Source organism: Leguminivora glycinivorella, chromosome 20, assembly GCF_023078275.1.
Source record: "Leguminivora glycinivorella isolate SPB_JAAS2020 chromosome 20, LegGlyc_1.1, whole genome shotgun sequence".
Classification (NCBI taxonomy): domain Eukaryota; kingdom Metazoa; phylum Arthropoda; class Insecta; order Lepidoptera; family Tortricidae; genus Leguminivora; species Leguminivora glycinivorella.
This window is the reverse complement of record NC_062990.1, coordinates 8,567,114-8,685,771: the sequence shown is the minus strand read 5'-3', so window position 1 is coordinate 8,685,771 and position 118,658 is coordinate 8,567,114. Positions and strand designations below refer to the sequence as shown.

Sequence of the window (118,658 nt, the reverse complement as noted above, 5' to 3'; positions counted from 1 at the left end):
CGTTTTGCTCAAGAAAAGAGCGTACACCCATCTTAAAGGCCGGCAACGCACCTCCAACACCTCTGGTGTTTCGGGTGTCCATGGGCGGCGGTGATCGCTTACCATCAGGCGACCTGTCTGCTCGTTTGCCTCCTATCCCATAAAAAAAAATGAAACTGATTTAATATTTATTATAGCGCTTATATGAAAATGTTGATAGGAGTCTACCAGTGCATTTCGCGTGCCGTGCTGTGTCATATTCATAATCAAAATATGTATTCGCAATAAACTTAAAAACTACACACTATGCATAAAGTATGACTAAAACTACAAATGTACTAGGGATTGTCACGTTCATATTGAACACCTTAACGGTACCTATACCTAGGTATATAATCTTATTAAAAAATGTTAAATCTGTAGTGCGTGTGTGTCTGTCTGTCTGAGAAAACTACCTATTTCATATTATGATGAGGATAAGGTGGGTTGCCGTCTGTGAGTAACTCAATAGCAATGAAACTTATTTCACTCATTAGTACGTTTGCGTAGTAAATTTCGCGATATGATGATTAAGGGCATGAATTACTATGTAGAAACGAATAAGGTTAATTCTTAATTTTAATTCAATAAAATTTTAAATCGTGATATTCATATTTCTGATTGACTTGCACGTTGTGATTGGTCGAGTACATAAGCAAAGTTTTTTTATTATTATTTTCGGTTTGTTTTTTTTTTAATAAGAAAGGAGGCGACTTAAAGCGTAAGCGATCACTGCCGCCCGCGGACACCCGCAATACCAGAAGGGAAGGAGGTGTGTTGCCGGCCTTTAAGATGGGTGTACGCTCCTTGAAGGTTTCAAGGTCGTATCGGTCTAGAAATACTGCAGCCGATGTTTTTTGATCTATTCGCTTTTGGTAAGTACTTACTTTTTATTAATTTTCACCTTTTATTGTTCACTACTTGTATTAACTGAACACCAAATAACCACAAAAATAAGACAACTGAATTTACTTAATATGAGTACACAAAACACTATAAAACAACTTCAGTATACACGGATATATTGAATTATAATCTTATCACAATCTCAATAACTTCAAAGTCGAATAACATCAAAACGTTCCCAAAATACTTTTTTTAGTGAGTATTTTTTTTTCACATCATCAACAAATTAAGACTTTTATATTTGAAAGGTTTTCAAAGCAGTCTAGTTTCCCTAAAACCAGAAAAGCGAATGACTTATAATCTCCTTTAATCGTGTATTTCATAAAAATACTTAGCAAACTAAAACATACACTTCACATAATGAACTTTACCTGTAGTGAATTAGAAGCGACGTTAGAATGATATTTATAGGAGATAATCTGTATGAGAGTGATAGTGTATTGTTTATAAGCGATTAACATTGTTTGGGAATGTAGGGCAGAGATAAGGTGATAATGGGCTTTTAGGAATTGTTGCTCAGAAAATTTGTTTAGGCGCTTACAGAAGTGACTAAGCATGTAAGTTCCTACCAGCAGCAGCTGGGCTGGTCCATACAAGCCGATTCCCACCGGCTTGCCTAAAATTGATTACTAATAAAGTACCTAATGTTAAGGTAGGTTTCCTTTTGATCAGTGTTGCCTAGCAGAAACGTTCACTAGACGCCACTGATGGACATAAAATATAAGTATAGATTGATACGTACCCTGATCCTCCTGTTCTCAGCGTCATAGCTCCTATCATAGCTGTTCGCGTACACCGGCGAATACTGCGGGTTCCTATCAAACGCCGCTGAGGGCAGACACGGTTTCCTCTCTTCCTTGTTCGTGAGGTTGCTTTTCTCCTCTTTCGCGTTGTTGATTTTGCCGTAGATGTTGTCTTTTTGGTCGTTGTTTACCTAAAAAAAAGATTAGATAAAGCCTACTTTAGGACTGTAGTACATTGTGCAAACAGATCTGATATTCTTTCAGTACGCCTTCGTGAAATACAATACAATACTATACATTTATTTTCCAAATCTGTATTAATAAACTATAGAAATATACAAGAGCTTCTTAGAACAAACAGTAGCCCTCAAACTAGGTCTAGCCTGTATCGTGAGGATTGGAGCTTTGATCCTACGATTTACCAACTATAACTATAAGATACTTTTCGAGAAAACACGGTGTGAAGTTTATTTTGCTTATATTAGAGCATGAGAAACACTAAGACCCCCCAGCCGACATTTGTCCCGCTGTAGCGCTGTACAGCAGGGCAAATCTCGACTGGGGGGCAAATGTAACTGGTCGATTTTTCCATGCTTTACAATGTTTGTATTATTAAATAGAATGTCAGTGAGTTATAAATGGTAGGCGTGTTCAGTGGATACATTTAGAACTCAACATCATAGTGCAATAATGGAAAAAATGGATTAGTTACAATTGTCCCCCAGTCGAGATTTGCCCCGCTGTACGGTCAGCCAAGAAAGTGGTTTACCACTTTTCGACTCTATTTGAAACACATAAGGTCGAAAAGTTGTAAACCACTTTTTTGGCTGACTATACCTTATGTCGATTCCGTTTATTTTTCATTTTTCAGTGCTTTTCTTAATTCCACCTAACTTTAAATACTTTACAAACGTTTGAAGAATAGGAGAGTATAAGTACGACAAATAAGAAGCTAGGTGCGTCGCGTTTACGATCGATAGTGAACGATATGCAACACTGTCGCGCTAATATTAAAGAGTGATAGCGAGACAGAGCGTTGCGTGACCGTAGCTCAAGTGTATGTCACCTTGGTTAGCCCATCAATAAATAACTGGATCTCATTGACATTCCCTAAAGTGTTAGTAAAAGTGTTCCTATGCATAATGTATATATGGTTATAATTATGTAGTAAAATATAATATTGTCTTCGGTTACCGCGATAGTTACTCATGAAATAAAACTATGGAAAACGGATTAAATCGCGTATAATGAATTTAAAATACATCCCGACGTTTCGAACTCTTTACAGCGTTCGTGGTCAACGGGTGACTAAAAAAAACTACTAGTAAAATATATTACCTTTTTAAGCTTAAAATCGTTTCTTGAATTCTCATCAAAATTCCTCACAATATCTTCAATTTTATTCTTATTTCTTAAAGCTACATTCGCATACGGCCGCTTCTCCGTATTATTCTCATTAAGTACTATCACCTTCTGCTCGGTATTCTTCATATAATTCGGTAGATTTTTCCCCCCTAGTACATCTTTAGCTGGCGTGTTCACTGTTAAGGAGTTGGAACTGAATACTTTTGGGGAGATTTCTATTTCGTTGGCGGTATAAAACTGGCTTCTACCTATTTTCTGTTGCTTTGCGTAATACTCAAACTTGGATACTTTAGCCATAATACTGGACATTTTGGGTTCATCTTCTGGGTATTTTCTGGGGGCGACGGGGGGTTTTTTCTTGGCTATTTCGTTGAGAGTCATGTCTAGTTCTTGGTCGAGCTGCGAGAGGTTGGTGTCTTTGAAGATTTTTTGGATGTTTGCGGTCTGGTAACATTGGTTCTGGTCTTGGTAACCTGGAAAGAAAATCACATATAAGGTTTACACACACCTAAATCGGACACATGTAGAACTAAAATGTGTAGAGCGAAAACAACGTAGGTAAGTACTTAAAATATAAGATTTAATTCACATTGTATGTAAAGTTAACCAATTGGAATCCTAGGCCACTGTAGAACTATGTCAGAGTGACGTTATAATTATAAATCAGATTGTAAGAAATCTCTTACTGCTTGTCATTTTGACATGCTTGTAGAGCGGCCTAGGGTTCCAATTGGTTGACTGTGCTAAAAGAGCTGTTGTCATTGTTACTTTATCAACGATAGATTTTTTTAAGAAATATTAAACAGCGAACTAAAAAATGAAATCAAGACATAACTTGACATATTAAGTTAAACATTAATACGTCTTATTCCTGAATTAATGAACGCGTAGCGGGGCTTCCACTTATTCCAATAAGTCAGTTTAGATAGATAGATAGATAAATAACTTTACTCGTATCCACAACACAACATATAAAGGCTTACAATAAACAGGAAAAAAGAAATGTGAGTACACCGCTTAACTTAACTAACCAAAGAAAAAAGAAACAAAATTATAAAGAAACATGTGTCGTGGTACAAAAGGCGCTGGCTCAGCGTTGTGACGTGGCAAGCCACATCGCTGGTATTCTGCCAGTACCTTAGAAAAAAACCGGTCAAGTGCGAGTTGGACTCGCCCACCGAGGGTTCCGTACAAACTTTCAAACTCCCCAGTTAAAATAATCTCATGTTTTCACATAACTCTAACGACTTGACTAGAAGACAAAAGTATAGGTACTAATGAGCATTATTGTGTATAGCGCCATCTCTCGGTGAATTCGCTAACTAATTTGCGCGACCATAGTATGTTGGTTTTTCAGGGATTATTCTTTATAATGTTAACCGATTTAAACAATTTTTACTTTATTGGAAAGAAGATGATTTACGTAACATCTCGTATTAATTTGAAGTACTATATACATCCGCAAAGGTGGGTAAATTAAAAGTAAAAATGTGAAAAGTTTTTTGTGAATTAAAAAAAAAGTTTTCAAGATACAAACACGATTATATTTTTCCTGTAATATTTAGCATAAAACCAATGTTTCCTAAAATTTTCATAATTTTTCGTTGGTAAACTTCGGAGATAAAGGGGGGAACGGTATTTTTTTTTACATTTTCCTTCAAAATTTTTTTTTTTTCCACAACAAAAAAATTATAAAAAATAGTTTATTTACGTTCAATTTAAGCTCTTTCTAACGATACCCCACTTGACCTAGTAACTTGAAATTTACTGTTGCCCCCCTTTCATTTTGGCCATTTTCTACAATTAAAATTAATAAATTTAAAAAAATTATACCTTCTATTTGTAGAGGTTCACAATGTTCACAACTATTCCAAATTTCAAGTTGATAGCATTAGTAGTTCTCGAGATATTTAGGAATGTGACAGACGGACAGACAGACGGACAGAGTCGCACCATAAGGGTTCCTGTTGTACCTTTTTGGTACGGAACGGAATTAAAAACAACGAAAACGAGTATTGGAGCGGCCTATGGTTAGCATGCTTCCTGGAAACGTACAAGATTGAGATTAGGTGGTATATTGACTTATACTATGTGTTTTTTGATACGAAATGGGTCCAGGTGCAATAAGATCCTTTCCAGCTAAAATTCCAACAGAAATTCTGTTTTAACGGTTCTTAATTGTAGCTTATGAAGCATAAGAACCCTTAGGCATGGACATATTAAATTAGTAAAGATGTGGCACCGAAAAGGGCTTATTTATTCTTCACCAAAAATAAAAAAAGTCGTTTTAGATTTTTTCTACCCAGTGGCTTTTGTCAGCCACTGTGCCAACCCTCACCGGATGCAACCTGGAATAGCAGCCTATTCACTTACACCCTGGGAGTGTAGGTACCCTGGCACCTAATTTGCGACGGCTGCGACTAGTAAAGGCAATCCAGAGGTGAGAATCTTACTGACCCCGCTTAGTGTTCACTGTATAGCCGGCGCATTGTATAATTATTACCTTGCTTTAAAATACTCCCACTGTGGGAGTTCTCAACGCGACAGTGTACGCTGGCGACACCAGTGTTCACGACGTAGATTGCAAAGGTCTGGTCACTAGACGTTATGCTGTTTAAGTGTATGGACTGAGTGGATAATCGGACCGGAGCATTAGGCGTGCGTCCAATATACAGCGTTCATTCAGGACACTTAGTATGAGCTTCAATTGTTTGGACATGCACGCCGCGCCTAATATGAGCGTGCACTAAGGCCACTCTAACGGCTCAGCCACGACATTGGTCTAAGCGCGGCAGCGGTGAGCGGCGGCCATACATTGGAGCGAGACACAGCGATGGGACTTTTCATTCGCACGTATGGCTGCCGCTCACCGCTGTCGCGCTTAGACCAATGTCGTGGCTGGGCCGTAAGGTTACCTTGTGAGAGTCTCGTAGGCTTGTCCACCGGCAGACCGTCGAGTAAAGTACTACCACTAGTCGGGTACAGCGTGACCACACCGTGGGAGTTCTCAACGCGACAATGCACGCTGGCGACACCGGTGCCGACGACGTAAATGTCGCAGGTAGGGTCTGACCCGATTGTTACTCGACCTGGAAGTGATATAATGGAACGTTAGATCTGGGTTAGGTTTGTATACCTACATAAAAAAAAATATATATATCTTTGGTCTCAGCGAATCAGCTTGAGATGGACTCTTTGTAGTTGTGTTTGATAATGATAATTTGCTTCTTCTCCTATAGGCGAGACGACTAAAAAAAACGAATTAGTCCGTCAGTTACATTATCAAAGAATTTTAGACACGTATTTTTTTTCCTTTAAAGAAAAATAACGAGGGTACAGTGCATTGAAGTTTCGCGTGACGTCACGCCTAAGTACAATTTTTACTTAGAAATGACGTCACAAGCCCCCACTCCGGAACTTTGATGCTCTATATCTTTGTATTTTTTAATCAATTAGAAAAAGCGAAAAACATGTGTTCAGTATTTATGGACGATCTAACTGACGAACTAAACAGAATGCAATTTTTTTTATGTAGTCGTCATCCCTATTACTGAAGGAATCTGAAAGACACGATGAAGGAAACTATTATTTCTTGACCTTCTAATTGCCAAGTTTATGATTGACAAGACGACAAAACTGAAGTTCAACTTACCCTGTTTTATAGGATGGAGTGTAACCGCGGTGCTCAGCCTACCCGTCCCCAAGCTCACGAGGTGGGGAGTGTTCGTAGCCACTCTGTAATAGAACAAAATACACATTTTAATACCGACTTTACATGAAAATTGTCACGGAAGTTAGGGGAAGAGGAAGGACATACTTGATTATGATAGGTTCTATCCATCGTCACCAGCAATTAGCAGAAGAAATCGAGGGTCGAAGCTAGTTATTGCAAAAGACCCTATTAAAGAAACCTATAGATTACCAGATCGCCGGATGATATTGGCCTCATAGCCTACCATTACCCGGCGATGTGACTTTTTGCGAATAAGTGACAGACCGACATTGACCGGCAAAGTATATACACGTAGTAATCTGAGGGCCTTTTTAGGGTTCCGTAGTCAACTAGGAACCCTTATAGTTTCGCCATGTCTGTCTGTCCGTCCGTCCGTCCGTCCGCGGATAATCTCAGTAACCGTTAGCACTAGAAAGCTGAAATTTGGTACCAATATGTATATCAATCACGCCAACAAAGTGCAAAAATAAAAAATTGAATAAAATGTTTTATTAGGGTACCCCCCCTACATGTAAAGTGGGGGCTGATATTTTTTTTTCATTCCAACCCCAACGTGTGATATATTGTTGGATAGGTATTTAAAAATGAATAAGGGTTTACTAAGATCGTTTTTTAATAATATTTATATTTTCGGAAATAATCGCTCCTAAAGGAAAAAAAAGTGCGTCCCCCCCCTCTAACTTTTGAACTATGAGTTTAAAAAATATGAAAAAAATCACAAAAGTAGAACTTTATAAAGACTTTCTAGGAAAATTGTTTTGAACTTGATAGGTTCAGTAGTTTTTGAGAAAAATACGGAAAACTACGGAACCCTATACTGAGCGTGCCCCGACACGCTCTTGGCCGGTTTTTTATTTTGATTTCACAATTCACATATTATTTTTTGAGTACTTATGGTACTCCCAAAACAATGTTTGGAGGAAAATAACCGCACATATATTAAATTTTGGCAAATGGTAGTTTAATACTGAGCAGTCTTACTAAATAGTATTCTTTAATCTTATTTTTGAAGATTTGTCAGCAAACAAAAGATAACATAAGGCATGATAAGACGTATGCAAAAAATGCACAAAGAGAAACAAACATTACACAAGCTGACCGACTTCGGGTCAGGTACGCTCCAGCGCACGCGGTAACGCGTACGCGCTCTGTTATTAAAGTTATTATTTTCAATAATTAAGTTAAACATGTCAACATTTGTACATTTCTGGAAAGGGTATAACATACAGAATTTGTTTCTGTAATTTTTATGCAAAGTGTCATACATTTTTTTTTACTAATCCGCCTTTGTTTAAGAAAAATGTAAAAAAATACTCCATTTTGTGACTTTAACCTTTTATTTCTTAAGCATGCATAACTTTTTTTACGTGATTTAAATGTTAAAAATAATCCTTTATTCATGGGCTACAAAATAAGAAAGAAATGACCATCCTAATGCACTTACTTTTTTTACAATTTGCATAGGCCGAGAGGTATCTAGATTTTTTTCGAAAAAAACTAAAAACTCAAAAACTAGTGATTTTCGACCCCCAGTTGACTGGTCCAAAAACATTGCAAATAATCTATAGAATAACCCTTTGAAGGAATAGATCGAATTACCAGTCACCCTATATACTAATTTCTAGCAAGCTAAACTAGGATTTTTTTCTAGCATATAGTTTCCTTTGCTATATTTTTCATTGGCAATACCAGAGTGTAATGTAACGAGCACAACTTAACAGTTCGACATTCTATCCTACTGACCGCCTCTGTAATCTAACGTGCACATATTATCTCAATCAACTCTAACCTTTCCCGTATTACCTTACAGTTTACAATCACTTGTTATGGTACAAGGATCACAAGTACAGAACGATGACTTCATACTATTAGCATAACGTCTTATCGCCTTCTTGGTAATCGACTGTATTTATATCTTTTGAATTCCTTGCAGCTCTAGTTTAATTATTATCTATATTATTCAGAATAGTAAAGATATTCTCCAATATATCTAGGGGGTTTTACTCTGATGTATGTAGATCAGATATAGCTTTAGTTACGTCGAAAAGACGTCTAAGGCGTACTTCGGTTCACAATGTTCATAAATGTAATGTTATTTTGTTACAGTTTATTTCTCAGTTAAGTATATCACGAGCAAATTTCTACCACCTTAAATACATATATGGGAGGAATGAAAATTTCTCATGTTTTTATAATTATTATAATAAATATATATCGAGGCAACTTCCAAGTACATATTTGGAGTCTATTCTTGCTAATGTGGTATTTCTTTTTCTTCTTATGTTCAGGTACTTATGTATATATGTAGTACCTATATGTATAACAGTAGCGGCTGGTGAAAATTTCTGCTAGGCAACACTGAGCAAAAAGAAACCTACCTTAACAATAGGTACTTTACTAGTAATCAATTTTAGGCAAGCCGGTGGGAATCGGCTTGTATGGACAAGCCGCTGCTGATGTATAAACTCTATATAGCCAACGTATCAATAATGAACATAACACCAATGCTCGATCCTTACTTCTCAACAGTATCCAATTGTAACCGGTTGCAACGCGACGCCGACAACCGAGATGCCTAGGACATGTGATATGTAACACTAGAGCACTAATGGGTGGTAATGTCTTAACTAGCTTGTGGTAGGCTGATTGGTCTGCCACTGTTTTGAGACCACAATTGATAGTAATTTGCAATGGGTTTGTGAGCGTACATTTAGAGAAATTACCAGCACATAGCATAAACTATACTTTTTAGGGAGCACATAGGGAATCATTTTTAAATATTTTTTGTAATCTGACAAGAGGTGTAAGTCTTTCAGGATTTATGGACAATGGTAGGTTTCATCATTGAGTAATTATTACTTCGTATAGAGGAGCTATAGCAAACAACGAACGTGTCACAGCCTGTAAGCTGAAGGCGGGGTGTGAACCAATGGCCTGCTTTCGTAACGTCGCAAGCGCTACGATTTTACTCGGCGCTTACGACTTTTCGGTCGCGATGATGAGCCCTGCATAGAGTGCATAGATTAGAAGTCGTAGTATAGAAGTGACATGGGTTTACATGGGCATTTTTTTAAATTTATGACTCTCAATTAGCGTGAGTTGTTAACAAAAAACATAAATCGCTGTTAGTTTTGTAATGATAATCAAGCTTGAAAATCTGTATTTAAAACTAAACTTTTTTCACGTTCTGAATTTAGATTATAGCTTAGTATAGTATAATTCACGATGTTTTTATTGAAATTCCATGCTTAATTATCGTTGCAAAACTGACAGCGATTTAACTTTTTTTTAACAACTCTGTGAGTCATAATTTTTTTAAATGCCCACATTTTTTAAAGCTGCATACGGACTGAGCGTACATGTGTACACGTAGCCGCAACTGGATATTAGTTATTTATGTGACATTTGCATAATGGTAGGCATTAAAACATGAGTGTTGTTTTTGTTGTGTTAATAAGATAACATGAGTGTTTTAATGCCTAATTATGTATAGTCGCACACATAACTTTATCTACATCCATGTATGTATGGGCGCGGGTTTATCGTCCCATAAAAATTTTAATTTCGCGCGTTATTATACTCTCATAATTTGCTTGACCGTCTACCTACCCAAATTCATTCAGGCAGGTTAGGTACTGCACTTACATTTACATAGTCACATGAAATTCGACACGCGTATTGAGAATCTGTTATAGACCGACATGTCGGAAAACTGTGCAATTCTAACAATAATAATTAAATAACCTTTTTTGCGTCGATAAATATATATAATTTAATGTATGATAGGAAACTTGAACTAACTTGCGATATTGTCACGTCTGCTTTTGTTGCATTTTTTACTCTTTGGTTTCAACGAAACATGGCCGCCGCAACATGGCGCTTCGGCATGAGTTTATATTGATACATTTTTTTAAAAGTAAGCGTGTTTAAACAAAAATGCAGTAAACCTACGTATGAAAAGTCACTCCTTGGCTTTTGTTAGATTTTCCTGAGCAGTTTGTACAGTACCTCACTACACATGACGGCATTATTTAGACGAAATATTTTTCATTGCGATACGTCAATCTACCACAGCCGTTTGGCACAGACTAAGCGCGTTTGTGCTGATCAGCTCTAAGTGTTGTTACACAAAATCAAGTTGAGGTGCCCTCTCTAGTTAACATAATTACTCAAAGGGTTTCATCTGGGAAATAAATAAATTATGTTTTCAATTTTAACATCAAATTTCACTGTTGATCCCATTGCTATGAAGGTCACATGAGTAGTGATAATACGTATACCGGCACAGCTGAAACTAGATTTTTTTTTAAACTAAAATTATCAAATCGTTGAAACAAAATCGATTATAAAGGCCAAAACCGAAACTCTCATCGCACGATTTCATTCAAACGAACTTGCAAATATTTCAAACACAAGTTTCTATAAAGGCAACGCAAATATATTCTTACTTAACGTTTAGTCGCAAGTATAAAAGGGAATACAAAAGTCCCTTGTCCCCGAAATAGACGTTTCCTGCGCCGGGCAGTAATGGCCACATTGTAAACGCCATATGGACCGTGTGGGCGAGATGCGTACTTTAACAATATTACTGACTTTGTGTTGAAGATATTACAAACTAAATAGTGCATTACGATACAAATGCGAAAAAGTTAGTTAATAATTTTTAAGAAAAAAAAAAACCGTCGCCTTTCGGGTTCTGGTGAAAGTTACTTGCGAATGTTGGATTATGTAGAAATGTGTAGGTATTTTTTAAAACTGCTTTTAATGCTTTAATTATTAGATGGCAACATAAATGAATATACGTATAACGTTAAGGTTTGAGGAGTTTCCTCAATTCCTCATGAATCCGATATTATATTATAAGAAATCGAAGCTTGACAAACTTTGACTTGAAAACTCAATATGCTTAACAAACATAACTAAATAAATAAATGTCACTGTTCTGAACTTAAATGCATGCTTTTCTTGCAAAAATACCGAAGTCACTTATGAGTGTGCCGTTCAGATTTGAGGAGTACGGTTCTGACTATCATCAGCAGTTCCACTGCACCAAATGTCACTGTTCTGGACGCAAGTGCATGCTGTTCTTATAAAAATACCAAAGTCACTATAAGCGTGCCGTTCAGATTTGAGGAGTTCGGTTCTGACCATCAGCAGTTCCACTGTACCAAATGTCACTGTTCTAGACGTAAGCGCATGCTGTTCTTATAAAAATGGCAAAGTCACTATAAGCGTGCCGTTCAGATTTGAGGAGTTCGGTTCTGACCATCATCAGCAATTCCGCTGCACCAAATGTCACTGTTCTGGATGAAAGTGCATGCTGTTCTTATAAAAATACCAAAGTCACTATAAGCGTGCCGTTCAGATTTGAAGAGTTCTATTCTGGCCATCATCAGCAGTTCCACTGCACCAAATGTCACTGTTCCGTACCTAAATGCATGCTGTTCCTTTAAAAACACAAAAATCACTATATGTATGCCTTTCAGATTCGAGGAGTTCCCTCGATTTCTCCAGGATCCCATCATCAGAACTGGGTTCTGAGAAAAATGGGACCAATCTGTATGCATATACATTCAATTAAAAAAAAAATTTCAAAATCGGTCCAGTACCGACGGAGATATCGAGGAACAAACATTAAAAAAAAATAAAAAATAATAAAAAAACATACAGACGACTTGATAACCGTCCTTCTTGAGATATGAGGCGACGGTTAAAAAAGGGAGTTATTACCATCTGCACTGAAATAGTTATTTGTTATACAAGGGGGCAAAGTTGTATTTTAACGCCGAGTGTGGAATTGAAAAACGAGCAAGTGAAAGGATTCTATAGTTGAACCACGAGCGAAGCGAGTGGTTCGAGAATAGAATCCTAAACTTGCGAGAATTTTAACACACGAGAAGTAAAATACATTTGCACCCGAGTGTAACACAAAACTTTTCCCCTCACTATAGCGAGGAAACTACAACGCAAAAAATGCGTTTATCACTGTTTCCAGTAGTTCCACAGGTGGTAAATCATCTTTATTACTAGATTCACCTACTTTTATCAATTTTAAAGCAGTTAATTTGACTTTATTCAAGGTCAAATTACTTTACCCACTAGTGGATAAAGTGCGTTTTTACCCGCTGGTATTAAACGACAAAACACGTGTTTCCGAGCTAGTGAGGGTAAAAGGTAATTTTAGTGCCGGTCTTGGGATGAGACAAAGTCGCAGGTCGCGAGTCAGTCTACGAATAGAGATACCAAGAATGGCCCATCAGCAGTTTACATCTTATATTTTAAGCATTCTGTCAATTTGTCAACCTCCTAATACCAATTCTTACTCTAATGGCTTAGAGTTCATAATAGTGTGTGTATAATATTGCCAAATGTAAATATTTGTGAAGTGGACCATGTGTGATGCAGTCGCGTGATCTAAATCGAGTCGCGCCTGTATCTTATTTATCTTTGAGTGAAGTAATTACGAGTATACCTATACATTCTTTATATGTCTCGCGTCAACTGAGGTACCTACCATAAGTTTTTGAAGTTTTAGAATACGTTTCTCGATAAACGTCACGGTAAATGACATCCATTGTATGGTCAAACTTAACAACGGTTACTCACAAGAATCTAAAAATAATCCATACATTTCCCGTGAGTTCCGTGACGCTCTGTCGAGTTACGTATTCTAAAACGTCCAAAATTCGTGGTATAGCCCAAGTCCCATACGAAATTAAAGGGAATGTATCACAGCCCGATTTACCTAAACCAAAATACTTTCATAAATATTGATTTAACTGAAGTCAGTGACCGATATACGTAACATCAGATAACACCTTGCATAACGCTGCGGTCAAAATAAATATCATTTGATAATAATACAAGGGGTTGGTGCTATATGCCATACAATATTATAACAATTTGATCGAACGTTTCAAATTAGATTTGAAGATATCCAACTAGAAGGAATATGGATTGGATATGTCAGTGTTAAAAGTTACATTTATGTTTGAAAAAACGATTTTTTCGACACAACCAATCCATACCGTATTTAGAGCACTTAACGTGTCAATAAGTAAGAATTTGGTGTTATTTGGTACATCGTAGAGTTTTTCGGAAAGAGGAGAGTCGTGAAATGTATGACACTGAGTTAGTGGTGTGCCATTTCAAGGAAATTTAAATCCGCAGGCATTATGTACCTACTTCGTAAATTCCCCGGGAACGACCAATCTTTATACCCAATACATCCTACGACTCTTTTCTTTCAGTACAGATTCTATCTAGAGCTGTTTATAGCCTGTCTTATTTCGAATATATGCGTACATCATACAACGCTGTTATGAACTGGTGAATAAACATAAATCTCTCCTCCAAAAACGAATTGTCAGTTAGGATCAGCCCCCGCGAGAAAGCGATGACAAATGGATTGACTCATTTCATATCATAGTATAATAAAGAGTACTATCGTAAGGTATGGCACTCCCTCTCCCCGCTCTTGGTTACCTCACAGTTACCGCCTGTCAAGAACGCGACCAGTCGACCTGTCATACCTCACTCAGACAAGCATGGTACGCGTTCACCTACACGAGCTTAGACTGTGTGCGTAAGAACGCGCCTCTTTCATATAGTTGATCGCCATTGTCCGCGGTGAACCTCCAAAAACGTATTGTCAGTTAGGATCAGCCCGCGCGAGAAAGCGATGACAAATGGATTGACTCATGCGCAGCTTTGGATTAGAAACGAACGAAGATTGAAGTGTATCGTGTAGGTAGTTTATTCTGTTATACTTATGGAATACAAATACAAGGGGGACGACCGCCGTGTGTTGAAACTTGTTTGCCTCCCTGGATTTACTCGTAGAATTTGATGTATTTTAACCATAGCTATAATTAAAATTGTTACCTATGTTAATTGTTTTCATTTATTGATTATTTTAGAGCGGCATACTGATTTCATATAATTTTTAACCGACTTCAAAAAAGGAGGAGGTTCTCAATTCGACTGAATGTTTTTTTTTTTTATTATTTTTTTGTATGTATGTTACTCGATATCTCCGAGAATCGTGGACCGATTTTCAAATTTTTTTTTTTGATCGAACCGGTATAACCCCGAGATGGTCCCATTGGCACCAAGTCAGGGTCTGATGATGGGATCCTGGAGAAATCGAGGGAACTCTTCAAATGTTATAGGCACATGTAATGTTTTTAGTATATTTTTCAAAGGTACACCAGTATTTACGTCTGATGGTAATAATTTTATGTGGCTGAGCTGATGATGGAAGGTCAACTCCTCAATGGTTAGGAGTTTAAGGATAATTATTTCACTACTGTACATGTATTCGGACTGATACATATAATATCACTAGGAACCACTAAAAATCAACTGAGCTGATGATGGAAGGTCAACTCCTCAATGGTTAGGAGTTAAAGGATAATTCTTTCACTACTGTACATGTATTCGGACTGATACATATAATATCACTAGGAACCACTAAAAATCAACAAATAAATAAACTTTTTAACAAAAAATAAAACCGCCTTCAAAAATAAGCGCGTTACAAAACACGGAGAAACTAAAAAGCCAAAAATAATAAACCTTTCAATTCAGATTTCTTATCGTATTGCAATAAGCTAAACATCCAAATTATAAACAATTCAATTATTTTTGGAGTCGGTACCAGCCTGTGTATGGTTGGGTGGGTCAAACAGGCAATAGCAAGGCGACGAACAGGTCTGGTACCGACTACAAAAATAATTGATTTGTTTATAATTTGGATGTTTAGCTTATTGCAATACGATAAGAAATCTGAATTGAAAGGTTTATTATTTTTGGCTTTTTAGTTTCTCCGTGTTTTGTAACGCGCTTATTTTTGAAGGCGGTTTTATTTTTAAATGCTCCAAATTGTCATAATATTGTACCCAGAAAAAACTCAAAAATTCAAACTCTCATAGCTACTTATGTTAAAATACATAAATTGTATAAACATGTGTATGCAAGAAACGATAGTCCTCAATCCTCTTAACTCAAAAATAATTTTATCCTGGTAATAAGAATAAAGTTGTTTCTATTATTTTGGAAAAGCTCTTTTTCACATGACATAATTTCTCAATATTTGAATCTTGACACCAAATCGAACGTCATTGACATAACAAGTATGGCACAGCCATTAATTCCCAGATCTACAAAAGATTATACATTTTACTGTCCATTAAGACCATGTGGATCAATAAAATTCACACATAAACGAACACTTGAATGCCTCTTTATTGATACGAACAACACTATTAACTGACCATATGTAGACTTTTATGTTTTTGAAATAAGGTTTTATTTAAATTGTCAGTTAAATTGTGTCATTGGTAGCATATTCGACGAGACAGTTGATAGAGCCACTCCAGTGTCATTCGAAAAAGTGACGTACTATCAGCTGCAAAAGTTAATGGAGAAATTATGAATGAATTCATTGATAAGTTCGCCGTGCACTATTGCAGCTGATAGAACATTAACCTAAACATTTCGAAAGCTTTTTTTTACGGGATTTTTAACTATGCGCCTAGCGAGATGTTTTGACAACACAGCTTATTTAAACAAATTTAAATCGATAAGGGTAAACTATGCCACACCTCGGACACTGGCGATCAAATATATGTAAGAGGACCGTTCCTAGCACACAGTCTAAGCTCGTGTAGGTGAACGCGTACTATGCTTGTATGAGTGACATATGACAGGTCGACTGTTCGCGTTTTTGACAGGCGGTAACTGTGAGGTAACCGAGAGGGGGTGGGCGGCACTTTCAGAGGGGAGCGGGAGTGGCCATACTGTACGATAGTACTCTTTATTATACCATGACTATGCTATGGGGCTTGTAAACTATATGAGGTGCGCAATAAAGAGTATTATATTGTATTGTCACGTGCACCACCGAAAATGGAGGGTTAACCCGAGGTTGACAGCCCACTAACCTTGAGTTAAGCAGGTGGTGCAAGTAACCTAAGTAATATTTTCGAACAAAATTTATACTAAGGGCCCGAGCACAACTCAAACACTTCTTTGAAATTCAATCCAAACGAAGTCATTCGAAAACGGAACGCAACATTTTCGAATTTAAATAAACTTGCGTATTGCGTCCCTAGCTTCCATTGCTTACGCATCGCGAGATTCGCGAGTCATGTAAGTGAAGTGGTTCAACCCAGGACCACACAAGAAGCCACGTTCATAAAGTAATTCTGAGATTTGGAAACGAGGCAGGTCGAACTAAAGTTTGTACAGTACTTCTGTGGACAAACTGTGGGTGAAAGTATATTTCCATATCATTATACCCTATGCTGTCCACTGTCCACTTCATCTGTCCACAACTAACGACCATAAAAACGGCGTAATATTTGCTGTAGGTAATCTTAGACTTGCCCTTATTTGTCCAAATATGCTAAAATTCTTCAAAAACGTATAAAATATTTTTTACGATTTTTTCGCAACTTTCTTTTAATTTTATAATAGTTAAAAACTCGAATACAATTTGCACTTGTACAAGTAGGTATGCAGGTATAATTGCCCCAATACAAAAGCAAATTTTCCGGGGTTACAAAAGAAAACATAACTATGACACAAACATAAATAAAAGCTTATAAATACAACAGATTCGTCACTCGATACTGAAATAGTTTCGCTATGAATCATCTAGCGAGTTATTAAGCTGAAGAAATAAAATAAAACGTCACACAGACTATCTCTTCACGCTACGCGATCGGCCATAGATTAAATATGTGTGGTATCGAATCGTCAATTCGTCTTTCGAACATCAGCTAACCTGCATTTGGATCTCAAGAAAGTCAGGAAATAGTTTTAACTTAAACAACATACAAAAAACATAAATCTAGGAACATAGTATGAAAAAAGAAAAGTTACAATTACAACTGACTTCTTGCAGTCCGAATTCTTGAAATGATTTATGTGATATATTTACGTCCCACTAAGTCGCTTGTCATTGACGCTAGAGCAATTCAGCATTCATTGTGGTGGGTGAGAAAGTGTGCCTTTTTGGACTTCAAGATTTGAGACGCTGACGGACGGTCAAATCCGCAATTGAAATTAAAGATAGATAGATTTACTCCTTTTCACTGAGGCAAATACGAGCAGAGTTGAGAAGATTCAATCAACAATTTGTTGCAAGTCAATTTCTTTATTGAATTGTTGTGGTCCGTGGCGTCTGTATGATGCGTTTCAATAGTGGTCGTAATGGCCCGCTGACATGTGCCCGCCGCGTGAGAACGACCACTTTCAAACATATGAAACACACCGGATTTGCCGGTGGAGTGAGTGAGTTTTCGTTCGACACCCCTGCTGGGGTGTGAGCGGCCCCTTCCGCGCTGGGCGCTGTGGGGGCTGTGTCGGGGCGCGCCCCATCCATGTGGGGCGGTCTGACGCCGTCTATTTGTGGACGGCTTGGTGATCCGGTGATTGCTAGCCCTACCGCTACCGGCCGTTATCCAACCCCGCGACCCCTAGCCTGGTGATACCGTTTGAGCGGGGCCAGGTTCGGGGCCGCAGTGAAGGCGACCGGCAGCTCGGGCTAGCGTGGGCGTGGTGGTGGTGGTCTATGAAACACACCGGATTTGCCGGTGGACGTCCGCGACGGGTTAGAACGACCAAAGCTAAATGTATACAGAGACAAGTCCTCTCTGCAGAGATTATTCTCTGCCAGCCAGGAATAAACGGCGATCGTCGACCCCGGTTGCATCCATTTGGCTTAATTGTTACTGCATTCGGTGGAACTGTTTATTTCGTCGACTGGCCGGGTCGCAGCTTAGGTGCATGCAGCAAATGCACACGTGTCAGTAACGGCGATAGTCTGATTTAGTCCATAGTATGAAAGTGTCAAGTGGCATGAAAATCGTGAAATCCTCCATGTATTTATGTTTCTAAAGTAACAGCAAAGGTACAGTAAGTTCGATGTCGTGAATATTTAATCATTTCTACCTAGCGAAAATCAAACCCTCAGAAATTGAATCAATAAGGGACACGTGATCTTTCTTAAGTTCGTCTTTGTACGTCCTACTTCTTTCTTTTGGATCAAACAGACAAAGTTTTGTTTTGCTGGTACCTACATACAATAAAGTGACTTATTTTTTTGAATAAATTCAATAATGAAATTTACGTCAGCCATGCAGCTAGCTAGCTAATCGAAGAGCTTATTTTATGATCTAGAAATGCACTAAGACTATTCTAAGTTCTGGCAGGCAAGCATGGTCGCGATAAATGATGAAAAATCAGGGCGTCCCTATCGCGCTATTTGTAAGTGCGATAGGGACGGCCTGCTTTTTCATCATTTATCGCGACCATGCTTGCCTGCCAGTTTTCTACATCTACTGCGCCTTAATGCCAGCTTGTTGACATTACATTCTCATTAGCATGCCAGATCAGCTATCTCAAATCTCAAGCCAATTAAGTGTCTGTATTAGCCAGTTAGCTTTTGCCTGCCACTTGAATTATTTATAGATTACGCCTTTTCGCTTTCTCAATGCCTCATTATTGCATTATTTACACTGCAATACGCTTTCTTATACCGCCGCCGTATTTATGTATCTACTAGCTTTTTCCAGCGGCTTCGCTCGCGTTAAATTCGAAAATTGCGGAATGCTCCATACAAACTTCCATCTCCCCCCCCCCCCATTTTGGGGAAGTAGGGGATCAGAGAGAGAAAAAAGTTAGCCTATGTCACTCTCCATTCCTTCAACTATCTCCATTTAAAAAATCACGTTAATACATCGCTCCGTTCTGCCGTGAAAGAAGGACAAACAAACAGACACACACACTTTCCCATTTTATACTATTAGTATGGATTCTAAGATATGAAAGCTTAACGAAACGAATAGTTTATTGGTACCTTATTAGGAAACAATCATAGGATTATCCAATCCCATCCGCTTCGTTAACTTTACTTTTCTTAAATGGAATAGATTAGATACATTTTCTTTACTGTATGAACGCCGTTTCATTTCATGATTTAGTAATGGGAATTTAAAAAAAGAGTTCCATAAAATAATTCGAATTGTTCCATTACTAGTTAATCTCACATTTGCCTGAAAAGGCTACGTAGCCGAATGGCCCAAATGCTCACGAAACGAAACGCTCGTAGATATCTATCTCTACCTCTCTTGCGCATTGGAACGACAGAGCCAGACTACCTTTCGCGGCGGCGTTTCGTTTTCGTCTAGCGTCGCAGAAATGCCATTCGGCTACGGCACCAGAAATATATGACTACGCGACAATATGCCGAATTTCACGAGACCTATTTTCCTCATACTAGTATACTGAACTGTCACCCCATGCATCAGAATAACAGCTTGCGGCCTCCTGACATTAGTAATATATTTCTGGTCACACTTTAAAACAATGACATTCAAAATTAAAAATGTAATGAAAGTGAGTACTGCTGGTTTTTAAGCTGTAGCGTGTGGCCATTCGTAGTTTATTTAGATAAGCGCCCTCTGAAGTTTAAAAATCACTTCCTCTGTGTATTTACGTTTTGCTACGTTCCGTTACGGCCGGCTGTGCTGTATAGTATTTCTGTCAGGTATGGTGAATGCACTCCACAATTATGCATATAGTGTAGTAATTATAGGTAGTTTATTTCAAATAGCTTGACATACGGTGGCAGATGTCTCAGTACTCTCGTCAGTGCAAGGGCGGATCCAGCTTCGTACCCACGTGATCAATGTGTGTGCCCAGACCAGGGGAACACGTGGTCAATTTGTATGCCCAACCTTGGCTCCAGGGGGTTCATTAGGGCTTCCAATACCGGGATCCCGGTATCTCGGGATCCCGGGATCCCGGGATCCCGCCTTTTTTTGGGCGCATTTCAATACCGGTATTTAATTTAGTAATACCGGGATCCCGGTATACTTAGAAACTAACAAATTTTGCCAAATAAACGTGAATTACTCATCAAAAACGTTAAATTTCTGCATCACGATGGTCGCTACACGCGTAAATCTTAGTTCTTGCTCTCGTTTCTCGATTTGACACATTCTCTGTTTGGTGTCTTTACAATATTTGTATGAAAATGATAGTTTTTTCGATGATTACCTAGATAAAGTTACGTGTCAAAAGCATTCATTGAGGAGGGCCTGTCGCGAACCTTTTTTGACACATTTGGCGCACTTTGAATTCGCTCGTAAGTGTGACAGAGAAGCAACACGTCAAACGTAGTTGCAACAGGCCACAGACCCTCTGTAAACAAATCGCCCTGATGCTAATTGGCTAATTGTTCAATGATTACGCAGATTTATTTTATTAGTGCTTTAGCGCCTCTAGCGCCACGAAAAACAAAAATACCACTAAATTGTACCACAAATATTGATTAAAAATATTACAATGTGTTTCCAACAAAAAATCATCTCATGTTCTACGCCGTGTCTTGCGTGGGCGACGGTCGCGCGACCGAAGCCGTCGCGTCTCATACTTCCATATCGATATAAGGTTTGATTTCGTATGCGTCGCATCGCCATCGCGCGACCATCGCGCGACCGTCGCCCACGCAAGCCACGGCGTTAGTTTCCAAAGTCAATGATGTGTCTTGTTATTTAATAAAGTGATATTATAATCAAATTTACAGTACAATTATACCATTAACACTGACTATAAAATGTAAAAGATTACCTACTGAACTACATAGTCCATGGGCCAGCTGGTCCAATTTTGCCAAACGGTATAATTTGGGGGTACTAAGTTTCCTTTTTACAGCAGTTAGGTAGGCTTATAAGGATGTTAAAAAACCATGATTGCCATCTCAAAATGGTAGCTAAACAAAATGGCCGCCAATCCAAGATGGCGGATATTGAGTTTTAAAAAATCGACCATAACTCCAGAAGTATTGGTCAGATTTCATTTTTATTTTTTTTAAACGAAATCTCTTTTTGTGTACTTAAATACTTGTCATATTCATTGTTTCGCTAAATTCAACCATTAGTTAGTAATTAACGAAAAATATAAAAAAAATATCTTTTTTTCTAAGACATTTTGTCAAAAATCATGTTTCTACAAAATACCTTGCATATTCTAATAAATATTTAAATGCAGAAAAATAGTGCCATTAATCACCTTTAATTTGATGTATAAAAGATACAAATTTAATTTACAAAAACACATAGAGGCTTAAATTTAAAGCTGCCGTCGTTGAAATTCACCGTTGTGCATACAGTACTAAAAGCTTCAGGTTGGAGTGCATAGAGTACTAAAAGATGTGTGCAATTGGGGTGCATGCAGTACTAAAAGATGTTGTAGAGTACAAATATGCTGTTTTTAGTTTATTTTAGCAATTGTACAAGTAGAATAATAGTTTATGTTAATAGAACATGATAGTATCCATGAGTTTGTAGATATTCTATAGTACTAGGATAAAATTTGTTTAGATACCATATTATTATGTGCATCACACCTCAATGATGAAAATTAAGTATTTAAGTGACTAACATGTATCGAGACTGTCAAGATAGAACCATTAACCTTTTGACCGCCACGGACGGCCACGGTGGTCACCGGAAATTCTTGCCAAGGACGCCAACGATACGGACGCCAAATGAAATAAAATTGGGACTCCGTAATGCCTAATTTCGCTCATATATTCGCGAATTCGCAATGCAATTCTGTTGCGATTGTGCCTGGGAGACGGAATACTCCGTCATCATCTTGCGTATAAGGGTTAGATCGTATTCCGGATTGAAAATAGTTACGCATTCAAGGACTCTCAGATTTGAAAAAAAAAACCTACGCACGAGCGGGTTAGTGAAGAGCACCCCCAGAATTCGGGCAAACTTTAGAAATGTTCTTTAGTACAGCATTAATAGATATTCCCATAGCTGGGCACAGTTAATCAAATAGTTAACTTCGATAATCGTTAATCCGTTACTTAAAAAGTTAACTTCGTTAATCGTTAAAGCGATACATTTCGGTAGATTTAACGGAAGTTAAAGTTAATCGATAATCCGTTAACACGTCATAAAAATAGGACTTCACTGTAGGTAAGTATTATGTATTTGTATTTACTAAGTATCCACCAAAAACCATTAAAACCTGTGACGCCAATCGGTAAAAAAAAACCGAAATGTAATAATTACGGTCTCTTCGGGCTTTTACCTACTGCCGTTGGTTGGCTAAATCCTAGGTTTTACTTCGGATTGGTAATTATTGGGTCATTCATGCGGTCGCGATCGTGATGCGTCGGTTCTTCAGATTGAGATTTGAGATCTTCAGAACTCGATGCTGTGGGACACGATAACTTAGTAGAGTAATCTAAGGCCCGCGCCGGACTCTAACTCGATGCGTCGGTTGCGCGATTTGTCTGTCATGCCTGATGATTGCACCCTATTCCCAGGTTAGTGATCGATCTAGCACGCCTAATAAGATTTAGAAGATCTCAAATAAGTGATCCAAAGTCGCCAATTGGTCTTTAGACTGTTTATAACCGACGGATCTGCTTTTACCGATAAATTCTAGGTTTTGCCGTACTATTACGGGCTTTTACAGTAGCAGTAAGAACGTGGTTTTCGCGGCGCAGCGAGCCGCTTGGGGTGCTGGATTAACGATTAACGGACCCGATGAAATTTAACTGAAGTTAACGAATCCGTTAACATTTTTTAAAGTTAACTTAAAAGTTAATCCGTTAATCGAAATGTTAACTTCGTTAATTAACGATTAACGGATTAACGAGTTAATGCCCAGCTATGGATATTCCTTACCTATATTTTACCGATTACTAAACAACGAAGCCGTGAAATACCGGATGGACAAACTTTGAGACATTTATCACCGCTTAAAGTAGAGCCAAATATTATTGACATGTATTGTTGGTCATTACCGAATGAAAAACGTTAGAAGACGTTAATAACAGACGTTTTAATTACCTACTCATGTGCGAATGTTTCTATGCAACCTGCTATTGAATCAGAAGAAAAGTTAGCACCCGTATCGACGAATCTCAATTAGTAGAGAGTAACTCCGGGGTTATGCAATCTGGCCAAGTTTTTAAACAGGAAGGCATATAAAAGCCGCAATAGGAATGATAGATGTATAAATGTATGCCTCAATTATCTTCGATATGCGGATAACATCGTCATCTTCAAAGAGGCACATGTTCCCCGTCAGATGCCGATGATGTATGCCGTCGGTGAGTGTTGGGTTAAAGTAGTTAAACATATAGAGGTATGTACAAATTGAAAGTTAAGGCGAGGACAGGCTTATCCAAAGCTCCATATTTTAGCCTTTATAACAAGTAACAGAGGACAAGTTATCCGGAACAATAAATAAAGCTTGGGTTAAGGAATGCCATAAACGACTAACGGCGGTAAGTCATAATAACAAAATCATCCATCAATGGACCAAAGGACACAGTGGATCTCGAGGTGATGATGCGGCCTACAAGCTGGGCAGGCGGCTGGTCGACTGCTGATTCTCCCGATGCCCTTCAGCAAGGTATGCTGAATAGGAAACTACACACAGCACACTGGCAAAACCAGATCAAATGCTTCAGTCAAACAAGCCAAGCCTAGCATCCCTGGAAAACTCACAAAGACGCTCCTTCAACTAGGGAAAGTCCGCCCGAGAATGGTAACCAATGTCAGAACAGGTCGTAGACTATTTAACAAACATATTTTCATAACAGATGCTATGAACATTCCCCTGTGACGAGGGTGCCTGTCACCTGGTGATGGAGTGAGCAGAGTGGCTCCATACAGGAAAAAACATCTCGGATCCCCGAGAGACCTCTCCAAAGTTCTCCTACTCAACATTAAAGGTCTAATAGGATTTCTCGAGGAGATAAGCTGGCAGGACTAGCTAAATCCCCCACATCACGCAAAATAGGCACAAAACGTCGAGTTGTGGCGAACCATAACACAATACAGAGACTTGGGTCGGCCTCGCTGCCGGCAGAGATCACACGGAGGACTTGGATGCCTTTTGTAGGCTAAAGGACGTATTAAGGGCAAGGATACCAGTCACTGAAGACCAACATGTTTGATCAGTGTGTAACTGGGTACTTCCCACCGTGACATAAGCTTGCGAGACGTGGACACTAACAATGTACTAAATGAAGAGGCTAAAAGTTGCATATAGAGCACAACACGTTCGGTATGTCTTTCTACGATGGAAGCGAAACGAGATGATGCTGATGCGGCGACGGGTCAGAGTTATAGAGATCGGATTGCTACTCTAAAATGGGCTTGAGCCGGGCCAGGGCACGTAAGTCGTGATTGAAGGTGGAATATGTATTGTTTTGGAAGCATAGCTCAGAAACAAGACCTGCTATAAAAGTTCGAAAAATTAGGAGAAAATTAATCTGCTACCTGTGATTGTCTTGAAGGCTTGATATTGGTGATATTGGCTCTACAATCCACATTAGCGGTAATAAGTAATATATTTCTGTGCGTAAATTAAGGTTTATTCGGTAGGTACCTATATCACGTTGTTTAGTAGTCGGATACTTCATAGATATGCCTTATTAATGCATTATAGTGCATTTCTCAAGACTATTTTTCTTTTGGGGTGTGTTCTTCACCTTTTGTACGCAAGGATTATTTTAACTAAATATAAGTTTTCTCGAACACGGATCAGAGTTAGGCTTAACCTTTTAAACGCCAAATAGTGAAAAAGAATATGTCGTGCCCCGGACACCAGACAGACGTGGATCGCGATTATTTGAGCAAAATTAGGCGTTAAGAAGGCCCGCATGGGTCCCCAATGTAATTGACAAAACTGATGGCCATGGTTGGCGTCCATAGGAAGCATTTCCAGCGACGGCCATATCCGCCCATGGTGGTCAAAGGGTTAATGTGATGAGATAGGACCTCAAGTATGTCTAGTTTATTTATTTTGTATTATCTCGGTTGGTTGGCGCTGCATCACTAAAGAAATTTTATAAAAATTATCAAATATCTAAAACTGTACTTTACCTATGACATATTTTATCTATATAATATAAAGCTACAACTAGGGTTTGCAAAAACCGGTTAACTTTAAAAACCGGTTAATAACCGAACCTATATCTTCAAAACCGGTTAACCGGTTTTTAACCGGTTTTGCGGATTTTTAGTAAATTACCGTACTACGCAATAATATTACCATTACCTTCAAGAATTCTGTTGTTTATGATATCGTAGCAGGTATTACTTGCACGATGAAGATCATTTTTATCCAGTTTTTGGAAATTTTGTAAAATGCAGAAGTTGCCATAAAGGACTTGAGTCCCCATAGCGTATATGGCGCTTAAAACTGTCGTGACTTTACTGTGATAATCACGTTATGAACTAAATATTTGTCAGTTGTGCGTTTTCTAAGCATGTCGCGGAGGTCTACAGCTCCCAGAGACACTAGTAGTACAAGGAATTAACGTAAGAAAACCAAGATTTACATTTTCCCTTTATTTTAAAAATATAATTTGAAATATGCAGTAGAGTCCGGGTATAACGACGCCCAAGGGACCGCTGATATTACGTCGTACTAACTGGACGTCGTACAAAACGAATTTCATTTCGGTTTAAAGATATGTAATTTTTTAGTATGCGTGCTTGCTCATCACCGGCAAATTACTGTCGTATGTCGTAATAATAAATAGTCCCATTCCTTGAACCTCGATTTACGTAATTAATATGACAATCGATTTTTTTATTAAGTAAAACTAGTTTATACGCAATCGAAAAATAAAAAGTGGGTTCTATCACAGAATATATAATAGTACAAGTACAGAAGGCCCACTGCTTTGATGTTCACGACATGCCGCCTTTTTAAATGCCTACAAAATTCTAACAAAGAAACGAGCCGCACGTGCGCGGCGTCCGGCGATAGGGTTGCCTATCGAGGCTATGAATTAAAACTAATTAATACTCAAATAAAATGTTATACTATTATATTCAATTTTTGGGTACTTTCTAGGTATATATATATATAGTATTTATATATCTGTGGGTCTAGTGTGGTGTCCGAGGTGGGACTTGTGATCTTTTTCACCGAGTCAATTTGAGTTATACCCTTTTTCACTAGACCCACAGATATTTTTGTTTAAGTTCTAACATGACAAGCCTTATTGAATCTTTTCGGGGGACTTAATCAATAGTAGATCTGTTTAAAAATGTCCTATAACGGTATTTATTTTATTCATGTATCTATTTAACTAAGCATTATTAGCCATTCCACATGTGGAAAACGCATATGAACCATAAAAAAACTCGCGACGTAAAGTACCATTAGAATGTGCGAACGTGCGTTTCGTGAGAACGCGCGCCACCTCTGATTAGGCCGCGAACTCGCTCGCCTGCACGTACATGTAGCGCGGCGATAGAATCGCAGAGTGAGCCGCCCCTGGTTCTATTTAGCTCATAAGATTAGACCCGAGGCGAACCAATTGTTAAAATTATTAAAACCAATGCTCCAAAAAGTCACATTGTAGGCAAGACAGGGGACCGTGCTTGGGGCAGAAATAGCTTTGTTTTCTCAATTTACTAGTAAAACGTTGTCGCTCGTCGTTGTAACCGGACTTGACGAACGGATTTTGCGTAAAATTACGTCGTAAAAAGCGGTTGGTCGTTAAAACCGGAGTCGTAATAAACGGATGTACATTCATAATATCACATATGAAAACCAAACAAATACCTGTGCTTCCGTTATTCGGTTATTGTAAGCGGTTGGACGTTAGGTATATGCGGAGTCGTAATACTAACCGGACTCTACTGTATAAAATGTATATTTGAGTGGACTCGGGACTATTGTTTAATCTTCACGTTTAATTAGATTATAAAATCATGATTATACTATGACTTCTTTAACCTTTCGTATGCGTCTGTCAAAAAATTGTCATTAATATATTAGTCATAATAACTACATGTTAAAGTTGAAACAATATGGAGCAGATCTGCTCCTAAGCATACGAGAGGTTAAGAAATTCAGTGCAGGTGCGTAATGTTGTCAATGAAAAGTAATAAATAAATCTTTATTGTTACAAAACATTGAAGAATTACGTACTGTTGACCCTTTTTTATGCCTAATTTGGTCATTATGGGAAATAAATATAGTTTCGGTTATTAACCGGTTAGAGACTTTGAAAACCGGTTTTTAACCGAGGCCAAAAAGTCTCGGTTAACCGGTTTTTCGGTTAACCGGTTAACCGGTTTGCATACCCTAGCTACAACCCGACTGACATTTTTCAAAAAATAGGCAGAAGGGGGATTTGAAGGTGGCAGTGTTTGGTGTGGTCGTATAGAGTTTGGTCCTGCGACCCCGGATAGATCAGACCGTCGGTCTACCGGTTCCGGGTAAAAAAATGTTGGACGGCCTGGCCAAACGGCTAGAGTTAGCCGGGGAGTGTTCGACCAAATGTCATAGAGGACCCTGGGCAGTTTTTGACGCCACCATTTTTTTTTCAAAATGGCCGACTTTTTTTTTTGACGATTTTTCAAGTTTGTCGTAGAGAGCTCAAATTTTGGTCATAGAATCTCCAAGTGGCCTCGATTCGAATGAAATAAAAAAAAATTGAAAAGTGCTACAAATGTGGGAAAACTGGCCACTTTTATTTTGTATGGCAACTTTTAAACCGTAAGAGATAGCCGGGGGGTGCTCGACCAAATGTCATACAGGTATCCGAGTAGAAAAAAGTTGCATTAAAAAAAATTCAAAATGGCCGACTTTTTTTTTTGAAAAATTTCAAAATGGTCATAGCGCGCTGAGATTTGGCACACGGGTGGAAGGTGGCCCCAACATTTATATTCAAAAAGAAAATTTTGAAAAATTCAAAATGGCGGCCTTTGAGGGCCAATTGAAATTTGAATGGAGGTTTTTCTTTTAATTACCATAGCTCCGTAACGGTACAAAGAAGTGAAAAGTGCTCAAACAAATGTTATACAGTCACCAGAGGTCCATCGAATGGCATTAAAAAAAAATCAAAATGGCCGACTTTTTTTTTTGAAAAATTTCAAAATGGTCCGAGCGCGCTGAAATTTTGCACACGGGTAGACAGCCACCCCAAGATTAGTATACAAAAAGAAAATTTTGAAAAATTCAAAATGGCGCCCTTTGAAGGCCAATTGAAATTTGTATGGAGGTCCTTTTTTTAAATCCCCATAGCTCCGTAACGGTAGGGAAAAGGTTAATAGTGCTTGAACTAATGTTGTACAGTTATCTGAGGTCCATCGAATGGCATTTACAAAATTTCAAAATGGCCGACTTTGAAATTTTTTTTTTTATTTTCGGTCCGAGCGCGTTCAAATTTGGCACGTGGTAAGAACGGGGGCCAAAAATAGAAATGAGAAAAAAAAATTTGGAAAAGTCAAAAACGGTGGCGAGAGGGGACAAAGTCAAATTTCCCTACCAGTTTGTATGGAGGTTTTTTTTTAAATCCCCATAGCTCCGTAACGGTAGGAGAAAGGTTAATAGTGCTTAAACTAATGTTGTACAGTTATTTGTGGTCCATCGAATGGCATTTACAAAATTTCAAAATGGCCGACTTTGAAATTTTTTTTTTTATTTTCAGTCCGAGCGCGTTCCAATTTGGGACTTGGTAAGAACGGGGGCCAAAAATAGAAATGAGAAAAAATTTTTTTTGGAAAAGTCAAAAACGGCGGCGAGAGGGGACAAAGTCAAATTTCCCTACCAGCCTGAGGGAGCGTTCCACAGCCCAACGGTCATTGCTCCGGTCCAAGTTCCGAGCTGCGTACAGACAGTGCTCCCAAGCAAGAAAATATAAGTAAAAGTGTCTAAAAAGCGACGCGGCGGGCCGGAGGCCGCAGGCCTGAGGTCCAACTTCCCTACAAATCCTACAATCCCCACAGTAACTACGCGGAGGACCGAAGGCCCGGAGCGTGTCTGACAGGCTCCCAAGTACGCGAAGGCCGCAGGCCGAGCTGCGGGCAGAGTGCTCCCAAGAAAACAATAACAAAAAGTATCTAAATAAGCGAAGCGGCGGGCCAAAGGCCCGACGCGGAGCTTCGAAACCCAGCGAAGGCCGAAGGCCGAGCTCCGCGTAGGGCCGAAGGCCCGGAGCGTCCCTGATCGGCTCGCCGGCGGACCGGGAAGTTGGAGCTTAAACACGACCCAATAGTAAAAGTGTCTTAGAGAAGCGAAACGACGGGCCGGAGGCCGCAGGCCGCAGGCCCGTCGTGAGCTTCTCAAGACACTTTTACTATTGGGTCGTGTTTAAGCTCCAACTTCCCTACAACCCCCACAGTAACTACGCGGAGGGCCGAAGGCCCGGAGCGTGTCTGAGAGGCTCCCAAGCACGCGAAGGCCGCAGGCCGAGCTGCGTACAGACTGTGCTCCCAAGCAGAACAATAATTAAAAGTGTCATAATAAGCGTAGCGGCGGGCCGAAGGCCCGACGCGGAGCTTCGAAACCCAGCGAAGGCCGAAGGCCGAGCTCCGCGTAGGGCCGAAGGCCCGGAGCGTCCCTGATCGGCTCGCCGGCGGACCGGGAAGTTGGAGCTTAAACACGACCCAATAGTAAAAGTGTCTTAATGAAATGAAATGAAATGAAATGAAATGAAATGAAATGAAATGAAATGAAATGAAATGAAATATTTATTTTCCAAGTAGGCATATTACAATGCGCTTATGAACGTCAAATAAAACTACGCCGGCTCTAACCCTACGCCTCAGCCTCGAGAAGATTTCAGTCCCCCCTCAGTTGGAGGAGGGTATCCACTATGGGACCGGCAAGAAACTCGGCGGGCCACTTCTTTTCAAAACATTACATCTTATATTTAACATGCATTAAAAAAAAAAACAAGATACAATTTAATAAGCAAAAGTATTCATAAAAAAAAATATTAACACAAGAAATTATACAAAGTACAAAGCTATTATGATTATTAATAAGAGATGTTAGAGATGTATAGAGTCTCTAAGTGTCAAAGTACATCTAAAAAAAATTATACATGAAGAAAAAAACCGAATAACTAAAATAACTTTAGAGTTGTAAAAGACTCTTGTTGTCTTAAGCAAAGGAAAAAAAAAATATATGTATACTTAATCTACTTTTTTCCTTGGAGATGTATATGGTCTCCAAGAGTCTTAGAGAAGCGAAACGACGGGCCGGAGGCCGCAGGCCGCAGGCCCGTCGTGAGCTTCTCAAGACACTTTTACTATTGGGTCGTGTTTAAGCTCCAACTTCCCTACAACCCCCACAGTAACTACGCGGAGGGCCGAAGGCCCGGAGCGTGTCTGACAGGCTCCCAAGCACGCGAGGCCGCAGGCCGAGCTGCGAGCAGAGAGTGCTCCCAAGCACGCAAAGGCTAAAGCAAAAAAGCAAACAAGCAAAGCAATAAATCAAAAAAGCATAGCTCAAAAACAAAAAGCAAAAGCAAAACACAAAAACTAAAAGCAAAAGCAAAAAAACAATAAAGCAAAACAAAAAAAGAACACCGCGGGGCCCTCGGGCCCCGCGCACCTTTAAAAAACTAGTTAATATTATATATAGCTGCAACCCCACTGATTTCTAATATAGATGTTTTATTTGGAAACGGGGGGGGTTAGGTGGGGGTCGATGCGGGGTTGTATAGAGACGGTCGACGCGTGGTCCGGAAAAATATGGATTTTCGTCTCCGACTCCTGGGTCAAAAAATGTTGGACGGCCTGGCTAAACTAGGGGGGTTAGGTGGGGGGTGCTCGACCAAATGTCATAGAGGACCCTGGGCAGTTTTGGAGGCCGCCATTTTTTTTTCAAAATGGCCGACTTTTTTTTTTGGTCGTTTTTCAAATTCATCCTAGAGATTTGAAATTTTGGTCAAAGAATCTCTGGGGGGCCCTGATTTCAAAAATAAAAAAAATTTTTGAAAAATGCTACAAATGCGGAAAATTTGGCCACTTTTTTTTTGTATGGCAACTTCTAAACCGTAAGAGATAGCTATAAGGTGCTCGACCAAATGTCATACAGGAGCCCAAGTAAAAAAAAGTTGCATCAAAAAAAATTCAAAATGGCCGACTTTTTTTTTTTTTTTTTTTTTTTTTTTTTTTTTCAAGTTGGTCCGAGCGCGCTCAAATTTGGCATGCGGAGAGGTATGGGCCCCCAGATTACAAATGTCAAAAAATTTTTTTCGAAAATCCAAGATGGCCGCCGTTATGGCAAAATCAATTTTTCAAGTAATTTCGCGAGCCCGAAGGGCGAGCTTCAGGGTGGGAGGCCGAAGGCCGACCCGCGGAGGGCCGCAGGCCCGGAGCTCGACTTTAGGCTCCCACCCGGGCCAAATCCAAGTAATTTCAGGCGAGGCCGAAGGCCTCGCCGCGGGTAGAAAGTGCTCCCATACAATTTCCTTACAAAAGTGTCTAAACAAGCGTAGCCGGCGGGCCGGAGGCCCGACGGCGGAGCTTCGGAGCCGAGCGAAGGCCGAAGGCCGAGCTCCGCGTAGGGCCGAAGGCCCGGAGCGTCCCTGATCGGCTCGCCGGCGGTCCGGGAAGTTGGAGGTTACCGTGAGCTTCTCAAGACACTTTTACTATTGGGTCGTGTGTAACCTCCAACTTCCCTACAACCCCCACAGTAACTACGCGGAGGGCCGAAGGCCCGGAGCGTGACGGAGAGGCTCCCAAGCACGCGAAGGCCGCAGGCCGAGCTGCGGGTAGAGAGTGCTCCCAAGCAAAACAAAAACAAAAAGTATCTAAATAAGCGAAGCGGCGGGCCGAAGGCCCGACGCGGAGCTTCGAAACCCAGCGAAGGCCGAAGGCCGAGCTCCGCGTAGGGCCGAAGGCCCGGAGCGTCCCTGAGAGGGGCCGGCACGTGAGCCCGGCGGGCCGCAAGGCCCGCGGGGCGAACCCACGCGGTCAAACTGCTCACCCCAAGTGTCTTAATAAGCGTAGCGGCGGGCCGAAGGCCCGACGCGGAGCTTCGAGCCGAGCGAAGGCCGAAGGCCGAGCTCCGCGTAGGGCCGAAGGCCCGGAGCGTCCCTGATCGGCTCGCCGGCGGTCCGGGAAGTTGGAGCTTAAACACGACCCAATAGTAAAAGTGTCTTAGAGAAGCGAAACGACGGGCCGGAGGCCGCAGGCCGTAGGCCCGTCGTGAGCTTCTCAAGACACTTTTACTATTGGGTCGTGTTTAAGCTCCAACTTCCCTACAACCCCCACAGTAACTACGCGGAGGGCCGAAGGCCCGGAGCGTGTCTGACAGGCTCCCAAGCACGCGAAGGCCGCAGGCCGAGCTGCGGGCAGAGTGCTCCCAAGCACGCGAAGGCCGCAGGCCGAGCTGCGTACAGACTGTGCTCCCAAGCAAAACAATAACAAAAAGTATCTTAACAAGCGAAGCGGCGGGCCGAAGGCCCGACGCGGAGCTTCGAAACCCAGCGAAGGCCGAAGGCCGAGCTCCGCGTAGGGCCGAAGGCCCGGAGCGTCCCTGATCGGCTCGCTGGCGGACCGGGAAGTTGGAGCTTAAACACGACCCAATAGTAAAAGTGTCTTAGAGAAGCGAAACGACGGGCCGGAGGCCGCAGGCCGTAGGCCCGTCGTGAGCTTCTCAAGACACTTTTACTATTGGGTCGTGTTTAAGCTCCAACTTCCCTACAACCCCCACAGTAACTACGCGGAGGGCCGAAGGCCCGGAGCGTGTCTGAGAGGCTCCCAAGCACGCGAAGGCCGCAGGCCGAGCTGCGGGCAGAGTGCTCCCAAGCACGCGAAGGCCGCAGGCCGAGCTGCGTACAGACTGTGCTCCCAAGCAAAACTATAACAAAAAGTATCTTAACAAGCGAAGCGGCGGGCCGAAGGCCCGACGCGGAGCTTCGAAACCAAGCGAAGGCCGAAGGCCGAGCTCCGCGTAGGGCCGAAGGCCCGGAGCGTCCCTGATCGGCTCGCCGGCGGACCGGGAAGTTGGAGCTTAAACACGACCCAATAGTAAAAGTGTCTTAGAGAAGCGAAACGACGGGCCGGAGGCCGCAGGCCGCAGGCCCGTCGTGAGCTTCTCAAGACACTTTTACTATTGGGTCGTGTTTAAGCTCCAACTTCCCTACAACCCCCACAGTAACTACGCGGAGGGCCGAAGGCCGGAGCGTGTCTGACAGGCTCCCAAGCACGCGAGGCCGCAGGCCGAGCTGCGGGCAGAGAGTGCTCCCAAGCAATTAATCAAACAAGCAAAGCAAAAAAACAAAAAAGCATAGCTCAAAAACAAAAAGCATAAGCATAGCTCTAAAACAAAAAGCATAAGCATAGCTCTAAAACAAAAAGCAAAAGCAAAAGCAAAAAAACAATAAAGCAAAACAAAAAAAGAACACCGCGGGGCCCTCGGGCCCCGCGCACCTTTAAAAAACTAGTCTATATAATATAAAGCTACAACCCGACTGACATTTTTCAAAAAATGGGCAGAAGGAGGATTTGAAGGTGGCAGTGTTTGGTGTGGTCGTATAGAGTTTGGTCCTGCGACCCCGGATAGATCAGACCGTCGGTCTACCGGTTCCGGGTAAAAAAATGTTGGACGGCCTGGCCAAACGGCTAGAGTTAGCCGGGGAGTGTTCGACCAAATGTCATAGAGGACCCTGGGCAGTTTTTGACGCCACCATTTTTTTTTCAAAATGGCCGACTTTTTTTTTGACGATTTTTCAAGTTTGTCGTAGAGAGCTCAAATTTTGGTCATAGAATCTCCAAGTGGCCTCGATTCGAATGAAATAAAAAAAAATTGAAAAGTGCTACAAATGTGGGAAAACTGGCCACTTTTATTTTGTATGGCAACTTTTAAACCGTAAGAGATAGCCGGGGGGTGCTCGACCAAATGTCATACAGGTATCCGAGTAGAAAAAAGTTGCATTAAAAAAAATTCAAAATGGCCGACTTTTTTTTTTGAAAAATTTCAAAATGGTCATAGCGCGCTGAGATTTGGCACACGGGTGGAAGGTGGCCCCAACATTTATATTCAAAAAGAAAATTTTGAAAAATTCAAAATGGCGGCCTTTGAGGGCCAATTGAAATTTGAATGGAGGTTTTTCTTTTAATTACCATAGCTCCGTAACGGTACAAAGAAGTGAAAAGTGCTCAAACAAATGTTATACAGTCACCAGAGGTCCATCGAATGGCATTAAAAAAAAATCAAAATGGCCGACTTTTTTTTTGAAAAATTTCAAAATGGTCCGAGCGCGCTGAAATTTTGCACACGGGTAGACAGCCACCCCAAGATTAGTATACAAAAAGAAAATTTTGAAAAATTCAAAATGGCGCCCTTTGAAGGCCAATTGAAATTTGTATGGAGGTCCTTTTTTAAATCCCCATAGCTCCGTAACGGTAGGGAAAAGGTTAATAGTACTTGAACTAATGTTGTACAGTTATCTGAGGTCCATCGAATGGCATTTACAAAATTTCAAAATGGCCGACTTTGAAATTTTTTTTTTTTATTTTCGGTCCGAGCGCGTTCAAATTTGGCACGTGGTAAGAACGGGGGCCAAAAATAGAAATGAGAAAAAAAAATTTGGAAAAGTCAAAAACGGTGGCGAGAGGGGACAAAGTCAAATTTCCCTACCAGTTTGTATGGAGGTTTTTTTTTTAAATCCCCATAGCTCCGTAACGGTAGGAAAAAGGTTAATAATGCTTAAACTAATGTTGTACAGTTATCTGAGGTCCATCGAATGGCATTTACAAAATTTCAAAATGGCCGACTTTGAATTTTTTTTTTTTTATTTTCGGTCGGAGCGCGTTCAAATTTGGCACGTGGTAAAAGCGGGGGCCAAAAATAGAAATGAGAAAAAAAAATTTTTGGAAAAGTCAAAAACGGCGGCGAGAGGGGACAAAGTCAAATTTCCCTACCAGCCTGAGGGAGCGTTCTACAGCCCGACGGTCATTGCTCCGGTCCAAGTTCCGAGCTGCGTACAGACAGTGCCCCCAAGCAAGAAAATATAAGTAAAAGTGTCTAAAAAGCGACGCGGCGGGCCGGAGGTCCAACTTCCCTACAAATCCTGCAATCCCCACAGTAACTACGCGGAGGGCCGAAGGCCCGGAGCGTGTCTGACAGGCTCCCAAGTACGCGAAGGCCGCAGGCCGAGCTGCGGGCAGAGTGCTCCCAAGCACGCGAAGGCCGCAGGCCGAGCTGCGTGCAGACTGTGCTCCCAAGAAAACAATAACAAAAAGTATCTAAATAAGCGAAGCGGCGGGCCAAAGGCCCGACGCGGAGCTTCGAAACCCAGCGAAGGCCGAAGGCCGAGCTCCGCGTAGGGCCGAAGGCCCGGAGCGTCCCTGATCGGCTCGCCGGCGGTCCGGGAAGTTGGAGCTTAAACACGACCCAATAGTAAATGTGTCTTAGAGAAGCGAAACGACGGGCCGGAGGCCGCAGGCCGTAGGCCCGTCGTGAGCTTCTCAAGACACTTTTACTATTGGGTCGTGTTTAAGCTCCAACTTCCCCACAACACCCACAGTAACTACGCGGAGGGCCGAAGGCCCGGAGCGTGTCTGAGAGGCTCCCAAGCACGCGAAGGCCGCAGGCCGAGCTGCGGGCAGAGTGCTCCCAAGCACGCGAAGGCCGCAGGCCGAGTTGCGTACAGACTGTGCTCCAAAGCAAAACAATAACAAAAAGTATCTAAATAAGCGAAGCGGCGGGCCGAAGGCCCGACGCGGAGCTTCGAACTCAAGCGAAGGCTGAAGGCCGAGCTCCGCGTAGGGCCGAAGGCCCGGAGCGTCCCTGATCGGTTCGCCGGCAGTCCGGGAATTTGGAGCTTAAACACGACCCAATAGTAAAAGTGTCTTAGAGAAGCGAAACGACGGGCCGGAGGCCGCAGGCCGCAGGCCCGTCGTGAGCTTCTCAAGACACTTTTACTATTGGGTCGTGTTTAAGCTCCAACTTCCCTACAACCCCCACAGTAATTACGCGGAGGGCCGAAGGCCGGGCGTGTCTGACAGGCTCCTAAGCACGCGAAGGCCGCAGGCCGAGCTGTGGGCAGAGTGCTCCCAAGCACGCGAAGGCCGCAGGCCGAGCTGCGTACAGACTGTGCTCCCAAGCAAAACAATAACAAAAAGTATCTTAACAAGCGAAGCGGCGGGCCGAAGGCCCGACGCGTAGCTTCGGAGCCGAGCGAAGGCCGAAGGCCGAGCTCCGCGTAGGGCCGAAGGCCCGGAGCGTCCCTGATCGGCGCGCCGGCGGACCGGGAAGTTGGAGCTTAAACACGACCCAATAGTAAAAGTGTCTAGAGAAGCGAAACGACAGGCCGGAGGCCGCAGGCCGCAGGCCCGTCGTGAGCTTCTCAAGACACTTTTACTATTGGGTCGTGTTTAAGCTCCAACTTCCCTACAACCCCCACAGTAACTACGCGGAGGGCCGAAGGCCCGGAGCGTGTCTGACAGGCTCCCAAGCACGCGAGGCCGCAGGCCGAGCTGCGGGCAGAGAGTGCTCCCAAGCACGCAAAGGCTAAAGCAAAAAAGCAAACAAGCAAAGCAATAAATCAAACAAGCAAAGCACAAAAACAAAAAAGCAAAGCACAAAAACAAAAAGCAAAAGCATAAGCAAAGCACAAAAAGCAAAGCACAAAAGAACACCGCGGGGCCCTCGGGCCCCGCGCACCTTTAAAAAACTAGTCTATATAATATAAAGCTACAACCCGACTGACATTTTTCAAAAAATAGGCAGAGGGGGTTTTTGCGGGTGGCAGTGTTTGGTGTGGTCGTATAGAGTTTGGTCCTGCGACCCCGGATAGATCAGACCGTCGGTCTACCGGTTCCGGGTAAAAAAATGTTGGACGGCCTGGCCAAACGGCTGGAGTTAGCCGGGGAGTGTTCGACCAAATGTCATAGAGGACCCTGGGCAGTTTTTGACGCCGCCATTTTTTTTTCAAAATGGCCGACTTTTTTTTTTGACGATTTTTCAAGTTTGTCGTAGAGATCTCAAATTTTGGTCATAGAATCTCCAAGCGGCCTTGATTCGAATGAAATAGAAAATAATTGAAAAATGCTACAAATGTGGGAAAACTGGCCACTTTTATTTTGTATGGCAACTTTTAAACCGTAAGAGATAGCCGGGGGGTGCTCGACCAAATGTCATACAGGTATCCGAGTAGAAAAAAGTTGCATTAAAAAAAATTCAAAATGGCCGACTTTTTTTTTTGAAAAATTTCAAAATGGTCCTAGCGCGCTGAGATTTGACACACGGGTGGAAGGTGGCCCCAAGATTTATATTCAAAAAGAAAATTTTGAAAAATTCAAAATGGCGGCCTTTGAGGGCCAATTGAAATTTGAATGGAGGTTTTTCTTTTAATTACCATAGCTCCGTAACAGTACAAAGAAGTGAAAAGTGCTCAAACAAATGTTATACAGTCACCCGAGGTCCATCGAATGGCATTAAAAAAAAATCAAAATGGCCGACTTTTTTTTTGAAAAATTTCAAAATGGTCCGAGCGCGCTGAAATTTTGCACACGGGTGGATAGCCACCCTAAGATTAGTATACAAAAAGAAAATTTTGAAAAATTCAAAATGGCGCCCTTTGAAGGCCAATTGAAATTTGTATGGAGGTCTTTTTTTTTAATCCCCATAGCTCCGTAACGGTAGGGAAAAGGTTAAAAGGGCTTGAACTAATGTTGTACAGTTATCGGAGGTCCATCGAATGGCATTTATAAAATTTCAAAATGGCCGACTTTGAATTTTTTTTTTTTAGTTTGCGGTCCGAGCGCGTTCAAATTTGGCACCTGGTAAGAACGGGAGCCAAAAATAGAAATGAGAAAAAAAAATTTTTGGAAAAGTCAAAAACGGCGGCGAGAGGGGACAAAGTCAAATTTCCCTACCAGTTTGTATGGAGGTCTTTTTTTTAATCCCCATAGCTCCGTAACGGTAGGAAAAAGCTTAAAAGTGCTTGAACTAATGTTGTACAGTTATCTGAGCTCCATCGAATGGCATTTACAAAATTTCAAAATGGCCGACTTTGAATTTTTTTTTTTTTTCGGTCCGAGCGCGTTCAAATTTGGGACTTGGTAAGAACGGGGGCCAAAAATAGAAATGAGAAAAAAAAAATTTTGGAAAAGTCAAAAACGGCGGCGAGAGGGGACAAAGTCAAATTTCCCTACCAGCCTGAGGGAGCGTTCTACAGCCCGACGGTCATTGCTCCGGTCCAAGTTCCGAGCTGCGTACAGACAGTGCTCCCAAGCAAGAAAATATAAGTAAAAGTGTCTAAAAAGCGACGCGGCGGGCCGGAGGCCGCAGGCCGGAGGTCCAACTTCCCTACAAATCCTACAATCCCCACAGTAACTACGCGGAGGGCCGAAGGCCCGGAGCGTGTCTGACAGGCTCCCAAGTACGAGAAGGCCGCAGGCCGAGCTGCGGGTAGAGTGCTCCCAAGCACGCGAAGGCCGCAGGCCGAGCTGCGTGCAGACTGTGCTCCCAAGAAAACAATAATAAAAAGTATCTAAATAAGCGAAGCGGCGGGCCGAAGGCCCGACGCGGAGCTTCGAAACCCAGCGAAGGCCGAAGGCCGAGCTCCGCGTAGGGCCGAAGGCCCGGAGCGTCCCTGATCGGCTCGCCGGCGGACCGGGAAGTTGGAGCTTAAACACGACCCAATAGTAAAAGTGTCTTAGAGAAGCGAAACGACGGGCCGGAGGCCGCAGGCCGTAGGCCCGTCGTGAGCTTCTCAAGACACTTTTACTATTGGGTCGTGTTTAAGCTCCAACTTCCTTTCAACCCCCACAGAAACTACGCGGAGGGCCGAAGGCCCGGAGCGTATCTGAGAGGCTCCCAAGCACGCGAAGGCCGCAGGCCGAGCTGCGGGCAGAGTGCTCCCAAGCACGCGAAGGCCGCAGGCCGAGCTGCGTACAGACTGTGCTCTCAAACCAAACAATAACAAAAAGTATCTTAATAAGCGAAGCGGCGGGCCGAAGGCCCGACGCGGAGCTTCGAAACCAAGCGAAGGCCGAAGGCCGAGCTCCGCGTAGGGCCGAAGGCCCGGAGCGTCCCTGATCGGCTCGCCGGCGGACCGGGAAGTTGGAGCTTAAACACGACCCAATAGTAAAAGTGTCTTAGAGAAGCGAAACGACGGGCCGGAGGCCGCAGGCCGTAGGCCCGTCGTGAGCTTCTCAAGACACTTTTACTATTGGGTCGTGTTTAAGCTCCAACTTCCCTAAAACCCCCACAGTAACTACGCGGAGGGCCGAAGGCCCGTAGCGTGTCTGACAGGCTCCCAAGCACGCGAGGCCGCAGGCCGAGCTGCGGGCAGAGAGTGCTCTCAAGCACGCAAAGGCTAAAGCAAAAAAGCAAACAAGCATAGCTCAAAAACAAAAAGCAAAAGCAAAACACAAAAACAAAAAGCAAAAGCAAAAAAACATAAAGCAAAGCACAAAAGCCCAAAAAGAACACCGCGGGGCCCTCGGGCCCCGCGCACCTTTAAAAAACTAGTCTATCTATATAATATAAAGCTACAACCCGACTGACATTTTTCAAAAAATAGCCAGAAGGGGGATTTGTAGGTGGCAGTGTTTGGTGTTGCCGTATAGAGGTTGGTCCTGCGACCCCGGATAGATCAGACCGTCGGTCTACCGGTTCCGGGTAAAAAAATGTTGGACGGCCTGGCCAAACGGCGGGAGATAGCCGGGGGGTGCTCGACCAAATGTCATAGAGAACCCTGGGCAGTTTTTGACGCCGCCATTTTTTTTTCAAAATGGCCGACTTTTTTTTTTGACGATTTTTCAATTTTGTCGTAGAGATCTCAAATTTTGGTCATAGAATCTCCAAGTGGCCTTGATTCGAATGAAATAAAAAAAAATTGAAAAGTGCTACAAATGTGGGAAAACTGGCCACTTTTATTTTGTATGGCAACTTTTAAACCGTAAGAGATAGCCGGGGGGTGCTGGACCAAATGTCATACAGGTATCCGAGTAGAAAAAAGTTGCATTAAAAAAAAATCAAAATGGCCGACTTTTTTTTTGAAAAATTTCAAAATGGTCCTAGCGCGCTGAGATTTGGCACACGGGTGGATGGTCGCGCTAAGATTAGTATTCAAAAAGAAAATTTTGAAAAATTCAAAATGGCGGCCTTCGAGGGCCAATTGAAATTTGAATGGAGGTTTTTCTTTTAATTACCATAGCTCCGTAACGGTACAAAGAAGTGAAAAGTGCTCAAACAAATGTTATACAGTCACCAGAGGTCCATCGAATGGCATTAAAAAAAAATCAAAATGGCCGACTTTTTTTTTTGAAAAATTTCAAAATGGTCCGAGCGCGCTGAAATTTTGCACACAAGTAGACAGCCACCCCAAGATTAGTATACAAAAAGAAAATTTTGAAAAATTCAAAATGGCGCCCTTTGAAGGCCAATTGAAATTTGTATGGAGGTCTTTTTTTTAAATCCCCCTAGCTCCGTAACGGTAGAGAAAAGGTTAAAAGTGCTTGAACTAATGTTGTACAGTTATCTGAGGTCCATCGAATGGCATTTACAAAATTTCAAAATGGCCGACTTTGAAATTTTTTTTTTATTTTCGGTCCGAGCGCGTTCAAATTTGGCACGTGGTAAGAACGGGGGCCAAAAATAGAAATGAGAAAAAAAAAAATTTGGAAAAGTCAAAAACGGTGGCGAGAGGGGACAAAGTCAAATTTCCCTACCAGTTTGTATGGAGGTTTTTTTTTAAATCCCCATAGCTCCGTAACGGTAGGAGAAAGGTTAATAGTGCTTAAACTAATGTTGTACAGTTATTTATGGTCCATTGAATGGCATTTACAAAATTTCAAAATGGCCGACTTTGAAAATTTTTTTTTTTATTTTCGGTCCGAGCGCGTTTCAATTTGGGACTTGGTAAGAACGGGGGCCAAAAATAGAAATGAGAAAAAAATTTTTTTGGAAAAGTCAAAAACGGCGGCGAGAGGGGACAAAGTCAAATTTCCCTACCAGCCTGAGGGAGCGTTCCACAGCCCAACGGTCATTGCTCCGGTCCAAGTTCCGAGCTGCGTACAGACAGTGCTCCCAAGCAAGAAAATATAAGTAAAAGTGTCTAAAAAGCGACGCGGCGGTCCAACTTCCCTACAAATCCTACAATCCCCACAGTAACTACGCGGAGGACCGAAGGCCCGGAGCGTGTCTGACAGGCTCCCAAGTACGCGAAGGCCGCAGGCCGAGCTGCGGGCAGAGTGCTCCCAAGCACGCGAAGGCCGCAGGCCGAGCTGCGTGCAGACTGTGCTCCCAAGAAAACAATAACAAAAAGTATCTAAATAAGCGAAGCGGCGGGCCGAAGGCCCGACGCGGAGCTTCGAAACCCAGCGAAGGCCGAAGGCCGAGCTCCGCGTAGGGCCGAAGGCCCGGAGCGTCCCTGAACGGCTCGCCGGCGGACCGGGAAGTTGGAGCTTAAACACGACCCAATAGTAAAAGTGTCTTAGAGAAGCGAAACGACGGGCCGGAGGCCGCAGGCGTGAGCTTCTCAAGACACTTTTACTATTGGGTCGTGTTTAAGCTCCAACTTCCCTACAACCCCCACAGTAACTACGCGGAGGGCCGAAGGCCCGGAGCGTGTCTGAGAGACTCCCAAGCACGCGAAGGCCGCAGGCCGAGCTGCGGGCAGAGTGCTCCCAAGCACGCGAAGGCCGCAGGCCGAGCTGCGTACAGACTGTGCTCCCAAGCAGAAGAATAATTAAAAGTATCTTAACAAGCGAAGCGGCGGGCCGAAGGCCCGACGCGGAGCTTCGGAACCCAGCGAAGGCCGAAGGCCGAGCTCCGCGTAGGGCCGAAGGCCCGGAGCGTCCCTGATCGGCTCGCCGGCGGTCCGGGAAGTTGGAGCTTAAACACGACCCAATAGTAAAAGTGTCTTAGAGAAGCGAAACGACGGGCCGAAGGCCGCAGGCCGTAGGCCCGTCGTGAGCTTCTCAAGACACTTTTACTATTGGGTCGTGTTTAAGCTCCAACTTCCCTACAACCCCCACAGTAACTACGCGGAGGGCCGAAGGCCCGGAGCGTGTCTGAGAGACTCCCAAGCACGCGAAGGCCGCAGGCCGAGCTGCGGGCAGAGTGTTCCCAAGCACGCGAAGGCCGCAGGCCGAGCTGCGTGCAGACTGTGCTCCCAAGAATACAATAACAAAAAGTATCTAAATAAGCGAAGCGGCGGGCCGAAGGCCCGACGCGGAGCTTCGAAACGAAACCCAGCGAAGGCCGAAGGCCGAGCTCCGCGTAGGGCCGAAGGCCCGGAGCGTCCCTGATCGGCTCTCTGGCGGACCGGGAAGTTGGAGCTTAAACACGACCCAATAGTAAAAGTGTCTTAGAGAAGCGAAACGACGGGCCGGAGGCCGCAGGCCGCAGGCCCGTCGTGAGCTTCTCAAGACACTTTTACTATTGGGTCGTGTTTAAGCTCCAACTTCCCTACATCCCCCACAGTAACTACGCGGAGGGCCGAAGGCCGGAGCGTGTCTGACAGGCTCCCAAGCACGCGAGGCCGCAGGCCGAGCTGCGGGCAGAGAGTGCTCCCAAGCACGCAAAGGCTAAAGCAAAAAAGCAAACAAGCAAAGCAATAAATCAAACAAGCAAAGCAAAAAAACAAAAAAGCATAGCTCAAAAACAAAAAGCAAAAGCAATAAAACAATAAAGCAAAGCACAAAAGAACACCGCGGGGCCCTCGGGCCCCGCGCACCTTTAAAAAACTAGTTATATTCTTAAAGTTAATGGATTTCGGATACTATCATGTTCAGTTATTTTCTTAATTGTAAGTACAATTGCAGAAATATACTAAAAACAGCATATTAGTAATCTACAACTTCGATCTGAAGCTTTTAGTACTGTATGCACAACGGTGAATTTCAACGACGGCAGCTTTAAATTTAAGCCTCTATGTGTTTTTGTAAATTAAATTTGTATCTTTTATACATCAAATTAAAGGTGATTAATGGCACTATTTTTCTGCATTTAAATATTTATTAGAATATGCAAGGTATTTTGTAGAAACATGATTTTTGACAAAATGTCTTAGAAAAAAAGATATTTTTTTTATATTTTTCGTTAATTACTAACTAATGGTTGAATTTAGCGAAACAATGACTATGACAAGTATTTAAGTACACAAAAAGAGCTTTCGTTTAAAAAAAATAAAAATGAAATCGGACCAATACTTCTGGAGTTATGGTCGATTTTTTAAAACTCAATATCCGCCATCTTGGATTGGCGGCCATTTTGTTTAGCTACCATTTTGAGATGGCAATCATGGTTATTTAACATCCTTATAAGCCTACCTAACTGCTGTAAAAAGGAAACTTAGTACCCCCAAATTATACCGACTTCTTCACTGGCCCATGGACTAACAAGGTTCTATTCCGCACGAGCCTAAAGAGATCGATTTGGCAGAAAACTTGGTTTGCTATGGATGGCCGCGTCTTCTTTCGAAATGTCCGATTTGGCGGCGATATCTAACTTACAGAATCGGTTCACTATTGTCTTGCAAAAACTTTTTTCGCATATATTTGATTCGTATAAAAGTTCTTGGCTGAAGTCACGATTGGCAGAAACATCTTACGCAGAATATGCTTTGACATAAACCATTTCGCAGATGTTTGTAACACCGAATTGTCTGTTGTCATAATGTTGATGTGCATAATAGTATTCTAGTCGAAAAATACTTTCGCAGATAATATTTATGCATAATATTTAGGCTGCATAATGTTGCAGTTTGCTTTTTGATAGCGAGTTGGATGTGTTGGGGATGCAAGATACCTAACACTCCTCCTCCTCATTTCGCTCGTCGTCGCACCTAACGGTGACTCTGGGGCAGTATTTCCTTTTTGATAGCGTGTAATAATTCTGCTCATGTCATAGTATGCTATACGATTATTATGGTATATAAAACTATGCTAAATCAAAGTCGAGTAATGTTCTGTAAAACAATATTCTGCCAAATGTGTCTTATGCGTGGGTGGTAGTAATAATGCCAACCAAGTTTTCTGCAAAATGACCATTCGACCGATAGTGCTTCTGGCGCTCTTTCCCGCATGCTTTTATACTGCGTCCTAAATCCCACTCATAACAAAAATAAAGAGCATGGGGCGTAGCCCTTTGAATTATGTAGACCGCTGTATACTTATAAACAATAGAAGTTGAACCGACTTGGCCACATAAGTTTGCGAACCGTTTTGGGTTGAAATCGAAAATATGAAGAACATAATATGAAGCTCGAAATGTATTCGATTTGACCCATCACTAAGTCGGATTGGCAAGATTTCGCTGTAGTATAACACTCATTAAAAGTAACAAACGAGATTTTGAATAAAATTTGTTATTTTAAGCAAATTACTTGGTTTTTACATTTTCATGATTTCAATACCGGGATCCCGGGATCCCGGTATTGAAATCGCCAATACCGGAATGAATACCGGTATTGAATAAGGTGCGGTATTTGGAAGCCCTAGGGTTCATGACCCCCGTGAACCCCCCTGGATCCGCGCGCACAGTATACACAAACATCTATACAAGCCAACCTGCCAAAAATAAATATACACGTCACTGAGACAACGACAATAAGGTGTATAAATATTTGGAATGTTAGTTTGTTGAGATATTTGTGAACTCGATTTAACTATTTTACGTTTTGCGGTTCAAATTAAAACGTACCAACCCCGTTGCGTTTCTAAAGAATTTCACCAGACCCTTTCCTCCATTGGGTGTCGTTAATAGACCGTCCGACCGACTGAGGGATGTGGGTTCAATTCTGGTGTGGGCGATGGGCTAGCAACCTGTCCTGCACTATTACAATTACGTTTTCTTCCAACCCTTTTATTACTAAAAGTGGCAATGAAACTTGAGGACTATATGTGCTCTGCCTACCCCTTTTGGGAATACCTGCGTGAGTTAATGCATGTATGTATGGACATTCCTCTGTTTACTTTTGTTTCTTGGCTTTAAGAGAAGACTCAAAACGAGTTGTTCCGTCATAACTAGGGTTTGCTCCCGGGAAATACCGGTACCGAAAGTACCGGGAATTCCCGGGATTTTTGGCCAAGCAAAGAACCGGGAAATCAACTTGAAAAATCCCGGTACTTTCGGTACTTTCGGGAAATATTTTTTAGTGACATTTTTTGCTACAAAATTTATTTATTTCTGTTTATATTATTTAAACAGTTAAAAAATAGGCATAGGTACAGTAACACGCGCTTAATCACTATTTAATAGCGTATGGCAGTTGCGGCCTGGCATCTGTGGCCACCGCGATACCCTAGCCAGCTCCACTAGCCAGTTCAGTAGTCGAGTTTTGTATTTTTGGTGAAGGTTTGTTATATTAAGTTGTTTATTTATGTTTTCTCTCTCAATATCATTTGACTCATTTCTCTGCATGTTATAAAACCGTATTCGCGAATTATGCGATAGACTCAAAAACTACCAAACGGATATTTATGCGTTTTTCACCTATGTATGAATAGTGCGTGCGAGCGTTTTTCACCTAGTGATTCTTGAGGAATGTTTAAGGTTTTCTTATTATAAATTAATTATTAAAACATGACATATGTGCTAAAAGTCGGTGAAAATCACGCTGCTAAGAGCTTCAATCGAAAACCCTGCCCGTACGTACCGATCGACATAACAAAATAATGTGTGGTGGAATTGTCGCTCTGATACATAAAGGTAGGTCTAGAAAAAAATTCGGCAATGGCTTATGTCTAACTTTTAATGATAACTGCTATAAACATGCTTAACTTTTAAAAAGATGTTTAGATATAAATTGTGATATTACGGTATTCCATAGAAATTTTCTCGAGAACGATCCCTCTGACTAGCAAAAAATTTGTGCACCATCTCAAATGTTTTGTTTCCTGGAGTTTACATTCTTTGATTCAAATTACATGTTTGGGGAATTTTGTGAGGTTTTACTGCCGGTCGTTAATAAATTATTATATTTCTTCAATAGTATTTGTCTTATTTCTTTTACTAAGCGATTAAACATCTCCCAGCAATGGCAGATCGCTTAATCGGAGCAATGTATTGCAACGGTAACCATTGGTGCCTATGGTAGCCAGATAGTAGTAGTAGTAGGTTGCAGAATTCTTCACGATTTTTTGTTGTTGCACGGTATAATCTTACTATGAAATAAAAAAAGGCAGATAAAATAATACGCCGAGCGAAGCCGGTGCGGTTCGGTTATGGTAATATACTAATAAAAGATGAAAAATGCCAAAAAATATGTTGATATATTTGAAAAAGCGAAAAAATTAGACCAGTCCCGAAAGTACCGAAAATCCCGGGAAATCCCGGTTCCATATTGCTTCGGTACCGGAAATCCCGGTTCTTTAAAACAGTACCGGTACTGCAATCCCTATCATAACGTCTGCGTACGTGATTTCCCTACATCAGTAAGGTTTCCAATGTTGGCCTTCCGTATAAGTTATTGGATTAATATATCACATGTCTGTTTACGCGATCAGCTGGTCTGTTACACAAGAACATGCGTATCCAGAGAAAACTTATAGGTTTACCCTATTCATAAACGTAGTCTAAAGTTATCAAGTCGATAAAGTTCGTTTGTCCCTTTCCAACGTATTGGTGTGATAGAAAGGGACCGAACTTTATCGGCTTGATAATTTAGTGTACAGTCAACCAATTGGAACCCTAGGCCTCTGTAGAACTATGTCATAGTGACGTTATAAATCAGATTGTAAGAAATCTCTTACTGCTTGTCATTTTGACATGGTTGTAGAGTGGCCTAGGGTTCCAATTGGTTGACTGTACGTTTATGAATAAGGGGGTTATACTTTGTCTTCAAGACTCACAAGTCTCACAACCTATGTGACGTCTACAAGACATAGTTTTTAGAGACTTACACATTATCCGATCCGATATCGGATTTAGGGCAGATATCCTATAAATTTAATCTTTGACATCTATCTTTGAACGTGAAAACGCACTTACCGTAAGTACGTCATTTTGAATAAAACGATAATATCCGCAGCTCGAAAAGGGTAGGCAAATGCCTTAAAATAGTGCGTAAGACATTAAAGAAATTACAATATAAGATGAATAATTTACTCTGTCATCTGGCCCCGTAGCCGAATGGCATTCGGCTACATGGCCTGGTCACATCGCATGTTGGCTTTGAGTGCAATAAATATAAAAATATCAATAAATCAACAACAACATACAATCACGCCTATATCCCATAAAGGGGTAGGCAGAAGACATGAAACTACTAAAGCTTCAGTGCCACTCTTGGCAAATAAGGGGTTGAAAGAAAACGAAACTGTGACATTGCAGTGACAGGTTGCCAGCCTCTTGCCTACGCCACAATTTAACCCATATCCCATAGTCGCCTTCTATGACACCCACGGAAGAAAGGGGGTGGTGAAATTCTTAACCCGTCACCACACAGGTAAAATAAATCAAAGGTAATAAATTTAACTTTCACAATATCATAATTATTTAATTGTAATTTAACTCAGAAATCGATTAACTAATCACGTCTATAAGAAGAGGTATCACACGTATATTAATAATATTGTGGCCATGCATTTTGAAAAAACAATTTAGTGTGAGAATGATCAATGAACACTATGAATATAATATTAATTTGTTTTTAAAAAGCAGTACTTCCGGTTCTGCCAGACATAAAGTCAATGTCTAATTTTATACTCTTGTTTATTATATAACTAAAAACTAGTTTTTAATTGATTTACATGTAGCATAGTGAACGTTTTGCGTCAACGAGGCCAATGGATGAATTATTACTTCGCTAGACGGTAAAGTAGAAACAACATACACTATACAGATTGAGGGAGTGATACGAATTCACAAGTAAAATTATTAAAAAGGTAAGCCGAATAAAGCTACATTTAAACTATTTATACCATTACCATTTATAGGAGGTGCAAGCACTAATTGCTCGCCCTTAGAGTTGGTCAAAGGCGCCTAGCCTTCAGAGATAACATACACTAGAGAAATTTCGACGGGTACCTCGGCGGTCGGGGTGGTGTAGCGGTCGAACACGTCAGCCGCGTTAGCTGGAGACCCGGGTTCGATTCCCGGCTTCGCCACCAGTGGGCTTGATCGCTTTTTCTTTAGTGTATGGTATCTATTTCAGTTTATAATTTATATATAGTAGTGTTACTACTTAAAAAAACAAATCAAAAAAAAAATATTTCATAAAATAATTTGATTTGTTCCCTACATCTATTTATACCACTTTGTATATTCTTGGGCCCATTCTTATATCGTGTAAATGGCCCCTAAGAAACACTTGTTTGTTTTTCGTTAAATTGCGGTAAAAGTATTTGATGGTGAGGTACAGTGACCTACCAAATGGCATGGAAAAATTATGAATGAATTCATTGATAAATTCGCCATCCCTTTGCAGCTCACAGTACTCTGTAGTCTACTGCCAAAATTGTGACCGAGTCTTTAAAAGTAAATTTGGCCTGGCCAGCCATATAAGAGCTCATATGAGAAAACAACTTTGATTGCTCAGGTCGCCGTCATCGAAATCGATGTGGAAGACTATATATATATATATACTATACTCTATAGTCGGTTATTAATGTTATTATATAGCGATCTCTTGGATATTCTAAATGGAGCTAATTTTTTTTCACACAAAACTAAGTATAGGTAATTATAATTAGGAGGTACGCTTCTCCTATTTTCAAAGATATAAGTAGATGTCTATAAATCCATTGATATAGCTGTTTTTACCCTTAAACTACAAAAAAGGTCTATCTTTTTGTACCAAACAAATTATTCAAGTCTCCACCTACTCCAAAATTGTGACCCTATCCACTCCCACAATTAGCAAAAGTATCAAGAATGACAAGATACCTTCTAATATGACCGGCCTACACCATGACCGTATGTTGAACAATAGCTCTAATTCAAGGCTGTATTATGCAATTCTAACTATAGGTGCTTTGCTTACCGTTGCACAAATATACGTAACAAAGTTGCATACTGTGTGTATCTTTCTTCAAACAGCGCCGCTATCGTCGAATGTTTTGTAAAAGCATATCACAACATCTGAGTAAACTTTATCTTTTCATATTATCAAAGCTCAAAACAAAGCCACAGGTGTTATAAGTTTGTCGTTTCTGTCTCTCTGTCTGTCTGTGTACAAGTCTGTATGTGGCATCGTAGCTCCCGAACAGATGAACCGATTTAGATTTAGTTTTTTTCTGTTTGAAAGCTGAATTAGTCGGGAGTGATGTTAGAAGTGATTGATGGAAATCCACTATGTCAGGGGTTTTTACTAAATTTATATTCTGTGGGTAGGTTATCAAATTAGGATCTGAGCTCTTATCAAAGCTCAAAACAAAGCCACAGGTGTTATAAGTTTGTCGTTTCTGTCTCTCTGTCTGTCTGTGTACAAGTCTGTATGTGGCATCGTAGCTCCCGAACAGATGAACCGATTTAGATTTAGTTTTTTTCTGTTTGAAAGCTGAATTAGTCGGGAGTGATGTTAGAAGTGATTGATGGAAATCCACTATGTCAGGGGTTTTTACTAAATTTATATTCTGTGGGTAGGTTATCAAATTAGGATCTGAGCAAATAAACGAAACTGTATTCCAAAAAATATATATTTTAAATCAAACTTATTCGGTATCCACAACAGATGGTCACAAAAGGTGAAGGTTGGTGACGACCTCAACCTTATTGTCGAAAACACGTTAAAGTGATTGAGACATGTAAGGAGTTGACAGGAGTCAGCGAAATGTGAAATGAGCCGTGACCGATTCATCATTATTCATTAAATGCCGCGAATCGTATAGTATTCTTGTTTTTAAGTAACAAGACATCGTAAATACTGGTGGTAAATGCGTATGATGAATTCATAAGTTTCATAATACATCTCGACGTTTCAATACCTATATGTATTATACACCGTTTTGAGTTACGAGCATCGATTCCTCCATACGAAAGTCGGTGGAAAACTGCGAAATGCAATTTTTCTAAAAAAGAACACTTGAAATTTAGAATCTAGTGATATTGACCATTGTTTTCAATTCTAATACTTAGAATTTAAATAGCTTGTAGTGGAGAATTGGAGATAATATTACTTAACTACACGAAATCCCGAATCAAACGGTCGAAGTTCAAAAATCGACCTGATTCATTGATGTCGCTGTCAATCTGCAGATATGACCCCCAGCAAGAAAAGCGCCTTGATTTAGTAATTACTGATACTAGGTACAGGGCTGTGCAGCGATATTAGCATTATCTTTTATAATATAATAACTCTGTGCTAGGTACAAATCTCATAATAGGTAGAATCATGCCCTACAAGGTCGTTCTTGTACAATTATCCGTAATCGCGTCATTTGCTCGAGGCGCGGGCAAAAAACGGAAATCATGGTATTGACACGACCCGCTGTTAGCATTGTCTGTGGTACGAACTCGTTGCTCGTTTTTCAATTCCACACTCTGCGTTAAAATACAACTTTGCCCCCTTGTATAACAAATAACTATTTCAGTGCAGGTGGTGCTTTTTTCCCGCACTTGTCAAGTCGAAACTTCAGAGGGCCATCTGCACTGAAAAACGGCGTACGACACAAGTGCGAAAAGGAAAGGTGACTCGTGTCGATTTAAAAGCCACTCGTTTCGAACTTCTTCTTTTCCGCACTTGTATCGTAATGTACTATTTCCACGACGATTACGATATCGCGTAGCAGTCAAATACGTCTTGGTAGCGGCTCTGTTAGTATTGTCTGCTGTGGTATGGATTACATAATATAGCTCACGGCGTAAAAACGTATGATACCTGTGACCTTTGCGGCGGTCTGGTGGATCTCTATGCATTCTGGTTTTGGTATTTTTTTAATATTTTGGTGTCTCATTTTCCTCGTGGTATTATGTAGGTAAAAATATAATTTACGTAAGAATAAGAAGTCAATAATGAAATAAAACTATGGAAACGGATTAAATCGCGTATAATTAATTTACAATTCATCCCGACGTTTCGAACACTTTAAAGCGTTCGTAGTCAACGGGTGACTGAGGAAAAATTACAATGTGCAAAATCTACCCGCATACAAGAAATATTAACGAACCATGACCATAAATAATATAGATTTCTAAGGTAGGTTCACATCATGCGCGTGTATTGCGCAATAGCCCAATAGGAACGTCCATCTACAAGTGTGTTTGGGTTCCAGTAAGTCTGTGCTGGCTCTTAGTTAGCTAACCACTGTTTCACGAAAATGGAAGCTTAACAAACCGTAGCGCACCATACAATATGATTTACGTCACGGAAGACTACGTCACTTGCCCATCTGTCTGTCCGTCCAATCTAATAAACGGCTCCGTAAATCTAAATTAGGGCTCCAGCGTGTCCCATTTTCTCCCATATGACAGTTAGTGCTCTGACATAGTTAGGTTACTGGCTACAGTTTTTTAACCATGTTCTTAACCGCCCGAACGTGATGTAGATTCCGAATGAGATGGAATTACACTTATAAAACTGCACTACCTTAAAGTCTGTACACACAAATAAGTCGTGTACCTATATTTTCCGGTATACTTTGCTACATATATGACATACTCAAGAGTGTGATCCATTTATGCGTTTTTTTAATCAAACCCGAGGAAAAGGAGGATGGACTGTGTGAAAAGATAGGAAATGAAATCAAGTAAAGAATGATATGACGGGCGATAGAGAGGTATGGAAGAGGACTGATAACGGCAGGCGAATGATGATAATTAATAAATTAGATCACAGGAAATATTCAGTACAGTAACTAGGCTAAACATTTTTTTGAACGTTTCTACAACGATATCGCACTGGCTATTCTACATATCTTGTGACCGTGCTCGATGATGGTGCATTTCGTAATCCGAACTCCATTTCCTAGTTGGCAAGATTGTGGGCTCTTTCATGGCGGAATCATTTCGATCATTAGGCTTTTGAAGATTAGCTAAGTGGAAGTTTGTGTCAGTGTGTTTTATTCTTGTCTTTATTTTCTTAATCTAATTTCCACAAGACATAGTAGCTTCCTTGTAGTTATGTTTTTAAATATTTTCTACGTCGGTGGCACTGTAGCTTAAGGCCCGCCAGATTGTAAGCAGTATTCATAGCCTATGGACGCCTGCAACGGCAGAGCTTAGGTACCTAATTGTTTTGACTGAGTTTCTTTGGCACGCTAAGCAGAAAGTAGAGGAAACTTTTGTTTGATCTATTGGTATGTATGAAATCCGTGATTTTCACTATCTTTTTTGAGACTTGTCAAGCGTTTATTAATAACACGACGAGTTTTTTTTCGCTTTCAATCAACGACCAGTCGTCCTAATAAAATAAGCACGCACCTTTGTTTTCTAGGTTTCCTCACGGTGCACCGAAGCAAATAATTGCTCAAGATTCTAATCTACAGTTTGGAAATTAAACTTCAATATAAAAAGACTTAACAGCCATTTCATTTTGAACTTAAAGTAGATTGTAAGCCAGTGGTTTTAGGCTCACATTGCCTTGGGAGAGTAAGTTAATTTGAATATTTTTCTTGGGTATTAAATTGTGGAAACCATTTTCCGTTTAGGTTTAGTTAGAAAGCAAGATCTGATAATCTAGTTGTAATTGTTTTGGTTACGTTACTTTATGTTATGTACAACAAGCCGGCAGATTTTGCTTAGAGTCTGAAGAAACGCCCTTGCCACAATGGGTTAATCAGATCAAAACTCAGTCGTATATAATTATATTTATGGTCCTAGAAATAAAAATAATTGATCATAAATTGACTTGATTTACATTCTGAATTAGGGCCATTGTGAAAATAGGTTCATAACAGCTTTATTGACAAACGTCCCATACATACTAATAATACTTATTGGCATTTTTATGATCATAAATTAATATGAACGCAAATAAATTGAATATAATTATGAATTATATTCTATTATATTCAATAAGTTGAACGCACAGTTGAGTCGTAGTCTATATCATCACTATCACTACATAGTATAAAACAAAGTCGCTTTCTCTGTCCCTATGTCCCTATGTATGCTTAAATCTTTACGGCCCAGCCACGACATTGGTCTAAGCGCGACAGCGGTGAGCGGCAGCCATACGTGCGAATGAAAAGTCCCATCGTTGTGTCTCGCTCTAATATATGGCCGCCGCTCACCGCTGTCGCGCTTAGACTAATGTCGTGGCTGAGCCGTTAAAACTACGCAACGGATTTTGATGCTGTTTTTTTTAATAGATTGAGTGATTCTAGAGGAAGGTTTACATGTAGGTATAGTACCCGTGCGAAGCCGGGGCGGGTCGCTAGTTATATTATAATAGCTGGTTAAGTCAATTGCAAAAATATGAGTGTCAAAAGTGTGATATGACTGATATGTTAGGTACTTAATTCATTTTTATGTTACTTTTATAATTTGTGTTTACTCTCTCATCGTTACTGCCGGTTAAGAAACGAACTATATAAGCCTATTGTTAGTCAACTAAGGTAATGATTAAAATAAACTGACGTTTACGTCTAAGCCCATAAACATGCAACCAAAATAACCCACTTTCGCAATTCCGTACCTAATTGTGTGGCTTTCCACGCCTAGAGAGTCCTCACCATAGGAAAATATAAAGATTGAAGGTTATATACCCTTATGTCATACTGTACACCATCTATACACTAAGCACCCCATGTACGTCCGCACTTACGTCCTAAAGCACCCCATGTACAGTCGACAACACAGCTGTGAAGTGTGAATACAGACAAAGCGCCATAAATATGTATGTACAGTACCGGTCAAAAATTTAAGTTCACTCCTTGTTTTCAGTACAATTGACTGCTTTAGAGAGATAGTTTTTTGTAGTTCAGACGTCAAAATTTGTTTCGTAAACAATTTATATTTTTTTAACATCTGTTTCCGTCAAATCTTATAGGCTAAATAATTATTTGGCCTATATTATCTGGCTAAAACTGTGTTTCGTGTAAAGATGTGTCTCAATTAGTGGCAAAGGCAAGGCCATAAATATAACTAGCATTTTGCCGTCATGTTTATTAGATTTTAGTGAAAGAAAGGTACGTGAATTGTGTCTAACTAGTAAAACAAATCTCCACAAAACAATAAATATAAGTTGAAAACATATTTCGACTACCAAACCGAAGATAATTATCGTACAAAAGTACTCATTTGTACCGAAATCAAAGGGTGAACTCAAACTTTTGACCGGTACTGTATACACACCTTAACCCTTAACCTCTCGTATGCTTAGGAGCAGATCTGCTCCATATTGTTTCAACTTTAACATGTAGTTATTATGACTAATATATTAATGACAATTTTTTGACAGACGCATACGAAAGGTTAAATGCATGAATTTTTCTTTTAACGAGATATTAATATATGTGATAGACAATGGTTTTCTGACTCTGGGAAAAATAATAAAAAAAATATTTAATAAAAAGTGTTAGAAGTTAAATATGCCAAATTTTATTACATAAATATATCGTAATTGGTAAGTTTTATTTAAAAAAAAAATTACTACTATTAAAAAGGTACACTATCTGTGAAACCTGTAGATAAAATGTTTAAACATAAACTAATTACTAACTCCGAAAAAATCAGCCTAAATCACATACTAAAAATCGCCATCGTCCTATTTTTTCACACTTTTCCGCCATTTCATCTTAATCATTAAATAATAAATAGTAAATCATTATATTATTTAATTTATTTAATTGTATATTAAAATTATTAAATAATAATAAATAATGAATAATAATTAAGCAATAAATGTGATTTTGGATTGCTACATATCGAGCCACAGGCGAGCAAATATATGAAGCATATATACGATGATGCATTTATGACGACCGGTCTGGCGCAGTCAGTAGTGACCCTGCCTGCTGCGCCGCGGTCCCGGGTTCGAATCCCGGTAAGGGCATTTATTTGTGTGATGAGCACAGATATTTGCTCCTGAGTCATGGATGTTTTCTATGTATATAAGTATTTATATATTATATATATCGTTGTCTGAGTACCCACAACACAAGCCTTCTTGAGCTTACCGTGGGCCTCAGTCAATCTGTGTAAGAATGTCCTATAATATTTATTTATTTATTTATTTTATTTATTTTTTTATATACATCACCATGCATTTAAGGGTTAATGTACAGGCAATAAAGTTCTGTATACATATATTTGGCACTTTGTCTGTATTCACAGCTGGCTTGTTAACTGTACCGTAAGAAACTGATAAGCTTATAACCACTCTACTCGATCTTTTTTTATATACTACATCGGTGGCAAACAGGCATACGGTCCGCCTGATGGAAAGCGGTCGCCGTAACCCATTAGAAACTTGTACATTCCCCTTTGCTGCGTTAAGTACACATCTTCAATCAGTATCGCCTTTTTTCTCCAACTTATGAAAATATATGAATTCTGGTAAGCAAATGGCTATCAGTCATGGAGCGTAATGAAAAGTGGTGCCATGATGACGTCACACACCCATCATCTATGCTCCTGACCTTACAAATTCCCAAATGAAATTAGTAAAAAAAGGTCTTAATGCACATAAAGTATACGGGCCTTTTAGAAATGGAACACCACACGCAAGCGCAGACATTAATGCAGTAAATAGTGTATCTTTATCTTGGTTGTTTAATTAAATAGTAGCTCTTTAACTAGTAATCTAAATTATGGTTTAAGTTTTATCTATTACCTGTTACATCATTCAATTTCACTCGTAAGGCTGCTTTTCCAGTGACGGGAGGGGAATCTCCGCTAATCTTAGCTTCAGTAGAGGGGCAGCTTAGTCAAAATGTATTTTTGTTAAATGTGCAAAGATTTGATTTTGGGTCAATGAGGGCAGCTATACCAAATTTCGTTCTGTTACGGGAAATGGTCTGATAAAACTATTCTCCAGTAACCCAGAAAGATAGTTTCACCAGACATCAAACACACCTCCAACCAAAAGAGAGAAAAAAAAGAAAAATAAAAAAAGAAAAAGAAAGACACTGCCGCCCGTGATCCTGATCGAATACCATCAGTGTCATTGTCATCGTCAGTAAATAAACTTGGATCACGACATTTTTCTTTTATTACAATCTTTTATAAAAATATAGAAATACATTACAGGCCTACATATTTAAGGTATGCCCAATTGTCCACACAACCCACATTTGCATCTACCGCCTTCCAACTTTCAATGTGTCTTGCGTCAAGCGCATACCATATTGATTGCTTCTTCGTATGCAACTTTAGTCCATACGTACGCACAGGGCCTATAGCAAAGAGTACATGGTATTGTTGCAATTAAACATCGCGTAACGAGGCATTTTTATGTTTTCGTTGACTTCCATCTACAAAACTGACGCGCGAAATCTGTAAATAGGGTTAGGGACTCTTGGACGTTTGGAACTTTGGACTGAGGTCGGGCACGCTAAGTAGATGCGATTCCTTGATCTTTGGTACATACTATGAAATCTGTGGGTGCGACCACAGAATATATAACAGTACAAGTACAGAAGGCTCACTCCTTTGATGTTCACAAATTGCCGCCATTCTAAATTGTTACCTACATTAACAAACGGACCGCCGCGAGCAGCCGACATTGAATTGAAAGCCGGCATGTAATGAAATGAAATGAAATGAAATATTTATTTTCCAAGTAGGCATATTACAATGCGCTTATGAACGTCAAATAAAGCTACGCCGACTCTAACCCTACGCCTCAGCCTCGAGAAGATTTCAGTCCCCCCTCAGTTGGAGGGGGGTATCCACTATGGGACCGGCAAGAAACTCGGCGGGCAACTTCTTTTCAAAACATTACATCTTATAATTAACATGCATTAAAAAACGAGATACAATTTAATCAGCAAAAGTATTCATCAAAAAAAAGAAATATTAAATTAACAGACTATTTAGGTACCTACTCTATGGAAATTCATTTCAATAAATTATACAAAGTACAAAGCTACTATGATTAATAAGAGATTTTAGAGATGTATAGTCTCTAAGTGTTAAAGTACATCAAAAAAAAGAAAAAATATACATGATGAAAACAAAAAAAAACGAACTGATACAAATAAAAGATAACTAAAATAACTTTAGAGTTGTAAAAGACTCTTGATGTCACAACTAAAGAAAAAAAAATAGATATACTTAATCTACTTTTTTCCTTGGAGATGTATATGGTCTCCAAGAGTCAGAAAGAACTTGTAGCGCGGCGATAGAATCGCGGAGTGAGCCGCCCCTGGTGCGACCCAGTTGCGTTGCGTATCGTTCGCCAGTTCACCACGGAGCGTCAACGATTGTACTCTTGGCTAGAGGCCATCTGTGTCCATTGTCCACGCCTTCTCATTCAGAAAGGGCATCAGCATTACGCTAAACGATTTCAAAACTCTAAAAGGCAAAGGGCATAGTGTGACATAGTTTGATGGCGAAGCATTGCCTCCAAGAAAAGTCCCACAGTCATCAAATAACTGTTTGGATTGGATGGAGCATAACTTTAATGGTTTAATTTTCATTGTTCGTATAAATAATCATCGGCTTGTGGCTAATAATTTCACGTAATTCCCACGCCAAGTATGTAGGTTCACATTCATTACTATCTTTCAAATGATGGTCCCTATACCTAATCGTTCTTTCAAGTCTCTTGTGGTTAATCTTTGTCCTACAACCGGGCAAAGGCCTCTGTTTTCCTCCCAGGGTTTAATTTGCTAAGAAAAATTTAATGTTTGATCCAAATCCCTGCGGAAACATGTACATACTGTAGACATTGCGTCACGCTCGGCGGACCGCAAATTGTTTTCACAGTTATTTGCGAACTCAAGAGACCATATCTCACACTAAAAACTTGTTATACTTTCGAAGGTTAGGAACGTGTGATACCTGACTACGTCAAAAATAGTATATTGTGCAGCAAGGGAGGTCAGGGCAATTTTGTCAACGAGTGTTGATAACTCGCGACAGTCGCGACAGATGCAGGCATTAATATAAATCGATTGCTTTCGATTACAAACGCTTTTTGAGCACAAACAAACTTTTTAAATACTGCATAAAAATAAAATTCAATGTTCAAAGAAGTTCAATTACTTAGTTTACGTGTCCGTCAAAACATTTTGTCAACACTTTTTTCATTTTCTAATTGAAGTTTCTGTTGTACTGCCCGTTGCTATGGCAACGCGTTTAAGCGCGAATCGAGATGGCCGTCACAATTTCCTGTCAGATTGTAAATTGTAACGATTTATCTGAATGAAATTTACGATATACAATTAATTTAAGGAAAAAAGAAATGTTAGCCCTTATTTGAGCTCAATCAATAACTGCTGGACAAAATCTACCTATAGAACGAATCTTAGCCGTCACTCAGCAGAAATCTTCTCAGCCCTAGGACCCAAGCTAGTTGTTTATTGCCACTGTTGTCGTATAATTTAAATTTTTTGTTTGGCCCGACATTTGCCAAATGCCTCTTGGACCATTTTCACTCCATTATAGAAATAATCGAAAGAAACCAACCTTAAAGCGCTTCCTTGCTCCCTAACATCGACCCCATTGATGACGTCTTCGCCGCGCGCTTGCAGACCCGACATTTTCCACCAATCACGAGCCAGGATTGGATGCTACGGCGCGCCAAAGCCAATCAGAGCGCGTTGCGTGGTCAGCATTCTGAAAAAAACGGGTTACGTTTAAAATACTGTAGGTTTTATAGCTGCAAGACTGGAACAGAGTAGAAACTATTTTGAAAATGCATGGCAGTAGAACTACTACTTGGATAATCTAACTAAGAATACAAAATGCAAAGGCTGCAAAGCAAGGCACATGTTCAAGGGATTTTTATGAGATAGGAGGCTAACGAGCAGAAAGATCGCTTGATGGTAAGCAATCAACGACGCCCACGGACACCAGAAAGTCCAGAAACACCAGAAGGGTTTGATTTTATTGATGTGCCCTATTAAATGCAGTATTAAAGAGATATTAAATGCCTCGTCCACACCTACAAATACATAATGTAAGTAAGTAAATTAAAGTTGCTCGTTGTCGGTGTTCATTCATAATAGTCATTTATAAATTTCGTATTGTGTACCTATTACATAATACGTATAATTATATTACGTTATATTTACCTCCAAAAGGTAACCTTGGTTTTGCGGTTGATAATATTTGACCAATTGTTTTACATACAAGGCTAACGAATTTTATAACTTTTGTTTTGATTGCATCAAATCTGACGCATCGCGGGAAACTTTGTAAGAAAAATAATTCAAATTCATGAATGAGTACAGCAAGTAGGTAAGTACCTAAATAACCTCGACTTTCCTTAAATATATTGAATAAAAAATAATAATAAAAAAAATCATTTATTTCAGACTCAGGGTCCATAGATGGTTAGTAGAACATTACAACTCTAAAGAAGTAATATTAGTGTTAGTAAGACATTTACCTAATGCTAAGACTTAAAAAACTAAAACAATTCACACTTAAAACCTAGTAAACCTACATAGCGACAGCGTGCAGCATTTGCCATCGGTTGAGCATATTGAACAGACGTTGTACAGATATAGTGCGAAAAGAGTTTCCTTCGTACTTTTCCGGGAACGTTCGTATTTGTCATGCTATAGTTCAGTCAATGTCAGTTACATCTTGTACTGAGACTGACTGAAATAGCATGACACGTTCGTATGTTTCCGTAACAATACGAAGGCAAATCTTTTCGCACTACTTACATCTGCAACCCCGTTTAATACCCTAGGTAAGAATTACCTCCACCATAAGTATTCGACGTTTTAGAACACGTTACTAGATTACTTGATACGAGCCCCAATGCAAATGATATCGTCTAGTCACACTTCAACGTGCGATATTTATTTCCGAAACTGGTGTTTAAACCCAGATTGACTTTGATGATAAATGGAATACACGACACACTAAGCCATTAAAACTAGTTTAGTCTTGCGCCGTACAAAATGCCCTAATGTTATATGTTTTAATATAATCATATCATAAAAATAACATATCTAAAGCAAAAAAATACGCCTAGTTCATATTTGAGGCATAATAGGTCGTCTATTTTAAATAAAAATAGTTTAGTAAGATTTATATTATACAATAATATTTTAAATTGAATTAATAATATTATAAGTCGTCTGATATGATATACGGCTACATAAAAAGGTAAATTCTGTAAAAAATATAATTATTCTACAACATTTTTATACCAAAATAGCAAGAGGTAAGTCGGTGCCTGAATCAGTGAGGAAAATTATAATTTCCAGTAACAATAGCGGCAAATCTACGTTCCAAAATATCCAAAGACCTTTTTTGCCAAGATCTACGGCGCATACAATCATCCAGCATCAACTAAAACACGGAACCGTCTCCTGTTTAAATAAATCTGGCCGTCGAAGAATAACTGCCAAAGAGAAAACAGGATTTTGAGGAGCATCATCAGGAAAAATCGTCATGCAAGAGCAGGAGAACTTACCTAACTATGGCATGACGCGATCAAAATAAACATTTCAGTCGATACCTGAAAGACAGTAATGAAAATAATGGGCTTCGGTTTTCACACCGCTAAACAGAAACCATTACTTACTCAAAAGCAGAAAACTAACAGGTTGAAATTTGGACAAAAGTACAGAAACTGGACTGCCGATCAGTGGCGAAAAATGATATGGAGCGACAAATCCAAATTTGAGGTCATAGTTGGCGATGAACGAAGTAAAGTCATTCAAGAAAAAGGAGATGCATTTCACAAAGACTGTCTTGAACGCAAGGTGTAGTTTCCAGCATCTTTAAATGATTTGGGGCTGTATGTCGGCACAGGGTGTGGGATGTCTGCAATTTATAGATGGAACCGTCAATGCAGAGAAATACAAAAGCATCTTGGAATAGAGTTCACTACCGTCTATAAGAAAGTTCAAGTATATAAATGGATTTACTTTTCAACAAGATGGTGCCTTATGTCATACTAACAAGACAACGATGGAGTGGCTGAAACAAAAACAAATTCCTACCATATCATGGCCATCCAGCAGTCCAGACTTATCTCCCATAAAAACTTTGTAGTGGTAAATGAAGAAAAAGTTGCGAAAAGATCCTTCTAAATCCAAAGCTGATTTTAAGGAGAAACTTGTGGGTGTCTGGAATGGAATAACCCCTGAGGAGTATAGACAGTTGGTAGATACAATGCCGCTCAGAATTAAGGCCGTTTTAGATGCAAAAGGTGACGCCACCAAGTGGTAGTTGTTCTTTTCTGCATCGGCTACGCTGAAGACGAACATTTTTGCGAGTGTTACATTTGGTGAAATTATGTTTTTTTGTTTACTAGTGAGGAAAATTGTTAATTTATGTTTTGAATAAATAAAATATGCATTATAAGCTCTCTTGTTTTTATGTTACATGTTCTACTAATCATCTAATTCATCCTGAATTTTGAGGTCGAAGTTAGGACATAATATTTTTTTCATACTAGACGATATCATTTGCATTGGGGCTCGTATACACCGTGTTTCACTTAACACTAAAAACCTGAAAACAGTTTGTTCAGAATCGAGAGTAGAATCGATTGAGCTATATCTTGATGGGGGTAATATTTTTATTTAAATTTGTATTATTAGTTATTTTTTCCGTGCCTATTATATTGTACTCGTAAGACAACATTGTGTATATCGCATTGCTAGAGGTTGTTTACCTTTTTCAGTATTTAGGGGTATTAATACTGGCTGGTTACTTGGACGATTATTTTTTCCGCTACGAGTTTGACGTTGTTTGTCAGTTTAATCTTAATGTTTATCATAAGTCATAACAAATTGAACTCGTATGTCGTTAAACCTTATGTCGTTGCAGTAACGTACACAAATAAATAGTTTTATGGTTTATGGTGGAAGTTAGCAATTATTTTATTGAGTGTAGAGCTAAAAGTCAAGTAGAGGTGTACAGAAAATTAAAAATTCAATTAAAAAAAAAGTAACCATCAGATTAAAAGATGAATACTCTAGATGAGTTTAAAAAAATAAAAATCAGTTGGGGTGTCTGAGGTTTTGAGGGTTACCGGAAACACGTTGTATAGCGTAAATTTCACGGTAAGGAAAAAACATGTAATGTTTAGTTCTAGTAAGCAACGGATTGGGGGCGCTGCGCTGTTCACTTTCTCCATACAATGAATGTCATATTCCCTGACGTTTACGATACTTAGTAACGTATTTTGATTTTTGAAACGTCTTAAGTCTCTGGTGTCAATAACATCTGCCTATAACCGTAAGGTTACCGTCTTCCTGTCTACGGAAGACTGTCACACAATAAATACAACGCAGGTCAAACTTGGCCCATAATGTCTTATACAACCGTTACACAACAGTTATCCGCTAAGCTGCTTCCTGGCTGAGTTCGTATTGAATGCGCGAGCGCAGGTCAGTTAATAAAGCCAGTATAGGATGATCTATAAATATATTAAATATAATCCTTTCTCACGAGGGCAGAACAGTAAGACAGTAGGGTGAAATCAGGACGTTAAGAGAAATGTTTTTTTTTTTTTTACAAGCGGAGAAGAGATATGTTTGATGTCTATTGCTAGCAGACTCCTTTCCACAGAACTTTATTTAGATAGAAGAAACAAGTTCATCTATTTGTATAGGGGCCGAGCGTGTCAAATTTTGTACTGAAGTTGTTTCTTGCCTGTAATTTTAAATATGTCTCAGGCTCTTGATTGCTCATAATTTTTGTGTTGTTGCAATTGAATATCACGTAACGAGGCATTTTTTATGTTTTGATTGACTTCAACTTACAAAAATTGACGCCCGAAAGCTGCAAGCTGCGATTAAAGACGGACAACTCAGTGGATTTCACTGAGTTCATTTGACACGCTAAGTAGATACGTTTGCTTGATCTATGGTATATATGACATCTGTGCTCCTTTCAGCTATAAGAGAAATATTGAATAAATATATTATATAAGTTTTAACAATTCTATCAGTCTTACTAGCCCCTGTTTAAATGGCTTTGACAAAATATTGATTAGTACAACAAACTAAGAGTTGAATTGAAAGCAATCGTAGCCTGAACTCATTAAAATCAACATTTGCACCTAGGTATCAGTGGCGGCTGGTGAAACTTTCTGCTAGGCAACACTGAGCAAAAAGAAACCTACCTTAATATTAATAGTACTTTACTAGTAATCAATTTTAGGCAAGCCGGTGGGAATCTGTGTATACAAAATGTATAAGACGAACTATCCAGACAGAGAGTCCAGTCCAAAGACAGTCATGTATTCTTCTGGGCGAGCTTACTCCATCGTAGGTGACGTCTTTGCCTTTGGCTGGTATGTGGGCAAGAGTAAGCCCATTTATAATAATAATAAAAAGTCGTTGCTTATGACAATTCATTACATATGGATGCCTTCGGCGGTGCTAGATCTTCCAGGTAAAAAATATCATTTCTTAAATATCTTCCGTTTTGCTTACACTGTGTGTAACGAACATTGACAAAAAACTTATACGCGAAGTTCCCCAATCATAGGCATGCGATCAGAATATGAGTAAGGGTCCTTATACGAAGACTTTATGGCTTGAATTTAAAGTCACGGATGTGGTTCCCGTGAGCGTGTTAATGGTTAGCGTAGGATGGCTGAGGTTAGGTGTTTATGAGCTCGAGGGCCATGAAAACGGAACCTTTTATTTGAAATTATCCGTGGAAAATGACTCGTTATTACAGCTTTTGAATTTTAACTGGTAGTGTCAAGACAAGATAAATGTATGGTCTGCAGCAGTGTTAATCAATCTGTATGTCATTAAGCTCAAGGGTACTGATGTGATGTGCCAACGGAATGTTACCAAAACTATGAAATTTTCCAAAAAAGAAACATTCTGAAACTTTCCTCATTTTTTTTGAGGAGATTGAAACTTCCCATTTCATTAAATCAAAGATTCTTGTGAAACTTTTATGAATTTACCAAGAACGTTATTTTTTTTTTGGAAAGTACGGTCAACCAATTTGAATCCTAGGCAACTCTAGAACCCTGTCTCATTTAAACCTTGTTCTATTTGCCGTAAGAAGTCACATTGACGTTAACTGTGCAAAGGTTCTACGGTGGCCTAGGATTCAAATTGGTTGACTGTACAATGCACATGTGTACTCTCAAATCTAACGTACGGGCGTGTCGGGCGTAGGCGAAACATTTTTCGGCACATGTGTTTTACACTGTTCGCCCACTTTGATGTCTATTGCTACAGACTCCTTTCCAACAGCCATAATTAGTATTGCATAACGCACAGATACGCTAATTCAATTTCAGATCGTTTAGTACGCTCCGACCCAATTTGTACGCTAATCAGTGTTGTCATACTATTTTTTAGATGAGATCCAGTGAGTTGATAGGAATAATAGCACGTGTTTCTGGTGAAAAAGATTTAGAATTAATATTAACATTGGGTGTATGTGTGATGGGGAAACTAAAATCTATGCTCGCTCTCCGCTCTCGGCGTGTACAATATGTGAACTTTTGTGGGATAAAAGTTCGAAAAAGTCGACTTATAAAAAATATATGTACTTACCTACACTGAGAGAAATTTGCCTTGTGAATTTAACAAGTTCGATTTGTTGCGGTTTTATCCGTTTGAAACAAAAGTATTTTAGTAAACGGAATAAATCACAATATTGATGATACAAGTAGAATTTGTAAGGGACCGGCCACATCTAAGAGACGCATGTCCTGAGGTGCGGAACGGACGTCCGCGCCACGCCGCCTGAATGTAATTCAAAAAACGTCTCCTCAGTACATTTTGTATAGGAAGGACGTAAGACGCGCCCCCAGGCGGCGTGGCGGCGCGTCTTACGTCCTTCCTATACAAAACCTGTACTGAGGAGACGTTTTTTGAATTACATTCAGGCGGCGTGGCGCGGACGTCCGTTGCGCGCCCCGAGACACGCGACGCTTAAGTGGGAACGCTGCCTAAGAACAACACAAACTTGTTAAAAGATATTTGATTAAATCAGCCAAACATTACGTTTAAAAACAATCTGTGCTGTCGCTTTTATAAAATCGACTTGTTGATTCAAATATAATAAAACTAGTAAAATGTACTAGTTACACTTAACAAAATCAAACTTTTAGTTTGAGTCAGAACACGTAGGCGCTATTTTAACCAAAAAAAAATGTTGAACGAACATAAAGTCTAGTTGTTTTTTCTCTCAGTGTAAATAACTATCCTTATAAAATCACTAAGTAATTAAAAAAAAACAGAGGTAGTTTTTAAAGCACAAGTGACCTCCAAGCTTCTGAATGTCGTCCGCCCAACGAGCCAACCTCTTCAGGCTTCTTAGTTCTTCTGGCTTCAACCTCTTCAGGCTTCTTAGTTTCTTACATTTCTTAACAACATTTACCCTTCTTCTTCTTCTTCCTACCCTTACCCCACGTTATGTGGAGTCGGTACAGCTGTCTTCCTTTTCCATTCTCTTCTATCTTTCGTCAGCTGAGCATTCACTTTTTCTTTTTCATATCCTCTTTCACATAATCCATCCATCGTTGTTTGGGTTTACCGCTCCCTATCTATCGATCAACAACTCAATATTCATCTTTAATATGCTTTTGCCTATATGAGATTCATACACCACTGTTCCCACATTTACCCAACTATTTCTTTAACGAATAATAAAAGTTTAATAGTCACTTATCTCGTTAGCCTGCCTTTATCTTGGAATAGCAGCCATAACATTTATTAGGTACTACCTACGATAAAACGATTTTTCTTACGACTAAACCGTAAACTACTTTTTCCCCTCACTAGCTCGGAAACACGTGTTTTGTCCTTTAATACCAGCGGGTAAAAACGCATTTTATCCACTAGTGGGTAAAGTAATTTGACCTTGAATAAAGTCAAATTAACTGCTTTAAAATTGATAAAAGTAGGTGAATCCAGTAATAAAGATGATTTGCCACCTGTGGAACTACTGGAAGCAGTGATAAACGCATTTTTTGCGTTGTAGTTTCCTCGCTATAGTGAGGCGAAAAGTTTTGTGTTACACTCGGGTGCAAATGTATTTTACTTCTCGTGTGTTAAAAAACTCGCAAGTTCAGGATTCTATTCTCGAACCACTCGCTTCGCTCGTGGTTCAACTATAGAATCCTTTCACTTGCTCGTTTTTCAATTCCACACTCGGCGTTAAAATACAACTTTGCCCCCTTGTTATAACAAATAACTATTGTTTATATTTAGAGAAAGCATATGGCCACTCGACCTTGGCAATAAGATTATTATAATTGATATAACGATTGATGTAACAAATGTAAGCTAAATTTATATCAACATCAGCATAGGAGTAAAGAAAGGAAACAGAGTAACAACAGCATACAATAATTTGTAGGTACTTCTGAATCTACGGAAACAAGAATTCATAGTGTAATTTACATAGGAACTGCACACTGACTGAACGCCGACTGCAAAAGTGCAAAGTTTCCATACAATATCAGTGCGGTTCATTTTAGTAGGTTTTTTACAGATCGAATCAATCCTGCACTTAGGATCAATATTATAGATTCAATGTCTACCACTGTTAAAACGTTAGGTTCCTGGGTACGTATCCGAATGGCACAAACGCTCACGAAACGCTCACGAAACGAAACGCTCTATCTCTATCGCTCTTGCGTATTGGCGCAACAGAGCCAGACTACCTTTCGCGGCGTTTCGTTTTCGTTTCGCGTCGGAGAAATGCCATTCGGCAAGGGGCCTGATGTTGTATTGTATGTAAAGTTTTCGTCGCAGAGTGACACGTTGGGTGGACGACATTCGAAAAATTGCGGGTCACAGCTGAATGAAACTAGCTCAGGGTGGCTAGCCGAATGGCACAATCGCTCACGAAACGCTCACGAAACGAAGCGCTAGTAGATATCTATCTCTATCGCGCTTGCGTATTGGCGCGACAGAGCCAGCGGCGTATCGCTTTCGTTTGGCGTCGGAGAAATGCCATTCGGCTACGGGGCCAGGGCCGGTACAAATGGCGTACTAGAAGACAGGCCTATGCTCAGCAGTGGGTGATAAAAGGCTGATAAGATGAACCTGCTTAAAACGTTTTTAATATGTTGTTACTCTATTCATTGCTTTACTCCGAGGAATCAATTTGGCAACGTACGCTATTGCGCTACATTATTTATAGACGTAATGCATTTTTTCTTTATTTATAGCCTGGCCGAGAGCTATGTATAGTTCGTTATCAAAACATTCCAGTGCCGGTAATGTCTTCACTTGCATGCTATCTTTTTACTTGAAACAAAAACAGAGAAACACAACTAGTTTCTCGTTATGATGTTTATTTTTGTTGGCACGCATTGTGGATTGATTTATTGATACATTTATTTATGAGGTGTCGTTCGATTCGTCTCACTGTACGTGTCGAAAACATACAAAAATGTTTGTAAATTCGTACCTATTTGACTTTTCCTGTATGTCAAAGTCGTATTTTATATTTATACGCCCACTTCGTTGTACATATGTTTTTTGCAATTTACTGTAAATACTAAGCTATGTTGGCAAATATTTCGCCAGTCCCGCCAGTAGAAATGTTTTAAACGTCAAACTACGAATTTATCTCGTTTAAACCCTTGCACTGGGCTACTAAAATCGTTGCAAACTTAACATGGTCCGACTCTATCTGTTTGGTTGAATCAACTTGTTTTTGTTGACTTACATAAAGTATACCTATTTATTACGTCAGGTGACTCAGGTATTAAGTGACTACGATAAAGTTATAAACCGCTCATTATAATACCTTTATTTAGAACGTACACCCTTATCACAGTAACTGAACACGTCACCGAAGTCTTTAGCATATAAAACCGGCAAGGCTCTAAGTTACGACCAAGTTAGTCATTTGGCTCTGTATAGTGAATACCTAAGTATTGGGCAAACTTGAAAGATACTTGTGTAGTGAATGCCTAAGTATTGGGAAATCTGCGCAGATTTGTCATGTTTAAATGGATACCTAACTACCTAATGACAGTTGGCTTTGAAAAACAAATTTCCAAAAAGCGCTGTTAATTAAGGCTTTGACCATGGATTCATCGACATCATAAAATAAAGTCGCTTCCCGCTATATGTCTGTCCCCATGGTATCCTTAGATATTTTAAACTACACCACATAGTACCACAGATTTTGATGCGGATTTTTTAAATTAATAGAGTGATTCAAGGGGAAGATTTATTGGAGGGGCCGGGACTCACCTTCTTCGATAGCTCGACGTCCGCCACTTCAATTTTGAGTTATATTCAATACAATCACTTAACTTGGTTGAAACTTGTGCACAGGGTGGTTCGTAACGTCACTTGTTTTGGGAGCGCTCCCCTTTTGCGGTAATTTTGAGTTTTAAAATTTGAATAAACTTTTTGGACGCGTCCGCGGCGGAGGATGTCCTACACACTGACGTTTACAGGTGAGGTGAGGTGGGGGAAGGGAACGGATATTGCCATACATAAAAAATAAAAGAGATGAGTAGTGTGTGTGTGTGTGTGTGTGGGTTAATATTAAAGTAATATGAAAATAATTGGAAAAATAATAAATATTTACAATGGCGTATATGAATAATGTCAGTAGCCATTTATATATGAATAATACTCGTGCGGGTTGCTAAATGCTAGTATAGTATCGTATAAATAAGTAGATTTTTTTTCACTCAACTAGATAGGTTTTATGTTTTATACTAATTTGTGACGAAAGAACACATGACATGATAGTCTTAAACACTATTATCATACAACGCAGACGAACGAACTTAAAGAATGTAGCTGTAAGCACAAGTATCTCACAGAAACAGTAAAAATAGTTCGCCAGATCTTATAAACGAAAGCTATGCCAACTAATGCTAACAGAAGTATACCACAGACTATACTGCCATAAAAATGCAAATTTAAATGTCTTACTCATAACAGTAGGAGTCCTGCTCCAAGTCTTGCCGTTTAAACAACGTTATAACATTGTACAGTCACCAGTTTGAATCCTAGGTCGCTGTAGAACCAATACTGCACGGTGTCAATACTGTCAATAAGACAGGGTTCTAGAGGGGATTAGGATTCAAATTGGTTGACCGTCAACATCTGATATATCTGAACGGGCAAACTGCTCACAAATATCGGAACGCGCTTGATAATACACGCGTGGCACGATATTTCTGAGAGCTTCGGCTGCTCAGATATTTTTGATGGCGACTGAACGTTCGCGAAAGCAGATAATAAGGAAAAACAAAGTCGTACGATAAATACACAAAAGGTGGCTTATCTGAAATTTAAATACGTTTTAAAATGTAAACAGAGTGCGTCCTCGCTTTGTATTGACGTCCGTGACAGTTCGTCTGGCGATAGAAAATGGCGGCGCGAGGCATAAGCGGAAAGCAATTTTCTAACCCCAGCCAACTTGACGACATGGAAAGATATGGAAAGTAGAGACGCGGAGTTGGGCCACGGTCTTCGTTGAGCTCCTCGTCATGGTTTCGTATTTATCATAATCATTTATTTCTGAGAATATGGTACAATTTTGGTTAGTAAAATAGGTATTAGAACAGCATAAAACTCTGCCGGGATGTTTAGTCGATTTTGTTACGGGAGTCTGGCAATATGAAGTCCACCTACTTAATTGCTAGTTGACCAGAGTTTCCAGAAAGGGCAACGCGTTGAGCGAAGAGCTGGCCAATACTTTAGTTACTAGTCACGACGCAACTAAACACACATGTTTAAAAATTGGTGAGGTTTTTCACTTCGTCTTTTACTACCCGCTACCGCCCATATATTGGAACTGTTACGTGATCCGAACGCAAATCTTGCGGTAGGTAGACTAGCTAGCGGTTTTACCATTTAGCCGACACAGACGGCGTTTCTACTTTGTAAACAAATGACCACGATTATTGAGGTTTTCGTCTGAATAGTCTTGTGAACGCGTTAATTTTGTAATAGTGTTGGACCACACTAACTTTGCATTAGCATATTTTGTAAGGATGAAGTTTGGCTAAGTCATCTACGAGTATCTATGACATTTTCAATTCAGTCCTAGTTCTATTCAAGTCGTTATCAGGTTCAATCCACGTTCAAACTCATTGATTGCCCCTGGCTACGCAGTTTTAAAGCAATTTAAGAATAAAGAATTTCATTTAATTTCATTTCATTTCTAAAATCCACTGAAGGCAGGCAGGCAAGCATGGTCGCGTGATAGATCCTTTTCGCACTGTTAGCAAGTGACGGGGACGCACTGATACGATAAAGTTTATCCAACTAGTGTGCTAGGCCCGCAACCGCATGTCTAAAAGGCAACAACGGCGAGCAACTACCGCCAAGAATCCCCTGCGAAGGGATGGGAAGGCGAAGCTCCATCTCCGTGCAAGGACAAGATGTTCAGGATGCGATTAGCAGACCGCCAGTAATCTCACTACCCTATGCGATACCTACCTACTATGTTGCAAGCAGTCTCGCACTTCACCATAATATTATAGCAATGCAATTACTAGTTATATAATCGAGTGAACACCGATATTGCGTCTCCCTCGCTTAAATATACATTTCCCAACAACATAGCACCTAAGTACCATGATTTTTAGAATTTCCTCCCGCGGACGCTTCGGCTGTGGAATGAGCTCTCTGCCGAAGTATTCCCGATGAACTGCAGTATGGGGTTCTTCAAAAAAGGAGTATACAAGTTTCTAATGGGTCGGCAACGCGCATGTGACACCCCTTGAGTTGCAGGCGTCCATAGATTACGGTGACCGCTTTCCATCAGGTGGACCTGTTTCATTTTATACACCTTGAATATTGTCAAATTTTCTGCTTTAAAATTGATAAAAGTGGGTGAATCTAGTGATGAAGATGATTTACCACTGTGAAATTATTGGAAGCAGTGATAAACGCGTTTTTTGCGTTGTACTTTCCTCGCTATGATGAGGGGAAAAGTTTTGAGTTACACACGGGTGCAAATGCAAATGTATTTTACTTCTCGCGTGTTGAAAAACTCACCAAGTTCAGGATTCTATTCGCTTCGATCGTGGTTCAAGTGGTTCAAGTATAGAACCCTTTCACTTGATAGTTTTTCAATTCCACACTCTGCGTTAAAAAGTTAAAATACAACTTTGCACCCTTGTATAACAAATAACTATTACTACAAATAAAATGTATACTTACTTATTTTCTTCACTGAAACTTAGTAGTTCATGTGCTCTGCCTACCCGTTTATGGGATACAGGCGTGATTATATGTATGTATGTATGTTACTTATTTTCCGTGACGTTCTTAGGCAGCGTTCCCACTTATACGTCGCGTGTCTCGGGGCGCGCAAAGGGCGTCCGCGCCACGCCACCTGAGTGTAATTCAAAAAGCGTCTCCTCAGTACATTTTGTATAGGAAGGACGTAAGGCGCGCCGCCAAGCGGCGCGGCGCGCGCCCCGCCGCCGCCACGCCACCTGGGGCGCGTCTTACGTCTTTCCTATACAAAATGTACTGAGGAGGCGTTTTTTGAATTACACTGAAGCGGCGTGGCGCGGACGCCCGTTGCGCGCCCCGAGACACGCGACGCTCTGGTGTGGCCGGTCACTTACTATCCAGTACCTTCTAAAAGGTCAAAAACTCTTGGTATATGCTCAGAAGATATCGAAACGGTACTTAACTTTAATTGCTATACCCATCGTTATCGATATATATCAATCATCTATTGACTCGATCATTTTTAAATCTTCTCTAATTGTAATGTGAACTCACGAACTGAAAGGTCATGTATAGACGAATAATAAAACATTAATTACATCATTGTTCTTATACTTTAATTATTATTTGGAGCATGGAAATTCCACAGACATATTTAGTGGTAGATCACTCAAGCTCACAGTTAACAGTTACTCCAATACTTGCGACTTTTGTCTACAAGACTAATTCGACGAATGGATGCATTACATTTGTAGTGTGCATTGTCTTTATATTTTGTAATAAATAGAATACAAAGCTGAAATAAATTATAAGAAATATAAAGTAGAACACATTATTTCATTGCAACGTTAAATTAATAAAACGAAAACATATTTATTTTTAATTAAGAAACACTTTGCTTAGAATAAATTTAAAAGTGCAAAATTATCTTACACAACCTTATGTGAAAGTTATAAGGGCGTGTGGCATATTTTTGATAGACGTACGAGCAAGTAAGCGTACTTATGGCTCAACGATTTTTTTCGATTGTGTGTCACAGTAAGTACGCGTACTTTAAAACCGATCCAACCGGTTTGAAATGTCTTGCTCGCACGTCTATCACCCACTTAATATGTTATTGCTTAGTGACTGCATTGTATCACAATTATCAGCATCACACAAAACATCGGCGCCCTTTTTCTTATAATTATCTACACAGTCAGGGTCAAATAAGTATAATTATACTGACGGAAAAAATAGAACATTATCAATGTGTTACATGCGATCTCTACGCAGCGATATATCTGAGTAAAAGACCTTATTCGGCTCAGTCGGTCAATGTTACGTCACCTACGTTTAGGCGCTACGTAGGTAGACGTAGATTGAGGCCAGGCTCTTTGGAACTAATAGCTCGCTCGAATTTTACCTGCGTAGGTTTCTAACTATTGTTTTTTAATTTATTTGAGATGCTGATTAAAATTCGCACATTGTCTGTTAGAAATTTCACTTTTGAAGTTTCTCTTTGCAAAATGGAGATGGAGTTCAAAGACATAATTATTTAATTTGAAAACATGGGTGTTTTATATTTATTTAAGTTAGATTAGAGAATCGTCATCATCCTCCTTGCGTTATCCCGGCATTCACCACGGCTCATGGGAGCCTGCGGTCCGCTTTGACAACTAATCCCAAGATGTGGCATAGACACTAGTTTTACAAAAGCGACTGCCATCTGACCTTCCAACCCGGAGGGTAACTATTAGGCTTTTATTGGAATTAGTCCGGTTTCCTCACGATGTTTTCCTTCACCGAAAAACGACTGGCAAATATCAAATGACATTTTGATCGATCAGTTCCGAAAAACTCACTGGTACGAGCCGCAGTTCGAACCCGCGACCTCCGCATTGAAAGTCACACGCTCTTACCGCTGGGCCACCAACGCTTTAAGTAAGATTAGGGAATGTCAATTGTCAATAATATTTAAACTTATTTTTTAATCATGCGGATACGTTTGCGAGCGAAACTACGTTTTTTTGCGTCCTTGACTGTGGATGGCCTTTACGGTGCAATAAATTTTGGCTACTGAAAATCAATCATTGTACGTATCGTGAACTCATGACCTCGCTACTTCGCCCGCGGAAGCACTACCCAATATTCCAATTGCTTGAGCGAGCAATGGCGAGTGCAGCATTTAGGAGAAGTTTTTCGTTTAATTCTCTATGAAATCCATACAAAAAGAAGCCCTTTTGAAAGACGCTCTTAACTTGTACAGTACTGTGACATGAAAATCGGGAGAAATACTGTAGAGTCCTTACTATTAACTCACGTCTGTACTCCATATTTAATTAGATTAAATTTAATTAAAATTAGACCATATGAAACTGCTCAAACCCATCGCCCACTTCACAATTGAATATTTAATGATATTTTAACTATGTCGCGGTCGAGGGTTTTCTCAAAGCGTTTAACCCCCGACGCAAAAACGACGGGGTGTTATAAGTTTGACGTGTCTGTCTGTCTGTCTGTTTGTCTGTCTGTCTGTCTGTATGTGTGTCTGTGGCATCGTAGATCCCGAACGGTTGAACCGATTTCGAATTAGTTTTCTTTGTTTGAAAGCAGAGTTAGTCGGGAGTGTTGAGCGAAATAGTGGACCGATTTTCATGACACATAGCTAACGCCGCGCGCCACGGCTTGCGTGGGCGACGGTCGCGCGATGGTCGCGCGACGGCGATGCGACGCATACGAAATCAAACCTTATCGATATGGAAGTAGACGATGCGGTGAGACGCGACGCGACGGCGATGATCGCGCGACCGTCGCCCCGGCGTAAGTGTCATGATAATCGGTCCACTATTTCGCGGTCGGGGGTTTTTTCAAAATTTTAATTTTGTGGTCAGGTTATTAACTAAGTCAAATGCGTCTCGTCACTTGGTGTTGTGTAACAGCGTTTCCTAATGACATCTTCCAAACGCAAAATAAATACTATTTGGTAGACATTTTAAATTAATAATATAACAAAATTAATGTGAAAAAGTCAAATAATTATGTTCCGTCCAAAACGTCACAATGTTTTTGCGACCGCCTCAATTTTTATTTCATTTTAAAAGTCAAGTGATTCAGGAAACTTATTATATGCAAATATTGCAAATGCATACAGGGCAGTTTAAATATATCCCTGTGACTAACTGCAAGCGGGTCACTCCACCGTACCTTATATAGAAATCCAGTTTTTGATTCGAACCTTGAGTCGGTTTTGAAACGTAAATCAAGCTGGCAATTATATCGTTCCCTTTTTAGGAGTAACTGGCAAATTGTTGATATTACTAGATTAGGATTGGTATTAAAAGATATTGAATCCCACGTTAATATTTTAAGTCAAATGATTTCTCAAACACATGTGCAATTTTGTTGGACGTTCGATAATACACGTACCGATTATTTTGTCTGTATCAGGTATAGGGGAAACCCAAGACTGAGGGTTAATTACAAGTATTTCAACTAATCTAAATATTATCTAATGTAGGTATATCTCATAATAGTTAATAATAAAAGGTACGAACAAATAATATACACCTTAATTCAATTCCCAAACGGGATTGCCTCCCTGTAGGTATGTAAGAAAGCTTGTGAGGTGTACAAAACTACAAGATACTACAGAACCACTATTATTTTTAATTTTTGAAAACATCGATAACGTTAAAATTTATCTGAAGTTACCGATCAGCAGCTCGTCTTAGTCTTAAAGTTATTCGTAGCAAACCTACCAAAATGTTTATTTGTAATCTAAACCCTTGAGATGACTAAGACGCAGTCCACTGATATCAGATAAGAGACGATAAACAACCCACGGCAAATTTGTATAATCTGGTTTATTTTACATTTCGAAACGTGGATTTTTAAGTAAAGTGTTAGTTGAGTAACATTTACACCTACAATATCAACCACATCGAAACGCAATTTAGTAATTTGAATGATAAAATATGTCTGTTTCGGTCGGACAGTAGGTATTCCTTTTTTGGCTAATTCATCTTGAATATTTCCTCCTCCAAAACTTAGCCAATCGCCAATCGTAACGAAATTTAGAAATTTGAATGATGAAATATATTCTGTGCCGTTTTCTGGTTTTCGCTAATTTATATTACTTTTCAACATAACTTATCTCTTTGCGGCATTTGAATGAAAATCAAAATAGTCCACACACAGCTACTGGCTGATCAATTCCCGAAAAGTACCAGATTTCTGTACATTTTCGCTAACAAAAAAGGAAAGTTTCATACAATCAACCTAGGACATTTTGGGAAACCTAGTGGATCTTGCTCAGCATCGACTCTATCAGCTTACGAATTTTTATCAAAATCGGAGACGTGATCCAAATGTACAAACTTTTCGGGAATTGCTGGGCTACTGACAATACTCGTATTGCTCTGTATTGAAAAGTTTATTGTACTAGCTTCATAAATCACGGAGGAAACACTCATGTACGATTATGGACAAATTACCACTTAGGCACTGGTCCCACCGCGAGCTAGTAAGCTATGAGCTATCGGCTATAAAAACGAACAAAAGATAAACACTCCCGTGCAAATAAAAGAGACACAGCGATATTGATAGTTCACCGCTGGGCGAGTAACTATAAACATCGCCGTGTCTCTTTTATTTGCACGGGAGTGATTATCTTTTGTTCGTTTTTATAGCCGATAGCTCATAGCTTACTAGCTCGCGGTGGGACCAGTGCCTTACATTGCCTCTTATAACAATTAATGGGCACAGCAAGAAATGGCTCACGACTCTCATCAACACTGGTTGCATCTGGATCAGACTCGATATCTAACAACTCGAACAAGCAATTTCAATTGTAGATCTTTTATAATAGTGCTTAAACGACCATCCACACTCATAAGACGCATGTCTCGCGGCGCGCAACGGACGTCTCCGCCACGCCGCCTGAATGTAATTCAAAAAACGTCTCCTTCGTCGTCCAAACGTCCTTCCTATACAAAATGTACTGAGGAGACGTTTTTTGAATTACATTCAGGCGGCGTGGCGGAGACGTCCGTTGCGCGCCGCGAGACACGCGACGCCTAAGTGGGGACGCTGCCTAACAAAACGATACTGAGGTGGGAGAACCAGTAAAACTGTAGTTTCACTGCGAGTTTGACACTGGTAATCAGACATACATAATAAGTACTTTTTAGGGTTCCGTAGTCAACTAGGAACCCTTATAGTTTCGTCATGTCATGTCCGTCGTACGTCCATCCTTCCGTCCGCGGATACTTTTTCATTTTAAACCTAACGTGTGATATATTGTTGGAAATAGGGATTTACCTAAATCAGTTTTTGATATTCTTAATATTTTCGGAAATAATCGCTCCAAAAGTTTAAAAATTGCGTCCCCCTCCCCTCTAACTTTTGAACCATAAGTTTAAAAAATATGAAAAAAATCACAAAAGTAGAACTTTATAAAGACTTTCTAGAAAAAAATATTTTGAACTTGATAGGTTGAACAGTTTTTGGAAAAAATACGGGAAACTACGGAACCCGTGGCCCGACACGCTCTTAACCGGTTTTTTAACTAAACTCTTGCATACTTTGATAATTACACCATTTCTCGAACGAAATATTTCAATACACAGGCCGAAGACAATACGCGTCGATTGCGCGATCTCTCCGTTTTATTACGATGACCAAGTATTATACTTATGGCATTGAATCATATATACTTAGTAAGGACGTGGCATATGGGTATCAAAACTAGTTCCAGTAACACTGTGTACAGTCGCCGGCATAAATAAGTGATGATTTATGTACCTTGTCACTTTAACGTCATGTCTGAAATGTCAAACGATTTAAAACGACAAAGTACAAAAATCAGCACTTCTTTATGCCGGTGACTGTACGAATGGGAGCCAAGCGTGCAGACTTAGCGATTAATCGCACTCCTGATGCGAACTCAATCACGTTGCAGCATTCCACCAAAGGTACCAAAGGACATCGAAATTATATTAACTGATTTGTCCATACTTTTGAAATCTTTGGCTTGTGGACCATGGTGCACAGAGCAATGTTTAAATTGTCCAAATTACCTATATTGTTAATGTCAGTCACTTTCTAATGCAACGAGTATACTGTGGTCCAAGTTACGGACGATGAAAATCATTGAGGCAGAGAAGCAAAGAACCATCATCCTCCTTGCGTTATCCCGGCATTTGCCACGGCTCATGGGAGCCTGGGGTCCACTTTTGACAACTAAAATCAACTAATCCCAATATTTGGCGTAGGCACTAGTTTTTACGAAAGCGACTGCCATCTGAACTTCCAACCTGAAGGGTAACTAGGCCTTATTGGGATTAGTCCGGTTTCCTCACGATGTTTTCCTTCACCTAAAAGCGACTGGCAAATATCAAATGACATTTCGCACATAAGTTCCAAAAAACTCATTGGTATAAGCCGGATTGAAAGTCGCACACTCTTACCGGTAAGCCACCAGCGCAGAGACGCAAAGAACCATCCAAGCAAATAATAATATCCAATACACACATTTTGAGGTTCGAGTCTGCATTCCATTGCTTTGAGGAGTATCATATAATTATAGATAGACATGATAAGCAGTGTTGGTATTGGTACCTATTTATTTCATGTATGTAAGAATGACTCTTTGGTTTTAGAGACTTCTACTTCAACCACGTAAATCAAATTGTGAGTTTTCTTTTGATTTGCGCCACACATTGACGACTATTGGATGCAGTGACTCGACAATTCGGTATTGTTCTCCGCTAGGGTGATACGATACGGGCCCCTTTAACCCGGTCAGTATGTGACCCCTCCTACATCGAGGTAACGTTATCTCGTTATCATATTTTTGGACAAGCCACAATGCGGCATACCTAAGTTAAACATTTGATATTCTCTTCAATGTAAATAGAGAGTACAACATGGATGTTTCATGGCGAGTGATACAAAAATTACAAAATAAGCTCTGTCGCACAAACACGCATGATAAGCCATGGAGAGCCAACGATGATACCCTTGGCTGGAGGGCCTGTTTTAGTAATGTATTACAGGTATTCTCTGTATTACAGGTTCACGCCTAGTTCAGACTCCAGTCTCTCACAAAGGATAATAAAACTAAGCTGTTCTAATTTTAGTTCAAATTGTTTGTATGTCCTTTGTGAGGTGAAAATAAATGAAATTTATTATTAAAAAAATAAATAAAAAAAAAGTGTAAGTAGATAAATGATAAAATTTGATCTCGCTATTGTACCTATTACTTAGTAGTTAAGTAACTAAACTATTATACCTAGTAGTAGTTAAGTACCTAGGTTAAGATTGCTGCGCCCTTGCAGGGTCCACATTATGTACCTAATTAAGACTTAATATGTATGCCATACATGCTTATGACATGACTTATGACTAGTACATGTCTTCACCTACACCACACATTGAATGTAGTGACTTGACAATTTATTTTGGTATTGTTCTTAGGGCGATACCTCGATACGGACCCCTGTTGCCTGTCAGTATAGTGGTGACCATTGTGACCCCTCGTATATTGGGGTAAAGTTATCCTATTTGCATGTTTTGGACCACATGGCGCATTTGATTTGAATCAACATCATTTACTTCAGCTCAATATCGATTCGAGGAATCGATATGAGCTAGAATTCTGTTAATGTAGCATTTGGTGACAGAATAAAATTTACTCGATTCTATCTGTTGGTAGATTTAAATTTGTCAGAAATCGATTTATATCGGTTTACATTTACACTATAAAAATTTAATGTAACTTAAATCATTTCAAATGGAATCAATAAATAGTTGGCCTCTTACCAACTCTATTAGGTTAGGCTGTCACGAAATGCATCAACAAAGTCCTGGCACATCTCGATTCCTTGTATCGATTCGAGACATCGTTGAGTTTCGCTGAACCGATCAAACGATGTTTATTTTAGTTTACACGTGTTAAAATAAATATTCACGTGGAATTCCATGTTATTTGAACATTTTGACAATACGCGACGCTGTTACACTGACATACTAGGTTAAATTACAATTAATTGCCCTCAATATGTAGGGCCTGCTCCAAAAAGAGTTTCGGAATGGAGCCCAATATCCAAAATCAGTTTTGGAATTGACCATCATCCGATGTTGTAAATCATTTCAATAAGCTAGTTTCCTACTAGTCAAATCAGCTTCTTTTTAAGAACTGTCAAAGCGATTTGCTAATATTGGAATTACCATGAAATACTGAGGAGTAACGTAACGGTCAATTCATTTACTTTATATCGTTCTCTTTAGTATATGGCAGAGGTTCAGAATTCTACCCATCTCGATTCCCCGTATCGATTCGAGACACCGTTGCGATTCGCCGAACCGATCAAACGCTGTTTATTTTAGAAACGGGACGAGATTTGAGTCCGTTTTACTAAACACTGCTCATAAACCTGTGGACTGATCTACTTTTCTTTTAGGATATCGGGTTTATAATGTATCAAATGTTTTTTGGTTGTTTATGTAACACGGTTTTTGGGTTAAATAGGTAACATTTACATGAAATTCTACGCTAATGCGACTCGATTTCAGTTTTGGGCTGCTATCAAAAGATGTGTGCTGTATTGGTTTTTTTTATTGCCTACCAGAACCCAAGGTCAAGGTGCTCTAAAACTTATGGTTTCTGATCATACAGATACACTGTAACGTCTCCACAAATAATTTCTTTGTTCAGATATTTGTGCACATAGTCACCGTCAATAACATTGCGCAAAGAGAAAAGTGTATTTATTATGCAGCATACAGCCTTCTTTTGTACGATGTGACTTTACTGGTTGCTCTTAAAGTATCTGATCTGTTGGCGACTATACGACAATTATTCTTCTAACTCCTCAAAATATGCAGTTGGTGCAGATCTATCCAATTTGACTCATAAATGATGACATTACGAGTCAAGGCAAGCGCCTTCGTGAATGTTACTATACTATGTATTACCATGCCTTTTCGAAACCCTACTATTTATTTTACACTAATTATTAACCTAATAAAAATGTATCAATGTTGTAACAGCTTCCGAACATTGCGTTATCATTGTAACACTAATGATACAAACATTAGCCCTTTCGAGTTTCGAACTCATTAGTTATACAAGATGATGCGCTTGCGTTAATGTTTGTATCAGTGCAATGGTTACCAATACTTGTTACGTCGAAAGAATGCGGGTTTACATGGGTATAATAACCTAATAAGTATTCGATTGCTTCGCAAGCGCGTAAGAGTAGGAAACACCCGCAATACTAAGGCGTTTCCAACATAATTTTAATGAAAACATTTAGTTGTGTTACTTCACGTAAGGTCAATACGGGTAAGTGTGTCATAAGGGGAAATGTGTCTGGCCTTTCCATTTGGCCCGTTTAAACAATGATCAATTGACCAGTCTTCATTGAGAGTTCTATACGTTTGCCACTAATCGTGAGTAGCAAGTAGCAAAAGTATGAACTCGCAAACCCACCTGTCACTGTGACAATGAGTAAAAAGGCAAAATGTGAATACCAGACACTTCTCCTTATGACATTTATCCGTATTGACCTTACTCCCTGGACGATTAGTTTCATTAGCTTTATATTGACCGGGATATAGACGTTATTACCTGATTACCTTTGTAGTGGACGTGGACTTTGTTTATAAGGTTAGTACGTATGTATATGCCATTTTTTTCTTTCCGCAACAGATTGCTCAAACAAAGAACCCAATGCAGCTGTCCCATTTAATATCCAATAACCTTAAAGAAATACGATCAGCGGGCCGATTTTTGAGTCTCACGCGTTCGAATTCAGAAAATTGGCACTGAAAATAATAAGCAAGTCACGTTTTCAACCGGTATTTTAGTGACAAAATCCCGTATGCGAGATTCAAAGAGTCTCACGCGTTCGAATTCAGAAAATTGTCACTGAAAATAATAAGCAAGTCACCGTTTTCAACCGGTATTTTAGTGACAAAATCCCGTATGCGAGATTTAAAAATCGCCCCCCAGAGGTATGAAATGCTTGTAGGTGGCATAACAACTTCAAAAAGGGCGTATCTAAGCAGCATCTTTAAGGGGGTATGACATTTCGTGCGTTATCCTTAGGATAACTGAGCACGGTTCATGATGTCATCGACCAAACCGCCTGTTTGAGATAACTGTTTCTCGGGAATGCGTCCTTGGCAAGGACGGCCGTTTTTGACTTTAGAAAGGCAAAGCTGATGGAATCGAACCGCTTTGAGTTTCCATGCCAAGTGTAGTATGTATACCAAGTATGGACCAAACCGCCTGTTTGAGGTAATTTTGGTTCTTGTTAATTTTTAACCCCCGACGCAAAAACGAAGGGGTGATATAAGTTTGACGTGTCTGTCTGTCTGTCCGTCTGTCTGTTTGTCTGTCTGTCTGTGTGTGTGTCTGTCTGTGGCATCGTAGCTCCCGAACGGATGAACCGATTTGGATTTAGTTTTTAGGGTTCCGTACCAAAAAGGTACAACAGGAACCCTTATGGTGCGACTCTGTCCGTCTGTTTTTGTCTGAAAGCTGAGTAAGTCGGGAGTGTTCTTAGCCATGTTTCATGAAAATCGGTCTACTATGTCGCGGTCGGGGGTTTTTTCAAAATTTTTATTTTGTTGTTATTAGAACTCCGTTAATGAATTTGCTGACAACAGTGTTTTATCGGTTCACTTAGTATTTTGCAAGGCGGTTAAAGTGTATTCTTTAACAAGTTGACATTTTGTGTCATTGTATTAAAAGTGGTGGCTTTACTCTTCTATCTTTGTCGTCGGGCGCAGGCTAAACAATAGCTTTCTCGTGTCTGACAACAGTAACAATACATAAATTAACGTATTACTCTGTGACAGTTCATATTTCTAACTGATAACATAACGGAACAGTATCTAGTAGTGACATTAACGACATGTACAGTCAGCAATACTATAAGCTTAGCACGTTTACTTCATATGTACATACTTAATACTTACTTGTACGTTAAGAAAGGGGCTTCTTTTCTCTAGCAGACTGTACCTATATTTTACTGTACCGATAAGATTAACAAATTAATGTAATGAATTTTTGGCCTAAATTTAATATTTTAGCGTAAAGCTATTAAAAATAAAAACCGGCCAAGTGCGAGTCGGACTCGCCCACCGAGGGTTCCGTACAAACTTTCTTTCAAACTACCTAGTAAAAATAATCTCATATTTTCATATAACTCTAATGACTTGACTGGAAGACAAAAGTATAGGCACTAATGAGTATTATAGTGTATAGCGCCATCTCCCGGTCAATTTGCTAACTAATTTGCGCGACCAGGGATAATTCTTTATAATGTTAACCGATTTAAACAGTTTTTACTTTATTAGACAGAAGATGGTTTACGTAACATCTCGTATTAATTTGAAGTACGATATACATCCGCAAGGGTGGGTAAATTGAAAGTAAAAATCTGAAAGGTTTTTTGTGAATTAAAAAAAAAGTATTCAAAATACAAACACGATTATATTTTTCCTGTAATATATACTATATAGCATAAAACCAATGTTTACTAAAATTTTCATAACTTTTCGTTGGTAAACTTCGGAGATAAGGGGGAGGAACGGTATTTTTTTTTACATTTTCCTTCAAAATTCTTTTTTTTTCCACAACAAAAAAATTATAAAAAATAGCTTATTTACGTTCAATTTGAGCTCTTTCCAACGATACCCCACTTGACCTAGTAACTTGAAATTTACAGTTTGCCCCCCTTTCATTTTGGCCATTCTACAATTAAAATTAATATATTTAAAAAAATTATACTTTCTATTTGTAGAGGTTTACAATGTTCACAACTATTCCAAATTTCAAGTTGATAGCATTAGTAGTTCTCGAGATATTTAGGAATGTGACAGACGGACAGACAGACGGACAGAGTCGCACCATAAGGGTTCCTGTTGTACCTTTTTGGTACGGAACCCTAAAAGTAGGTTGACCTATTGATTTTTAATTTTTAACAATATAAAAACAGCTAAGTATAGGTATGTATTCGCGTATAACATAAGAAGATAAGGAATAAGGATGTGTTGCCACACCCCAAACAATACAAATATGTACGACGTGAAATATTTCCACTTCCATTGAACAATCGGTATTTTAACCGTTGTATTGAACATTGCTAAGTATTGAGAAACCACCAGAAACAAAGATTTCACAAAAAAAAAAACATCAGTCGTGAATAAAAATGTCAAAAACATATTACGCAAAGAGATCCCGTTTTTTGCTCACAATCCGATCGCATAGCCACTTATACTGTGGCATAGCGATTCGATCGTCCATTTTAACTTCGATCTTTACACTCAAACATTTTTAAGTACTTCAAGGGCAAAATAAAGTGGTTTTTGAGTAGGTAAATAAAGCATTGGAGATAGCAGCATTGTCTGTGGTTGTCACTGGCCGAAACAAATCGAACGCACAAACTTTATTCACAAACAACTATAACTAAAGTTACCGAAGCAATCTCCAGTATTAATGGATCTCTCAAGCTAGTTCCTTGTTCATATGGGGCTTTTTATCACAGAAAGTTCCTTTTTTCGGACGAAAGGACGTTTTTATTCGAAATTCCAAAACAATTGCTTCCTTGTAGCATATGAAGAAAAAGGGCCATTTAGAAATAGCACGCCAAAAGCCTAATAAAGCATAGTTAACATAGTATTGGCACGCGTTTAGCGACGAATAAAAAAAATATATTTAAAAATTAAAAAAAAACTGATAATCACATCTTAATTTTAATACGTTGATAACTCTATATTAGAAATTTGGTTGATCTAACTTTTTGCGTTTGTAAGTTATTGATGATGGACGTTGACCGGCGAAAATGCACTGTGAACAAATACGTGAAAAATCCCCTTGGTCTGGGTCAACGATTGCTAAATTGTTGAATTTCCAGAAAACTACTAGGCAACAATTATTGCCCAAATCATTATTTCATTAAAGGACAATTAAATAATAGTGGCAAAATAATTCAAAATATCCACTCCTTGCGGTCCACACGGAATCAACAGACAAAAAAGATGGATGAAAATCTTGTTCAGAGGATGATGAATACTATTTTCAGAAAAGTCCGTAATTTTGTGCATAAACATACTGAATGATTGAAATATATGTGACACGCTATAAATTAATAAACGATCTTTTATATTCTGCAATAAAAAATATTGTTTACTTTTTTCTTTTCATTTAAAAATTAAATTCCTCCCATCGCGTACCAATTCTAAATTAACTATGCTTTACTTAGTACTTATAGTTAGGTAGAAAAACATCTCAAGTTTGTGGCAATAGAAACTGGCGCCAAATGAAAATTTCCTACAGGTCGGAAGCCCTTTCTGCCTTTATTTACCGATTTTTTCTACTGACAAAATCCATACTAATATTATAAAATGGGAAAGTGTGTCTGTTTGTTTGTCCGTCTTTCACGGCAAAAAGGAGGAGGACGAATAGACGTGATTTTTTTTAAGTGGAAATAGTTGAAGGGATGGAGAGTGGACCTAGGCTACTTTTTGTTTCTTTTTAACGCGAGCGAAGCCGCGGGCAAAAGTTAGTATACTATAAACTTTAATACTGGTTTGATGCGTAAGCGGTCAGTAAACTTCGTGAATAGAACGGCCGTTTTCCCAGACGAACAATTCCATGGACGAATTTTTGAATTTCGAAATTTGGAACGTGACTTCACGCGCATTTGGCAGTTGTGCAACGGAGTTTAGGGTAAAAATGGGAATTTGGGAAAAAAATGTTCTCATGCATACCAATGGATCGAAGCGTTATATTGATGGAATTTGAAAATTTGCGATGGATTTTCGATTCAATTCTCATGTTTTTCTTCTTACGGTAATTTTGACTGACCACTAAAAGTCAGTGACCAGTAAAATACGCCATTTAAAAAAAGTTTTAGATTCAAAAACTTTGCCTAAGCAGTTACTGTACCGTTTAAAAACCGGTACAATCCTTTTTTCAAGAACCCAATGTAGATCCGACTGATTTCTCGCAGTGCTTATAAAACTTCATGCTGAGATTCAGTTGAGAGATGCGACCTGACGGCCACCCACGACCACCATTGAACATAGTAAGTGTGAAAAGTAGCCTATTTCACAACAGTAACATTGACACTTGACACTGACAATTCTGTACCTATTTCTGGGTCGATAAAAGACAATTTCACTCGGCATCAATCGATATATTTCTTGATTGAACAGGCATTGAACGGCGAAGTGTCACCGTGACAACTGTGTGTCTGTCTGTGTGTGTGGCCACAGTTGAACATACAGATGCAGACGTACGAAAAGGTGGAAAAGCTTTTTGCTTTTTAGCCTAAACCTAATTTGAGACCTTCGCTTCGCTCAGTGAACTTCATGGTAATTTTCACGTGGGACGGCGTTAACAAATTCTCACGCCTTCTGTCTCCTTCGCACGTGTTAATTTAGGACAGGATGGAAATAAATCAGTTTTATTATAGACAGACTTGCAACTTGCTTTAAAAGTAAGTAGTGTTAAAGAAAACTGCGCCTTAACTCAAAGGCTTAAGTTGACAGTAACCGATTGAAGTTTTAATTCAGTGTTGACAGAATAATGCAATTAAATATAACCTTTAATGTTTGTGAGATAAAGTTACATTTGAGACTACCAATATTTCATATGCAGCTGTACCTAATTATGGAACCGGACAGTTGGTGGCAGATTTAAAGAAAATAATTATGTCCGTGAAAGTGTATAGACTAGACGTAACTCGGCAGTAAGCACTATGAACCATGCACATATTTGACACGTTGGTTCACAAAATGTGGACAAATTAGAGATGGGCCGAATATGGACTTTGCCGAATACGAATATTCGGCCGAACATTCGGTTCAGCTTTACCGAACCGAACATTCGGCCGAATATTCGGTTACGCCATATTTTTAAAGCGAATGTTAAGATTAAAACTATGAAATGATTGATAATTGTTATACATACTACAACTATGTTCTTATGATTTAGTTAATAACTAAAACTTAGTTAAAACAACTCTGAACTCTTCTCAACTCTTAAACTACGGTTTTTTTTTTTACTTTTCCACAAAACAATTGTTTATATTTTGACGCATTTTTAGTTCCTTTGAGAGCTTCATTAGTTATTTACTTTGTTTATTCGGTAAATATTCGGCAGTGTAACCGAACTATTCGGCCGAATACGAACATTGAAAATCTTGCCGAATATGCCGAATACCGAATATTTACCGAATATTCGGCCCATCTCTAGGACAAATCATCCACATGTGGTCCCAATCCTCGCTGAAAAGGATTCGAGCGAGAAAGAATATGCAGTAAGCAGTTAAAGCACTCGAGCGCAAAATGCGTTTCGTCCATCATTAAACAACGGAACTGTTCAACATAGTGTCATATTGTTTCCTGCACTTTACAAAGTTGTACAGATGATTATGCAAGTTCTAAGAAACATTATATGGCACTAGAAAAGCATGGGACTCCGACTACTTGTACGATAGTAGGTACTCTTTGTGCTAGTACACAATCTTATTAGCAAGCTATAGCTCTTGTTTGACGACTAATCTGGCCTTGCGGGTATTGACCCTGCTTGAAGCCGCAGTCTTTGGTTCGAATCCCGGTATGGTCATTTGTTTTTGTGACGAGCAGAGATATTTGTTCCTGAGTCATGGATGTTCTCTATGTAGGTATATTATATAATATCGTTGTCTCTCCATCAATCTAAATGTCCTATAAGTGCATTGGGATGATTTCGGATCATTTTCTGCTCGGATAACTTCGAACCTTCGCGTAACTTCGGGTAATTCGGGATTCTTGATATGATTGAAATAATGGTGATTTTTATGTGACCCGAAAATTTAATACTTATTTATTCATAGCTTGCAATCATGGCTTGAAAAACTAGCCTCGTGTATTACAAGCATAAGACGTATGCTCTTTGATATGTATCGTAAATTTGCACGCAATTAATTCAAATTAATAGGAAGCGTTATCTTCGCAATTACCTTTCAGGAAACTAGGATTGATTAACCAATAGGAAAGTAGTTTCTAACCCCCTTATTCATACACATTCACTGTTATTAAGTCGATAACATTTGTTTGTCCCTTTCTATCACACCTATACGTCGGAAAGGGACAAACGAACTTTACCGGCTTGATAACTTAGTGATTTTTTTTCTTAATTGCAGACGGGACTTAATCGCGACTTAGTGAATGTTTATGAATAATAATATTTAAATTGGTAAGTATTGTAGCAGGGTTTTTAGACAGGCAGGACCAGTTTCATCACAGTTTACAGACACATCAACATCACGCAGCAGAAATGTATGGAAATTCCCATACCAAAATTTAACAAATGCTAAATTTGGTTATAGATTAAAGAGACAATTTGGTGCAACCAACTCACCAACCAACATAAAGAGTTGTTACTGTTGTTAGCTTTGCACATGTTATCATTGAGCTATTTGAAAATTTGAAATATAGCGGGGATATGCCACAGGCATCTTCGTAATACATAAAGGACCTGTTTTAGATTTTTAAACTAGCTAATACTATGACAACTGGTTCTAGTAATTGTAACCCTGCCAGATAAGAAATGATCAGACCAATTTGAGCCGTAATATACATTTACATTTGCTGGTGGTCTTGGATTTGAAGTCTGGTACGGGCATTTTAATAGTGTGGATACTGTGAACTGCATACAAAAATTTGATTAGTGGCCTGTTACACCACAGTGACACTTCACTGTCCGTTGCCTGTTCAATGTCAGTGTCAAGTGTCAATGTCACTGTGATAATAGGCCACAAGTAACATAATGTAATGAAAATTGTATGAAAGTTCCTGCTAGTCTAGCTAGTCACACAAAAACGTAAGATATTCAGCACTCACTCTTCATTATCATATCTGCATTATGTTTATATAGCATCGCATGTAGATACTATTCTGAGAAGTTTTCTAAATAACTTGGCCATGAATGTTTGTACAGTGTCTATTGATAAGGTTCATTGATAACATATTTTAAGAGAGTTGATAACTGATCTTGGAATATGAGTCCGGTCTGGACACATTCCTACAAACAAGTTTCTGTGTATGATGGGTGTTAACTTGTTAAGCCATCACCACTGTGTTTAGACTACCAGAAAACTGATGACCTGTCTCACGTGCTGTTGGACTGTGTCCGGAATTTGTACTTGAGGAATAGAATTTTTGGTGGTTCGGGCTCCATGCACAATGGACAGATCAATTGCTGATTTGTAAGCACCCATGAGGCTGACATGTTCACCCAGAATGTCCAAAGCCTCGATTAAAAAAAAAAAAAAAATATTTAAACTTTATCACACAACAGAAATACAAGTTACTTGCCTCGTTACCAACTTCCCTATTTAAGTATTTTTTATATGGCAACTATGTCAATGTGGGTACGGTTTAGAAAAAATATCAAACAGAATCCAAAAATAGGATAAGCTCGCCTTTGTACATAACCATTATAATTATTCACTGTACTTGTAATTTGCTCTGTGCAATTATCGACGACGACCGGTCTGGCTCAGTCGGTAGTGACCCTGTCTGCTAAGCCGCGGTCCTGGGTTCGAATCCCGGTAAGGGCATTTATTTGTGTGATGAGCACAGATATTTGTTCCTGAGTCATGGATGTTTTCCTATGTATATAAGTATGTTTTTATCTATTTAAGTATGTATATCGTCGCTTAGCATCCATATTACAAGCTTTGCTTAGTTTGGGGCTAAGTTGATCTGTGTAAGGTGTCCCTAATATTTATTTATTTATTTATTTATTTAATTAAGTGTTCACTACTACTACTACTAAAATATGACTACAATTCTATCAAATAATAATAAAGTTATGTGCTTACTTTTGATGTCATGGTCATCTTTTATTATTGGTGAGCAATAAAGAATATTTGTATTGTATATATATTCAGTCAGTGCATTTGTGACTGAATATATACAATACAAATAGGTGTTAGTTTACTTTAACTCAGCTCAAATTAGTTTTTTTTTTAATCTTTATTAGAAAAAGGGGTTTTGTCAAACAGTGGGGATATCATCCCTATGTTGAAAATATATTACCTAACTCTACTATATTATTTTAAGATATAATTTGCAAATTAGATTTACAAACTGCTCTTAGAAACTAAAATACAAACTACAGTGGGTAGTTATTCTGAAGTAAGTACAAATAGTACAATACCTATTCCTAGGTTTACCAGTTTTTTTTTTGATTAGGTATGATATGATGTTGAAGTTCAAAAACATAATCATTTAACAATCAAAAATACATAATAATACTAAGTTATTTTAATAACAAGGCGACTGATATCAACAAGTTATGAATAGAATTATCATTCACCAAATCATTTTGGTATTATGATTCACGACTTACGCTGATTTCATCAAATTAAAAAAGTACAAGCAGATGCGTCCAAGATACTTAAGTGAAAAGTAAATTTAAGTAACTTGAATCGGTGTCAGATCACAGCAAAAAATAAGTTTCGCAAGCATGCCGTCTGTTTCAAGTAAACGACGGAAAACCTTGGCTATCCATAACTTTATTGTAAATACATTGTGCAGAAATAACTATTGCAAAATAAAGCACTTACTTGATTTTCGACGTTGAGCCACCCAGTTGGAATCACACACAAACGGTCAAAATAAACACAACACAACCAAAACTACAGGACACACACAGCAAGTTCAATTTTTGCAAACACAAACTGATATTACATGTATTCACAACACTAAGAAGGTGTATAGTTAGTTGCGTGTTGTAAAATAATCGGCGAAATAAGTTTTGTTAATTAACAAACGTAAATAAACAAGATAAATGAAGCGAAACACACGAAACGGGCTAGATGACTAACCCAACTGACATGAGTGAATGAATGGAAATGGTTATGAAAACAACGAATGAGTATTTTGTTTTAGCTTCGGTTCGTTCAATGTTCATTTAGTACATTCACTCAATTTGCTGTCAAACTGATTTTAGTATGACCATCCCAAGATAGAAAAAACTACTAAACCACTAAAATGTAATAAGCATTCCACTTGATTTTATAGGTATGTTTATTATTATTAAACTATGACAGAATAAATCAAGAAGTTCAATAGAGAGACAGTGGTCTGGTAATAATTTTAAAAAGAAAATTGAGTAAAAAAATGCTTATTTCTGCTACTATGGTAGAAAATATTTCCTAATGGTTACCCTGGCTGGATATTCCTACATTTCTTAACTCAGTGACACTCCGAACAACGCAATATAAACGATATGTCAATTTAAAAGGACTTTGTTGTGAACCATTTATGCCATTATTAAAAAAGTTTTTTCATAAAATCCTCATAGTACTCTTTTAATTCTTAATATCGAAATCTTTTTTTTTTTAATACAATTTTTTTTAACCAGAATAAGTATTATTCTGACTTGATTCTGACACTGCCTTAAATAATTAAATTGAAATATTGATGAAACTGAACGCCATTCAAACGTATAAATAAATATTATTCTGACTTGATTCTGACACTGCCTTAAATAATTAAATTGAAATTATATTGATGAAACGGAACGCCATTCAAACGTATAAATAAATATCTAGTATTGCCATGCAGAAATATTCACGTTTTTTCTGCAATTTTTAGTTATTCTTCGAAGGAGATTTCCATAATGAAATTATTGAAAGTAGAAAAGTGTATTAGCATTTATATTGAGTGGATTATTACATTAACATCAAAATGCTTAATAGCTTAAGTGTAAGTAGGATAACACATCCATAACACTTGAAAATTTTGAAATTGTAGGGCGAAGATGGAACGAAGTTTGTCGTCCCATAGAAAATTTGACTTTCCTGCCCTTATGTGTGCGTTATAAATTATACTGAAAAATACAACTGAGGAGATTGAAATCAGTTGTCAGGACTGACTCAGGAGTTAGTGCGTTTTCACATTATCCGATCCGATATCGGATGTCGGACCGATATCCCATACATCACAGGCGCCATCTTGTAATTTTTCCATTGAAATCCTTCCGACATCCGATATCGGATCGGATAATGTGAAAACGGACTTAGGAGCTCAACGAAGATGCGGTATGTCGGTTTTCAGGATCGGCAATGCGCATGTACCTATAATGTTAAAGTTGCAGGCGTCCGTAGACTACGGAAACAGCTTGCGACGTATTAAAAAATGCAGTCTAGGTATAGGTAATGTTGAATTTCATAGATTTTCTTATTCTTTCATGTTTCCTTAGGAGTTTGAATTTGTTTTGTCCAAACCGCTTAACTACTTAGTACAGTCGACTACAAATAGATGTATCCACTTTTTCACCTTATTGCATTGTAATTTTGTAGTCAACTGTACTTAATTGTACTTTTTTTGTTCTGCCGGGAAGCAGTAACTTCGTCCAGCGCAGCGGTCAGAAATTTGACACTTTCTGTCCTTAGAAAAGAATATTTTAGATTCAACTTAGTAACACTCACATTTATTCTTGAAAACGCCTCATCTGATAAACAGTGTTACTTATTACAATATAATTATTCCCTGATACAGTATTAGCATTTATATAGGCTTCTTGGGTATAAAAACGGGGAGTCTGTGTATCAAGATTCATAGCAGAGCTAACATTCAGTTAGCCAACTCCCAAAATGGTGTTCAAATTGTCCGTCGTGATCCTGGCTTTGCTGTAAGTACCTATTATTAAAAAAATATATTTAGTAGAACACTTTTTACATACTTTTTACAGTCTGGCTCAGTCAGTAGTGACCCTGCCTGCTAAGCCGCGGTCCTGGGTTCGAATCCCGGTAAGGGCATTTATTTGTGTGATGAGCACAGATATTTGTTCCTGAGTCATGGATGTTTTCTATGTATGTAAGTATGTACAGGGGCGGCTCACTCCGCGATTCTGTCGCCGCGCTACAAGTACATACAGGCGGCCGCGAGTTCGCGGCCTAATCAGGGGTGGCGCGCGTTCTCACGGAACGCACGTTCGCACTTTCTAATGTTACTTTACGTCGCGAGTTTTTTTTAAGGTTCATATGCGATGTCCATGTGTGGAATGGCTAATAATGCTTAGTTAAATAGATATCTTGAATAAAATAAATACCAGAGGACATTTTTACACAGATCTACTACCTATTGATTAAGTCCCCCGAAAAGATTGTCAAGTCCCCCAATAAGGCTTGTGATGTTGGAACTTAAACAAAAATATATAAATACTATATAATATATACCTAGAAAGTACCCAAGACTTGAATACACAGAACACCCCACTAGAAGCCAAATGCAAGCGATATTGTTCGAGACGCAAATCACCAATCCTTGCGGGGTGAGGCGGGCGCGCACGGTGCTGCCATTGGTCGTTTCAAATAATGGCGCGCCTTTATGATTAGCAGTAGGGATGGGAATGGGACATGTCTATTATAGACAATGGTACCGGTACCAGTACTGTGGTGAATTTGTTTTGCAACAAATTATAATATTATAATTAAATTATAATAAGGCCTAGTTACCCTTCGGGTTGGAAGGTCAGATGGCAGTCGCTTTCATAAAACTAGTGCCTACGCCAAATCTTGGTAGTAGTTTCCAAAGCGGACCCCAGGCTCCCATGAGCCGTGGCGAATGCCGATGCCGGGATAACGCAAGGAGGATGATGATTGTGATAGCACCTCAATAAAAATCATTCTAGTAACTAATAACTAAACTGTGCATTTTTACTTACGTTTACTAAGTTAAATTACCAACTAAATATTCTAAACTAATCAATGAACTAAATACCACTACAGACTCTACAGATTCTAGATAATTATTCACTATTACAAATCTGCTTTCTTTTATATTTCATAAAAAGCACATGGTACGAACGGCAGTACGAAGTTCCCGCAACAGACATAAACTAACATGGCCCCATGCCTAATCGTTTACGTGAAAGGGATAGCATATCACATTGTTAACTCGGTAAAGAGGGATGGACGCGCCTCGGCGCCGCTCAGCACAACCATATTGACCAGTATAAATGAACTCCGCGGACAATAAACAATATTCAACAAAATAATTAATTTGACTTAACTGTGGAATGTTGTTCCATCTTTTTTACATGTAGAAGTGTTAGAAGACTTGCCACACCATTTTATGCTGTAAGAGACCATTGTTTGCAACCAAAATTGATTATTTAAGATTTTTTCCCGAGCGGACACGGACACTGTTAGCGGGTCGTATACTTGGGCGCTACTGATCGGTGTCGCACGCGTTCAAACTTTTATAAACCTGATTTGTCGTATGCTTGGTGACCGCGAGTCGCCCTGTAAGGGCCATCTTGTTGTATTGATCTGTGCTTGAATATAATAGTATAAGCAAGGTATACCATTTTATATGAGTACGCCGCGCACGTGCGGCTCGTTTCTTTGTAAGAATTTTGTAGGCATTTAAAAAGGCGGCATGTCGTTAACATCAAAGCAATGGGCCTTTTGTACTTGTACTATTATATATTCTGTGGTATGTATTAAATGTATTTATTTAAGTATGTATATCATCGCTTAGCACCCATAGTACAAGCTTTGCTTAGTTTGGGGCTAAGTAAGTTGATTTGTGTAAGGTGTCCCCAATATTTATTTATGTATTTACTTAGTTTTTCTCTCTTGATATTAACACTATAACAGCTATCATTTGATCGCGACTTCGTAATCTTGTATTTAAACTTCGAATAGCGCCTGATAAAAAATTAAAAGCAATCATTCAATTAGAGACAAATGTTCACATTCATTAACAGGCGCTGCAAAATTATCCAGCTTTCGGGGTAGAAGTGAGATAATTTTACCCTCTTAAAGCTCAGCAGGCAGGGTCACTGCCACTACTGACTGGGCCAGACTGGTCGTCCGGTTTGCTCGCGTACCTAAAATGACGTTATGTGTAAAACTCAATGCAATGGAGAAATTGCAGGTTTTGCAAATGAAAGTAAACAATGAGAGTTGTGCGCCCACGAACGACAAAGTTGCTCGGAGACTTTTTTGACGCTCACATCTAGTCTATGGACTAGTATGAAAGTGCACACACCTGCTTGTGTGTGTGAGGGTGCATACCCTCTAACTTAAAGTATTTTTTTCACATTTCAGGGTTATAACCAATGGCGAACACCGTTTCAACATCGATACTGATCCCGTCAGTTTCTACAAATACAATTTCTTAAAACACTTGACTTTTAAGAGAGATGGAGAGACGGAGACGAATGAAGTAACTAGTCAGAAACCAGGCCATATACATTGCCCGTCTTATATGCCAAAATGTAACATTAATCTGCCCCACAAAATTAGTTTTAAACGAGCTTTGAAAACTTATATGGTAAGTTTTTAAATTCATTTTTGAGCCTCTATTAGGACTTTTTGACGTCTAAGAGTGCTTTCACATTATCCAGTCAGTTATCGGATGCAGGAAGGATGTAAAAGCGGTGTGGTGGTGGGGGCGCAACTAAAATGGCGCCTTCAAAATGTAATATGTCGTCACTACTTTGAAAAAACCGGCCAAGAGCGTTTCGGGCCACGCTCAGTGTAGGGTTCCGTAGTTTTCCGTATTTTTCTCAAAAACTACTGAACCTATCAAGTTCAAAACAATTTTTCTAGAAAGTCTTTATAAAGTTCTACTTTTGTGATTTTTTTCATATTTTTTAAACATATGGTTCAAAAGTTAGAGGGGGGGACACACTTTTTTTTCCTTTAGGAGCGATTATTTCCGAAAATATTAATATTATCAAAAAACGATTATAGTAAACCCTTATTCATTTTTAAATACCTATCCAACAATATATCACACGTTGGGGTTCGAATGAAAAAAAAATCAGTCCCCACTTTACATGTAGGGGAGGGGGGGTACCCTAACAAAACATTTTTTTTCCACTTTTTATTTTACCACTTTGTCGGCGTGATTCATATACATATTGGTACCAAATTTCAGCTTTCTAGTGCTAACGGTCACTGAGATTATCCGCGGTCGGACGGACGGACGGACGGATAGACAGACATGGCGAAACTATAAGGGTTCCTAGTTGACTACGGAAACCTAAAAAGGCAGATCTCAAGATGAGGCCTTTCACGCCTTTATGTACAGGATATCGGCACAGTATAATAAAGAGTACTATCGTACAGTATGGCCATTCCCGCTCCCCGCTGAAAGTGCCGCCCACCCCCTCTCGGTTACCTCACAGTTATCGCCTGTCAAAAACGCGAACAGTCGACCTGTCATATTTCACTCATACAAGCATAGTACACGCCTCTTTCATATATTTAATCGCCAGTTTCCGAATTCTGATATCGGTCCTACATCCGATATTGCATCGGATATTGTATGAAAACGCAATAAATTTAAGGGCGGTAAATTACGCCATTTTGAAACTTCAGGCGTAGGATAAGTGCGTTTTAACATAATCCGATCCCTTATCGGATGTCGGACCGATATCAAATACATTACAGGCGCAAATTTTTCCATTGCAATCCTTCCGATATCCGATATCGGATCGGATAACGTGAAAATGGACTCAGGCGAACACTGGCGCGAATTTTGAAGAAATAAGAAAATATCGAAAGTGGCGCTAGTGTTCGCCTTACCCTACGCCTTAAAAATAAATAATATGATTTGATTTGTCTTACGTGGTTTTGAATTTCAAATCTTTTTTTTTATTTCAGGATTACCAGGATTTTCTACGATCATTGCCACATGAGATTATGACGGACGAATATGAAGACAATGTAATAGAAAAGTGAAAAATTAAAACCAACTAAGTATGATGAATATGCGACCGGTTTGTTAAAAAAAAATATATATTTGATTTATTCAGGGAGTTACTCAAGCTACTGAAAAAAATACTCCGGGCCCATAGATATAAAAGCGTTTTCACATTATCCGTTCCGACATCGGATGTAGGAATGTTGCCAAAGGCATATTTCAAAAATGGCACCATTATTAGGTACAGTCGCCATCAGATATATAAGAGCGCCCGAGGTACTCAAAAATATCTGAACACGCCTCTAACGCCTAGGCAATAGAGGCGTGTTCAGATATTTTTGAGTACCTCGGGCGCTCTTATATATCTGATGGCGACTGTACCTATACATAAAGGAAATCGGTCCCAAATCCGATATCGGATTGGATAATGTGAAAACGCAGTTATACCTATAGAGTGAGGTGATGTGACTGAAGTTTTCAGTGACCGGTATAACACCATGTATGCTGAAAAAATGTATTAAATATTAATGTATGAGTATTCTTTGAAAAGCATATAAACAATACCTAATCAAAGGTGCATTGTTCGTTTGTTTTTATTTTCTAAAAATCCCATGATTCCTGGGGGCTTAGGCAAGATAACAGTCGTAGAACACGCCAAGTTCGGCGTTGGTCAATGTTAGACTGTCATTTTGGCATAGTTGGCGACGGAAAACATACAGTTAGCAACAAAAATATGAACACAGACAAAGTGACAAAAATATGTATACCTTGTCAGTACATACGTTAAGTTAAGGTTGTGTACATATGGTAGTATGTACATCATTATTTTTTGCACTTCGACTGTATTCATATCTTTTTTGCTAACTGTACCCACGCATGTCATTTTTAGGGTTCCGTACCGAAAACGCACAAAAGGAACCCTTATGGTGAGACTCTGTCCATCTGTCTCTGTTTCTAAAACATGGTAGAGCTTAGGTCAGACTATTTATAATAAAACTGGTGCAATATTTATTTGCGTAACCAATTGATATCAACCTAATTTAAGAAAACAACAGAATATTTGAAACAACAATATTACATATTACTAGTAGTTTAGGCACGGTAGGTTCTATAAGAGTCCTTGCACATTATTTTGATGCATAAAAAGCTTCTCAACAGAACACGATAGTATTTCAAACGGACCCACTCACCGCCTTTCAGCTCTTTAAGGCGCAAGTTCGCCCACAGATGGAATACTGTTCTCATCTGTGACGCCCTCTGGAACGCATCATACGACGAGCAACGCGATTGTTAACTGCCAGCTCAGCATGTCTCTGATCGGCTTGTCCTCTTGGCGCTGTGCTGCTCGCTCTGCATTTTCTATTGCAAGTATAATTGGGTAGTCGTGCTCCGAGGAATTGTTCGGATTAATCCCGCCGCTTCTTTCCGCCATCGCCCTAAGTGACAACATTTCCATCTCCATCACTTAGATGGCTGGCAGTCCTCAACGGGTGTTTCTCCGGAAACTTCCTGCCTCGCACAGCTAAACTGTGAAATGAACTGTCATCTGCGGTGTTTCTGGACCGATAACACCTTCAACATTCAAGAAAATTGTCTTAAAGGCCGGCAAAGGTCCACAGCTTACGAAGTCTGCTTGCCATATCCGGCGGGCCACACACTTGTTTGCCATCGATTTAGTATAAAAAAGATATTTGAAATCGAAAATGGCGGAAATGTGTAATCTGAAAGCCTCTTATTTTAATATAGGTACATTTATATAACACGGAGTATAAAAACAGGCGTTCAGTAAGAAATAAATCATAATAATATTATTATCATAGCCTGATTTGTCGTTTTCCAAAATGATTTTAAAATGGTTGACCGTGGTGTCAACTTTAATGTAAGTATAATTGTATTTTTTATTGTAATGTATATATTTATAATTATCAACCTAAGATGGGAGTATGCTTTTTTCTTCTATCTTATGTACCGTATGAACGAAATAGAACATTGTGCAATGTGGAGCGGAAGTTTAATATTGCAAACGATCGAGAGCAAGACAAGCCGTCGCGATTTAAAGACGCGAGTTTGGAATATCCTTACGCCCCGAATTACACACATTGTTTTTCATCACACTCTTAATATAAAAAATATGTGAATAGATATAAAAAAAGTTAAATACGGTACATTCTAGAACGAAAGTGCTATGGTCCGGACGCAGTTGCACGGAAGAATACTGCTACTTTCCGAAATGGTGACATAAAAAATAATAACTCTCTTATTTTCCAGCATTATACCTCTAAACGACGCACAACCAAACTACAAGGACCTTAACAGCCATGATATTAAACGAATATACCAGGGTCTGATCTTACCCCAGGATGGGAGTGGGGAACTCTGCCATCCCAGTGACGAAAAGTGCAACAGACTGCCACATGAAAGTACGAGTGAAAAGCAGACTGAGGTCCAACTTAGAGATTGTCCGTACTGGGACATCAAATGTCAGAGTAGTATAAATAGATCAGAGAAAGTACCATTTATATCAGGACAGAGCGGGGTCCAACTTATACATTGTCCGTATTGGGACATCCAATGTCAGAGTACATCAGGTAAACTACCATATACATCAGCACAGAGCGCTGGAGCAGAACAGAATGATTATAGATTAGCGCAGAGGGATATCCAATCCAGAAGTTGTCCGTATGTCCAATGCCAAAATAGTAATAGTAGATCAGACATACTTCAACAGAATAATAATAGATTAGCGCTAAACGGCGTCCAATCCAGAAATTGCCCTTACTTGGATGTGCAATGTCAGAATAGTATGACTAGATCAGAAAAACCAAAACATAATAATAAAAGATTCGCGCAAATCGAGGTTCATAATGGAGGTTGCGCTTACTGGGACGTACAGTGCCAGAGTGGTATGAGCAGATCTGACAAACTACCCCGTAGTAGATCAGCTAACGATGTTAAATGGCCTAACTTACCTTTAAATCAAATTTTATTGAATCGTTACCTAAATAGTATGAGTAGATCAGACAAACTACCATATATTAGTAGATCAGAAGAACCTAAAGATTGTCCTTACTGGGATATCCCATGTCAGATGAGTAGATCAGAAAAACTACTAGAAACGAACTTACCTTTAAAACAAACGTTAAAGAACATTGTATTAAACCGTAATCTTTTCAGTATGAGTAGGTCAGACAAACTACCATATAATAGTAGATCAGGCAATGATGTTATCATACCTTTCAACCAAATTTTATTGAACCGTTACCTAAATAGTATGAGTAGATCAGATCAACCCAAGGATTGTCCCTACTGGGATATCCCATGCCAGATGAGTAGATCAGAAAAACTACTAGAAACGAACTTACCTTTAAAACAAACGTTAAAGCAAATTTTATTAAACCGTGACCTAAACGGTATGAGTAGATCAGACAATGGCGTTAAATGGACTAAAATGCCTTTAAAGCAAACTTTAAAGCAAATTTTATTAAACCGTGACCTAAACAGTATGAGTAGATCAGACAATGGCGTTAAATGGACTAAAATGCCTTTAAAGCAAACTTTAAAGCAAATTTTATTAAACCGTGACCTAAACAGTATGAGTAGATCAGACAATGGCGTTAAATGGACTAAAATGGCTTTAAAGCAAACTTTAAAGCAAATTTTATTAAACCGTAACGAAAATAGTATGAGCAGATCAGGACTTTTAGGGGCTTTAGCTAACCTCGTTGTAGTGGAACCTTTTTCTCTTGTGGCCGCTGTACTGTCACTTTTGTAAAATATTATAACTGTGCTGTGTATTCCTTTTAAAGTTGAAATATAATTCATTGTAAATATAAACCTAGTGTTTCAACATAAATTAGAGTCTTCACAATGGTCACCCCTCCTGAAATTTTAAAGTTGTATAAGCGGATCACTTTTTTGCCAATAATGTCGAATGACAATGAATCCTTTGGTGAACTAGCTGATTTGACGTAAGAACTGTCAATTCCGCGTCTTCCATATCAAATAGATGCAGGTATGTTCAATGGCTGCTTAATATTTATTCAAAAATTGATTACGCTCTGTTACGACCAAACTTGTAAGTTTAGTAATAATTAGTTGTTGTGTGGGTAGTAAAACCTAGGTCTGATAAAGTTTGACATCAGAATTTGCTCTAGGTATACAAGGATTCGTATTTTGTCGGGAAAATAACCTATTTTTTCTACTCCCGAACTGTTATTCGTCATTTACAGGGTCGTGCATAGATCTTTAAAACTCTACTTAAAAGTCTATTCCCCAAAGCCAGCTATTCTAGAAAACTATTAAAAACTAAGTGCATTTAACTATGTCCAACGGTATTTAACTGAGTCAAAAAATACTCGTGGCGTCTTTATTAACAATTTTCGGCTTCGCCTCAAATTGTTACTCACGCCACTCGTCTATTTTGACCTCCTTTAAACGCCTGTTGCATAAAATACTAAAGTAAGACACTTACAAGTTACAACTAACACCTGAAACACTTGAAACTTTCTCAAGGAGAGGTTAAAGAAACTGTGGTTATCTGACTAAATTGCCTTTGTTGCTTTATATATATGTATTTTGTGTTTCTTTTCAACTTAGTGTATTTTTCTCATTCCTTTTTGTGTGATATAGTTATGTTTATCCTATAACCATGTATATATTTTTATCCATTGTCTTTATGGTACCTTGTTGTACAAATTGCTAGATCTTGTTACCCTGTAACTCTTTCCTCTCATTTACTCAAAGGTTAACTGGAAGAAATCCCTCTAAGGGATAAGTTCGCCTTTGTACTTCACATCTCAATGTATGTTATTTTTAATGTGTTTTTGTACAATAAAGAGCTACTACTACTACTATTACTTTGTCTAAAAACAATTGAATGGGTAGATATTGTGTGGAATAAAAAAAGCAAGAAATACGTCTCAATAAATTTTATTTACAAGACAGTTTAAAAACACATCATTCTTTATTAAATTTGCAATACTGATAACATAAAATATTCTAAGATGACGAAAATGTTGCCTCTGTCACTTCAATCAGGTGAGCTCTTTCAAAAGACGTAGATTTTGAAGACTTCCTAGTTCTTGCGGGTGTAGTTGCCGTTTCTTCGGAATCTGAAAATAGAGAGTATACTTATATATTTTTTTCACAACACAAATTGGTAAAAAAAAATCTTGATTAAGTAGGTAATTTCAAATTACATTATTTACAAATTTCTATATGATATATGTACCTTAGTTTGGGAGAATATCTTCGCCTCCTAGTCTCGTTGGTCTCGATTTTCTGTTCCTCTTCGGTCTGTTCCTGTACAAATAAATCAAAATCAACCCTTCAATATATGTAAGAACAACCATATTGCTTTATCATCAAAAACATTTAGATCAAATCGCTGCCAAGGAGTGGAAGTGCCGGCGTCTATATTTTCCAGATCTTACAACCCAGCAACCTTCAAAGCAAGGGTGAACAGGCACCTTCTGTGCGAGCGACCTCCATCGTATACCACGTCTTTGGCTCAGCTAGTCTGTGGCCATGAGTAAGCCCATTTATAATAAAAAATATAATTATACTTATATTAAATGTTTATCTTATTCAGTGTTATATCTTTGGCTAGTAAGTATAAGAATCATTTGATAATTACCTGCACAATGGCTCCAGATCTAAGAAGATCACCAGCTTGGGGAGGTCCGTACTCTCTGAAGCCAGGGGGTCCGTATTCCAGGAATCCTTCAGGAGCTTGTTGCTCGGAACTGAAATGTAAAATTGATATGACTTTATTATTTAAATGATGTGTGCAGTGAGCTGCGAAAATTATGAATGAATTCATTGATAAATTCGTCATGCACTTTTTCAGCTCACTGCACATTTAGAAACCAAGACTAAGCAAAACATTTGATAAGTATTCATATTGTTTTAATGTATTACTTACAAAGTTACTCATAAAAAGTATGCTGGTGTGATTTTTGAAGGGAAAGTATAATACTTAAATTTATAAAAAGTTCTATAAGTAGGTAACTATAACGTTGTAACTAAAATTCTTGAAAAAACTAAACGATAACAGTTACCATTTCAATGATAATTTTTTGAATCAATAAACAGAAGTAGGTATACAGTGTACGAAAAAACATACCCTAAAACTTGCACAGATTTCACATCAATGGCTTCTTCGTTGGATTGAACCTATAAAAATATCAAATTTCACATTTACACATAACCAAAATGATAATATACCCGATCCTGCAGTAAGGGCATATGGGTGATTCTCCGAGACCCTAATTTTCAATGTCCGGAGGCTTATTTCACTGAAAACTTTAGTTTAAAATCCTGGTTTTTTTTTCAGAGATACTTTATATCTCTAGTCGACTGGGACATCGATTAGCTTTAGTATAAGGTCATTGTAATTTTTTATATTAAAAAAATATATCCGTTATTCTTACTACTCTGTCGTGTCCGTTCTCCATTTTTCTCTAAACATGTGATGATAACTTCAATTCAGTCATCTTAACGAATATTTTGATTGAGTACATGGATACATTATTAGTTACTACATTACTAAAATTTAACAAGTATTTTTTTATCTATAATTTTGTATTTAAAATTTAGGAAATAAGAGATGTCCGCGACAAAATTCTTATTTCTCTGGTGCGGGCTTTATTCGCCTGTATCGTAAACGTATTGAAGATTGTAGACAAACTTCTCCCCGCGGGGAATAATCAGTCGCGTTCGGAACGTGGTACGAGGTGGAAGTTTCGGCTGTTGCACGTGGCTCCGGAATTACGAAGGTAAATATCTTATTCCTCTGTCCGTGGTTCAGGTATCATTCTTATTACTCTGTTCGGTTTTTTGGGATTTGTGTAACTTTTAAAAATGTACTTTTTTGCTTAATTAATTGATTTACGTACTATCTATTCATATTATCAACGACAGCCGCGTTGTACATACACATTATGAATCATTGGTTTTTTTTCGATAATTTCTTATTCCTTTGTCCCTTATTCCTATGGATTTTGGACAATGGAATAAGAATTTCCTAAATTTTTCTTGTTTTTCTTAACTGACTTTCAAAAAGAAGAGTAGTTTTCAAGTGATTTCCTATATTTTAAAGTAACTTAATAAAAAAACTTACAACTTTTTTAAAATATTAATAAAAAAAAATTAGACCTTTTTAGCACCTAGTGCATTTACAGTCTGAATGTTATTAATAAAAATAAATATAAAAATATTCTAGAATACTTTTTTGATAGTTTTGTGAACAAAAGTACAATATATAATTTATAAATATACGGTTTTTTAACATTTTTGTTAACCTATCCTGACTTATCTTATTCCTCTGGGCCTAAATTTCTTATTCCTCTGGACCAAAAAGTTAAAATGAATTTATTTTATGAATGAGTTCACAAAAATATGGGCCAAAACCATAGTTATGTCTAAAAATAAATCTATTTTCACAAGAGTATGTCCTTATTGGTCAAATTTCAAAAATAAAAAAGGACAGAGGAATAAGACAAAAAACGCTGTCTCGTAGAATGACCCATATATTACCTTCCAAATTCACCAACAATATACCCGTGGACGACAACAAATTATTAATTGCCATTGGAAATTATTTAACAAAATCCATAAAACTTACCTGTTGAGCTTTAATCTCCTTCTCCAAATTAGTGAGCGCCTCAGCAACATTCTGCACACCCTCAATCGTCCTGACCTCAGCTTGGTTGACCTCCTGAACATCCTGAACTTGACTGACTTGTTCTACTTGCGAAGACTCAACGTTGCTATCTGCTTCAACTGTCTTTACTTCGGCGACCTCAGTGGTTGCTTCTGCCTTTTCAGTCGTTGCTTCTTGGGCTTCTATTTCAATGGCAACGTCAACAGCACGTCCTTGAGGTGCCTGGGCAGCTTCGGTAGTTGATTGTTCATTGACTTCAGTTACTGCTTCTTCAGTGGATTTTTGCGCTGTGGTTACTAAAAGAAAATTAAGTTTAAAATAAAACTAATTGTTCAAAATATGTTTTGTTTTATAGTTAAGAGCGGCTCGATATTCAGAAATTCAAATGATGTTAAATTTTTTCTTTCTTTACATTATCAGCTTAACTAAAAGTGTTGTAAAATAAATAATAATCTTATCAAAAGAATTCATTATTGTGTCTGCACATAAAGCATAGATATTTATTATTCCGATTGACTACAATATAAAAAAAGTTACGAAAGCACTATATTCACCTTCAACAGCATCAACAATAGCATCAGTAACTTCCTCAACTTCAACCACTCTAGCTTCTCCTTCTTTCACTTCTACATTCTCCTCACCAACTTTATCTTCGCTATTGATTTCTTCAGCAACTTTCACTTCTCCTTTAACCTCTTTCTCTTCTCCGTTGATATCTTCAGCAAACTTAGCGTCAATAACAACGAAGGCCTGTTCGGTCTCGGTCTCAGGAAGAGCCTGGCGAGTCAGGTCTTGTGAGACCTCGACTACTTTAGGAGGACCGTATTCGCGGAGAGCGTCTGAGCCTGATGCTTCTGATTCATTCAGGATGGTGTCTTTTAGAGGGTTTTCTGATGGTTTCTAAAAAAATATTTAGAAATTAGTTGAGATAAGCTGTTTTAAACTACCTAGTACCTAAAGTAAACGAACCGATAACAACATAACAAGAAAATATGATTTCTTGTAAACATCGTAAAAATACCAAGCTACAAACATTTTTGAAAATTCAATAACAAGCATGAGATCTTTGCCCAGCAGTGGGACACAAAATAGGCTAGAAGGGAAGAACAAGTACCTGAACCTCCGAAGGCAAGTAGAAGGCAGGACCCTGGGGTCTCCAGCCACTAGGCAGGTAGGGCCCAGACCCTGAGCTGGAAACGGACGCCACCGCGAAGATTACTAGAGCAAGGACCTAGAATAAACACAATTTAGTCATTTTTCTCCACAATAAATGCGAAAAACTAGAATTGCAATGGAATAAAAATAAAATTACATGAATAGTGAAATGTGGTCAAATATTGTAACTACTTACTGTAAAGTCTTACTTTGATAATAATTAATATTTGTGCTCTTTTTAAATTTTGAAAGTTATTGCACAACTTATTAAAATTAGGTATTTGGGTTTATGTAAGTTTTTGTAATTGCAAGTTACAATAATTTAATCAATGTACAGTATTGAATTCTTCTACCACCAAAAAAAAAAACACTTTATGAAAATCGTTGCAGAAAAGTAATACAAAAATCACACTTTCCTTTCCAATAAGGAAAATCGACTTGATATTCATTATTGTCATCGGTTGCCGCGATAGTTACTCATGAAATAAAACGATGGAAACGGATTAAATCGCGTATAATTAATTTAAAATTCATCCCGACGTTTCGAACACTTTACAGCGTTCGTGGTCAACGGGATGAATTTTAAATTCATTATACGCGATTTAATCCGTTTCCATCGTTTTATTTCATGAGTAACTATCGCGGCAACCGATGACAATAATGAATATCAAGTCGATTTTCCTTATTGGAAAGGAAAGTGTGATTTTTGTATTACTTTTTTTTCATAGTTTTATTTCGTTGATATTCATTGCTTGCTAAAATTGTAAAATGCTGTGTATTAAACTTTATAAAACTTTACAAACTGTGTAATTTCCTGAACCATAAAATAATTTTCCACTTTAAAAGGTATCACAAACATGTTAATAATTATTCACGCACCTTCATATTGCTATTGGTTTGCTTGAGATCAAGGAACACCGAATGATGTCTGTCCACCGAAACCTCATCGTTTTATACCCATATATTCCAAAAAAAAACACAAGGCTATACTCAACAAATATTTGAAAATATTTAATTAGTGTTTGATCTAATTGTGCAATTATAATGCGAAAAATCGTTCAAAATCGACTATTATAACGTGATCCTTCATTTAAAACAATCGATCAAGATTTTTTGGTCTATCTATTTTGGCGATGAGATACAAATAGAACGACCAATACATCTTGATCCGTAAGTCCATATTAACCTCTACAATGATAAAGCTTTCTCTGCTTAGCCGTTTTACTTACTAGGAAATATTGACAATTTAATTTTGAACCTCGTTTCGTATGGATGGATGTGTAGCGTGGGTGTTTGTTTATTTTGGGATATTTTACGTAGTTTGATGATACCAAACAAGGTCAATGCGTAATCATTTTCTCATAAAAGCTCTTGGTCTTATTGATTTAATTGATTTTTTTATGCTTCTATTTCTTGTATTTCGTATATATCCGAAGGGCTTATATTCTTAGATATAAGTAATATGTTATATGTAGGTACAGGCACCGGCAAAAAACACAAAAATAATTTAAGGCTGCATCTAACACAGTCTTTATGGCTCTAGAAATAAAATCGTTGCAGATATTTTTGTGGCCTTCTTTTGTGCGATGTTATTGCCAGTAACATGTACCTATTATTAATAATTAGAGATACCAAAATGTATATGTATAGGAATACCCCATGTAAAGAATACGTGAACAGCATCAATAACAGCTTTGTGTTCAATGAGAAGGAAATAAACAACAAAATTTAATAAATATACCCAATTAAAAATAATATTATTTAAACGTCCCGTCTGGTGACGGGCTAAGAATTTCACCACCCCTTTTCTTCCCGTGGGTGTCGTAGAAGTCGACTATGGGATATGGGTTAAATTGTGGCGTAGGCGAGAGGCTGGCAACCTGTCACTGCAATGTCACAGTTTCGTTTTCTTTCAACTCCTTATTTGCCAAGAGTGGCACAGAAACTTGAGTAGTTTCATGTGCTCTGCCTACCCCTTTTATGGGATACAGGCGTGATTGTATGTATGTATGTATTATTTAAACATAAAAATATTAAAAATAATGTGTATGTGTTTGTGTACTCACTTGATCTCTTGATGATTGGGCAATAGATACTAGGCTAAAATACACAAAGTATTTTTGAAATGTGGACTTTCAACGTTTCAACTCATCATCATCATTCGCTTGCCCTTCCCAGTCACCCAGTCATTTGGAATCGGCGCAGCAAGTCTTCCTCTTCCATAACTCTCTATCACCTGTCAATGTCATCTTATCATTCACTTGATTTCCTTTCATCATCTCTAACGCAGTGCGTCCACATTTTCTCGGTTCCCCTCTCCCGTTCATTCCTTTGGACTTACAACTAAAAGTTTATAGTACCAAGTTACCAACCGCTTGCTAACCACTGTTTTTCTACCAAGGTCATCTTACAGACACGGTGGTTGTCTGCCGTCTGGCACAGGCTTAATTTTATACTTAGTCCGTGATATAATGTTCTGTTCTGACTCTGACCCATTTTTCAAAAAAATTCTCAAAGCTCTAAACAAACATAGCGATGACGGGCGAGCAGACGGTTGTGTGTCAATATTTGATCATTTTACGCACAAACGCGATTTGTTTGAGATCAATTCGCTCTTATTATCATTATTAGTTTAAAAACCATCGCTTTAAAGTGTAAACATTAAAGCTACCATTTTTAACCGTCGCCTCATATCTCTCAAGAAGGACGGTTATCAAGTCGTCTGTATGTTTTTTTTTATGTTTGTTCCTCGATATCTCCGTCGTTACTGGACCGATTTTGAAAATTTTTTTTTGATTGAATGTATATGCATACAGATTGGTCCCATTTTTCTCAGAACCCAGTTCTGATGATGGGATCCTGGAGAAATCGAGGGAACTCCTCGAATCTGAAAGGCATACATATGGTGATTTTTGTGTTTTTAAAGGAACAGCATGCATTTAGGTACGGAACAGTGACATTTGGTGCAGTGGAACTGCTGATGATGGCCAGAATGGAACTCTTCAAATCTGAACGGCACGCTTATAGTGACTTTGGTATTTTTATAAGAACAGCATGCACTTTCGTCCAGAACAGTGACATTTGGTGCAGTGGAATTGCTGATTATGGTCAGAACCGAACTCCTCAAATCTGAACGGCACGCTTATAGTGACTTTGGTATTTTTATAAGAACAGCATGCACTTTCGTCCAGAACAGTGACATTTGGTGCAGTGGAACTGCTGATGATTGCCAGAACCAAACTCCTCAAATCTGAACGGCACGCTTATAGTGACTTTGGTACTTTTATAAGAACAGCATGCACTTACGTCCAGAACAGTGACATTTGGTGCAGTGGAACTGCTGATGATAGTCAGAACCGAACTCCTCAAATCTGAACGGCACACTCATAGTGACTTTGGTATTTTTGTAAGAAAAGCATGCATTTAAGTTCAGAACAGTGATATTTATTTAGTTATGTTTGTTAAGCATATTGAGTTTTCAAGTCAAAGTTTGTCTATAGCTTCGATTTCTTATAATATAATCGGATTCATGAGGAATTGAGGAAACTCCTCAAACCTTAACGTTATACGTTTATCCATTTGTGTTTCCATCTAATAATTAAAGCATTAAAAGCAGTTTTAAAAAATACTTACACATTTCTACATAATCCAACATTCGCAAGTAGCTTTCACCAGAACCCGAAAGGCGACGGTTTTTTTTCTTAAAAATTATGTACTTTATATTTTATATGTAATACCGCTGAAACCAAAGAAACATTAATCAAATTATTTTTCCCCTCACTAGCCCGGAAACACGTGTTTTGTCCTTTAATACCAGCGGGTAAAAACGCATTTTATCCACTAGTGGGTAAAGTAATTTAACCTTGAATAAAGTCAAATTAACTGCTTTAAAATTGATAAAAGTAGGTGAATCTAGTAATAAAGATGATTTACCACCTGTGGAACTACTGGAAGCAGTGATAAACGCATTTTTTGCGTTGTAGTTTTCTCGCTATAGTGAGGGAAAAAGTTTTGTGTTACACTCGGGTGCAAATGTATTTTACTTCTCGTGTGTTAAAAAAACTCGCAAGTTCAGGATTCTATTCTCGAACCACTCGCTTCGCTCGTGGTTCAACTATAGAATCCTTTCACTTGCTCGTTTTTCAATTCCACACTCGGCGTTAAAATACAACTTTGCCCCCTTGTATAACAAATAACTATTGTTTTTAGCGGTAGGTAATCGAAATAATAGTACATTCTGCAACGTGGGGCGGAAGCTGAACAGATATCGACAACGAGAAGGTGGTCTGTGGCCCTCAGAAGGAAAGAATTAAACCAAGTTATTTCGATGAAAAAATAAAAATATATTTACCTATTAATAAAAAAACTAGCTCGTGCCAACAATACAATAAATCAGAATAATATTTTTAGCATTTTCAGATTTGCACTTAAATTCTACGCCATTATACAAAGCAAAGACTTATGATTATTAAAATAAGGTGTGAAGTGAGTCAGTAGCCATTAGAGCGGGCGTTGCCATGGTTACCGTGTCCGCCATTACCGAAGCTGCGCGCGTTGTTGGCATTTGAGTCGTAGCCGCCGGCGCGACCAGACACGTCAGTGTCTTCGTAGGAGATGTGGGGTTTGAAGCCACGCTCGTCGGCTTCGTAGCTTACGGTCTGAAAAAGGGATTAGGTTGACGTCTTCAAAATTTAAGAGAATAATTCAAATTGACGTCTTCAAAATTTAAAAGAATAATACAAGTGTTGCTGCTGAAAAAAACTTTTTACTTTTAAATAAATACTAAACTGGTCCAAGTAGATATTAATTTGTTAATCCCATCCCAATCCCAAGAGACGAAGAGAAATGTGTATGATGCGACTTGAATGACGAATAGAATAAATGGACAGATATGCAGGTAGGTAAAGGTATTCTCAAACTTTTCACATTATTTTAGAAGCCACTTGTCTTGGCTTATCAGATTCAAATAATACCAGGAAAGAAGCTCAAGTTTTATGAGAACAAGGATCAAGAATATTGTATCTGAAGGTGCTTCCTCACGCTTGACAAACAGCGGTAAATAGAGAACACCAAACAATAAACCAGTGGTCGGCATTATTGTCTGTCTTTCGCACAAATCTAAGGGATGTTCCACAAACTGGCACGTAGGCCGAGCGTGGAGATGCCCTGTTTATGATAAGTTGGCATGAATTTAGTGTGCATGGGAATTGTGGTGTTCATGAAGAAATGTCAACCCTTTACCTGCTTCCTGCCATCAGGCAGCACAACATGGTACTCCCCCTCGGCCCGCTCGTCCTGCCTTTCCTCATGGTGTCCGAAATCCGTGCCCTCCTCGAAATCGCTCACCATATACCCGAAGTTGTAGTTCGCTGGCTCCTGCAGAACCAAGCATAAGTACTCATGACCACAGATTAGCAACAATCTGTGTTATTTGCTCTGCAATACCAGATTATCAAAAAGTTGCAAGTCCCGTGTGTTTTTTGGTGGGACGTGGTCACTAGTCTTTGGTTTTAGGTTTTGAGCAGTAATTCAGTACTTATACTTATTCTGTTAGGCCCCACATAGCTGATTAGTTTTATGAGATACTTATTTTATGTCTGCCTTTTCACTAAATCGGAGATAAGCAGAGAATAGAGCTATAATGCAGCGCCAAAGAGAAGAATGCTTAGTTGACACCCGTCTATCTGCTGTCTGCGTGCATTTTCGCTCCAATGGAAAGGCACGTTTGTCTATGAGGGGCCTATATAATATACAGATGAAATGCGAAAAGGGTTTCCTTCGGAAACGTTCGTATTTGTCATGTTAGTTCAGTCAACGTCAGTACATCTTGTACTGAGACTGACTGAAATAGCAAGACACGTTCGTACGTTTCCATAACAATACGAAAGCAACTCTTTTTGCACTACATCTGTATATTAGTTGAAGCATGACTCTCATTGAATGATATGAAAATGATTCGTTTTAAATGAGTGAATGACTTCAACCAGATAAGAATAAGTGATGCGTGAACTGTGCAAAAGTCTGTGTTGAAAATGTAATGTAAATGGGCGGTGTCTTCATTCTTGAGTTAAGGTGGGTAACATGTTAACCAACCCGAACAATACAAAACCGATTGTCAGATATTTTTTAACACAATATGAAAATGATCCTGTTACCCAGAGACTGATTTTAAATGACTTTTTGTATTGATACAATTTTTACCTACACCTAGGTATATACTTAGTTCTTAAGGAATTCACCCCTAAATTCAAAGTCGCACTTACCCCGCTGTCCTCAAGCCCGTTCCTTCCAAAAGCCGACTGACCGAGACCATTGAGACTGCCATGACCGCCAAGTCCACTCCTGAGAAAATAAATATATATTTTTAAATAATCTTACAAATCAACCTAACCTCCAAGAAAAACCCATAGGATAAGCATGTTACATTAAAATAATGACACATTAAGATAAACAAATGCCAAAGGAGTGTCCAGGCTCTCATGAGCTGTAGATAGCAAAAATTGCTGGTGGGTATACCAGAAGGCAGAATATAATATTGAGATAAATAGGAAGCCCTACAGTCCAGGCCACTCCTGGTTGCTATGTCGCCGGGATCCTGAGGGCCACCGCTGGGTCCTGCCAGCCACCACCGTCTTCAGCGGCAGGAAGTCCTACCTAGCAAATCCATTGCCCTGCGCCGCAAGCCCATGGCTCCATGACCCAGGAACCCATGATCCCCATGCTCCAAGCCATTCCTGGCTGCTATGACGCCGAGACCCTTTGGTAGCTACTGCCTTCAGTGACAGGAAGTCTTATATAACTAGCAAATCCATTGCCCTTCGCCGCAAGCCCATGGCTCCATGACCCTGGAACCCATGATCCCCGTGCTCCAGGCCACTCCTGGCTACTATGACGCCGAGACCCTTTGGTAGCTACTGCCTTCAATGACAGGAAGTCTTAACTAGCAAACCCATTGCCCTTCGCCGCAAGCCCATGGCTCCATGACCCTGGAACCCATGATCCCCGTGCTCCAGGCCACTCCTGGCCGCTATGACGCCGGGACCCTGAGGGCCACCGCTGGGGTAGCTACTGCCTTCAGCGGGAGTAAGTCTTACCTAGCAAATCCATTGCCCTGCGCCGCATGCCCATGGCTTCCATGACCCTGGAACCCATGATCCCCGTGCTCCAGGCCACTCCTGGCCGCTATTACACCGGAACCCTGAGGGCCACCGCTGGGGTACCCACCACTGCGGCCGGCAGCGGGGGGAGGGAGGTAGCTGAAATAATATGGCAAGATTTTAAACTCTGGGGACATAAAAATCCCATATTAGTAGAATATAAATAGGGAACTTGACTGTATTTAAAATAAAATATTTTATACCATGCACGAAATAAAGCATCAGATAAATAAAATTCAATTTCTATTTAATAAGTCAGGTAGAATTATATAAAGTAACTGAGTTGACCGTGACGTCACTCAATTCGATTTCATATTAATTTCATATTAGCAAGACGTTGAAATTCGTTTTGACAGTTCTTAAAAGGAAGCTGATTTGACTAGGAGGCAAGTAGCCTATTGACTTTTTGCCTGTCTAGCCAAAGTTAAAATTAATTGGCGTTGTCAAGTGACCTATTGTTCATGCTTAGCGGATAGGCGGATTGTAACCGTAGTAGTGCGACATAAAATGAAACCACTTGTATACGCGCCTTGGTGTTTCATATAAGTAATTTATTTAAAATATTTTTAATAAGGTAGGAGGCAAACGTACAGACAAGTCGCCTGATGGTAAGCGATCTCTGTCGCCCATAAACACTCGGAAAACTTTAAAAACATTTTTTGATAAAGATGAAGGGTTACCTGTTAGACGGGGGAGGTTCGGCCAATGTGATGGCCAAGAGAACAGCAGTTGCAATGATGGTCTGAAATAAAAACAAAATTGAAATGTGGCTTTCCGTTGCAAAAAGATCCGTAGGTATAAGGTATGCATGAAATGCAATAAGATTCTTTCCAATTGAATTTTTAATATTAATTCAAATAAAAATCTCCTTATTGCAAAATTAATTGGAATGAACAAAACGGAACAAAACATTCAGCAGTGGGAGTGGGCTCCTCAAACATCATCAACAATATAATTTTGTTCAGCAACTTTTAAGAATAATAAAACTTTGAAATTCATAAAATAAAACTAAGGAAACGGATTATATCGCGTATAAGTAGGATAGTATTTTATACAATCGTGATATAATACACAGCTTTTCAGTCGAGTACCATGTTTAGGCCACGAAGCTTGCTGAGTGGCCTAATAGTACGGTACGAGAGTGAAAAGCTTAATTATATCACTATTGTATACAATACTTTTTCTACGAGTCATCATCTTCATCATCAATGAACGGAAATATCATCATTCAAGTTAAAATTAATGTTAATAGCGTCGTTCACCGTTGTATTAACATCGAATTACCTAGCAACCAATTGTTTGTAATAGTCGTCTCTGATTGGCCGATAACGCGACAGATAAAAAAAAATGTGTTTCAGATGCAAAAAAATTGGCCAGGTATCGCAAATTAGTATAGAAATTGTATAAAGTTCTATTTTTGAAATTATTACAGTTAACTAAAGTCAACTATAATGAGATATTATAGTTGAGTCGGAGTCGGAACTGCCATAGAGTATCCAACACTGAAAAGTTAGCACTTATAGTTTAGTCTGTGGTGTCCTAATTGACAGATTACAGACAACGAGTAGAAAAATGAATTTACTAATCATCCCGACATTTCGAACACTTTACAGCATTCGTGGTCAACGGGTTCAAAATAAAATTAATATTTTACGTAGGTACAATAATATAAGTTTACTCATAGAGTAATAGTTTACTGCATAATGATTAGGAACTTACAATTAAAAACAAAGCAACTATGAAACACAAATGTTTGTCTATTTTCATTGTAACTTAAGATGACTTTTTATTCGTAAATGAATAGAATTCCAAATTATTTATTACTTTTATGCAAAAAAATATTAATACAAAGTTTATACGTATTTTTGTTTAATATTACTCATAAAGGTTTTCCTTATTTCCTCATGAAGTTGAAAAAACTTCTAGTTATTGCTCAATATTGAAGCTTATAATATATTTATGAGAAATACAATATTTAATATAATATAAACCAAAATAAACTGACTACCTTCATATTAGCTGAACTGTCACAGAACAAGGATGTCAGAACGAATGTGCAAATGTCACCATCTTCTAAGCTTTTATACAAAGCTTTACCCATACTAAACTAAAACTTACATTTGCCACGTTAAAATAACTCTTATTACAAAGTACGAAACACCTCTATAATGTGTATGCTGACTGTATAGTCAGCATATATATCTGAGTGCCTGAGGTGCTCAAAATATGTAAACACATACTCTATCGCCTTTATAATAGAAGTGTGTTCAGATTTTTAAGAACACCTTTCCTGCTCCGATTTATTTACTAGTGACTATGAAACTGCAGACTATGAAACTCTAGTCATGGTAAAACAACTCTTGTTACAATGTGTGAAGAGTCACAGGATACGTAGGAGTGCAGAGGTAGGGGTTAAAATATTACATGTGATTATAAAAGAAAAGACGCTCAAGGTATAGCGGATTTGGAGCGCAGACACGTGAATGGAGTCGTGACTGACTAAAAAAGGTTTCAAACAAAAATATGTGAGACGGTCTTAGGCCTCTACAAATAAGGTTGCGTCAGATATTTTTGTATCCTCCATTTCATAAATAACTTACAGGGCTTACTGTCTGTTTAGTGTCATCTTCAACTGCAATAATTTACGGAGTGAATGCATAAGATCATACAAAGCAACACCAGGATTCTATCAACCCGACTGTAGGCGACGGAACTACCAACATCCGTGCAGCGCGGCACGCAGCGGCGTGGCAGCCGGGTCGGTACGGATGCCGTTGCCAACGCGCGTCTTTTGTTTTTGTACAGATGTTTTCGCTCGAACTGTCAATGAGCGACAAATGTTCTATTTCGCACAAGTTTTGTATACCTATATTCATATATTGTCTTTTTTCGTGTGTGTTATGTACATAAATGTAATATAGTACAGCTGAAGTTTTACGCGTTTCATTTACCATCAGCGGCCCGACAGCTTACACCAACCTAGCAAAATTTTTGTCTCCCGTAAAAAAATGTCTAAGTTAATAAGACAGCAATACTTTATTGTATTGTTCTTATATCACGCCATCACAGAGTCAGTGTTAAAATCTTATATCAAAAATGTATTTTTACATTTTTTTTCCAAAGTCGTCTCCACCGCCACCTCTGTTCCACACAAAGGAGCTTCCTAAGCCTCGTGTTGTAACGCGACCTTACCCTGGTTGTCTTCCGTCGTCACGTCACGTCACGTCACGGTTCCCTAGACCTTCAAGTTGCCGACCTTAAGGTCTGTAACTGTAATAAAGACTATTGAAGGCGGAAACAGGGAATGAAAAGAGATAAATTATTCGTACAAATTGTATCTGGAAAGGTTTTCTCGATTTGTGGCCTACCTTCTTCTTTCTTTGTTTAGGTCCCATAACATGGATACGAGTAGGAACTGGATCAATAGGCTACTAGACTCATATCTAATTTGGCACAATAAATGATTGTATTTTGTTATATCTGACATAAGAAACCAATATTCAATGACTTTGGGTATTAAATGTGTATGATGACTACATATTTTTAATTTAAAAATGTGAGTAACTTTTTTTTAATTTTGGCCACCGAAAACGCTGTCGGCCATGTAGTGACGTCATATAATTCATGTCAAATAAATCACTGACATAATGCCCTTTATGCCTCGTACTTTAAGTGTCAGAAAGTGTTGTTTTCGCACTGAATTTACTTCATTCACAGAAAATCTAATAGATGACATGGCTGATGTTGTTTCTGCCTGATTACGTCATCACGGGAGCTGTCCAAGCGCCTCATAGAGGCGTCTGGTGACCAGAGGGCTGGTCATTCGCTCAGCGGATCAGCATTGCTATCCAGTGGGGTAATGCGGCCAGCCTTCTGGGCACCTTACCCATTAGTAGGTCAATTTTTTTACTTGTAACTTTTTAGTAAGTAAGTATAGCTATTTTCACCACACCAACTGGTAAAGGCTTACTTTGCTATTTGAACACAGATAGCAAAATTGCATTTTATCCACAAGCGGGCAAAGTAATTTCATACAAATTTTAACTGCTAGATTTTACCTATAAATGATGATTTTGAATCATGAATATTTGAAAAAATTGACAAATTTTATTTATTTTGATGTTTTATAGTCAGTATTTTGTTCGTGTTGGTGTCGTGAAAAATTTTGTGTTTCACTCGGTGGCAAAGTTTGTTTAACCTTCATGCCTTGATTTGATACCCTCTCAACGCTCAAGATTCCACTATTATTCCAATATTGGCGCATGCGGTTAAACAATAAACAACTACTTTGCCCCCTAGTAAAACAAATAACTATTGTTCTACAAGGGGGCAAAGCTGTAGTTTAACCGCACGTGCCAATATTAAAGCCCGAGCAAGCGAAAGATTCCAATATTGAACCGCGAGCATAGCGAGTGAGTAGTAGGGTACCCCCGTTACCAGCCCGGGTCTGGGGCCTGCTCCCAGGACCCCACCACCGCCCATCCATGGTCTTACTGAACCTAAAAAAAAAAAAAAAAAAAAAAAAAAAAAAAAAAAAAAAAAAAAAAAAAAAAAACTAATAGCCCCCCATTTAGATTCATTGCGCTGGGTCTCGACGCTCTCAGAAGCCTCCTTCTAGTATTTACAGAATACGTTCTTTACACAATAAACCTTGTGCACGACGGTCACAAAAGGATTACCGACCCTTTCTATTGTTCGATCTGGACTCGGCGCTAGACCATTGTTACCCTACCCAGCTACCTGGCAGTGTCATGCACACCTTTTCCTTGTGTCTCATACTGATAGGTATTTTATAATTAATTTTTAGTATAACTTTGTAATCATATGGATTGCGATTCTAACCTAACCTAACCTAATTAAAATACCTAACTTTTCCATTCGTAACCTAACCAAATTTAATTAAAACCTACTCTTAGTTAACCTAAGTAGTCTAGACTTACCTTTATGAAACCTAACTGAGTTTCACCTACTTTTACTTTTATTTCTATAAATGTAGGTATTTATGAAATGTATTATAATTACGTTTTAACTTAAGAACTTCTGAGTTACATTTAAGTTTATCCAAATACCTAAACTTAACGATCCTATCTAGCGTATCTTTCTTTTTCTCGAATATTTATGATATCTTATACCTATTACTATCATACATCTCTTTGTTGTATTACCAAATTTGTACATATGATTAATAAGTCAATTTTTTGATTACGTCTTAATAAAAGTTAATTTCCCATCTTATCAAACTTTCTTTTTTTACATATATTTCAATGTTTTGTATCTGAATAAACCTCGGTAATTTTGTGAAGTTGCGTTTTTGCTTAATTGCTTTATTTATTGTACCTTCTTTGAATAATTTACTTACCTATGTCTATTATTATTTTTTATGACTTGTGTATTGTTTAAGAGAATGCATACTTTCAATAAACTTGTTACGACGTGAGAAACTGAGAACCGGTTAAAACATGTTTAAGGCTAATTCTATGTGAATAAAAATGTCTTTTGTGCATTTTTAAAGATAATATATATTTATTGTTTCCGCTTATTTGAATAATTCGGGTTTTGGGTAAAGAGATCCTTCGACGAACATGTCAAGGCATGATACTTTCTATTCATATTTAACAAAGAGCATTAACTGGTGTAAACATGTTTTAGACTAACGCACCGGTAATTCTTGTGACTTGAATTTATTATTGTAACAACTTAGTTGCTTTATTATAGATGTTTATTGTATTGTAAAATGACAAAAAGTTTATTGTTTGCGTTCAGGTATAAGATGAACTGGTTGAAACAAGATTTATGGTACGTTCCCCTGCTCTCTACCATATTACGAGTATAAAAGCCAAAGAGAGTCGAGGCTGAATAAGTATTCCTGTAGAGGCAGCCTTCTGTACCAGAGCTCCTTGTATCTAGTGTGGTATATAGAGAAGTGGAGTGTGCGTTCAAAAGTGAAGTGTTTATAGACAGATCCAACAATGGACGTGAGTATGTTTTTCTTTTTAAATTACTGTAACCCATATTGCCTTTTTATAATATTGTTTCGTCTAGTGTTCTTTGTATTTAATTAATAGAATTGTTAATAGTGTTTAAAATATTGTCTTTCATTGTTTCAGTTCTCTGAAAATACTTTCAAGAACTATTACTACCCGGAAAATCAGGGTGATTCAACCGATGAGGAAGGTACAGCTGGTTTCAAAGTTAAGCAAGCCCTCGCAAAGAAACGTCCTGGAAATAATATTGACAGCTTCTTTGAACGACCTAAAAAGCAGTGTAAAACCTTGA

At 38.9% G+C, this 118,658-nt stretch overlaps 6 protein-coding genes across 7 annotated transcripts; 2 read left to right on the top strand and 4 right to left on the bottom strand.

The window, feature by feature from the left end:
• Positions 1-1,186: 1,186 nt before the first annotated feature.
• On the bottom strand, positions 1,187-3,728 carry LOC125236917. The gene is made up of 4 exons (XM_048143833.1): positions 3,719-3,728; positions 3,006-3,505; positions 1,667-1,858; positions 1,187-1,195 (listed from the first exon to the last, which is right to left on the bottom strand). Exons 1-4 carry the CDS (start codon positions 3,726-3,728, stop codon positions 1,187-1,189), a joined length of 711 nt encoding a protein of 236 aa, XP_047999790.1.
• A 1,297-nt stretch (positions 3,729-5,025) lies between these two features.
• LOC125236916 (pleckstrin homology-like domain family B member 1) lies at positions 5,026-90,567 on the bottom strand. The gene is made up of 5 exons (XM_048143832.1): positions 90,308-90,567; positions 59,044-59,193; positions 6,685-6,767; positions 5,948-6,121; positions 5,026-5,075 (listed from the first exon to the last, which is right to left on the bottom strand). The coding sequence occupies exons 2-5, from the start codon at positions 59,115-59,117 to the stop codon at positions 5,026-5,028; spliced, it is 381 nt and encodes a 126-aa protein (XP_047999789.1). The 5' UTR covers positions 59,118-59,193; positions 90,308-90,567.
• A 1,752-nt stretch (positions 90,568-92,319) lies between these two features.
• Positions 92,320-96,586, top strand: LOC125236990. The gene is made up of 3 exons (XM_048143902.1): positions 92,320-92,379; positions 94,805-95,030; positions 96,368-96,586. The coding sequence occupies exons 1-3, from the start codon at positions 92,342-92,344 to the stop codon at positions 96,443-96,445; spliced, it is 342 nt and encodes a 113-aa protein (XP_047999859.1). The 5' UTR covers positions 92,320-92,341; the 3' UTR covers positions 96,446-96,586.
• Positions 96,587-98,228: 1,642 nt separating this feature from the next.
• On the top strand, positions 98,229-100,351 carry LOC125237194. 2 transcript variants are annotated; one of them, XM_048144187.1, is made up of 3 exons: positions 98,229-98,286; positions 98,676-99,792; positions 99,883-100,351. In XM_048144187.1, the coding sequence occupies exons 1-3, from the start codon at positions 98,249-98,251 to the stop codon at positions 100,177-100,179; spliced, it is 1,452 nt and encodes a 483-aa protein (XP_048000144.1). In that variant the 5' UTR covers positions 98,229-98,248; the 3' UTR covers positions 100,180-100,351. The 2 variants fall into 2 exon arrangements, with proteins under 2 accessions (XP_048000144.1, XP_048000143.1); XM_048144186.1 differs by having other exon boundaries at positions 98,676-100,351.
• Positions 100,352-101,320: 969 nt separating this feature from the next.
• Positions 101,321-106,152, bottom strand: LOC125237084. The gene is made up of 8 exons (XM_048144037.1): positions 106,105-106,152; positions 105,185-105,301; positions 104,625-104,970; positions 104,032-104,366; positions 102,532-102,581; positions 102,043-102,151; positions 101,638-101,708; positions 101,321-101,518 (listed from the first exon to the last, which is right to left on the bottom strand). The coding sequence occupies exons 1-8, from the start codon at positions 106,108-106,110 to the stop codon at positions 101,482-101,484; spliced, it is 1,071 nt and encodes a 356-aa protein (XP_047999994.1). The 5' UTR covers positions 106,111-106,152; the 3' UTR covers positions 101,321-101,481.
• Positions 106,153-109,553: 3,401 nt separating this feature from the next.
• On the bottom strand, positions 109,554-114,451 carry LOC125237148 (pro-resilin-like). The gene is made up of 6 exons (XM_048144123.1): positions 114,391-114,451; positions 113,063-113,124; positions 112,320-112,481; positions 111,489-111,567; positions 110,467-110,601; positions 109,554-109,883 (listed from the first exon to the last, which is right to left on the bottom strand). The coding sequence occupies exons 1-6, from the start codon at positions 114,394-114,396 to the stop codon at positions 109,716-109,718; spliced, it is 612 nt and encodes a 203-aa protein (XP_048000080.1). The 5' UTR covers positions 114,397-114,451; the 3' UTR covers positions 109,554-109,715.
• Between the last annotated feature and the right edge of the window lie 4,207 nt (positions 114,452-118,658).

Coding starts and splice junctions, on each gene's coding strand:
- LOC125236917 (XM_048143833.1), bottom strand. Junction 1,859..3,005: donor ACGATTTTAAGCTTAAAAAG/GTAATATATTTT, acceptor TCTTTTTTTTAG/GTAAACAACGACCAAAAAGA.
- LOC125236916 (XM_048143832.1), bottom strand. CDS start 59,117: ATGTCGGGTCTGCAAGCGCGCGGCGAAGACGTCATCAATGGGGTCGAT. Junction 6,122..6,684: donor ACTCCATCCTATAAAACAGG/GTAAGTTGAACT, acceptor TATCACTTCCAG/GTCGAGTAACAATCGGGTCA. Junction 5,076..5,947: donor GCCTACGAGACTCTCACAAG/GTAACCTTACGG, acceptor GTACGTTTCCAG/GAAGCATGCTAACCATAGGC.
- LOC125236990 (XM_048143902.1), top strand. CDS start 92,342: ATGGTGTTCAAATTGTCCGTCGTGATCCTGGCTTTGCT. Junction 92,380..94,804: donor GTCGTGATCCTGGCTTTGCT/GTAAGTACCTAT, acceptor TTCACATTTCAG/GGTTATAACCAATGGCGAAC. Junction 95,031..96,367: donor GAGCTTTGAAAACTTATATG/GTAAGTTTTTAA, acceptor TTTTTATTTCAG/GATTACCAGGATTTTCTACG.
- LOC125237194 (XM_048144186.1), top strand. CDS start 98,249: ATGATTTTAAAATGGTTGACCGTGGTGTCAACTTTAAT. Junction 98,287..98,675: donor ACCGTGGTGTCAACTTTAAT/GTAAGTATAATT, acceptor CTTATTTTCCAG/CATTATACCTCTAAACGACG.
- LOC125237084 (XM_048144037.1), bottom strand. Junction 102,152..102,531: donor AAATCTGTGCAAGTTTTAGG/GTATGTTTTTTC, acceptor TTTACATTTCAG/TTCCGAGCAACAAGCTCCTG. Junction 101,519..101,637: donor AGATATTCTCCCAAACTAAG/GTACATATATCA, acceptor CTCTATTTTCAG/ATTCCGAAGAAACGGCAACT.
- LOC125237148 (XM_048144123.1), bottom strand. Junction 112,482..113,062: donor GAACCTCCCCCGTCTAACAG/GTAACCCTTCAT, acceptor ATATTATTTCAG/CTACCTCCCTCCCCCCGCTG. Junction 110,602..111,488: donor ACGGGCTTGAGGACAGCGGG/GTAAGTGCGACT, acceptor TTGGTTCTGCAG/GAGCCAGCGAACTACAACTT.